A 144,179-nucleotide genomic window follows, 5' to 3' on the forward strand; every position below is an offset into this window, starting at 1 on the left:
AAGACTCCATCATCAAAAACAAATGTGTGGCAACGGAGGTAGTTTGCTACCGACAGTATTCCAACTCAACTCATATTATATATACTATATTCGAATTCGAAGAAATATCCCATCTTATTTGAGTCTATTTATAGTGGATAGGCGAACGAAAAGTTAACATTCCACTTATATCTGCATTTAAATTCGTATTTGGAAAAAAAATATCGATGCGAATAAAGTTTCGTCGAATATCTGATCACTATTCGACCGTTTTCACTCCGGTAAGAAGCATATTATCTTAAGGTGATAATGGTGGCGTAAAAAACACAATCATGGACAACATAATGTCATCAATAATGAATATAACGCCATTAATAAAACCATGGAAAACATCCAATATATTTTGGACCGCACATAATATATTGTCTGATACTCTGGAGACTACCAAGTACCAAAATCTTACCCTCCTTTCCTGCACAAGATGATAATAAATAAAGGTGAAATTTTCTATTCTAAATGCATCTTTTTATTGGTCCTTATATCAAAAAGAAAGAAAAAAAAACGAAGGTACTATATGGAATTTCCGTTGCAGTGAGAAACTTTAATCCATCGCTATCGTAAATAGTAGGTGCATTTTAAAGCAGTATGGACGGTAAATTATATCATCTCACCCAAAAATAATCGGACAAATATGAAATCTACATGTTAGTCCTGTGACGCTCCAACTTTTCAGAGGTAATCCATCCTAGGACTCTTTCCATTCTAACACGCTTAACTTTTTTAATCTCTTGAGTCTAGTCACTATCAAAAATATTTAAGCTGGGTTAAGAGTTTTAGCTCTATTATATCTTATATATAGGACAATCTGAGAATCTCACATTCTCTCCCCTTTGAGCCATGACGTCCTCGTCAGACTCAGACTCACAAGTAGCAGGCGATTTGAGACTCGTCTCACTAGTCTTGTTATTCCCATCCTGGTTCAGTCGAAACTCATCTTACACTTTCGGTTGATAATTGGCTCTGATACCAAATGTGATGCCCCAACTTTTTAGGAGTCACCTATTCTAGGACTACTTCTGCCCTAATACGCTTAACTCTCTTAATTTCTTGAGTCTAACCACCACCCAAAATACTTAAAGCGGGTTAAGATCGTTTTAGTCATATTATATCTTATATATAGAACAATATGGGGATCTCACAAGTCCTCCTATCTAATAAATTTTCTATAAAATTGTTGATGTGTTGGTATATTCATATGACATTTCATACTGTGTATAACTAATCATGCTCGAGTGGTTTGAATGCTCATTATTATTGGTGTGTGTAAAAGTGCGAACAAACAACTCATCTAAGGCCATTTTGAAATGCACAAACTTTACTTTCTTTGATTAATATTCTCTCGAGAGCATCGCTGAGCTACTATCTATAGTAAACGACCAAGTTTATTATCGATTTGTTTTTTATTATAGAGCATTCAAATCAACAATATGTATTGTTAAATATGATTTAGAATATTTAAACTATTTAAAAACTAAATTTTATATTTTTTCGATATTACTAACTAAACGATCGGTCACAAAATTTATAATTTTTAATGATCAGTAAGTGCAATGCGTTTGCTTGCTTAACAGTATAGAAGAATTCAAATCAACTGAATTATTATTAAAAATTCTTTAAACTATTTAAACCAAGATCTAGAATTTAGATCTAAAATATAAAAATTGTATCATTATTTTCTAAAGAATATTTATTTTCAGTTATTCATTTTACGTCCACTTGATTGACGAGAGAACAATATCGAAAAAGTATAAAATTTGCTTTTCAGATAGTTTAAATGATCTATATCATATTCAACTGTTCCGATCGTCGATTTGAAAGTTCTATTATTGAAAACAAATTGATAGTAAACTGGGTCGTTTATTATGGATAGTATTCTAATAAAGCTCTTCTCACACAAAAGTTAATAACTTCATTGAAGATAAACACAATTTGAGAGGATGAAATGGAAAATAAAAAATAGGAATACAAGTTGACGATCGGTATCGTTAAACATAATCTAAACCATTTAAACTATCTAAAAATTAAATTTCACGCTTTTTCGATATTGTTCTCTTGTGGCTGAAGGTGAATATCTTTTAAAAATTGATGATATAATTTTTGTATTTAAGATCTCGTTTTAAATAATTTATAGAATTTTCTAATAAAATTTAGTTGATTTGAACTTTTTTATATCGTTAAAATTATAGATTTATTACCTTTTGATCGTTCGGTTAGTAATGTTAAAAAAATCATAATATTTGATTTCTAGATAGTTCAAATGGTCTAGATTATATTCAACGGTGCTGATAATCGATTTTGAAGCTCTATCATCATAAATAAATCAATAGTAAACCGGGTCATTTACTACTGATAGTAGCCTAGTGAAACACACGCACTCTCTCTCTCTTTCTCTCTCTCTCTCTCTATATATAAATTAGGAGAAACTTCAAATATCACCCTAGTGGTTTCGCACTTTTTCACTTTAGTACTCTGTGGTTGAAGGTGTATCACTTTCGTAGCCTGTGGTTTTATTTTTCTCTTTTTATTATTCTCTTCACTAATTTATTTGTTAAATTAGTAACAAAGTTTAAAGTAAAGAGTATTAAAGTGAATATTTGATAAATTATAGGTGGGTATTTGAAGTTTTTTGTATATGATTTGACGAAAAGTTAACGGAGGGGTTCACAAAAAGAGAAAATAAAACCACAAGGTACTAAATTGATTCACTTTAAATCATAAAATACTAAAGTAAAAAGTGCAATACTATAAGGGTGGTATTTGAAGTTTATCTATAAATTAGGGAAAACTTCAAATACCCCCCTTGTGGTTTCACTTTTTCTCACTTTAGTATCCTGTGGTTTAAAATATCCTGTGATTTTGCACTTTTTCACTTTAATACCCTGTGGTTTAAAGTGTATCAAATTAGTACCATGTGGTTTCGCACTTTATCACTTTAGTACCATGTGGTTTAAAAATCATAGTGTACTAACTTGATACAAAAATAAAACTACATGATATTAACTTGATATAAAAATAAAACCAAATGGTACTAACTTGATAAAAAAATAAAACCACAGAGTACTAACTTGATACACTTTAAACCACAGGGTACTAATTAAAGTGATAAAGTGAGAAACCACAGAATACTAACTTGATACACTTTAAACTACATGATACTAAGTGAAGAAGTGCGAAACCACGGGGGGGTTTTCGAAGTTTTTCCTATAAATTATATAGTTGAGTATTCTCAGTGCACCTACTTCATCATCATCATTAAATTTGTAAGCGACAGTACATACACAGCGTCGGAACGCAGCGGCGACATCTATGCCCTGCTTTTTGTTTCTTTCTCGAGTGCACTTTTCAAAGATCTGTTAAAGTAAGAAAATAATACCCCTCCTTTTTTTTTTCTTTTTTTTTTTTTAACTAAGTTGTTAGCAAAAAGATCGGGCTGTCAAACGTAAACTATGAAAATCAAAATCGATCAGACTGTTAAAAATTGAGCATGCAGGCATAAACTTGTAAATAGGAAAGTTTAAAATTAGAAAACAAAAGTTTAGTGGGGAGCTTTTCAGCGACGCCTTATTAGGGAATTCGATTCGAACGCCACATGTTGCTTTTATTTCTATTCAAGAAATATAGTTTTTTAATATAGAGTTCATTTGTTTAAAAAATTTCTACAGCAGATCGGAGGCTTTCTAATGAAGCATCGTTTGCGGGCTTTCCACTAAAATTTTATTCTAAAATTAGCCCCAGCACTATCTTACACGAAATATTGATTCAATTGAAAACAAAGTTATAAATTATATTTAACATGCTTTTTGATTTAGCTTTTGTTGGCTCTTTTCATTATTAAGCTTTTGTTTTGGCTTGGCGAGAGGTTTTCTTTTTAGATAATTATTTAAATTAAATGGTTTGAGAAAAGCATTCAAAAACCTTTTTTTTTAATATAAAATAATAGCTTAAATATTTATAGACACACACCATTGTTTCACATGATAGCTTCCCATTTTATTAACTGATTCTTTTGTTTTATTATATTTTTAGTTTAAGTCTCAGCCCAGTCAAAAAACCCCCTGAGCTTAGGCTTAATTCTAATAATAATCTCCATCAAAAACTCCGGAGCTCAAATACGAGACAAGGTTTTGAATATAAACAAAGGTAAACTTCAAATACCATCCCTATAGTTTCGCACTTTCTTACTTTAGTATTCTGTAGTTTAAAGTGTATCAAGTTAGTGTCATGTAATTTTTGTTTTATCTTTTCGTCTGCTTTTCTGTTAATATTTCGCTAAATTATATAAAAAAATACTTCAGATACCCCATCTAGATTTATCGAATATTTACTTTAGTACCCTTTAGTTTTAACTTTGTCATTGATTTAATGAAAAAAATTCGTGAAATCGATAATAAAAAAATAAAAATAAAACCACGGGCCACTAAATTGATATATTTCAAACCACAGGATACTAAAATGAGAAAATATAAAATTACATGAGTGGTATTTGAAATTTTCCCTATAAATAATGAATTAGAAACCCTACAAACTTGTTATTATGAAAACTCTGAAGCTTTGAATATAACCAAGTAATTAAGTTTCTGCAAACAATCGGTTAATTTACAAGCTTGTTATTTACATAAGAAGATGCTCTGATTCTTTAGCTAAGAAAATAATAACTTTGGTTCTTTTCAAATTACATTGAAGTATTGTTCGGTTTTCCATATCTTTTATTTAATTAATTAATTAATTTGTTTTTTGCTGTACTATAAAATAAGGAATTTTATTTTAGCATATAAATAGTGACAGAAGAAGAAGAGTTTATGAGGACGAGAATCCAAGAAGAGTTTTTGTAGCCATTTTGTTGGATTCATTGCAGAGCATTTATTTTGGAAAGGGATAGAAAAGAACAAACTGTGCTTTATCTGAGTGCTTGTTGACTTACTGTAGTAAAAAAAAATAAACATTTTTTCTTTTTTTACTTTTTATTTTTTTTTGTGCATGTGATTGAAAGCGTACATATTCATCATGCGAGAGAGATAAAACTTTAGTGGAGAGCTCTCCGACGATGTTTTATTAGGAAGATTTTGATATGCTTTTATGTGTCAGTTTTGTCTCTACTTAAAATTTCGTTTGGTATTTTGTTGGTTAAATACTAAATTTTGTTACTTTATTTAAGATTTTGAAGAATAAAAGTTAATTTATATTAGTTAATATGATATCAAAATTAAAGATTTTGTGCTTAAATCCCCACCAAACTCCTAATTTGAGTTCACATCCTATCAATAAAGATTAATTAATATGATATCAGATTACAAGATTATGTGCTAAAAACTCCACTCCTTGTCACATTTAGTTTTCTTTAATTTAATTTATGTTTGCGCCATGTCAAAAAAGTTTTAATCTCAGATGTGAGGAAAAATATTTTTGTTGAATATATAAATATTAAAGCATCAATCTTTGCTAATTCAACATATCTTTTCTTATTATTCACTCTAGGTCGGCGTGATTTATCCAAAAGAAAAATGCTATCTGGACACTCCGGTTGTAAATCTTGCACCATTGCATCCAAGGGTCTAGACAAGTCCTTTGAATTTTTAGTTTAAAGAAAAATGAAAGAATTAATAAGATAAGTGTGAATATAGAACATACAAAGTCTAAAATATAAAATTTATATTTATATTATAGGTGTATAAATAGCATTCCTCTCTCTACCCGAAAGTAACGGATTGTTTGGTTCAAGGTTTGTAAATATTTCAGAAATAATGAAAAAAAAAATGAACTAACAATTCCAAAAAAAATGAGAGCATAAAACTGTAATACTGTAATTATTCAAAGGATTGATTTTTAATATTTTTATTTTCATTGATTATTTTTGCAAGTGGCACATCATTTCTCAATTGACAATGTCAATTATAGAATGGATGATTGGAGGTTAAATGTACACCTAATTCTCATGTGCCATCATAGTGTTTTTGAGCAAATCACAATGTTTTTGGGCCTTTTGTGGTTCCTCTTATTTTGTGCCCTAAATTCTTAAGTGATATGATAAATTCCTCAATAAAGTGATATGATGGACACCTATCTTTTCTCATAAAACAAGAGAGAGAGAGAGAGAGACTCATTGAACTTATAGTAATATTCTAAAATATGACCCCACACACCTTCATCTATATTTCTAATCAATTAACTTATTATTTTGAATTCATGCATTCCATCACATTTTTTTAATATTTTTATTATATTATTTAAAAAAAAGTGATAAAAATGATATAGTGTAACTGGCACACAGAAGGCAATCTCGAACTCATCAGGCTACTCGCCTCATAATCATTTTTTATTATAAATATTATAAATAAATAGATTTTCTTAGTCAATTAGTTTTAGAACTATTTTTAACCTGCAGTTTATTAAATTGATCTTTCGAGCTATTCGACACCGAAGCAATCCAAAGCTGTATCATATTCTATTAGTTTGGTTTTTCGAGGAATAGCAATGAGTTTTAACACTATACCTGCTTCATCTATCCAATCATCTGTATTGTTTGATGATCCAGTTTCATCATATTAATTTATGTTTATACCCTACAACAAGGTCAAAAAAGAGTCTGAATCGAGTAGCTTTCGATATATGTTTAACTTCTAATATAGCAGAATTTATAAAAAAGATTATTATATATACAATGCTAATTATAGTAACTTAAAAAAAAACTCTTAATTAAGAATTTGTCACATGAATTAGTGTAACTAAATTGTTATATACTTTCTTCTTTTTTTTTTTGTGGGCCAACTTCTTCATGAACTGTTATAATTTAGGAAAAACTTTAAAAATCTCCTGTGGTTTCGTACTTTTTTATTTTAGTACCCTGTGGTTTAAAGTGTATTAAGTTAATACCATGTGGTTTCGCACTTTCTCACTTTAGTACCATGTGGTTTAAAGTGTATCAAGTTAGTATCCCATGGTTTTATTTTTGTATCAAGTTAGTACTCTATGATTTTTAAACCATAAGGTACTAAAGTGAGAAAGTGCGAAATCACATGGTACTAAAGTGAGAAAGTGCAAAACCATATGGTACTAACTTGATACACTTTAAACCACAGGATACTAAAATAGAAAAGTACAAAATCACAGGATACTAATTTGATATACTTTAAATTACAGAATAATAAAGTGAGAAAAAGTGAAACCACATAGGAGTATGTGAAATTTTCTCTATAATTTAATGCCACAAAGATGACAAAAACCAGAAACCAAGAAGCAACACATCAAATGGGATTATCATTAATGCATTGCAGCATAGGTTCCCTCAACATAGATGGGACCCAGGGCGTTATCATTTGCCCTGCTGAAACTTCTGAAGCATTGTTCCAACAATAAAGTAATTGGTTGAATAAAATATTATTTATTGTAATTAAAATCTTTTTTTTTTATTTTTAGTTTTTACTTTTTAGCAGTAAGAAGAAAAGACAGAGTTCCATGGTATGGTACTCTCTGTTAAAGGGTTATTGCAGTGGTGCTCCTAGAAGGACCCCCATATAAAAATTCATTTCATATTTTCTCAATTCCTCTAAATTAGAAAGATGGATATACTGTTAGAGTAGGGCGGTTAACGACTAGCTGGCTCGTAAAAATATCGAGCTGAAAAATTTTACTCATACACGATTTGTTTACTAACAAATTAAACGTGAGTTAGCTCGTAAGCAACAAGCTAGATTGTTAGCATTATTACTGGGTGAAAAGTTGAATGAAAATTAAAATTTTATTCTAATAACTGAAATTCATAAAATGTAGATATCTTTATATTTGTATTGTTCTAAAATTCAAATAGTAAAAATTTGTTTTATATATATATATATATATATTTGAGCTATCTTGAACCGAACACCACCGAGATGATTCCACATTGTATTTAGCTCGTTAAGATTTTGAGCCAAAAAAATCAGCTCTTGTTCGGCTCGTTTATTAAACGAACAATTAATCTCGACCTCATTTCGAGTTGAGCATTAGTTGGTTCATGAACAACGACTGAATTGCTAGCTCTAGCTAGATATGTCACTAACAAAAAGCAGAAGCTAAAAATAAATAAATAACTCACACACACTTTAGCTTCAATATTCTGAAACAGAAAAGCTCAGTAGAGCTTTTCTGCTTACAAAAACTTTTAATATTTATTTGTGACATAATCATCAATTATTTTTTTTAACATCTTGAGAAATTAGACTAAGTACACTCTGAGGCCCAGCTTGAGTACTGGTTGAATATTAATTACCACTGCGTAGTATTCCTAGGATTCCTTTTGATTGGTAACAATGCTGTAAAAATTTAAGAGAATCTATATTTTTCTATGTGGGGCTTGGAGAAGTACATGACGGGCTTCTCAGGAGAACAAATGTTTAGAAGGGAACCAATTAAGAAGATTTAATAGAAAATATAATCAAAATAAAAATTCAAACTCATCTGCTATCAGAGATTGATCTTCTAATAAAAAAAATAGTATATATACATATATAGTGTAAAGCTACTGTACTATTGAAAATATAATAGAGTTGGTGTTTCTAACTTTCTAGCCCTTGGATTAAGAATTATAAGGTTGGAATGATAGTGGTCGTTCCCCTTAGGATTAAGTTGTCACTCAGGGTAATAATATTAATCCAAAGATAAAAAATAATTAAAAGGTTTGATCGAAGTGCCAAAAAGTTGANAAATAAGTACCAAACTTTTTATACTTCCGAAAGTATAGTAACTCTACTCTCTCTCTCTCTATATATATAGAGAGAGAGAGAGAGAGTCTGACATACTCTTATAATCGGAGACCACTATCATCTTAATCGCACATCCCTTCATCTAATGATCGAGAACTTATGAGTACAAAGGGGTCTATACTCATAAAAGTATAGTAGCCCCAACCTATATATATATATACACACACTAATTGAGTATACGTGCAAATACACGTAACAATTATTTTAATTTATTTCAAATCAATATAAATGTGCACATATATTTATCTAAAAATTTACAATAAAAATTATATTTTATAAATTCATATGTTATATTTTATTAGAAAATATTTGCAATATCCTATATTGTTCTTTCTTATATACATTGATTTTTTTTTATATTTTTTGATTTTTAATGAATTTAAAATTTAAGTATGTGTTTTAAACTAACAGTATCTAAATTTAATTTACATTTTACTTTAAAATTTAAAATTTAATTTTGATCCACTATAATTAAATTTTTTTATTATTAATTCAAATTTGATATCAAAAATTAAATTTAATTCACAATTTAAACTCAAATTTTAATTTTAATTTAAATATATGGATAGAAATGTTATTTTTTAACATATTGATCATAACCGTTCATTTTTATTTGAGATATTTTTTAACAAATTGATCATAACCATTTGTAGGATTGACTTCATGGATGGATAGGAATAACCATTTTTTAACAGAGTGATCATAATCATTGATTCTTATTTGAAATATTTTTTAAAAAATTGATCATAATCATTCGTAAAATTTAATTTTTTTTTATTTTGTTTGTCATTGTAAGAATTTCTATACGCATATATATAATCTTAATATTCTCACTCATGTGTACGGTGAAGATCCGGTGAAGATCCATATGAACGATACGCATGTACTATTTGGAGAAGGCTTTAGACTGACTCTCGTACTATCTTATGCAAAGATTACTCTTACAAAAGAAGATTAATTGCATGTAGCTCTCCATAAACATATCGAATAGCAAATATATCTCTACAAAGTTCATTTTTTTTATATTTATCTCTGTAAAAGTTCTAATATTTTCAAATATATCCCTGTTGTTAGGATCCGTTAAAAATATATATATATAGCTAACCAAAGGTAAAATATTTAATCATAGTTAGTGAATAAAGTAAAGGCTAAATTACAGAAAACCCCCCTATCAATACCCGCTTTTTCACTTTCCCTCCCGTCATTTAAAATCCTGCACTTTGTCCCATTGAAAAATGAGAAATGTTCACAGGGGAGAACACCGTGACAAAATGATCAAAATGCCCCTCACCATTTTCGTCTTCTTCCCCAACCTCGCTCAGTCGTTGCCCCTCCTCTTTGATCCGTTCTTCGCGCCTCGCTCAACCACAACTCCGACTCCATTTTCCTCCACATGCTCTCCTGCTCTTCCTACACTCGCGTTGCCTCTCCATTTCGGCGACGATAGGGAGGAGATCGAAGTGGGCATGGATGGAGAGGCGTGTGAGGGCGAGGGCGAGACGGTGAAGGAGCACGAAAGTATGTGTGTGGACGCGAATGGAGGGATGGGCGAGGGCGAGGCGGCGGAGGAGGGCGAGGCGGCGGTGTAGGGTGAGGCGGCGAGGAAAGAGGCAGCAGGGAGGAGAGGGTATTTTAGGTATAAAAAATATATAATAATTGAATATAAACGGAACCCTAATGGAATACTGACGGCGGGAGGCCAAAGTGAACATTTCTCATTTTTCAAGGGGGGCAAAGTGGAGGTTTTTAAATGACAAGGGAGTAAAGTGAAAAAGCGGGTATTGATAGGGAGGTTTTTTGTAATTTAGCCTAAAGTAAATTGACCTTTTTACCCCTCTTGTATTATTTGTGATGGTAGAAAAAAAAAATGGCCATTGAAAATTTTTGGGAGGACATATCTGTATAATTCTAACAGTTGGGACTTTTGGAGGGACATATTTATGATGGCAAAAATGTCATTTCACTTATCTTCTGTTATAGAATAAACAATGCTCTAACGATAACAAACCAGAGAGGCACATATGAATCTCACTAGACTTTCGCAGGGATAAATATGAAAAGTTAAACTTTCTAGGGATATATTTGCTATTCGATATGTTTACGGGGAGCTGTATGAAATTAACCCTATTAAAAATGACTCACAAATATTAATCTTAGTTACTGAAAACTCTATTTCGTATGATATGTTCTGCTCTTTTGCAGATCGTGAAGGAAGAGGAATTACAAGGCCGACGAACCGCCGTCTATAATCCGTCTTTAGAAATCAAAAATCACAATAGAAGTTACGATTTTTTTTTTTTTGAGAGAGATAGGTAGCACGCAACCCGCTTCGTTTATTTCATTTAGAAATAAACTTAGCTAGAAATGTGAATCAACTAGGATTCGAACTTGGGTCTCGGGTACCAACCACCAAGCCCTTTGCCACTTGCTCTAGGGACGGTCGGTGATAGAAGTTACGATTTTAATATTAATATAACGTAATAGCCGCAATGTGACTAATATTGCCTACTTATTCGTAAGGTACTAATTCAACTGCAATGATATAAATGCTAAAATGTTGACTAACTTACACTTTTGGCTCAAACTTTCTATATTATTGCAACTAAGTCTCGCAGCCTACACTACCACATCAGTATCTAGTCAACTAAATTAAGCGGGTGGCGCTTTGATTGTAATAATTTTAAAAATTTGAGCCATCATAAATTATAACAAATCAAAGTTTGGGGACCAAAGTATTACTCGATTCATAGTGTGAGGACCCAAAAAACAATTTAGCCTAAATATTCCTAACAGTTGGCAAAGTACTCGGGAATGTTCACATGCAACTCAGCCATACACATGAGTCCATTTTAATGTGCACTGGACTAGCTATGGTTCAGATCTCCTTGTTGGCCTTTATAGAGCTTGAAACAAAATTATGCTCCTCTTGGGGTATCTGGGTGTTTGCAAAATACCATTTTTAGGGTTTTTATTTTATTCTTATTTATTTGTTTTTCTTTCATCTGACAATTACAGTAGATATATTAAAGTCATAATCATCAAGTAGCACAGTATTTAATATCTGATTAGTTTATGATCATTGTTGTCATCCAAATGATTCTAAGTGATTAATTTGAAATGGGGTTTGATGGATGATATACAGCTTTTAATTTTCATGTAATTAGTTTGGAATTTTAAGTGATTAATGAGTCTTCTAATTAGTTTCGAATGGGTAAAATAAAATGTTACTTTTTATTTTTTGAATTGCCAAACAAAATATATATTTAGATGGATATATATATATATATATCACAAATTACGTGTCATCTAATTGTCCATTCAATATAGCATAAAATTAAACATTAAGAAAGAACAAAAAGAATTAAAAACAGAAACAATATTAACTAAATTAAGAATCAAATGTTTAAAATTTGATACAAGCTAAACTTAAATTATATGTCATTTTCTAGTGCATTCTCAAATTGAGCTAAATTTCTACAACCATGTGTGCATGCATGCATTCATGCAGAAAAAAGGAAAAAAGACAAAAGTAAATAAAAAAGGAAAAAAAAAAAAACATGCATGAATCAAACCAAGATGCACAATTGGTGAAAGTTCATAATTATTTGTCAAAATAATGTTTATTTATTATTTTGTAGCCTTCAAAAAAAAAAAAACTTTTTCGAAAGCCAGGTCAACATAATTAAAACGTGTTAAACAAAAAATAATTAGCTATTTTTATTTTTTTTCCCCTTAATTTCTTCCACGACCGTTAGAGATGTTAGAACAATTCATTGAATAAACCCAAGTCCTACACATTTTTAATAGGCTTACTTTTAAGTTTTCTTTATATATACATATATATACAGACCCTATTATGTATGTATACATATAGTCACTTAATTATACAGCGCGATTAATAAATAAATGATATAATAATTAACATGACGTGATCCATTTCATTTATTATAATCACGTTTGTTGCATTACGTTTGTTTCATTATTTGACACCTTAAGGAAAATGGAAAATAAATACACCCCTCCTCGATCAACGTTTCTCTACGCATCTCTAAGCTCTCTCTTTGGCCCCTTCTTCTTTGGCCCCATCCCTTTGTTCTTTAGATGCTCTCTTCCTCTTCGTCCTCTGTATAACACCCTAAGTAGCTATAAAATGATCATGTTATTTATATATATAATTAGATTTAAAGTTCAATTTGTAGTTAAAAAAAAAGTATATTTTTTGAATTATTATTAGCAACAAAGTATGTTGTATGTTTCTTGTTCACATATTTTATGTTAAGTCAAAAGTTTCATGGTTTCGGAGGTTAAACTTGTGGATTTGAGAAAAACATAACATCATCATTTATTTCGACACTGAAGTCATAAATTTACATAAACTATCACTAACAATTGTACGGTGATCAACCTTTTGACTTCGGTAGGGTGAGAAGTGGAGTAGTTCAGTTTTTGTTTCGATACTAAAGTCGTGAAATCATTTAAGTTATTACTAACAATTGTATAGAAATTAGCTTTTTGACTTCAGTGGGGTGAGAAACAAAGTCCAATTTTTATTTCAACACTGAAGTCTTACTAATGATTATATGGAGATCAGCCTTTTGACTTTGGTGGGGTGAAGAGAGAAGCCAATATTTTTTTTGACTCTGAAGTCGTGAAATCACTAAGTTATCACAACAATTATATAGAGATCAGCCTTTTGACTTTGGTGGAGTGAGAAACAAAGTCCAGTTTTTATTTCGACACTGAAGTCGTGAAATCAATTTAACAATTATACTAACGATTGTACAAAGATCAGCTTTTTGACTTTGGTGGGGTGAGAAGTGAAGTTTAGTTTATATTCCGACGCTGAAGTTGTGAAATCACTGAGTTATCGCAAATAATTGTATAGAGATCAGCCTTTTGACTTCGATGAGGTGAGGAGCAAAGTCCAAATTTTGTTTAGACGTGGAAGTCGTGGAATCACCTGAGGTATATATTATACTAATAATTGTACAGAAATCAATCTTTTGACTTTGGCGGGGTGAGGAGTGAAGTCTATTTATTATTTCGACATTGAGGTCGTGAAATTTACTGAATCATTAGTAATAACTGTATAAAGATTAGCATTTCGACTTCGATAGAGTAAGTAACAAAGTTCAGTTTAATTTCGACGTACGCTAAAGTCGTGAAATCACATGAACTTTCACTAACAATTGTACGGAGACACCGACCGTCCCAGCGCAAGTGGCAAAGGTTTGGTGGTTGGTATTTGAGATCCTAAGTTTGAATCCTAGTCGATTTATATTTCCAGCTAAGTTTACTTCTAAAAAAATAAACAAAGTGAGTAGCATGCTACCTTTCTCTCTCAAAAGAAAAAAAAAATAAAAAAAATTGTATGGAGACTACTCGGTGCGTTTCTCATGTGTTTATTTTCCCTCTCAACCCGTCCCCTCATATCATCTTATTTCCCTCCCAAGTCAAACCCTCTCCAACCCCCACTCCTTTTCTCCTCCTCCTCCTCCTCCTCCTCCTCCTCTTCAACACATCAATACAACTCAAACCTAGTTAACGATTAAAAAATAAAAACAATAACACAACTAAAATGGTAGCTACATTGCAGCAGCAGCAGCAGCAGCAGCAGCAAGAGGAAGAGGGTGGTGGTGATGGTGGGATCAGCATAAACAACAACGTGGACCTGCTGGCGGAGATCCTGGGCCGGCTGGACGCGCGATCCCTGGCGGTGGCCGCCCGCGTCTGCCGCCTCTGGGCTGCCGTCACCCGCCGCCGCATGCCCTCACCCTCCCCCTCCCCTGCCACCCGCTCCGTCGTCACCGCCCTCGGCGGGTACGTACCTACTGTTGAATATAAATATTAAAAATACTCGCCGCAAGAAAATCAATATTCGAGGACGCTTTTCTCCCGATATTTAATGATATCAAAATAATTTGACGTCATATTTGAAAGTGTTGGCAAATTATATTCTAAAGCTTTAAAGCATTCGTTCATTTGACGACACTTTTGAAGCGTCGGTATTTACTATATTGTGAAGATGAATCTTTGTTTTTTTTATTTTAGTATTTAATATATTATTGGAGCAAAAAGCCTCCAACTTCTTCCCAGAATTAGGAGGAAAAGGAGTTGTTCAATATCCAACTTATTCAGTTTAAGAATTTATGTATTCAACATTGTTCTTTGAAGAGTGTTTTATATAAATTGTAATTAAAAACTCCTTTTTTTAATAACTTAGAGATTCAAATTATTTAGGGTAAACTTCAAATACCACCTCTGTGGTTTCGCACTTTCTCACTTTAATATTCTGTGGTTTAAAGTGTATTAAGTTAGTGTCCTGTGATTTTATTTTTATCTTTTCGTCAGTTTTTTCGTTAATATTTTATTAAATTATATGCAAAAACTTTAGATACCCCATCTAGGTTTATCCAATATTCTTTTAGTATTCTTTAGTTTTAACTTTGTCACTGATTTAACGAAAAAAATTAGTAAAATCGATAATAAAAAGATAAAAATGAAGCCACAGGAAACTAAATTAATACACTTTAAATTGCATATTTTACTGTTTATATTTGGGTTGGGTTAGTTTCTTCAATATCCACCTACCTAATAGATTGTTAGTTTCATAATTAGTCCTTCATATTATGAATTATTATTGATGCCCTCTTTTATATATATATATATATATATATAAAATTAGGCTAGAATACTATTAATAGTAAAATGCTCTTTTTGCTATCAAGTTTTTAATCTTTGGATGAAAAATTGTAGGGTAAGAATGATATTAGTCGGTTAGAGTTGAGTGGTCCCCACTGGGTTATAGTATTTAATCCAATGGCTAGAAATAATAATGAAAAGAGTTGATCCAAAGACTAAAAAACTGGTAGCAACAATNGTGCACCTATATCTATATATATATATATATATATATATATATATATATATATATATATATATATATATTAAAGGGTCTAAGGTTTAGGCTTTGTGTTTAGGGTTTAGATGTGGGATCCGTTACAACATAGGTACGTTTCTTTTTTCTTTTTATTTTTTATTTTTTACCACTACATTTAACCATTTTTATTTTGTTTAGTTGATTAGCAAAAATAATTTAAAAAATAGCAAAAAGTTAGAAGTTAACAGGATGTCCACCAAAAATTTTAAAAAAATTAGCAAAATTGAAGGGCCCATTCCAAAATACCTGTATTGAGGGGGTTTTCATATAATTTTTCCCAATTAAATTGAACTAGGATTCTCGTGGGATTTAAATTCACAACCTCCGCTCCAAATTATACAATTTTTTTTCTCTAAAAACTTAAATTTCATTAAATAGTTGTCTTTTAACATTTTTTTATATATTCGACAGGTATCGCCGCCTCTACCGCCGTTGCCTCGGCCCGGCCCTAGACCGGCTCGACGGGCGGCGAACCGCGCTGAACCGGTGGGCCGGTGAGCCGTGGCCCATTCATTTGGACCGGGCCGAGGCCCAGGCCCAGTTGTCGGTCTCGCTCTCGCTCTTCCTCTCGCTCTTCTCCATCGACTGCTATGAGCGGCTCGGCCCGGCACGGCAACGGCCGGCATCACTGCTGTTCCTGTGCAGGCCCGTCGACTTAGCGAGATCTGGGCCGTAGAAATTAGAGTTGGGCCTTTTCCTCGGGATTGGTGCACTGGGCTTCTCTATTTTCATTTGCTGAGCATTATTAAGTAGTATTATATCTGCTAGTATAATAATAATAATAAATATTAAGAGCATGAGAGAATATTTATGGTGCAGGATAATAATTCTTTACATTCATTCATTTCATATAATAACTGAGTTCATCTTTTAAGTTCGTTGTTCATTTTGCACATCTTGTTAGTTATAAGTTAGTACACAGAATTAAAGATAAAAATTTTGTAGAATTCGTCCATTACTTATTTTTGTGTAGGATGTTTCTCGAGTAGAGTCACACGATTGATTGGATTTGGCCCTTAAATCATGCATACAATTGGGGCGTCTTTTGAGTGTTGCGTGGGACATGTCTAGCACAGGGCCATAGCGTTGTTTGGACAGCTTTTTCAGATCATGTGCACAACCACACGAGGGATTTTAAGTGGCGAGTCCAACATAGGCAGCGTTTCCTTTTTTTTATCGCCTCCGAGTTGATTCTCAAATTCAATTATGGATCAGAAGTTTATCTTTCATTCTTTTTTAAATTTTTTTGTATGATAGTATTGGATAATACACGAATATTAATGCATCGCAGATTTAATTGGTCATTAACTAATTTACCACTTCTTTCCAGTAAAACGAATTATCTAAACTGGTGTTTAAATGATAACTGATACCTAAATGAGCTTTTAAATTCTGGTGGAAACACATTAATAATTTTCTTTTATTTTTCGGCTAGATTTTGGCCCTTGAGATGCACATTAAATAACCAAAACGAAAAGAGGATGGTCTCTTTTTTCCATTAGAATGCTTGGGTTTTCTTTCCGAGGAAAACATGTACTCATACAATCAAATCAAACTTCAATGCGTAGCAATAATTAAAAAACGCCTAACACATAAAATTACATTGGAGGAAAAAAAGGAAAAAGGAAAAAGGAAAAAGGAAAAAAAAAAAGAAAAAGAGAAAAAAAAAAAGAAAAAGAAGCAACAATCTATCTGCGACTGAGAGGATCCTCTTCCACCCTTACCTGCAACAGGAAAATGTAAAATATAAGAAAATCGTAAAAGATTTATCAGAGGAATCGTGGTACCTTCCGAATAAAGAATAACCACGGAGAAAGATGAAACAAAAAGCATCCTTACCTGTAACAAGAAAACAGAAGATCTATTACTCAAAACAAAAGACTCAGCTTTGAATCCGGAGAAATTGTATGACATATTCCACAGAGAAACTGCAACTTTTTTCAAAGAAAAATATTCCTCCTTCGGATGAGGCTTCTTTCCCGCAACTTAAAGAACTTCAGCGGAATCATGCATTAACTCATCATTTTGCAATGGAAATGTTATGTCGGGAACCTCCTCGATGCTTTCGACAGGCTAAAGCAAAAACACAGCAAATTTTATCAAACAGAGTTGCAAGTGCAACGAAGCTTTCTCGTATAATAATCCTGTTAAAATGGCATAGGAAATGACATCAAATGGAAACAAAGGGCAGCGGGACACAATTACCTGCCAAAGTTCGAGAAAGCGCCATAAAAGAAAATTGACTAACATGACCAGGCAGAAAAGCTTGCCTGCCCAAGCTCCGCATCTAAGGTACCTATGAAATGCGGATGGAAAAAGAAAAGTACATCATTGTGAGTTAAATAGTAGTCAATTATGTTGGACCATTTATTCAGACAACCTTCAAGAGCATTCCCCATAGGTTTATTCTGCTTTAGGAAACTCGGAATATGAACAATGAAGGTGCATATAATATGCTTACCTCGGAAGGCGTTCCAGCAGATTCTTGTTTGAGGAGTGAAGTGCATGATCATACACAATCTCCGTTCTTCTGGCCACGTCATGCCAACTGTAGAGGCTTTTCATCTAATGCAGATAATCAGGGAAAAAAAAAAGGGAAAAAGAAAAGGTTTCCATTATGGAGATTCCCACAAATATCACTGCACAGAGGTTGTGTGTAATAGATGAATATTGTAGGTTCCTTCAATATGTCAATAGGCTCACTAACTACTGAAAACCAGATCTAAGTACAATATGCAAGGGTTAAAGACTTACACGGAGGTGCATGGCATGTGGATCTATATAAGGTAGCATGTCGATTGCCTTTTTAACAGCTCTCACCATATCACTTGGAGCTGGTTCTGCTAGTACTATCATGTCATCTGGTAGAACCTGCCAAAAAGAATTGGTATTACATATAGAATTGGTAGTACTATAATATCACTGCAATATAACTACAGAAAAATATGGCATATGTTGCATCCACACGAGATAGATAAAATTTGCCAAACTTGCATGCCTCTGGGACCCCTCCAACCCTTGTGCTCACTGTTAACAATCCACAACTAGCAGCTTCCAAAATTGCTATACAAAAGGCTTCTGTAAGCGAGCTGCAATGAAAAGATCATCAAAAGTACATTCTATTGATAGAAATCATAACACATGCATACATAACATTTTATGGCAATAAAATATACTACAAGAGTAAATTATAGGCTGAATAGCATAAGTATACAAGTTTCCTTGAACTTAAGAAATACATGTCAAAGTATAGAGTATAAACAATGCTTCAAACTGGAATGCATATAACATGTAGGCGCTTTAAGGTGGTGAGAACGGGTAAGCACCTAGTAGGCTAGAAAGCGAAAATACCCAGCCACAACCTCCAAGGTACCTAAGCAAGGTTTTATGTGCCAGTGACATGGGTGATGCTTACTGGCACCTAACACCTCAAAGTTCGGCACCATGCTGTGCAACACATAGGCACGGCGATCATGTTGCTAGGATGCAGTGGTGCTCTATAAGCTGCCTTGTTGCTTCAGAGGAAAAAAAAATGACCTCCTCTTCTAACTTTGCCTAAGCTAGACACAACAGGTAAGAAGAAACTCTTCTTTATTGTTTGCAAATATAATGGTGTCTACAAAAGCAGAGGATTGGCAAGCTCTAGACGTCTAAAACCTACTTCAAAACACTGATCTGAGTAGGAATCCTAATAAGATCTCTGTTTCGAGGTCTTTGTAAAATTGTGCAAGTATAACCACTATGCTGTTATACACATCAAGCATAAAGACTACACTAAGGGCATGTTTGGTTCATGATTGGAATAGGAATGGGAAATGGAATTGGATTGTTTTGGAATGGAAAATGGTAAGACGAATGATCCAAAAATGTTTGGTTTATTATTGGAATGGAAATTGAAATGAAAATTTAAAATTTTTGAGAGAGGGTTTTGATTAAGAAAGAAAAAAGTGATGAAGGGAGAAGTGGTAGGTGTTGGTGAAAGAGGATTTTGAATAATTTACTTTGGAATGAGCCAATCCGGGATTCAAAGCCGGATTGGATCATAAATGGATTTGGCCATTCCCATTCCGGAGTGGAATGGGAATCGGAATTTGATTCCTATAAAACAAACGGCAACTATCGGAATCAATAAATTCCATTCCGATTCCATAGTCTAAAATAGGTGAACCAAACATGCCCTAACATTCTTACCAACTATAGACCCTCCATCAAGTAGCGTATTATGCTACAAAATTATAAACTCGAACTACTAATGAGGATAGTCATAAGCGTACTTAAAGAAAAAGTGACAACCAAAAGGCAATAATTTTTTTTCAAAAAATCTTTTATAAGATGTATATATTATGAAGCAGAAACTGGATTACTTAAAAAGCAACATAAGTCAGTAAGTATATCAACAGTACATTTTACATCATTATTTTCAATACAAAACAAGCATGGAAAATAACAGAAGAATTACCTATTCAAAAATATATGACCAGAAATCAGTACAGATCGTACATGAGCATGCTGCACAGCCCCCAACATTTCAACTCTGTCCTGGAGAGAATACTTTTCCCTCATCTCTTCAAGACGCACACGTTTTGGTCCATCTCCTCCAACAATAAAGCGGACCTTAACAAAGCGGCCATGAGTAAATAAAGTTAGCATAACAGCTTAGATGAAGAACAATATAAAGTTACGCACAAGCTGATCAAAAAAATAAAAAACTCTAATGCAGATGTTATATAGGCCGCCAAACACTACCAAAGGATAGTAGTCAACTAAAATGTGCCATTTTTCCTTCAGATTCACCGATAGAAGAAAACAATTTCAATTTGAAAATCAACTTCCTCTTTTATTTTTCGTCATAATTTCTCGAAAAGAAACCATCAAAATCACTTACATTTGGAAAAAGTCGGCATACTTCTGGAATAACTTCAACCAAAAGATCTGCACCCTTGCGATAGACCAATCTACTTATCACGACGATAACAATTTCATCACAACTAAGGCGATTAGGGGAGGGTGTAAACATAGCAGTATCAACGGCATTAGGTACTACGAAGACTTTCTCTGGTGGTATTCCAGATCTGAGGACAGTGTTCTCCTTGCTCGTATGCGAGACACATATAGCCTGATCTATATCAGCCAAAGTAAACTGCAGCACCTTATTCATGTGAATGCTTCCAACATCAGCAAAACCATACAGTGAATGGTCTGTAAAAACTGTTTTATATCCCATGGTTCTGGCATGCATTAAGGCCTCATGGCACAGCGTCGAAAAAGCTTGATGCCCGTGCACAACAGATATCCTTTCACGAACAAGAATGGTCCTTACAATTGGGAGGGTAAAGTAGAATGTTGGCAATGTATTCTGCATGATTAATGCCCTCCAAGGCACGTAATATACTTTAAGACCGCCAGTCATGTACCGTACACCAGAACGTTGTCCATATGCATGTGTCATGACAACAACCTGAGACATCAATTTATAAAGGCATTGATCAAACAACAGAAAGCTAGAACACACTGATGATTTATAGAGTAGAAGATAAATTGGGTTTTCAGCTTCCATTCTGTCAATTTCCTCAAAGTACATGAAGTAAAATATCATACGGTAAGCTTCGATGAGAAAGAAGCTGGAAATTTTTAGGAGAAATATTCGGCATCTTTTTTCCCGGAGCAATGAGAAGAGAAAAAGGGCAGAAGCTTTCTCGCCTTCTTTTTACATGCTAAGCATTGCCATGTAAGCCAACTCTCATCTTAAGTGAAGAAGAAACTATCTTCTATCATCTTCTGCCCCATAAACCCCCCACCCTATTCTTTTTGCTATGTGCCTAGCTACCTGTAAGTTATTCTTCCTGCTTTCACATAGCAAATTATTCTCCAGTGACTACTCATTTGTTAAATAATCTGTTTGGAATATAACTTATAATGTCTCTGTCAGGAAGTTCTGATCTATCTACTTTTCAATGATTTCCACAATTATCTTCTAAAACCATCAATAAACACATTTATTCCCTCAACTCCTAACTAACTAAATTTCTATCAAAATAAACTATAGAGTTTGGTGTCAAACTGATTCTTACATTTGAAAGCACAAGTGATGCCTCCAGAGTAAAACAATATCTAAATGATGCTACATAGGCCTTTGGCTACTGACATAAATATATGGATTTATTTAAAAAGAGTAAAAGCACAATGAATGAACTTTAGTTTTGCTAAGAAATAAAGCATACATGAAGACCTTATGGCCAAGCTTAAGCAGGCATTGTGACAGATAATAGATGTGACTTTCCACACCGCCAAAATTTGGGTAGAAAAAATCAGACACCATCAAAATTCTATGTCTTCTTTGTTGCTTGTCCATTGCATTCAGAAATCCAAGATCCTGTAAACAAGTCATGATGAAGATTAAATACAAGATATCTTTTTTTAAAAAAAAGGCATATTATTTTATAAGAAGTTACAGTAGTAAATAACCTCTGAAGCCTTGGTATTAGACGAATATAATGCAAGATCTTTGCAAGTCCTCCTTTTCTTTTGGCATTACCCACATTATCACTGGTTACATTGTCAGTAGTAGTTGTTAACCAATGAGAAGCACCGAATACATGGTAGGATTGTTCATCTGACCTATCACCCCAGTACAATATACAATTGTTTTGGCATGAGTGGATCTTCTCATAACCAAGACCTAAATCCTTTATAAATTTCTTACCATCATACGTAGACTTCGAAAGTGCTGCACTATTGGGAAATGCATCATTAAGCAATTCAAAAAGCAGTAAATGATTTACTACTCCACCCATTTAGGCATTTTAGATGGAAAAATATGCACAATAAAAGAAAGCTTTGAAAATTTTGTGCACCATGGATATAGTTCTTATTTCGCATCTTCAAGCAACTTGTAAAAGTTTGACGCTCGTACATTAGGTTCATCAGTTGGTTCTTGCCTATCAAGACCTACATCACAATTCCCATGACTCTCAGCTCTGATATTTTGCACATTTGGAATGTCTTGTTGCGATGATGAATTATCTGAATCATGATTATGCATTCTTAAGGCATCTCGCAATAATCTTTCCATATCATCATGTACTTGAGTCCATTTGATCATGAGATGACTCTTGAAAACGTGAGGGATCTCATAGATGATAAGGTGTGTTGCTATTAGAGGAAGAGGAGGATATGGATTCTCCATGACAAACCCATCAAGTGTCCCTGGAAGAAACCCATTGTTCACTAGGTGGTCTTTAACTTCCTCACGTGTATGCCAATTAATATTGGAACAACATGGGCATAATATTTCCCATCTTGAGATGCCAATTAAATGCAAAATTAAGAAAATCATTAACCCTATCATGTTCCTGACTAAATCTTTACTAGCATATCGAACTTTTATCCACTAACTTTTCAACATGTAGGAAACAAATGCACAATAGGGGGTCAGAACAAACTACAAAGTAAATAAATTACATTTCATAGTTCATCTCAAATCCATATTATTTAACTCACTTCTAAGCAATTTAAGTAACAAATAGACATTAAATGACAAATATGAAACAAATTGAAACATCACAATAGCACCATACAATATCCATATAAACATCACATTAGAGTATTTAATTCATCCTCAAGATGTGACACTCCTAGGATTTGGAATAGTCTCATATATAAGATATAATATAGTTAAACCTCTTAAACCAACTATAGCATTTTGGACGGTAGCTAGCTCCAAGTGGTTAAGAGGATTAAACATGCTAGGGCTAGAGTAGTTTTAGGATGGATCATGGATGACCACCTAGGAAGCAAGGCGTCACAGTTAATATTAGAATCAATCACCAGCTCGAAGTCAGAGATAAGTCTCGACTGAGCTAGCTTTATACAACTGATCGAGCATGCCTCCCTGCTTGACGGCCATTGTGGGCGGAGCGCTGCTCCCCACAAAGCTTAGTGAGACGAGTATCACATCCCTTGGTGCTTGTGTGTGCTTGAGCCTAACGAGGAAGGGGGAGGAATGTGACACTTTTAGGATTTGGAATAGTCCTATATATAAGATATAATTGGGCTAAACCTCTTAACTCAGCTATAGCATTTTGTACGGTGGTTAGCCCAAGAGGTTAAGAGGATTAAACGTGCTATGGCTAGAGTAGTTCTAGGACGGATGACCCTCTGGGAAGCGGGGCGTCACACAAGAACTAGTTTTGTACACATAATGACATAAGGATCTACGTGTGGGTTTTCTAAGTCAAACTAGAATTTTAAAATTGGGATGATGGTTCATTTTGTATTAAACAAATTGATTTTTACTGTTAGATATAGTACAACAAAGGTTATAAGTTTCCGAGCTGCTACCTATAATTAAGAATAAGACTACACAATTTTAATGGTTGATATGAGGACTTTGATTGAAGATTTGAATATTAAAAACAAGTAAAAGTAAAAAGTAATTTTAATCGTTTGGACTGGTATTCTGGAACCTGATTTAGTCAAACTTGACACTGTTTTGTAAAAATTCTTGAAAATAAGCAATATCCTGTTCTAACTTCAGAAGAAACCAATAGTAGGTGTTTGTATGCATTATTCTACTTATAGTGTTGATCCACTAAGAAAAAAAAAATCGCCATGAATATCTAAGAATCTAAGAATATGATATGATGAAGAAAAAGGTAGGGAAAAGATGCCATTTAGGACGATCGTATGTAGTTGTGCATTTTCACAATATAATCCCATGAACACTACCTTGTCACGTGTTTACTCAGCTGACCAGCATTTAGTCCTTTGTTGGTCTAGCTTTCAGAAAATGTGGGTTTAAGACTAAAGATTCGAGCAAGCAAATAATACTGAAAAAGGCATTCGTGCATCCAAACAAATTCTACATTGAACGAATGTAAGATCACACACAGTTTTGTAAGTTAAACACATTTCATTAATCCAACAAGTAATCCGAACTAAAAGGAGAACAACATTTCGCCTTTTTCGCTGTACTGCTTCCACCACCAATCAAAGCATTGATTACAGAAAAAAGAAGAAAGGAACAAGGATCAAAATCAAAATGAAACCCTATCTTCTCTCAATCGGATACAAAAACTAAAATAAGAGATCACGCGAAATGCGATCCCCATCACGAAACAACAAACCTGGAGATCGATCGTTTCCACTATAAATCACAAAATTACTCACCAAAAATGGAAAAAAAAAAAAAGCCAAATAAAAGGACGGAAACTTACCGAACGGCACAAGTGCGGTGGCAAAGAGAGGGATCACCTCCCGATGCGGTGATCGCTCGCGAGGACGAGAGGAGGAAGGTAACGATGTGGATGAGGAGTCGGAAACCCTAGAAAGGGAGGGGNCTCCTCCGCTTCAGCTCTCCACTCCACACGAAAGAGAGAAAGAAAAATATAATTAGAGAGGTGTAGGCTGTTCCCTCAATTAATTGAATGGATAACCATGCATGGGGGCACGTGGCATCCACACACACATATATATATATATATATATATATATATATATATATATATATATATATATATATATATATATATATAGGCCGGTATACTATCGGTAGCACAGAGGTCTCCGTGCTACCAAGTTGTTTTCAATGATTCGGCTTCCAAATCGACGATCGGGTCCGTTAGACTTCATCTACACTATTAAAAGTATTTGAAAACTAAATTTCATAATTTTTCGACACCATTTGGCCAATGATCAAAAGGTCTCAAAATTGACTATTTTAAATAAAATAATTTTTTAGGCTTATATATATATATATAGGCCGGTATACTATCGGTAGCACAAAGGTCTCCGTGGTACCAAGTTGTTTTCAATGATGTGGCTTCCAAATCGACGATCGGCTCCGTTAGACTTCATTTACACTATTAAAAGTATTTGGAAACTAAATTTCATAATTTTTCGACACTATTTGGCCAGTGATCAAAAGATCTCAAAATTGACTATTTTGATGGTAGATGTGATGCGTTTGTGAATTTAACGGTGTAAAATAATTCATATCTGATGAAATTTTTATAAAAAATTCTTTTTACTATTTAGAATAAGATTAGTACATCTGATCTTAAATTTAAGTTTTTTATCATCATTTCTTATGAGATTTTTATTTTCAGCCGTTCATTTTTAGACTACTCGTTTGATAGGTAAATGATATCGAAAAATTATGAAATTTAGTTTCCAAATATTTTTAATAGTATAGATCAAGTCTAAAGAAGCCGATCGTCGATTTGAAAACTGTATCATTGAAAATAACTTAATAGCACGGAGGCCTCCGTCCTACCGATAGTATACTAGCGTAGCTCATATATATATATATATATATATATATATAGTCCGGCTGCTTTGTTATCGATAGTACCAAGCACTTAGTGCTATCAAGTTTTTTGCCGTTAGATTAACCCCTTTGATTATTTTTACCCGTTTAATTATGCTATTCAACTAACCACCCACTAAACCTTATGGTGCCAACATCATCCTAACCGCACATTTCTTAATCCAAAGGCTAAAAAACTAATAGCACCAATAGTTTGGTGCTATTGATAGTATTCCAATATATATATATATATATATATATATATAATATATAAAATATTAGTCGGCTATTGTGCTTGTAAAAGCACCAAGCACTTGGTGCTTGTGAATTTTTTACCGTTAGTCTACGTCTTTGATCTTCATCCGTTAGATTATATTATTCAACTAACCACCCACTCAACCCAAGGGGCCCATATCATCCTAACCGCACATCTATTAATCCAACAGCTAAAAATTTACAAGCACCAATGACTTGGTACTTTTAAAAGCTAGAGGCTCAATTCTTATATATAATATATATATATATATACTACTATACTATCAATAGTATCAAGTCCTCGGTAGTATTGATTTTCGGCCGTTGGATGAAAGGATGTACGTAGGATGATAGTGGTCTCCGGTTAAATTAATAGTGGTCCCTTAGGGTTGAATAGGTGATTGGTTTATTAGTATAATCTAACGGTGGAAATGATCAAAGGGTAGATCTAACGGTAGAAAACTAAATAGTACCAAGGCTGGTACTATCGATAATATAGTAGCCGGACTCTCTCTCTCTATATATATATAACTAGGCTGGAATACTGTCAATTACAAAGCTATTGGTACTATTGATTTTTTAACCCTTAAATTTAGAATTGGTGGTTAGGATGATATGAGCCCCTAGGGTTGAGTGAGTGGTTGGTTGAATACAATAATCTAACGCGTGGAAAATTCGATAGTACCAAGTCCTTAGTGCTATCGGTAGTACCCTAGCCGACTATATATATATATATTTATATATATATATATATATAAGTAAAACTTCAAATTCCATCCTTGTGGTTTCGCATTTTCTTACTTTAGTGTCTTGGGGTTTAAAGTGTACATTTCGTACCTATGATTTTATTTTTCTCTTTTGTTATCCTTTCTACTAATTTTTTTCGTTTAATTAGTCACAAAGTTAAAATTAAAGAGCATTAAAGTGAATATTCGATAACTATAAGTGAATATCTGAAGTTTTTTTTGTTTATAATTTAACGAAAAGTTAATAGAGGGACTGACGAAAAGAGAAAATGAAGATACAGAATATTAAATTGATATATTTTAAACTATAGGGTATTAAAATAAAAAATTGCGAAACCACATAGATGGCATTTGAAATTTACCCTATATAAAAACCTGCACTATACCGTGTATCTCAAATATCTCCCTGTATAAAAAATTTAACCAACGTCGATCCTTGATCCCGAACATTAATTTTGCGTCAAATAGGTCTAAGATTCCGTTTACTTCTGATGAAAGTGTTAACGGTGACATCACAAGATTATTTGACGTTAACAATACTTAAATTCTCGCAGTGCATACTTTCTTATGGTTCCTCTTCAGTTTCTATATTTAAAGGTACATCTAAAGAAGCTTCACTGAGTTTAAAAATATGTTATCCTAGAATATCGCCGTTAAAATTAATAAAAAATTCTAACATAAGAGACTATTAGACAGAACTAAAGTGCATGCTTGGTTGATATTATTTAAATTTTTTATGTTGAGAGTATTTGCACTACAGCAAATCTTGCACTTAATAACAGTTTAAACAATAACTAGCAACGCTTTAAATCGTCGGCAAAGAATAAGATCGATAGTTATAAAAGTATCGAACAAAGAGTCGTTAAATAAACATGTCGGGATAAATATACCAATATTTTAACGTAGCATCGAAAAATTTTTATCAGTATTTGATAAAAATATATTTATTGATAATGCTTAATCATGAAGTCGGCACATGCCAAATATTAAAGACGCTAAAGTAAATCGCCGTCTAAAAAACGTCGTTTAAAACATATTTTGTTGTAGTGTTGAGATATGAGTTTAAGTGGGGAGAGAAATTTGAAAAATTTCAGCACCGAGCTGAACAGGTTTGGGCCAGTTACCTGGTAAACTGGTTCAAGCGACCGATCTGATTTGGTACTTTGAAGCTCGGATTTTATGCCAACGCGAATCCAAACTAGGCGGATTTAACTAAAGTTGGATAGATTAATATGAACAGAGCGAGATGGATCGGTGATTTTATGCAAATGCGAATCCGAACTAGGCGGATTTAACTAAAGTTGGATAGATTAATATGAACAGAGCGAGATGGATCGGTGGAATTTGGTTTTGGTTAGGATTTTTGGATGTACTTGAAAACCAATTTTTTTATATGAAAATAGAATTTTTGTTGGGTTAACTGCACTAATAGCTTGTGAACTTTAGCCCAAAATTTATTTTGCCTCTATTTTTTGAAAGTGAACTTCATATTTCTTAAATTTTTAATAACATTGTCAAATTGGGTTGTTACATAATCTAATGTTAAATTAATCGACAGAAAAATAACAAATAATTAATAAGTCAATAATTTTTGCCTGAAAAAAATTGCTAATTTTATATAACTTGATATGCCGGCATATGATTTTTTTTTCTTTTGTTATGGTTGGTTAACTTGCAATGTATTTTGACCAAATAATAAATAAAAACTTATTTATTTATTTATTTTTTAGAGAGAAAGGTAGCATGCTACCTATTTCGTTTATTTTTTTAGAAATAAATTTAGCTGAAAATATGAATCAATTAAAATTCGAACTTAAAATCTCGGATATCAACCACTAAGCTCTTTACCACTTACACTAGAAAGTCAATTATTTAAAAAAAAAAGAAAAAAGTTTAAATACCCCGGTTTCGCAGTTTCTCACTTTAATATCCTATGGTTTAAAGTGTATCAAGTTAGTACCCTATGGTTTCGCACTTTCTCACTTTAGTACCCTATAGTTTAAAGTGCATCAAGTTAGTACGCTGTGGTTTCGCACTTTCTCACTTTAGTACCCTATGGTTTAAAGTGTATCAAGTTAGTATTCTGTAGTTTTATTTTTATATCAAGTTAATACCCTGTGGTTTTATTTTTCTCTTTTTATTATCTATTTTGGCGTATTTTTTTCGTTAAATTAGTGATAAAGTTAAAACTAAAGGGTACTCAAATGAATATTCGATAAACCTAGGTAGGGTATCTGAAGTTTTTTGTATATAATTTAACGAAATATTAAACCACAAGGTACTAAAATGAGAAAGTGCGAAACCACAGGGCAGTAACTTGAGACACTTTAAACTATAGGGTACTAAAGTGAGAAAGTGCGAAATCATAGAATACTAACTTGATACACTTTAAACCACAGAATATTAAAGTGAGAAAGTGCGAAACCACATGAGAATATTTGAAGTTTTTCCTTTTGTTTAGTTAGCTCTAATTCGTATCATTAGTATTTAGAGTTCAAAAGTCACTTATTAGACGCTTGATTCTCCCATTATACATAGAAAACTACAAAGTAATGATACAAAAACGACTCAGCCCACTAGTACTGCTACAAATATGTGAATTTCATTACAGGTGAAGCGAGGTGTCCACGTCCAATTCACCGTACTCCTTCGTGTTCTCGCGATTCTTATTGTTACAACTTGTATCGAGCCCGGGAGGCGAAGCGCGAGTTAGCTCGGCGTGGAAGAGCCACACGGCGGGGGGTTGGCGTTGCTCGTCGCGACGAGAAAGAATGTTGAAGCAGCCACCACTCCTGCTCTTCTCCCTCATCTCCTTCACCTTCTGCAGCTGCTTAAACCTCTCCTGCAGGAGCGCAATTGAGGAGCAATACTGCAGGAGAGTGTTGGCCTCATCATCATTGTTGTTGTTGTTGTTGTTGTTGTTGTTGTTAGTTTCTCTCTCCATGTTTATTTCCTGTTTTCGAAGGATGGTGTGGTGTACTTATAGGGGGGGGGGGAAGGGAAATATTGTCTTTTATGAGCGGATTTTATGTGTTTCTGTGCCTCCTTGTTGTTTTATTCTGGTGATATGACAGAAAGAGAGTTACTTGCTGCATGCACATGGTGTACCAGCACATATTCATTCCATGAGAAAAAAAAAAAAAAAAAAAAGTTCACCCTGCGACTAAGAACAGATGAGAGTAGATTTTGAATAATAAGATAGTGGGTTATATGTATTGTTTTGAAATCAGCATTTGCCTGATATTGTCTATGATATCTTCTGAATGACCTATGTCTAACCGTTCCAAAACTCAATGGTAACAGAAATGAAATTGGTCGATTTAGCCGTAGGATGCGGTGCGCGGTGGACTGGGTGCATGCAATAATTTCTAAAGGAGGAGGGAGGGGAATCACGGAGGGCATTGCTAAATCCAAGGGGTAAAGGGCTTTGGAGCTATTGCAAAAGAGTTGGATTAGTGGAGGAGAGGAAGGAGAAAAGCCACTTTTAAAAGGACGAGAGGGGTGGGAGAGTAGTACAAGAGAGGGTGGAGTTTAGTGCTTGGATTGAGCTTGTAGGAGAATATAAGGTTGTGTAATTTGTGATGAGTTTTGTCACCTATTTCTTAGCATTAATTGACATGATGGAGCTTCTTGGTGGATCAAATATTTTACCTGGACCAAGTGTATCCATCAATATTCTACTTCCACTTTTAGCCCATGTTTGGCCTGTTACAAGTAGTTTATTTATGGCTCATATTTGTTTATATCAAACGGTATTTAATTCACAGTCAAATTTGATACTCTCCTACTATTTGTTTGTTCAAAAGTTTTTCACTACATTGTCAGTTTGCTAATCATAAATAAGACATAAACAGTAGATATTCAATACATCATAGAACTCATTTGTAATAGATATATATATTTTTTACTGATTTGGGATGTAAGTAAATCGAATTAGTTTACGATATTCGATTATAACATACTTTTTCTATTCTTCTGTTAACGTCAAACCAAATGAACTAATTAAGTAATATTTATAACTAAATTAGCTTACAACAGTAATACTATTTTTGTACAAAGATGACGGATATGTTAGGAGTGTTAAATATGATGGATGGAGAGTTACTATACCAGTGGTGCACGGACGTACAGATGAACTTGGTGCAGGTTATATAATACTTTTGGTGAGCTGTGGAGTAGCTGCTTCTTTGCTTAATTCTCTTTTGGAAGATCTTTGAGACTTTGATAAGGTTGGATGGTGAACAATTCCAACACTGAATTTAATGAAGATTAGGTTAAAAGGTAGCTTGTTTTAACTACCATGCATCAGGTACTTGCTCTTCCTAGGGTTTTCTTTTATTGGGGCCTCTTTGCACTTCAAAAATAGAATTTTAGAGTAACGCTATATTTACAAACAAAATTTAAAACATTTTATAAATTAGCGTATATAGCGGTATTTAATTAATGGAGAAGTACAAATTACGAAAAGGTAAGTATTACCTATAATTTTATGGTTGAAATTTATTCATCGGGTTGTACTGCTTGTAAAATATTTTTGAGAATTTTATTTTGTAATTACAACTGTTCGAGTTTGCTTTTAGTCTTTTTGTAAAGTCTCAAAAATAATGGTTCTATAAATGAAAGAGAAATATGTACAGAGACCCTCTCAACTATGTGCTATTTTCAGATGGCCCCTTGACTTTATTCATTTATTTTTGTTAATATACCCTATTAAGTTGTGAATTTTGTTTTTTGAACTGAGTGATTTTAGTCAAATAATATTAAAGCTTTATCTTGTTTATCAGTATTTTTTTACAAAATTAGTAGTCTTAATTACCTTTTAGTAAATGAAATTGAAACAATTAATGGTTTGTAGCTATCAGAGCCACTAAACTCAAATTCAAAAAAAAAAATAAAATATTGAAGGGGTCGGTAAGAAAAGTGGAGTTGAGCAGCATATCTCTATTGTTGAGGGGGTCTCAGTACATATTAACCATCTCAAAGTAATTTTTTTATTTTGTAAATTATTTGTTATACATCTAATGATTTTCCTTTTCGAATCTAAACATGGGGTGATTAGATTAGAATATAGAGTAATTAGATTGGATGTTTGATTAAGTTAATTATAATTGGTTTTAAGGCAAATTGCACAGTTTGTCCTCAAAGTATGGGTCAAGTGACACTTCGGTCCCAAACTTTTAATTTGTTACAATTTTTAGCTTGAACTTTCAGAAATATTGTAATCAGTAATTTAATTGACTAATATTGATGTTAATATATTGCTACGGTAATAGTGATGTACTAGTATTATGATTGATAATGCATTAATAATTAAAATACTACATTACTTCTATATTAGCATGTATCAATATTTAGCCAGGTAAATTGTATTGTGGGACTATTGTAATAATTCTAAATGTTTGCGTCAAAAATAAGACAAATTAAAGTCTGAGGGCAAAAATGTCACAAGCGTCATAGTTTGAGGACCTAACATGTAGTTCACCCTTTATTTTAAGCTTAAAAGATTTATTTATGAAATTTTCTTTCTATGGAGCATTCACATTTGCTATTATTATCTCATTCATTTTAACTTTTTATTCAACTTTGTGATCGAGGCATTAACAAATTATAAGGTTCTATTTTGAATTACGAAAATATTTGTGTTATGTACGGTAAAAAAGTCCGCTGCAAAGAGCAAGCATTGTACAAGCAACATTACCTATCAAAGGGGAAAAAAAGCATATAAGCAAAACCATGCATTTAATATGAAGGGGTGGAACTGGGCCGGGCTTGGGTCGGGTAATACTATGCCCAAGCCCGGCCCAAAAAAAATGTTGGGCTTCGGGTCGGGCGTTTACCCAATTTTATTTATAAATTAAGGCCCGGCCCAAGCCCAAGCCCAATGTCCAATACCCATCGGGCTTTGTGAAGGCTCATTTTATACATTTATCATATAATACATAAATACTTTTATTTGTATAATAATATGTACCATATATTTACTCATAGATATGTATAATTAATTAATTATATAGAATAATACTATGTAATATATCCTAATATGGAACTAAATATTTTGTTAATATATAATATATCCTCATATATATATATATATAAGTATATACCATTAATAACACTATATACTATATATGATATATTATATAATTTATTCTTTTTATAAAAAAATATTATATAAATATAATTAAATATTTTATTTTAATAATTAATATATCGGGCTTTTGGGTCGAGCTCGGGCCGGGCTTGGACATGCCCAAATAGGCCCAAAATTTTTTCGGGCCTAAATTTTGAAGCCCGGCCCGAACCCAAAGTTAAGTTTTTAATACCCAAAGCCCGGCCCAAACATGGCCCATCGGGCCGGGCCTTGTTTAGGCCCGGGCCCAGTTCCACCCCTATCATATGAGCCCCTCAATTGTTCGACAGATAATTTGCACTTTATAAAGCTATATCAAAGAACAGCAAACAATAAATAAATAAATAAATAAATAAACAAAAACAATTTTAGAAACCACTTTTTATATAATGTCTCCCTCTTAAACAATTTGCATATGTTTACTTCCACAAGAGTCTAAAACAAAATCCATTACACTTCTAAATTCATAATAATCTTCATCCTATATCTTGACCCCTAATTAGAATTTTCTCTTCTATGTACAATCACTAGTGTAGGTGTTCTTGTATTTGTTTCCTTTCTTTCTTCTTCTTCTTTTTTTTTTATATATGAAGCAGTGCAATTGATTTGATCATTGGAGTATAATCTCAAAGACTGATAGAGCCCACAATGATCAGTTAAGCTCTTGATCGAACAATCAATCGATCGATCGATTGCAGAACGGATCTTGGCTTTTCCTTATAATCTCTATACGACTGTCGAAAATTCGCATTCTGATGCGAAAGGGCTTTCTGGAAGTTCGATTTGGCTTCTGCACGCAAATGCGAATGAAAAGAAAGCTACTTTAGAAGAGAATTATCAGAAATCTTGGCTTTTCCTTATAATCATTGTGTTTTTATTGAAGCTATGCAGATATATACTGTTTGCAGCTAGTAAAGTTTATATTTCAGAAAAAAAGAAACTTCTGAGATCCTAATAAGACTACCTCTCCTGATGAGCACAACTGTTACATGATTGTTCAGCACCCTCATCATTTCCATGTCGACAGTTCGAGTCGTCAGATTCATATCTAATATGATCCTTCCATTCAAATTCATTTGGATCTGGCTAATCATGAGAGAAAATAATGTAAAAAACTCACATTTGAACTTTGACAATAACCGAAAACAAGAAACAAAAAGTCTAACAATTTGTCCTTGTATAATAAGTTTCCTCGAACCTTCCAAAACTTGTTTGATGTTGCAAGATACGAAAGGCGAATAAGCCATTGAATTCAAGTGCGATTGCGGTAGTGGCAACCAATAGGATTCTCTTGGCACTGATGTGCATGGTTTAATAAAAAGAGAAAGATTAGCATAAAAGCGCAAGCGAGTAAGATCAGTATAAATAAAGCATCACTTACCTATAAAAGGGTCAAGATGTTGGTGATAAGCGTAACAATTCGCGGGCTTCGTTTTCTTCATGTATGATCTGCATTACAAGATAAAAATTTCATGTAATCCGCGTAGCCACTCAAACGCGGCGATGGATGGTTGATTCAATTTACCTTTCGCCGTTCCTTGAGTTTGCCCGGTACGGTTTAACCAGAACGCGGTCGCGACAAATATAATGAGGCTTTCGATTCCTGAGAATTTCATCCACCGTATCCGCATCATAGAAGCTCACGAAACCGAACATACGCTTGTCTTGGCAAGGAATCCTCACTTCGCGAACAGGACCGAACTGCCTAACGGAGAACGATCGAGATCAATGGTGCGGTAACTAAGAGCGCGTAAAGGAACAACAACTTTTCGAACATGTGAATGAGTCGGGCGTAACTACCTGAAGTAATCGGCGACATCTTCGATGGTGAACTTGCTTTCTGCTGAAAAGGTGAGATATATTTGATCAGAAGAACATGTCGTTGTTGCTGCGCTCGTTTCGTTTCTCTCATTCCTCCTGCATTTTGCGTACTTTGCCGCATCCTCCGCTAGCACGATCAAATGTTGCCCGTGCGGCCTACTACGCAGCAAAAGTAACCAAATTGTCGAAAACGAGAATAACGAAACAAACAATTAAGTGTCACGGCAAACTAAGTACCTATGTACGACATGAATACTATTCCTCATGCGCGAAAGCAACTTTGTCAAGCTGCAACCTACTTCTCCACGCCGCTGGCTCTCCGTGAGGTAGCCATCGGCGTGGAGAGCCTTACCGTACTTCGCGGAGTACAGCGTAGGCAACAAGGCGATAGAAACAGGACGGCCTCTTCCCGACCTCAGGAGTTCCACAATCTCCGTTTCTAGCTCTTCGAGCGTTGTCGTCGATCGGTGCTCATCGCTCGCAGCATAGCTTTTCGGATGTTCGAACCTACAGTTCTCGCCAAACTTGCAATAACCCTTCATGAAATAGTGGCAAATCCTTCTCGGCGGCCACGATCGCTTTCCGCTATTCGATTCTTGATTGTAAAAGGAATAAGGAGGTTCGAAAGGATCGACGAGCTGAGGATTTATTGTAGATGGCATTCCGAGCATGAATTTGGCGGCGTTTATTCGCGATATTAAATTTGAATCACATGTGAAGGCTAACTCCAGTATATCATCCTCGTTCAGAAGAATACAACTCATTATTTTCACCACATTCTTATTATTTGGCTCGAAACATCGAATCCTGTTGAATATTCTTATCATCAACTCGATAACTGCATCACTGCTGTTCCCCTCTGTTCCTGAGCAAAGAAACAAATAAATAAATAAATAGATAAAAGCGAGGGTGTAGTGTTTTAATATTTTCAACTTCTACAAAATCAAAAGTCAAAGAATTAGCAAATTGAATAATCGAAAAAACACAGCTACTTACTGGTTGCTGGAGCCTTAGTTAATTCGAATCTTTACCAAAATTTCAAATTGAGAAGAGAAAAAAAGAAAAGTCAAACGGTCAACATCTTAAGAAAGAACTTTTTTTTAAAAGCACCAATATGTTCAATCTATATTCAAAATTTTGAAGAGTGATTCGGTGAAAGGTTTAAATTTCAAAATATCAAATTTCAATATGCAATTAAAAGGGCGTGTGAGAGAATTAGAAAATATTCACGAAGAGGGAAAAAAATGAAGAGAAAAGAAAATTGCACGTATAATTATGATAATCCGTAATAAATTTATGTGGAGAGAAAGAAAGAGAATATTATTTGCTCTTTTTTTAATTCCCTTCATTGAAATAAATAATAATAATAATAATTAAAAAACGAAAGACCATTAAAATCTATATTTATTTTGGGTACTTTTTACTTAATAAAATCATCAAAATATAAATCATGGAAAACATTAAAAATCACAACAACAAAAATGATAAAAACATACTCAGTCCAATCCTAGTAAATAAATTCTACTTTTATATATATATATATATATATATATATATATATATGTATGTATATTTGTTCTTCCGCTGATGAACCAAACATGCATTAATATCTAAAGAATAATTAAAAAAAATCAAGAGAAAAAAAAATAAATATGATAAAAATAACTAATCTAGTGAGAAAAATTAATTTTTTTTTGTAACTTTTAAGAAAAGAGGAAAAACTTAATTATTAATTATTATTGCAAAACGTACCTTCTTCACCCATTGTGTTGCTGTGTCATCTACGGCAATGAAAAAGAATAAAGTGAAATAAATAAGAAAACCCCTCGATATAAGTAGAAAATTATTATTATTAACAATAATATCTCCATATTCGTAATCTTTTTAATCCTCACATGTAATCATGTAATCATACAATTTAGGAATCTATTAAATCACAAAGAAGCCCCTAAAAATCCTTGATTTGACAGTGGAGTCCTTTAAAATATTTTTGTCTAAATTTTTGGGTTGCTTTGCCAATTACGGTGTGGCCTTAATTAGGGCACAATCTGTTGAGGATTTTTTCCAAGTTTTTTTTCGCCTAAATAATAGGTACTTGCTTTTACCTCTTCAGTGGCTAATTTATTAGGATTTGCATGACATGTTATTGGAAATAAAAATTTAATTGTTATTAAAATGCGGAAAATATTAGTGAGCATAAGGAACTATACAATCCAGATTCAATTGTGCATTCAATTATCCATCAGGTTTTATCAACCCAGAGATTTCTACTTAGTCATAATGCATAATTTCTTATTGAAATTTGGACGAAATTAAAGTTTCTACACAAAAAATACTTAACTAATGTTAGAAAAGTGTGTGGGTCACAATACAACTTGGCAAAAGTTTATGGGCTTTCGCAAATTTTGTCAAAAATATAGACAAAAAGATTGGAGAAATGACATACAAATTAAGTTAATATAATTAAGAATACAAATGTAGATATCGTAACAAATTTGACAGATCACAATCAATAAGTCAGGAATGCGAGGCACACAGGACCATAGGTATGGCTAAGGATTACTGTGTCAGTGGACATGATCTATCATTGTCGGCGCATAAGATCCATGTCACTCGTGCCAATAATCCTATATTGCCGGTGCTGAGTGAGCTGACATATAAAATAAGATGTGAACCGAGACGAGATAATACGTCATGTTGATGGCACACATACTTAAAATATTAGAATGTGTAACAGCTAGAATCTAGAAGACTAAAAATTTTCCATCAAACTGCTAAAAAAAAAAAAAAGAAGAAAAAACTAGTGAATTATCTGACCCGGTCCGAGTCCGAATCCGAAAATTAATTACTGGATACAGCTTGGGGTTTTACTATTCAGCTTGGATACGAATTAGATCTCAAGTTAAAAAAAAAAATTTCATATCAAATTCAGATTTCGATACGTTAATTTTTTTTCGGATTTGGACTAAGATTTGGTATATCAGATCATTCTGATCCGAAATTGATTTTTACATGATCTTACTTTGCCAATTATGGTATGGTCTTAATTTGGGCACAATCTGTTGGGGATTTTTTTTTTTAGTTTTTTTTTTCGCCTAAATAATAGGTACATGCTTCGACCTCTTCAATGGCTAATTTATTGGGATTTGTTTACAAGGACTTTGCGCGAACGAGCGAATGAAACTATGTGCGATATTGTAGATATAAAATATTTTAAAAATAAATTTTAATTTATTTTTATATATTTCATTACTCTGACTATTAATCAAAACAATTTTAAAAAATAATTTAATAATTAAATTAATTTAAATAAAAATAATTTAAATTGGTATATGTTGCGATATAAATTTTTATAAGAAGTTATTAGTAAACAAATTATTTTATAAAGGCATATGTGAAAAAAATTAGAAAAAAAAATTATTTAAACAGTTTATAAAATTTTATATAAGTTAAAGGTTTAGTAAATTTAATGGATTTATATAGTAACGTGTAGTTGTTAGTTATTTAATTTATTTAGAAAAAATAATAAAAATTATTGAATTTGATCGAATTTTTTTATAAAACTAAATAAACATTTAATTACCAATGTTAGAAAAGTGTGTGGGTCACGATAGAACTTCCCAAAGATTTATGGGCTTTTGCAAATTTTATCAAAAAATAGTCTTAACGATTGAAAATGACAAACAAATTAAGTCAATATAATTAAGAATATAAATGTAGATATTTAACAAATTTGACCGATCACAATGAATAAGTCAGGGATGTGAGACACGCAGGACCATAGATGTGGCTAAGAATTGTTGTTTCAGTGGACATGATCTATCATTGTCGGCACGTAAGATCTGTGTCACTCGTGCCAATAAGCTTATGTTGCCTGTGCTGACCGAGATGACATATTAAATGAGACGAGCCAATGTGCCGTGTTGATGGGGAAAAATTCTAGAATGCACCGGGTGCATTGGTGACGTGGCGTCACAAATCAATCAAATTTTTATTTTTAGAGATATACATTCCATCATGATTATAAAAAAATATTTTTATTATACTTTTGTTTGAAAAGAAGGGATATGATTGGCTTGTTATTGATGACGTGGTGCAAGTGTGACAGTGTAGAATTCCTCGTTGATGGGACGCGTACTTGTCCATGAGGGAACAATGCAAATTACTTAAATATTAGAATGTGTAACAGCAAAATTCTAGGCATCCGTTTGGTTCGGGGTTAAGAAAAAAGTAGCTATTTTAGGGATAGAGTTAAGTTCAGAATTAAAATTTTTTTGTGTTTGGTTGGGGATTAGAGTTAGTTTAGAATAATAAAAAATAGTGTTTGGTTGGAGTAGATGGGATAAAAAGATAATGATTGATAAAGAAGGATAATGATTGGTTGGAGTAATGTGTGATAAGAAAGATAGTGGGTTATTATGAATAGAAAATAGCGTTTGGTTGGAGTTTGGTGGGGTTAGGTGGGGTTAGCTAACCCAGAATAATTTATTTGAGGTGGGATTAACTAACCCCATCCATTTTTTTGGGTGTTTGGGGATAAAATGGGGGTTAAGAGGTTATTCAACCCCTTAACCCCCAACCAAACAAGGGCTAGAAGACTAAAATATTGCTATACCGATTGTCTCTAGAGCAAGTGGTAAAAGAATTGGTGGTTGGTATTCAAGATCCAAGTTCGAATCCTAGTTGATTCACATTTTCAGTTAAGTTTATTTCTAAATGAAATAAACGAAGCGGGTAGTATGGTACCTTTCTCTCAAAAAAAATATATTGCCATCAAACTGGAAAAGAAAAAAACATACCTAGGCTGCGTTTGGTTCAAAAACTAAATTCTAAGGGATAACTTTTGTTGTTCCCGAAAACAGGAGATATTCCGAAATAAGTTAGAACAACTATAAATCTGCGTTTGGATGTTACTGGTTTGTTCCCAGAGAATATTCTTGATAGTGTTTGGATGTCACCGGTTTGCTCCCGGAGGATATTTTTTATAGTGTTTGGATGTTTATGTTGGAATAAGATATTGGATTGATAAAATTTAAATAGAATAACAATTTTGCCCTTGAATATTTTATGGACTATTTAATAAATATTTCAATGTTTGAGAACATTACCCACATTAAGGGGGTAGGATACTATTTCATACACCGGATGTATAAGGAAATCTTGTGAATTTTTGTTTCTAAAATCTACAATATAAAAAATTAAACTTGATAATTTTTTATATAAATATAGACTTTTTATAGAGTATAGATCATATTTATCGATTAGACTTTAATTTTATAATATTATTTATAAAAATTAGAGGCCGTGTATGTAATATTTATAGACTAGATATTTTGTTGCTCAGCAGTTTGTTGCTCAAGAGATCTTATACACCGCATTAATTAATAAATATCTACTATTGAAATTTAAATTTTGTAATATTTTATATAGAGATTTTTTATATGGTCTAAATTATATTTTATCAAACTATATTATATCTTTAAAATATTAGTAATTAAAAAATAAGTTTTGTGGATACGATTTGATTATCATCTAATAGTACTGAGTATAAGAACCTATTCAATCCAAACTCAATTGTGTATTCAGTTATATATCCATCAGGTTTTATCCACCCAGAAACTTTTTACTTAGTCATAATGCATAGTTTTTTATTGGAATTTGGATCACACATTTGTTTCTTTTGTGAACACAAAAAAACAATGGTAAAACATATAGAGCGTGTTTGGTTCAAAGTCGGAATCGAAATCAGAATCAAAATCGAAATAAGCTAGAATCGGAATTGGAATAACTCATTACCTAATTCTGTTTGCTTCATCAGAAGAATCGGAATCAGAATAAATCATTCTTATTGTCGGTGCATGGTTCAGATAGATATAAAAAACGTAATCAAATTAATATACTAATTTTATTTTTATAATATATTAATTTAAATTTAAATTGAAAATTAAATATTAAAAATTTGCATCAAAATTTTGAAGTAATGTCAAACTTTCAAATCTATTTTTTTTATAAAAAAAATTAAAATTTGAAGTTGAGTGGATAATTCAAAATATAAAACTAAATTTCGATTTATTCAAATTTAAACTTAAAATTACAATTTAAATTTTAATTTGAATCCATAAATTTAATTTAAGTTTTAAATCAAATTTGAATAAAACTTTATATAAATTAAAATTTAATTTAAATTCAAATTCATAAGTTAGATTTGAAATACTTGATTAAATTTTAATTTTTAATTCAAGTTCAAATTAAAATTTAAAATTATATATTTAATTTTTGAACTTAAACTCAAATTTTAATTAAAAAAGTTGAAAAAATAAATTTAATCTCAATATCCATTCAGTCCGGATAACTTTCAATTTGGTCTTCTAGATCGGATTGGAAAAAGAGGTGATTGGAGGATTTCCATTCCATTCGGGAATGGAAATCAGAATGGAACTCCCGCGTACTAAACACCCACAAACAAATTCGCCCATTCCGATTCCGATTTCAGGGTGAAAAAGAAACGAACCAAACACGCCAATAGTTTCTTGTGTTATCAAGAATTGTGGGAGAAATTAATGTTAGAAAAATTGAGATCCTTTTGTGTCAAACTAAAATCAAACAAAAATATATATGCAATATATCCACTTTGCTATATATATATATATATANAGATCCTTTTGTGTCAAACTAAAATCAAACAAAAATATATATGCAATATATCCACTTTGCTATATATATATATATATATATATATATATATATATATGCAATTATTCCTAATAGACATAGAAAAAATATTGAATTTTTTAGATTGTTGATCCATTTGCATTTGATTTGCAGAAGGAAAAAAAAAAAAAAGAGTACTACTTAAGGTTTCCATAAAATGCTATCTTTATACATGCACTGTCGTATATGAACCATCCTTAGCTACCTGAGAGAATGAATGTATCTGCCAATTATTCTAAATAATGATAATAACTTCAAATACATTTATATATACGCACTGTTGAAAATTCGAGAGCAGTGAAAACTTACAAACTGTATAGTCAACGTATTCAAGAACCAGAATCAGATTGGATTGTCCTCGTCTCGATACGAGAGAAGAAAGGAACATTAATCGTAGATTCTCTTAGATCGAATTATATTGTATGATATGAGAAAGAAAAAAGGGACGTATTTATAAAATAACGAAACTCCTAAAATATCCTGAATCGATTAACTAATTCATCCTTATCCGTAACATATTAGAATAAATTTGAATCCACATCTTATGTGATCGGATGCGTCTTACAAACTTTACAAGAATAAAAACCATAATTAGAACTAAATTTTAAAATGATAAAAACTTCAAAACAAATTTCTAAATGCAGAACCATATTTAACACTATAAAATATAAGGGTATTTTTGTAATTTACCATGGTTAGCTTATGCACCTTATGATGTGTCAAAGATGTTGCCAAAAAAAAAGTGGAAATTGCCTAGCACAACATGCCTAAACATTACTACTAGATAAAAAAAAGAAACAACCTGATTTTTGTGACAAAACAGTATAAGGTTCGAAAACCAGTAGATAAAAAATGCTACGCCCGCTGATTCGGTGTTCTAGAAGGCAGAAGTAATAATTAGAAGCTCAACTTTATCTATGAATTGCGCTCATTCTTGAATCAGATAGGTTCACGCAGAATGATGTATTTGCAATTATGCGATGAAATTATACACTGTACTAACTAATTAACATTAAAAGTGCCACACTCCCAATCTTGTTTACACATGAGTAAATGCATTTTCATTTATGAAATTAGCATCATCTGTTCCCCTTCAAGTAGGGAACTAATAAGTGATCCTCTTATTAAAGATTGATAAGGCTCCTTTTCTTTTCCTTTGGATTCCTTTCTTTTATCCTATGTACTCATACAGTGATACATTCATGTTAGACACATACATGAAACCACCTCAAAAGCTACAATGCATATTTCATTGTCAAGTATTTCAATTTGGGGGGTGCAATCAATGATTGCATGAAATAAAGGGTAAAGCATGTGTGAGTTGGATGTTTCCCTTTTCATGATCTAGCAGTAGCTGGCTAAAGTTATTTCCACCAACCACTCTCATATGCAAAAAGTGAGCTCAAAAACCACTTTTGGTACATTTTAACCTGTTGGTTTGGTGATTAAATGGTTTGGTAAAAGGTGAATTACACTTTTGGTCCACGAATTATGAGGCGCGTGATACTTTCATTCTTAAATTTTTAATTTATTATAATTTCTCGTTCGAGTTATGAGGTGAGCGACACTTAGTCCTCTAACTACTTATAATTTCTAGCTTGAACATGAGATATGCGATATTTTAGTTCTCAAACTTTCTGAATTGCAATAATATTATAATTGATGGTGCAATAATAAGTAAGATACTATATCACCTCGACATCAGTATTTCATCAATATGACTGATTCAAAAAAAAATAAGTTATAAAATTTAATTTAAATAATTTAAAAAGTTCAAGAGCTAAAGTATCACATTTTATAAGTTGAGGCAAAAATTATATCTAATTAAAATTTGAGAACTAAAATATCATTCCTCTCGTAATTTGATCACCAAAAGTGTAATTTAATATTTGATAAAAATCAAATAATTTGATTACAAAAATTTAAAAATTAAATTTTTTTTTTTTTGAGAAAACAGGGATATACCCTATTTGTACCGCGCAGAAAAGTAAATTTAAAAATTAATGAGTGGCCTAAAAGTACAAAAGCACTAATGAGCGATTCAATTTTTTCTTTTTAATGCTCACACTCTCGTTTGGGTTTTGCATCGTGATGGATTTGTTGATTTAGGGGCTTTTCTGTTAGTTGCATTTTACGTTGCATTAAAAGTGTAATTTATATAAATTTAAAAATTTGTATTTGATTTGCTGTAATTATATTTAAGCTCTTTTGCATAAAAATTATATTAATTTTTAACTTTTACAAATCTAGCTCACTTTATAGAATTTTATAGATTTGGTCCTTTTTTAAAAAGGATGAGCAAATTAATTACCCTTCCTTCAAAATATATATAAAAAAAATACATATTAAATATTTTGAAAAGTTCAATTGACAAGTCATTATTATAGGTATAATTTTGCTTGAGAAATGAGAGTCTTATCGAGCATACAAATAAAAAGCTTCAACTAATAAGGAAAGAAAAAAAAATCTTAAATAGTGCATCATTCTTTCAAATTATATAATATTTGTATAAAATGATGCAATATTTGTACAATTTATATACTAAATTACGAATAATATTATGTGTTACATACAAATACTATAAATATTATAGTATATTAAATGATGTATATATTATACTATTTATATAAATATTTTCACCACTTATATAAATATTGTATTATTAAGAGAAAATATTGTACTGTTTAGATGAGTATATTGCACTCTTTTTTTTTTGTATTGTACATTAAATAAAATGTAAGTTTTTGGAAAGGACAAATGCTAAATATAATTATATATATACCTTTTCTCAAGAGACGAGATTTCTCATTTTAAGACAAAAAAATATATAATAATTAGTAAGGTAAGAGAGTATAATGTCCTCCCTAATTATGCAATATTTTATATAAATAGTTCAACATTCGTATAAAATAATATAATATTTACATAATTTATACAACGCTACACAATTATACACTGAATTATGAATAATATAAAATATCATATGCAAATAATATAATAAATTACATTATATTACATAAATCATACTATATGTGTATAAACAGTGCATATCTACCATTTATAAATATGCTTGCACTATTTGTATAAATATTATATTATTATGAAAAAATATAACATTATTTTGATGAGTATATTGTCCTCTTTTTTTTCCCATAACTTTAAAAGCATCGTACATCACATAAAGTATTAATTTTTTAAAAAATGACAACTGTCAAATTATATTTGCATGTATTTTGCTAATATAATTATATTTAGCTATTTTCTATAGACAAAAAATCTTACTTAATACAAAATAAAAAATAAAAAAAATTAGTAAAATAAAATAATGCAATGTTCTCCTAACAGACTCTCCTTAAAGATTTGATTAGACGTTATCCCTGCGCTCAATTCTCAAGGCATATTCGTGTGTTATCTGTCAGGACTTAGAAATTTTCTCCAAAATTTTTCTTTGCAATCACCCAAACTTCAAAACGAATATCTGTCGGAAGTTTTGCTTGAATCTTCTAGAAGCATCTCTATGGATCTCGAGACTGATGGCGCGGGAACTGAGCAGTCTTTTAGAGTTTCTATGTTTCTAGAACGCTTATTTATTAGGACTCTTGGGAGCTCGTAGCCTCCTCTTTTGGCTTGTAGCTTTATGCCATTTGGCATCTTTTCATTTGCTTTATGGGCGGCGAGTGGCCTTTAAATAGTTGTGGCCTCCACCCCCCTCAACTCAGAATCCATATTTGTATTCTCTATTTCAAAATAATAGAAGAGCTTTTTTCATTCCTCTCTCTCTTGTTCATAGTCTAGGGTGAGTAGGTCCTAACTTAGCAAGTAGAGAGGTAGGCTTGCTCACTTCGCGAAGGAAGGCGGGCACCGCACGGGTTTACAAGCCATTTTGTTTAAGTCCGTGACATACCGCTCTCTTCCCAATGCAGAGTCTTACTAAGAACTCCTACCAATTTGATTGCAATAATTTAAAAAGTTCGGGCAAATAATAAATTAAAGTTTAAAATTTAAAATATCATATATCTCATACTTTGGGGACCAAAAGTCTAATTTACCTAATTTGAATCTACATTAACAAAATTTGAAATGATCAAAATTAAGATTTAAATATTTGCCATCAGTCCTAAATTAAATAGCTTAAAATATTAGCATAAGTTGGGAGTGAGTCAACGTCTCAAGCACATAAACCTTGGAACGAACTCTTCTCCAATCCGACAGCTGAGATTTGATCACAAGTTCTCCTTACGCTCGATTACCGAAGTATATTCCATGTGATGATGCTGCCTCTCCTCTCAATGCGGAGTCATAATAAAAATCCGACCCCGAATCCAATCTAAACTCCAAACTCAAACTAAATTGGGTTGCAAAATTTTATTACAATAATTGACAAAGTTGGGGCCCGCAAGAGCTATGAATTAAAGTTTGGAGGGCTAAATGATCACAACCCTCATAGTTTTGGACTGAAAGTGTAATTTATTCTCAAAGAAACTATATAAGAAAAAAAAATTAAAAGTAATAAAAAAATTAAGACTTAAGTATTTGCCATAAATTCAAAAGTAAATGACTTATAAATTTTAGCACAAGCTGAGATTACAAATTTGGTACGAGTCAACGTCCTAAGTATAGAAAACTTTTAATGGACTCTTCTCTAATTAATCCAACAACTAAGATTTGGTCAAAAGTTAACCCTGGGCTAGATTCATGAAGCATATTCGTGAAATTTAATTGTAATAATTTTAAAAATTCAAACTTACAATTGCTATGAAATAAAATTGAAGGACTAGACTATCGCACATCTCAAAATTTGAGGACCAAAAGTATAATTTATCCAAAATAAAGTTGTATCAACAAAAAATTAAAATAATTAAAAATTCAAACAATATACTGACTATTAGTTTCTGAATTTAACGACTTAACAATTTTAGCACAAGTTGAGATTAAAACTTTGGCGCGAGTCAACGTCTTAAGTATAGAAACTTCTGAACGGACTTTTTTCTCTAATACGATGGCTATGATTTAAAAAGAAGTTATCCCTACGCTCGATTCTCGAAGTATATTCCCTGTGATGCCGTCTTTCCTTCAAAGGTGGAGTTTTACTAGAAATTCTTTTCCCCCACCCCCGGAAAAACCCTACTATCTACACCAGGTCCACCGCATCATCCATGCACCGCCCACCATTTAATTTTATTATTATTATTATTTGGTACTTTCTAAATTGCAAGAAATTTTTCTATATTTTAATCCCGTCTCAATTAAAATTTTATTGCGTTAAACTTAAAAATGAGTATAAAGCTGAGTACAAACATCATTGATTCTATATTTAAATATTTAAATATTTTATTTTATATTTGTAAACGGTATGTTAAACGCAAAAGTATATCTATTACTCTGGATACGAGCGTTATTTAAATGAAACATCTCACTTTTATTTATAAATAATTTAGCCTCACAAAAAATTAGGATGATCTATGGATGACGTGGTGATCTTAATTCCCGCAGTAATTGTTTAAACTCGCGAGCTACGCGAAGCGCCTAGGCGCCTCCGCCCGTGCACTACCAGCTGCATTGCTCTTTATGCAAACTGCCTAATCGTTCGCCACGTGTCCGCTTTTATCTCTCTCCCTGCTTATGCTAGGCTATGAGCCTGTTTTGTCTACCTGCTGAAAATGTAATTTATATATAAGTAATTTTAGTTTAGAGAATTGATTTTAGTGAGAAGCTGTAGCGCATGCGTTTCGCTGAATTTAGATAAAAATATTTTTTTTAAAAATATTTTCTAAAATTATTTGGCAAAAAATTTTTGATACTTACATATATTAATATTTTTACTAAATTATATTTTAAAATAATTTAAAATTTGAATTAAAAGTATAATTTTTAAATTTTAATTTTATAATTTTGAATTTTTAAATTTAAAATTCAAAATTCAAAATTTAAAATTATGAATTTTGAAAATTAAAATTAAAATTAAAATTTAGAATTTTGTAATTTGAAAATTAAAACTTGTAATTTTAAATTTTAAATTTTAAAATTTTAAAATTTAAAGTTTTAAAATCTGAAATGTCAAACTCTTAAATTTAAAATTTAAAGTTTTTAATTTTAAAATTTGAGATTTGAAACTTAAATTTAAAATTTAATATCTAAATTTTAAATTTTAAATTTGAAAAGTTGAGATTTAAAAATTCAAATATGAATTTAAAATTTCAAATTTTAAATTTGTTGTTAAATTTATTTTTGAATCTAAAATAAAAATAAAAATTTGAAGTTTGAGTTTAAAATTCGAATCACTTAAAAAAAATCAGTTTTTTAATTTTAAGAAGTAGAATTAGATTTTTTTTATTTTTCCGTTTCCAAACACTTTACTGAGTTCAAAATTGATTTTAAACTTTTAGGCCAAACACCCCCATTGGATAAATTACGCCAAGTTTGCTATTCCTCTTACAATTTTATCCGACCCTAATAACTCTCCGTCTCCAATTCCACGTCGAATAAGGACACCGCGAGTAATCCTACACCTACTCGATCTGAACTACCTATATATACTCCCCCCCCTTCGCGCTGCGTCTTTTTCTACCATGTGAGCTCTCTCTCTCTCTAGTCTCTACACGCTCGCGCTCCTCGGAAGCTACTCGTGAAGATCTCGAGACGAGTCCCTCTCTCTTCTCGATCGCTCCGCCCCCTCTTCGTCTTCCGCTTCCTCTGGTAATCTCTCCACGATCCGATCCCCATCGGTTTCTAGGGTTTTCTCGGATTCTCTGGTGTTTTCTACGGTTGTCGCTAGGGTTTTAGTCCCGATCGTCGTCTTCTTCTTCTTCCTCCTTTTCTCCTTGTTTCCCGTTTTTCGGATCAATCGCTAGGGTTGTGGTGATCGTTATTTTTTTTTTTTTTTTTTTTTTTTTATTTTGATTGNCAGTTGCGATGGGGTCAATGCAGCTGTACCTGAGGGAGGCTCGGACGTCGTACTTTCTGGTGATCTGCGCCGCCTCCGTCTTCATCTGATCGGGGTCGGCGGTCTCTCGAAACCCTAGCTAGGGTTTCGTCTCTCCTCCTCCGCCGCCCCCCGCGCTCCCGATCGAGGTACGATTCTCGTCGATTTGATCCGCATCGGCGGGATTTGGGATCTTTCTCTTGGTCCTTTTGTGGTAATCGTCGGGTTTGGTTTAGGGTTTCCGAATCGGATTTGGGGATTCGGAGAGGGTATTAGATCGGGATCGGGATCGAGATCGAGATCATGCCGTCCGTAGGGCCCGATCCGACGGACAAGGACGCGGAGCCGTTCGTGGAGATGGACCCCACGGGGCGGTTCGGGCGATACAACGACCTACTCGGCGCGGGCGCCGTGAAGAAGGTGTACAGGGGATTCGACCAGGAGGAGGGGATCGAGGTGGCGTGGAACCAGGTGCGGCTCCGGTGCTTCGTCGAGAACCCGACGATGCTCGAGCGGATCTACGCCGAGGTGCGGCTGCTCCGGTCCCTGCACCACGACAACATCATCGGCTTCTACAAGGTGTGGACCAGCGGCGCCGACGACCGCACCCTCAACTTCATCACCGAGGTGTGCACGTCGGGGACGCTCCGCGACTACCGCCACCGCCACCGCCATGTCTCGCTCAAGGCGCTGAAGAAGTGGGCGCGGCAGATCCTCGTCGGCCTCGATTACCTCCACACCCACGACCCCTGCATCATCCACCGCGACCTCAACTGCAGCAACATCTTCATCAACGGCAACGTTGGCCAGGTACACCGCCACCTTGTTTACCCTTTGTGCTTATCTTGGAGCTTCTGCATGCTAATAATCCCTGTGAAATTGTAAATTGTGTGCTCATCCTTTTGTGTTAATTCTCAAGTTTATGTCTAAATTTTGTGTAGGGGATTACCGTTAATTGGTCCTTCAATTTTCATACTTCAAACTGCTTAACCCTTGAGAAAAAAAAAAAAAGTTTATGTATCTTTTTATTTTTTTTAGGGTTTAAAGTTTGGGTTCACATACATGACATGGTATAGGAAAGTTAAGTTGGTAATGAAAAATGGCTAAAAATACAGAAAATTCTCTGCTAAAGATACTTGCTTTTTTTGCTTTTTTTTTTACTATTAAAAATTTACATTTTACTTTCTCAAAATTTCAAGTTGATCAAGTTGATGTATTTAACTTCCATTCGTCAGATTCCATTATTATTTTATTTATATTTTATAATTTATATTGAAAATACTCTTAAAAACAACAATATATAGGGCTTTTTTTGCAATTTAGCCCCCCGACAAATTTTTATTTTAAAAATAGTCCTGTCAAAATTTAATTTGCAAAAATGGCCCTGCCTCTGCCACGCAGGCGCCACGTCAGCGCCACGCTGGCAGGGCTGGGGCCAGTGTGTTAAGTTGAACACGGTGAACCATTCACCGTGTTCAAACACGGTGAATGATTCACCGTGTTTCATATTTATATATTCTTTTTCTTCTTTTTTAGGAATGTTAACGGGTCGGGTTTGGATCGGATTTTTAAAAACATGAAATCGAATCCGAAAATTAAATTAAAATCCGAACACGAATTCGAGCCCGGCGGGTTTTAAAAATCCATAGCTATAAAGTTATATGGGTATGAATTTTTAAAACCCGCCGGGTTCGGATTCGGGTTCGGATTTTAATTTGATTTTTGGATTCGGATTTTTGAAAAATCGCGATCCAAACCCGACCCGTTGACATCCTAAAAGAGAAAAAAGAAATATAAATATGAACACGGTGAATGATTCACCGTGTTCAATTTAACACACTGGCTCAGCCCCTGCCCACGTGGCGCTGACGTGGCGCTTGCATGACAGAGCCAGAACTATTTTTGCAAATTAATTTTGACAGGATTATTTTTAAAATAAATTTTTTTCATGAAACATTTGCAAAAAAAGCCCCAATATATATATTAATATATATATATATATATATATATATATATATATATATATATTATAGAGAGAGAGAGAGAAGAGAGAGAGAGAGAGCTACTATGCTATCGAAGCACGAAGCCTTCCGTGCTTCCAGCTCGTTTTCGATGTTGCGACTTTCGAATCGTTGATCGGCTCCGTAAAACTTGATCTAGAGTATTTGAAGTACTCAGAATATAAATTTTATGATTTTACGATATCATTGCCTAGTGAACGAAGGGGCTCAAAATCACGGCTGAAAATAAAATCTTACAAAATGTAATAATATGACATTAAATATTTAAAATCAAAGATATTGATCTGTTTTATATAGTATAAAGAATTTCTATCAAAATTTCAATAGATTTGGATATTTCTACACCGTTAAACTTGCAAACGGCTCACTACGGCCATTGAAATTTGTTGATTTTTAGCCTCTTCGATCACTAGGCAAATGATATCGAAAAATAATAAAATTTATTTTCTAGGTACTCCAAATACTCTAGATCAAGTTTAACGGAGCCGATCGACGATTCGAAAGTCGCAACATCGAAAACGAGCTGGAAGCACGGAAGGCTCCGTGCTTCCGATAGCATAGTAGCCTCACTCTATATATATATATATATTTAAAATAAGTAAGGATAATTTAGTCATTTTGCTTTCGCCATTAATGCTGTAATTTTTTAAAATTACTTTTGAAATTTTAAAGGAGAAAGTTATAGATTTTTGAAAGTGAGAAGAAAAAGCTGAAAAAAAAGGATAAGTGCACTGGGCGGGCGCTGGTTGGTTATGTAATTTAGCCTTTTTTTATAGTAGGAAAAATATTTCAAATTTCAAAATATGTTACTTTTTTTAGTTTTTGCACACTTTTTATTAGAGAAGAAGTTAGTTTTTAATGGTAAATTGGTGGAGAGAATTATATTTTCAAAATTTGTAATTTAATAAGAAAGTATTTTGATGAATAAGAGTACAATTACTGTGTTGACACCACTCCAAAACCCTTTTCGTGTGAGAAGTGTCTTGTGAGATAATAATAAAGTCTCTGCGTGAGTTCGCTTTTAATTCTGTTAGCTGTTGCCTTCTCTGCCGTTTCTTCTCGTAATATTGATGTGGCATTTGTATGGTGGGGTGTTGTCTTTAGGTCAAGATAGGAGACCTGGGCCTTGCCGCGATCGTGGGAAAGAACCATGTTGCGAATTCGATTCTTGGGACGCCGGAATACATGGCGCCGGAGCTCTACGAGGGGGTCTACACGGAGCAGGTCGACATCTACTCCTTCGGTATGTGCGTGCTCGAGATGGTCACCCTGGAGATCCCCTACAGCGAGTTGGACAGCGTCGCCATGATATACCGCAATGTAAGGCGGGGCACTCCCCCTGCCGCCATGGCCAAGGTTCGGGACCCCGCCGTCCGCGACTTCATTAAGCGGTGCATCGGCGCACCTCGCTCCCGCCCCTCCGCCGCGGAGCTCCTCAGGGACCCTTTCTTTCATGGCCTCGATGATGACGACAACAGCAGCAGCAATGGCCCCATTCTTGCTCCCTCTCAGCGGAACTGCAGCAGGCCTTCCGAGCCCGCAAGATCGAATGGCCTGTTGCGCTCTGCGCCATTAGTGGACGAGCTCAAGGGGTTTAGACTCGATTGAAGGTCGATGTTTTAGGCTACTAATAATTCTGCTAACCGGTTCTTTTGTGTTAATCCGGGGGGTTTAAATTCCTGGAAAGGAATAAAAGTGTGCATAGCTGCTCCTTAGGAGGAATAAAGCTCTTGTTCGTGGTAGTAGCTTCTTTCTCTTTGGTTTGGCGTTTGGTTTTTTTGGTTTTTTCCTTTTCTTTTTTTTGGCCTTTTCTTTCATTTTGTAATGGTTTGGTGTGTGTATATATCTAACTGAATAAATGGAAGTTTGGAGATGGTAGTAATAAGGTTAGGTTTGTAAAATGTCTTCATTCTTGTTGTGCCTCATATTTGGACTTTTTTTTTTAAGAATAATCTTAAACAATTTATGTATGGTCAAATAATTTTATCAAAAATTTATTTGGTCAATTATTTTTATCTTGTTAATTTATCTCACCTAACTCAAATGTTGATTGTGTTGAATAATAATTCGAAGATTTTCTTTACCATCTTTAAAAATGGCAGTGAATGATTTAATAGTTTAGCAGTCCAGCGAGTTTGTGGCGTACGCTTAGGTGATTTGTCGTATATATGGTCGTGGACGCTGTCAGGCGCATGAGACGAAATGTCGAAGAATTTATGTTCATGAGTGCTCAGCCCAAATCTAGACATGAGAGACGCGTGGGTCAAGTCGCGGGAGTGAAATGCATTGGACCAAGTTGAGTGAAAACTTGTGATGTTCTTGTGGCTAGCGGTGAAGGCAAAAGGCACTCGGCCGCGGAGCACTGATATTAGAGTGCCTTCACCGCGGAGCATGATATTAGATTTGCTCGTTGGGAACGTGAGGAGTCTGACGGGGTTGCCCCTTGGGGACTCAAAGGGTTCGATTACAAGCGAGAGGCCAGACAGTAAGACTTGCAGAGGAACAAGTTTGGCAAAAATGTTTGAATTGATATTTTGCTGTTAAGTTTGAAAGACATATCGGTGTCATGGATTTGAGAAAGCTAGCTTAGGTATAAGACACTTGAACGGCAAAAATTGATTAATTTGCTAAATGACTTTTTATTTTGAATAATAATTTTTTGAAATATGTCAACAAGTTTTGTAATACATCATTTTGTACTCGGAAGGGCACCAAGGGGTTAGATGAGCACAACTCATTTTTTTAACTTTATTAAAGTAAAATTTTAAAAAGTTAAAAAAAAAAAATAAAAAAAAATACCAACAAGAAGTTTATTTCTATAAAATATATAGGTAAAAATATATAAAATGTGTCTGGATTATGAACTATTTTAATTGACTATTCAATTCTTCCGAATTTTGATTTTACTATAAAATCTTTCAATTTGTTTGATTTGAATTAGTTAATGACACTTTGAGTATTAAATTTGAATTTATTATTTATCTTTACATTTATATATAAATTTATTAAAGTAAGCCGTTAATTTAAATTTTGAAGTCAAATTATCGTTGACTCTAGTCAAACAAATTAAAAGATTTGAGAGTAAAATCAAAATTTTCAAAGATTGGGTAACCGACTCAAAGGTTCATAATTCATATAAGATTTAAAAAAAAAAAACAGTTAAATTTGAAAAAATAATACTTGACTTGTTAGTTTATGATTAAAGAACAAGTGTCAAATATAAAAATATTTAAACATTGTTTACTATTAGTTTAAATTTTTAGAGAACAATAATTTTTTTATATAATTTAATATGGCATCACAATAGAAGGTTTGGAGTTCGAGTCATGCAACTCCTCCTAGCATTATTAATTTTCACACATTTAATTCAAATCCATAACCCATCAAGAAATCTCAAGCCTAATTTACGTTTTTAAATAAAAAAAAAAACGGCTGCTTCATAATTTAACAATAAAATTTTAAAAGGTGTGAAAATTTTTGAAAAGTCACTGAAAATATATGGCTTCAGAGAAGTTTTTTTTCACTTTTATTTTTTTTTTAAATAATTTTATACTCTATTATGCGGTGTAAATTTTATGGCTCACCATTCCAAGATTTAGAAATTTAGGCTGGATATTTAGTGTTCCAAAAATGATAATACTACTGTATACAAAGCATTGCTCCTAAAAGTATATATTATAAATTCAAAAAATGAGCACCTCGTATGTGCACTTTCTTCTAAATTATAGTTTTTCTTAATTTTTTTACTTTTATTCTTCGATTCTATTTTTAAGTTTTTTACTTTTATTGCTTTAATTAAAAAAAAGTGCTTACGCCAGCAATGAGTGTAGTATCAGCAAGTGCCTACATTGTAGAAAAATTTTAGAATGTAATATTCATATTATTGATGTAGCGTACTTAACGAATCAAAAAGCTCCTCTATGTTCACTTATCTTATCATAATTTTCAAAAAAAATTTTTATTATACTTTTTTTTAAAACAAATTATTATTAGTTTGAAATAACTAATATAGTGTAATTATTATATAGTAGACTTCCTCCTGCATGGCGCCCATTCGAGCTGGAGCTCCAACAAATTATTGGAGCCCCAGGCTGCAAGAAAATTTTTTTCTACTGTAAAAGTGGGCAAAGCAATAATTTCTTTGCCAAGCGTTACTATGCAGTTCTTTTTAAAAGTTGCCAAGAAAAAATCAAAGCATAAACTTAAAATACCACCTATGTGTGGTTTCTCACCTTTTCTATTTTTCTTTTTTTTAGAAATAGGTAGCAAGCTATCTATTTTATTTATTAGGAAAATAAATTAGGTTTACATGATGGAGACAGCCGAGGCCTCCGGAAAAATAAAGAGAAACAGGGTAAGTAAAAAAATAAAAAATAGTAAACAGGAAAAAAAACGACAAAATTGACCAGAAAAAAAAGAAAGAGGTACGTCAGCACCAAACAATCAGAGTCAGAGTTTTGTGGTCCAGGATGTTAGCAGTAGTCTACCACGTTCTAGTGCACGGGTAGTGTTGGGAGGTTTCGCACGGAAAAGACTGTCATTCCTTTTAGTCCAAACAACCCACCAAATAGCACACAGTAGAGTTAGAGTTTCAAGTCTCTTTCGGGCATCTGGTAGGCTGATTGCTCTTGTCCAAAGATCCCTCGCCTCCGTCGATGGCTCTATCAAAGATTTCGGTGCTTCCACACAAATGAGTAGGAAGCAAACAAACACGCAGGAGCTCATAAGGTGATCACAGTTTTCCGTAGTTTTTCATTTTAGTATTCTGTGGTTTAAAGTGTGTCAAGTTAGTATCCTGTAGTTTTATTTTTATTTTTTTGTCAGCTTGTCCGTTAATATTTCGTTAAATTATATACAAAAACTTAAGATACTCCACTTAAATTTATTGAATATTCACTTTAGTTCTCTTTAGTTTTAACTTTGTCACTGATTTAACAAAAAAAAAGTTATGGAATCGATAATAATAAAATAATGATAAAACCACATAATACTAAATTGATACACTTTAAACTATAGGGTATTAAAGTGAGAAAATGTGAAACCACAAGAATAATATTTGAAGTTTTTTCAAAATCAAATGCATTGCTCACTAACAAATCTTTGCAACGTTTTTATAAACCAAGCTCAACGGTCAACTTTCAGAGTCTATGGATGTTATTCAATTAAACACCATTCGTGGTGATGTTCGAGCGACAAACAAACCTATGCGTCTTACTGTGGGCAATGTTCATCGCTTCAGATCTTGGTTTAAGACCAATCACTAACTAAATGGGCCCTTTCATGTTCAATCTTCCTAAGCGATACTTGCACATTGAGGGCCATTTGGTTAGATATAATTATAAATACAGTATTATTGATGATGCACGGCGTTAAAGATGTAGCAATTACATTTTTATATATATATTTTATTCGGTTGAATGCAATTGAGAAGTGCATTTAAGCAATTTTATTATTTTCTATTTATGGTAATCAGATTATCTCCGCCGTTTGTTTAGAGTTACTCTCTTCAATTGCTGCTGTAGCTGGAATAGCAACAAATTTGCATGTAGTTTCAATTGCTATAGTTGAACCTCCTTATGCAACTTCAACTATACCAGGTAGACTCAAATACATCAAATTAAATATCGAATTTGAAATTACATGTAGTGCGGCCAAACAACTTCTTAATCTCTCTCACGCCCATATGTTTTTTTGGCGTCGCCTAATATTTATCACGCTAAAAAATAGTTAGAAGAAGGAATATAAAAGTATACTTTTTTCTCATAGAAAACTTCAAATACCACTCTTGTGGTTACGCACTTTCTCACATTACTATCCTATGATTTAAAATGTATCAATTTAGTACCTTGTGTTTTTTTTTTATTATTATCAATTTCATTAATTCTTTTTGTTAAATCAGTGACAAAGTTAAAACTAAAAGATACTAAAGTGGATATTCGATAAAACTAGATGTGGTATTTGAAGTTTTTATATATAATTTAACAAAATATTAACAAACAAGATGACGAAAAGATAAAAATGAAACCACATGGTACTAACTTGATATACTTTAAATCACGGAATACTAAAATGAGAAAGTGTAAAAATTTGAAGTTTTTTTTTTTTTTCAGTAATACTGCATAAATTATATCTTGACTGGGCCAGCACAACATAAATACAATCATTTTTACAAAACAAAAAGATATATCTTTCTACTATACATAACTTCTCACAACCAAAATACAGCTGTAATTCCTTTTTATGGTAGAGCATCTAAAGAAATGATTAAGCTATTTATTGTGTATCATTTATTCTTTGGATCATTTTAACTACTTGCAAAGTTGAATATATGATTTTTAATAGTGGCAACTAGGTGTGAGAAATGGAAGCATGGATCATGTATTATTTTCAAGAAAGCCAAAGCCACTACACAGGAAGCACAAACTATGAATTGCTAGAATACTTCTAAAAAGTATTACTATTTATTTGTATCCTTTCTTTGTAGTCCTTAAACTGTAAACCTGCACTTGAAACTATAAGACAGAAAATTACGAGTGCAATAATACCAGCTGGAGACTTTCTTTTTTTTTTGAAAAAAAAAAAAAGAAAAAGAGAAGCAAAGAACATTTCAAAAATAATTAATAAAGAGTATTCCGAGTAAGACGAGCCAAGAGGGCGCGATATAACATACATCATAACTCAAAAATTCCTTCATATTTGATCAGAAAAATAACTTTGTGTATGTTTACCAATGATAGAGCTTTTAAATTGACAGTTCATTATTATTAAATATAATTTAAAATAAATTATTATCGAGTTCATGAAGAAATGGACTACTAAAGATAGAAATCCAATCCAAAATTGAAGTTATTGATCTTTATGTAGCTAGTCAACAGAATATATATATATATATATATATATTATAATCTAAAGTTCAACCGCCTCGGATTGCCCTATACAGTTAAACGAGAAAAACATTCTAAATTTCCAACAACCTTTTTTTTATAATACCTTTTTAAAGCTGTAATGGCTACTTGTAATTGATCTTTTACTTTTTTCAAATTGAAATTATGCAAATTAAAATTGTTGGCATTTTCTAGGTCAAATTCATGTTGGTACCTATAACATTAGGGGTGGAACTGGGCCGGGCCGGCCTAAAAATAATGTTGGGCTTCGGGTCGGGCTTTTACCTAATTTTTAAAAGAATTAAGGCCTGGCTCAAGCCCAAGCCCAATATTCAATACCCATCGGGCTTTGTGGAGGTCTATTCTATGCATTTATCATAATATATAAATACTTTTATTGTATAAGATTAAAATAAAATACCTATTTTTATTGGGATTTTATCACATCAAAGAAATTAGTATCTAACATTAAATCCTTTAATGTCTACCAATAATTATCCACCTATATAGGATAGGAACTTCTCACGTAAGGGTAGAAATTTACAACGTTTAATTAATTAGAGTATATGTGGTTTTTTAAAAGAGTATTGTGGTGTTTTAAAATTTTAAAATTATCCTTATTATATATTTAGTAAGTATTATGTACATAAGTACATAACTAATTAGCTTATATAATAATATGTACCATATATTTATTCATATTATTGTATAATTAATTAATTATATATAATAATAATATTTAATATATCCTAATATGGAAGTAAATATTTTGTTAAGGTATAATATATCCTTATATATATAAATATATATTTTTAATAGCAATATATACTATATATGATATACTATATCATTTATTCCTCATATATATACTATATATATATATATATAATATTATATATAATATATATATATATATATATATATATATATATATATATATATATATGTATGTATATATATATATAATTAAATATTTTATTTTGATAATTAATATATCGGGCTTTTGTGTTGGGCGCGGGCCGGTCTTGGATATGCCCAAAAAAGCCCAAATTTTTTTCGGGCCTAAACTTCTAAGCCCGGCCCGAATCCATTATATTTTTAATGCCCAAAGCCTGGCCCAGACATGACCCATCGAGTCGGGCCTTGTTTAGGTCCGGGCGAGTTCCAGGTCTACTGTAACCTTTGTTTAATAAGGGAATAAATGCACATTGGGTACATGGCATGCACGTGCGCCCCCGCACGTGCGTGTATCCGGGCATGTGCAGTACAACATCCCAGAAACCGAATGTCTTAAATTCTGGATCTGGGCCTTTGAATTCCCATCGGATCCAAAGACAGCGTAAATTAATATTCACATGTATCCCTCGAAAGAGTACAATCAATATTAAAAGAAGTACTAGAAGTAGTGAAATAAGTGCCGTAATGTCGAATATAACTACCCAAAAAAATCATTTTTTTAATATTTTAAATTTTTTTAAAAAACTTATTGTTTCATATAATTGAACATAATGCCGTCGTAGGAAATTTTGAATTTAAGTTTTCTTAGTTGATTGTTTCGTATAACTTAATGCGTAAAACTCTAATGTTATATAATATTAATATCTTAGTGTGCATAATATAAAAACTTTTAATGAATTTATGCATTAAGCCCAAAAGTGCGATAATTATAGAAGATCTGTAGCAATATTTAAACCAATGAAAGGAACTAATAAAACAAATATATTATAGAAGATCTGTAGCAATATTTAAAATATTAAAAATGTATTAATAGACATTTTATGACGCACGTAAATTAAGCATTTCTTATAAGTAATTCTGACAATCCAATTCATTATCACTTCGAACATGACTCCATCCATCTCAGCCTCACGCCATTTCGAACGTAAATTAGCCTAATTTGATCTCTCGTCATTAGACAGGATACTGATCCCTTTAAGTCAACACTATATTCGAGGCGGGTCAAAGCAAAAGCAGGCATTTGGTGGATTTCTGGAATATCGAGATGGATCAAAAGCAGAAAGTAGTCTCCTCCCTCCGGCTCTATTTTTTAACTGATGGAAAAGAATTCAGATTTTAGAATGAGTTATTTTTATTTAGCGTATTGACTCTCATTTATCACCTCATTTTGCCTGCACCGGGCGCATCAGCATGTCTCATAAACACCACTCTTAAAACTCTCTATAGTAGTAGCGTTTTAGGTATTAAAATCTAACTCGTTTGATCTAATCCTATAAAATTTAAAATGATGGCATATTAAACATTATTTTGACAATAATATTTAATAAGTTAAATAATAATTATTTTATTTTATAATAATTTATTTGTATTAATGTGACATGCACACAGTTGATTGGATTATCTGTGTACCAACACTTTCTTCTTCTTTTTTTTCCCCTCTCTTCGTTTAAATTTTTTTTTAATCATTTTATACACAGGTAATAAACTTTTAAATCGTGTTATTCTTTTATATATAGATTATTTAGACAATACAAAGCGTAATTATCAATTAAATTATAATTTTAAATTTTTTATTATTAAATATTAGGCTAAATTTGGCTAAATTAAAATTTTTGTTCACAAAACTATGAGGCTATCTTAAATTTTGAATTTATTGTAATTTCCGACTCAAATTTTTGTACTATTATAATAAAATTTAATGATACAATTCAGTCAGCTGAATGATAGTTTTATATTATCAGCCAACTACAATGCTTTACATCATTATTTTACCAACTAAACTATACTACAAAATTTAAATATAACAATTTAAAAATTAAAATTAAAAGTTATAATAAATTAAAATTTATGAAGGGAAGTTCCGTCCGCGTTATAGTCTGAGGACTAAATTTATCATAAATATTAAGTACGGTGCATTCAACTTTTTGGGGTACAATTTTATCTAATTAATCACACTATGAGAAATTGCCCACATCTTGAAAGAGAGATTTTATTATGTATCAATTACACCACACTATCTATTAATAGCTAATCTTGTTCTCCTTTTGAATAAAAAAATAAATATTCTTTTAGGGTAAACTTTAAATACCTTTTATGTGGTTTCACACTTTCTCATTTTAGTACTCTATAGTTTAAAATATACCGAGTTAGCCCCTGTGGTTTCGCACTTTCTCACTTTAGTACCTTGTGGTTTAAACTGTATCAAGTTAGTACCCTGTAGTTTTATTTTTCTATTTTTATTATTCATTTTATTAATTTTTTCGTTAAATCAGTGACAAAGTTAAAACAAAAGGGTACTAAAGCGAATATTCCATAAACCTAAATAGAGTATTTGAATTTTTTGTATATAATTTAACGAAATATTAACAGAGGAAAAAAAATAAATGACAAAGTTAAAACTAAAGAGTACTAAAGTAAATATTCGATAAACCTAGGTAGGGTATCTGAAGTTTTTTGTATATAATTTAACGAAATATTAATAGAGGAGCTGACAAAAGGAAAAAAATGATACCACATAGTACTAAATTGATGCGCTTTAAACCGCAGGGTACTAAAGTGAGAAAGTGCGAAACCACAGAGTACTAAATTGATACACTTTAAATCATAGGGTACTAAAGTGAAAAAGTGTGAAACCACAGGAGTGGTATTTGAAGTTTTCTATTTTTTAATAATTATGATGGACAGGTGAATCATAAAAAAAAAATAGGGCAAACTTCATATACCATTCCCGTGGTTTCGCACTTTCTTACTTTAGTATCCTGTGATTTAAAGTGTATCAAGTTAGTGTCTTATGGTTTTATTTTTATCTTTTCGTCAGTTTGTCAGTTAATATTTCGTTAAATTATGTATAAAAAAACTTTAAATACTCCACCTAAATTTATTGAATATTTACTTAAGTAACATTTAGTTTTAACTTTATCACTGATTTAATAAAAATAATTAATAAAATTGATAATAAAAAGATAAAAATAAAATTACTGGATACTAAATTGATACAATTTAAAGTATATAATATTAAAATAAAAAAAAATATAAAATCATATGAGTGACATTTGAAGTTTCTCAAAAAAAGTATCAGAGATGGAAAAGGTTTTCGGGAGCTCGCAACTATAAGACGAGAGAGAAAGCCATAAAGGGTCAAAAAAAAAAAAAAAAAAAAAGAAGAAGCAAAGAAAAAGATAACCTCCGAAATTTCCGAAGCCGTGCCGTCGCAGGCGTTAGACGCACGTCACCGAAAAGAAAATTAAAAAAATACAAAATATTCAGCGGTGAGAATTAGCGAGGGCTCATTCGCTACTGCTACCGCAGAAGACATTATCACATGGACATGGTCCACCACGTCAGGCAACGACCAATGCCTACGTTCAACCGTAAAGTTATGTTTGGATTTGTACAGAGTGAAAAATAAAATTGAAAATTATTATGTTCATTTTATATAAAAAGAAATTGTCATAATAATTTTTATCGTCCTGCCAAAAAACTCAAGAAGCATATTTTAGTATGCTTTTGCTGCAACTTTTTGCTGCAACTTATTTTTACTTAAAATTATTGGATAGCTTTTAATATTTTATGCGTCTTAAGCCTTAGAGCATGTTTGGTTTTGTTTTTGCTTTTGATTTTCAGTTGCAATCGTAGATTTCTTTTAGAGTTACAGGCATATTTTATTATGTTACAGCAAAAAAATAAGATAGAAAAAAATTTATTTATTTATTTTAAAACTGACGTCACATTGTACATGTCACAATAAGTTGACTAAAATTCATATTCAGCCTTTTCATTGAAAAAATAGAGAAAAATAATTTTTTTTTTTTCATACAACAACATTAAGTAACTCTTAATACTAGACGGTTTCTTAATAAAGTATTTAATAAGTAGAAAAGTTTAAAATTTCAACGGCAACAATGTATAAAAATGTGTTTGCGATTGTACTGCAGCATATAACTTATAGAAACATATAACCATCAAAACATAAAAATTTCACGAAAGTAGTGCTTGCGATTGTACTGCAGCATATAACTTATAGAAACATAAAAATTTTTACTGCAACAATGTATTTAATAAGTATTTAATAAGTAGAAAAGTTTAAAATTTCAACGGCAACAATGTATAAAAATGTGTTTGCGATTGTACTGCAGCATATAACTTATAGAAACATAAAAATTTTTACTGCAACAATGTATTTAATAAGTATTTAATAAGTAGAAAAGTTTAAAATTTTTCTAAATAATATGTTAAAAAAAATGACTGCACTAAAAATTTTCTATAAGTTATATGCTGCAGTACAATCGCAAACACATTTTTATACATTGTTGCCGTTGAAATTTTAAACTTTTCTACTTATTAAATACTTTATTAAGAAACCGTCTAGTATTAAGAGTTACTTAATGTTGTTGTATGAAAAAAAAAAAATTATTTTTCTTATTTAATAAGTAGAAAAGTTTAAAATTTCAACGGCAACAATGTATAAAAATGTGTTTGCGATTGTACTGCAGCATATAACTTATAGAAACATATAACCATCAAAACATAAAAATTTCACGAAAGTAGTGCTTGCGATTGTACTGCAGCATATAACTTATAGAAAATTTTTAGTGCAGTCATTTTTTTTAACATATTATTTAGAAAAATTTTAGTACAGTAAACATTTTTGAGAATTTACCGTTGAGTAATAAAATCGGTGCACGGTGGACCAGGTCTAGCCGGTTATTTATTTAAAGCACAGTAAGAGAGTGAGATAAAAATACGAGGGGTGAAAAGAGCAGCATTTAGCTTTGAGTGCACGCCTCACCAGAAACCTTCCATGGTGCAATCCGAATTCCGAGCCTCAAAATTCGGGATTCAAACCCCCCAACCCCCCATTCGTGCGCCCTCAGCCACCCTCCCCATGCACACAATCCACAGTCTTCTTTGACTTTGGAAACAAAATTATTTGCTCCTCAAGTGAGATGATAATAATAAGTGGCCGATGATCACAGCAGCTTCACTTGAGAAGTCCAATACCAGGTTCAACTGTGAAAACCAACTTGGATCCTGCTCTTCTACTTCCTCAGAAAAGCACTTTTTAGCCTCCCAAATTTTGTCTCTGAAACTGCATCTGAAAAAAGCCAGTTTTGTTCCAGCAGATATATTTCACTGGGGGTTGAGAGATGGAAACTCCGAGCCCAAAAGGTAGCCCTTTCATGTCTAGTCCATTTGCTGCAAGTCCTAATACAGAGATCTTGCTCAGAAGGACAGTACTTGCTTGGTAATTTTTCTTTCTTTCTTTTTTCTCACTCTCATTTGTATTTCTCTTTTCCAATTCCTCTCTAACATCATTTTTGAATCTGCTATCTGAATTGCAATACTAGGACCCAAGAAACTGGCTTACCAACATCAGTTCGCGTTCGAGTCGACGGCCGGAGTTACGATCTCCACAAGGTCTGCACATAAACTAACAAGATTAAGGATATTAACCTTGTCAACCATCAATTTTAACATTTTTGGGTTACCATGCAGTCACCTTTAACTTCCAAATGTGGGTACTTCAGAAGAGCACTGTTAAGTTCGTCAGACGTCGAACTACCGGAGAATTTTCCGGGAGGATTCGAGACTTTCGAGATGGTTGCATTATTCAGCTATGGCTACCCCTTATCTTTAGACCCTTTTAATGTATCAGCACTTAGATGTGCGGCGGAGCAGTTAGAGATGACCGAAGAGTACGCCTTCTCTAACCTCGGCGAGAGATCAGATTTATACATCAACCAAGTGGTGCTTCAGGGCTGGGATGACACACTCATAGTCCTGCAAAAATGCCAACCATTGCTTCCGATCTCCGAAGAGCTCCTAATCGTAAGCCGGTGCGTCGAGTCCCTCGCCTTCATGGCCTGCATGGAGATTCTCGACCCCGAGCAAAGAAGGGATCGGCCCGTGATCAGCGTCCAAGCTTTATCGGGCCGTGCTTGGAACTCCGAAAAGGTTAAGCAGATCACAGGGCAGGACTTATGGATCAAGGATCTCATAGCACTTCCCTTTGAGTTCTTCAAGAGGATAATTGGCTCCCTGAGGAGGCAAGGGATGAAGGAGAAGTATGTGAGCCCCGTAGTTTTGTTCTACGCGAATAAGTGGGTGCTTTCGAAGAAGACCCACAAGTTTTGGGAGAGCACAGATGAATGTAGTGGAGCTGAGGAGGCTAACAACAAGGTCTCAGCAATTCTGGAGGGCTTACTTGAGCTATTTCCTGCCGAAGAAAAGGCTGACGGAGTAATTCCGGTGTCATTTTACTTCGCCTTGCTCGCAAGATCTCTCAGTCTCAAATTAAGTGAAAAGAGTAGGGAGAAGTTAGAACACCAAGTAGCATCTCGCCTACAGTTTGCAAGAGTCGAAGACTTTCCCCTTCCAGAGAGCGGAACCATCGCATTTAGTCCCGAATTGAAAGCGATGGAGAATATAATTTCAAATTATGCATCATCCAATAGTGGGACTGATTTTAACAGAAGCACCCACTTTAGTAGTTCGATTGTTGCGGAACTATGGGATCGATATCTGTCGCAAATTGCAAGGGATCCAAAGTTGGAACCTCACAGATTCGTCCAGCTCATTGAAGCGATTCCGGTTTCGTTTCGAGAGACTCATGATCATCTATATGGAGCAATCAGCATCTTCTTGTTGGTGAGCAAATTCACTCTTAAAACTGATTAAATTTCTTCATACCACAATGATATTTATGTTATTCTGCAAATTAAACTGTTATTCCCGGGTAACTATTTGTTCTCAGGAACACCCAGATTTATCTGGCGAAGAAAAGGCTTCAGTGTGCAAGCATATCGACTGTCAAAAGCTATCGCAGGAGGCCTGCATCGATGCGGTTCAGAACGAGCTGATGCCGCTTCGGCTTATAGTCCAGGCACTTTTCATCCAGCAGCTACAGACTCACCAGGCCTTAAGAGACTGCTCTGATTCCTTCAGATATACTTACAGTGTGGCACTTTCAGGAACTGGGTTTACTCCGACCTCAAGAAGCCATCCCCCCACAAGCCAGAATCTAAGTGAAAGCCCTTACAAACAGCTTACGGATGAGAGCCCATACAAACAAGTTTGTGGAGAGGGGAGATCAGGAGCACTTTCTCACCATGTTGAATACGAGTCCGCAAGCTTTAGACTTCAGGCTCTGGAAGACGAAATCACTGCAATAAAGAAAAACCTTCAGGGTAAAAGCACTTCCAAGAAGCAGAGCTTTCGACTGTTTGGCAGGGAGGATAAGGTGCTGTTGAAGAGAAGAAGCCACTCTGGCCAAGTAAGCACCTGCATTGGCTCCCTGAGTTGGGCTTCTCAGAGGAAATGTGCCAGTGGGATACTGAAAATGTTAAGAAGAATAGCTCTGTTAGGAAAGGGCAAAGCAAAGATGAAACAAAGCAGCTTCTAGTCTTCCTAATAATGGATCTAGTGCTCACAGAAGCACAAACTTGCATGGCACTAAGTGATTGTTAGGCAATAGTTTTCAGTGAAAACTTCTTCATTCTTTGAAGAGCCAAATATCACTTAGAATAAAGAAAAACATTAAGTGCATAAATAGCAACTTTGTATCAGTGAGTATGAACATAAGCTACTAGGAGTAGCAGAATCTTATGCTCCATCCAGATTTTCCTTTCTTGGTAATTAGAAGTAAAAAAGAAGCAACACAACATGCCAGAACCACGTGCACCTGCCGGCTAGTACTGCATGACGAAGACGAATGGATTACCAATGTACAGCATCGATTTATCAGAGGTTGTTCCGATTAAAATAAGATCTCTTTGTAGTTATCCATCAGATTTACGAAGAAAATGTGCAGGTTGATGACAATGGATTGCCAGTTTTCTATTCCGTGTGACTTGCTTTTGCTCTAGCTTCCATTTCTTTAAAAAGCTATTAAATCTGAACTGATGTGATGCAAAATACAGAAACTCGAACACTTAATCCTAAACAGGAAAAGATAGCTTAGCTCCAATGCCGCATCTGCTGCACGACGATAATGCTTTAGCACAAACTTTCTGAACATGATCATGCTCACTTGTTTTACCAGTAACCCCAATGATATTAAAACAAATATTTTTTCCATATTCATGAGCTTCTCAGTTTTCCAACACACAAAAACCTGGCCATGAGCTAGCCACAAATTGCAGGCAGTATCAAACATAAGGAACACTCTGAGGTAAATTATCTTCCAAGCATTTAAAATTAAGATGTTTTTTAGCATTTTACAACATCTAGGGCAAGTGGGAAATTAATTCCAACATTGTAACTCCCCAGTCCCCATATTTAAACAATGGATCTCTCTGAAAGAACAGAAATATACTCAAAATCAAGAACGATTTCAACTGAAAAATATATTCATGGGATAGTGCTAATTAGAATTGACTACCCATTTCCTATGTTAGAGTATGAATTGCAGTGGACCTCTCTAGATCCAAAACAATTCTTGCGGCCTCAACAACGATCTGTCCATTCACATAGTGTTGTCTACATACGGGCATGTAGACGTCGGCCCCGCCAATGAGTTCAGTTTGTGTTTCCTTTGTCTTCCTCAGAGTAAAGAAAGCACGCCGACCACAAAGTTCACACCGCGCTGTCAACTTAGTGACAGAATCAGCAATCGGAATGATATCAAGAACTGAGCCAAATCTCCTCCTGCCAAATATAATATGCCAAAAAAAAAAAAAACGAAATAATTGTAAATGTCGTGTTGCACTATAAGAATCCAACTTGTAAGTCTCCTAAACTTGGATGAAAGCAATAAAGGATCTTTTTTCAAATGCTCTTGGAAGATGCCCTAATTACTTGCATTGTTAAGCAAAAATCGGAAAATTAGTACTTCCTACACTGGAAGGCAATATATCAATAATAAGATGCTCAAGATGTTTATGTCATAGTTCGAAGTTTCAGTGGAAACTGCAAAACTGGAAGTGAACAGAAACAAATGATATTAACTCAACCCAAACCAATCCAAAACAAAAACATTTTAATTTCAGTTAGAACGTCTCTAGAGAAGTATTAGCTTTCGGATATCAGCCGCCCAAATTAACCCTACTAGCTGATAGTGCCAAATTCAATTCATTTACCAATTACTTATGTTTTGAAGTTTTTTTTTTAATAATCTTGGGTTAATCTCCTCGATGGCCAAAAAATGAATAAATATGATTATTCTAGCTCCCTGCATTTTGACTGATATTTTGAAAATTTGGAAGACCTTTTAACCAAAACTAGAAACTAAAGCTTGGAATCATCAAAACTGCAGAAAATACAAAAAAGAAAACTGGGATCTCAGGTTATAGTGAAACCAAAACCAATATTTCAATCTAGTGTACAAGAATGTTTATGCGAATACCTCAAGTAGTCGCCATCCAGGCCTGCGACAATAACAGTCTTCCCATCATTGTCAGCTGCTTTACAGCAGAAGTCATAAAGATCTTCAAAGAATTGTGCCTCATCAACTCCTATAACGTCCAGCTGCCAGGTAGTATTATTAGCGAATTAATTTACAGATATGCTAGTTGGTATCAATCTATTGTGAATAAAGCATGTGAAACCAGAGAAAATGCATTTCTTTTAGATAACAAAGGTGCTACAGTTTCGTGAGGACAAAATTCTAGAGGAAAATGAGAAACTGAGATCGTTATGACTTAAGAATAAGAAAACGAAGCAAAATTGATATAAACAGAACTTAAACCAATACATTTACGAGCTAGAAAGAGATTATACTTTTTTACGCAAATCCTTTCCCCGACTAGCATAGATTCTAGTTAGCATGTAGCAAATATGCATAGTTAAGAAGCATTAAATAAACTTGAGAAACTGGTCCAGCATTATACTGACTTGAGCTACCAAGGCAAATAAGTAGTATGAAATACTAGTCCTCAAAGCTATTGAATGGCCAAGACAACTCTATTGACAGCTCCTCAAAATAAGATGTCGAAGAGGGGGAGCATTAAACGAGACGTTTTAGAAAGTTCAGATCCCTGATGGCTTGATAATGACCATCAGACCAACAAAGGCTGAGAGTAGATGAGTACATTTGAAATTTCCTTCCCGCATGCCAGAGATTAGTGAAGCATAAGAAGAGAAAATCTCCTTCAGTTTCTGAACTTCACATTCAATCCGACTAGATCAGTATAGAATTGCCATGCAACTTTTACTCAAAGTTAAATAAAGGTAGAAGGACATGGAGACACCCTCAACTATATGTTGTTCCGTAATAGAATCCGTATTTTTATTACCTACTATTCTTTTTTCAAAGTTTATTCCCCAGTCCTCTTATTCAGCTTAAACAAGTGAACGGTATGAGACTCATACACCAAGTGTAAACGGTTTCAAGAAACATTATACATAAAGACCAAAAAACAGAAAACATAAACCAGGCAACGTGGATGCCATAAGCCAAATTAAGAACTTCTAAAACACATAAAAGAGCACCAGAAAGAATTTTTAAATCAAAAAACAAGTAAAGCTATTATTAAAAATACTTTACAAAAACTAGTCAACTTGCAATCACCTTATCATATTCTTCATCTCCCAATTTATCTCGAAATGTTGAAAGCTCCGAGAGAGCCCAGCATGGCATCTTCACCCCATTATGTGTCACTATAGAGTCCAATCCATACCTTGTGTCCTTGTTGGATTTTATGAGTGCCACACTTCTGCTCACAGAAAGAAAACAAGATGAACTGTGCATCCACTTGTCTAAACTAACTGCAGTTTCAGCACCATTTCTGCTTTTACATTATTTTCTTACAATCTCAAATTCACAAAAACCAGAAAAAAAAAACAACTACATTTGTCTTAAGTTGTTTATATGTGCTTAAGTTTTATTTTCTAAATAAGACGACAGTATACAAATTTGTAAAGAAACGATAATTTGCTTGACAGTAGGCATTGCAAGAAAGAAAATAAATAAATAAAAGCAGCAAAGCAAACATGTATACAACTGCAGCTAAATATGTTCCCAGTTTCAGCTTCTGCAGTTTCAGCTTCGTTTTGTTACAATAGTTTAAACTGAGTAACAAATACTCAAATTGAACTAATTTCACTTGCACAACATTTCCTCCCCATCCAACAGCAAAGCCATCTATTTACCGCAATACCCCACGGGACAAAGATGTTGTAATCTGATTAGAATCAAATGGTAAATAAAATGGCAACTCCTAAGCAAAACCAGAGGTCAGCATGATGAAGGCCAAATGAGCCATAAGCTTATTCAACAAAGAAGCACTCTTTACATAAATTCCATAACAATTGCACAACATACTTCATAAACATCTCGGCAGTTAAAAGTTAACATATTGATATCCAGAGGATCGTTGCAGCCAAATAATCGCAAGAATGGTTGTACAATTGGAAAATCAGTTGTCGACATAAGCTCAAAAACGTACAGCACACGAACAAGGGGCCTTTGCATACCCTTCAATGTTTGGGAATCGCAAAATATATTCTTTTAATCTCTGAAAATTTGTTTAAAAATAACTTTCCTTGTTAAAGAATATCTCTTAAAATACGAGTTTACTGTCATTTTCATTTCTAACTTGTCTATTCTGTCGCTCAATTAGTTTTCTGAGTGAACTCTACAATGTTAAACCCATGCGCAGATTTGGAAAAGACGTGTTGTCAAGGGCAAAAACTGCAGTAACAGGAGCTTCGCAGTGTATATCTATAACAATAAACTACGAAGAAAAATTCAAACTTTCACTGCTTTATATGTAAGCAATTCCCCCTAAATTTGTTAAATGGGGTACTCAAAATTGCAACTTTTTGAGCAATAACATATAGAAATGGGGTTCTAAGCGCAAACCTTCCGTTGTCGGCCTCCGATCGAACTCGACGGAGGAGCGCCGTGGTTTTCCCAGCAAACATGGGCCCAACGATCACATGAATCTCGCCGTACGGAGCTCGGACGTCCAACGGACGATCGGGCCCGTCCACGGGGGCCGCACAGAAGGATCGGAGGGTTGGGGATGAGGGCTTCGGGAGGTGAGAAAGGCGCGACGATTTCAGGAGAAATTTGGGACAGGGAGAAGACGAGGTGGGGGGAAGGAGAAGAAGGGGGGAAGAAGGGGAGGGTTTCGGGAGGAGGTGGTGGTGGGAGTGGGAGTGGGGTAGGAGATATCGCATGGCGTTAATGGAGCGCATAGCGAGGGAGGGGGAGGGGGAGTATTTTGAAAGTTTAGGGTTTTTGAATTTAATTTCGGAGTTTCGGAGACGAGGGAGGAGAGAAGGGATTTAGGGGTTTGGAGGGAAGAGACGAGAGGAAAGAGTGAGCGAGGTCGGAGCGGGAAAGAAGGGAGATTTTTTTTTTTTTTTTTTTTTTTTTTTTGAGAAAGAGGTAGAGCGCTACCCGCTTCATTCATTGAATAGACGAATTAGGCTATAAATATGGGGCAACAAGACCCCGGAAGTGGAAAAAAAAAAAAAGGTTACAAAATAAGGAGAGAATCCCACTCTTTCGCTAGAAGTTTTAATCTGTGAACCGTCAGTTCGGGATTTAGAACTCTAGTTTTTCACACAATTTACCAGCAACCTATTAGATTAGCAAGTCTGGTTCCCTTCTTTAGAAAGTCCCTTCTGCCCATTCACCTATCCCATACTAGGTTCATGTCGTCTCCCAGGTCATGAGCGTGTATATCGTTCACCCCAGACACTAGGAAGAACTTACAGAATACTCACCGGGTGAACAGATGGTCCACTAATTCCTTGCCTGACCCACAAAGTACACAAATAGGGTCTTCCAACCAACCCCTCTTAACTAGTTTATCACGTGTAAGCATCTTTTTTTTTTAGAACCAACCAGCTGAATACTCTAACTTTCAAGGGGATCTTGAGGTTCCAAATGTTGGTGGCACGTGCGTCTCTCGTCTCTCCATCCGTCAATGCTGAATAGAAATATTTATTAGAGAAATGCTTTTGACACTTCATTTTTGTGATACTCCACTATATTATTACTACTATGTTGATATAGATATGCAGATAGATTAAAATTTAGAAACGTATGGTAGAATAATAGTGCATAAGATTTAACAATAGTGCGCACGATTCTATATAAATTTATACATATATGAATTCTATATTATTACTATGTTTTTTCAGATTTTTTATTTAAAAAAACAAAATTTGTGAAAAAATAGTATTTTCTGTAAAAAGTTTTTTTTTTCTTTTTTAAGAACCACCCTCCACATTGAATTATTAATTACAATTATAAGGCCAATAAAGGGTTGATAGACTTTTTACCGTACATATAAATGAACTAGAACAAAGCAATAAATTTTTTTTTTAAGCTAAGGATTAAAATAAAATATAGTTAAAGTTTTAGAGACTAAATTAAATTATTATTAAAATTTAGTATTTCAAATATTAAAATTAAAATTTGAGTATCAAAATAAATCTTGCGTTCACCTCTGGGCCTAATAATGCAATATGGCCCTAAATTGTTGGTGGAAATTTGACTAGCTTAAATTTTACACTTTACATTTTTATATTTTTAGAATTATTTTATCTTAGTCTCTGCCATCATGTTTGGATGTTGAAGAATGATTGGCTGAAGATGAAGATCACTTGCATGCTCTTCTTATAAAGACTTCGGGTTAATTACACTCTCCAATCTTTGCACTGTTTTTTTTTTTTTTTTCTTTTTTTTTTTGTTGACAATTAAGCTTCTAACATCTTGATTTATTGTGATTGCATTCCAACTAGGGATGTCAATAGATATGGATATCCGAAATTTTATTCGAACCTAAACCCGAATGAAACGGATATATCCGATGGATATGGATATGGATTCGAATATGGATATCAAAAATAGAAACCCGACGGACATGAATTCGGATATGGATTTTGATTGTACCCGACCCGCCTGAACCCAAACCCAAACCCGACCGGAACCAGGCCGAATCCGAATTTGTTTTGTATTATATATGATGGCTGGGGCTACTATACTCTTATGAGTATAGACCCCCTCGTACTCATAAATTTTTAACTGTTGATTGATGGGATGTTTGATTAGGATGATGGTGGTCCCTACTTAGAATGATAGTGGTCCCGTAGGGTTGAGTGGGTAGTTAGTTGAATAGTATGATCTAACGAATGAAATGATCAATGGAATAAATCTAAGGGCTGAAAACTTATGAGTATTAGGGAGTCAATACTCATAAAAGTATAGTAGCCGGACTCATATATATATATATATATATATATATATATATATATATATATATATAAAAGCAAAATTTTGTTTCTTTGACAAAAAATGGATATGTTTAACTATTAAAATGAATGATATAATTGTGACATCAACTTTGATTCACTTCCGTTCGCACACGGTCAAATAATTCAATTTAGTAATTCTAGTTAAATTAATTCGCCTAGGATGAAGAAATTCTTGGTTGTTCTAAAATCACACCATAGTCGATTGTTCTGGCAAAAAGAAGCCACATTTATCAGAAAAGGAAACCAAATGGAGCTATTCCATTTCCAACTCACTTCNTCACACCTGTAATCTGTTATAGAGAACTTACTTTTGAAATTAAATAGAAAAATTTATATTTTAAGATTTTCACATCAGTAATCTGTTATAGAGAACTAACGTATTTATTGCTGTTTCTATTTTTATTCTTATATTTAAAATTTTTCGTACGGAAAGAGAAAAATTGGCGCTAATTTTCTCGCCGAAAAATGGATCTGTCGACAGACCCAAATTTGAATATACGTGCTTATATATATATATATATATATATAAATTTGATGTTATATTTGAATTTGTATTTTAAAATTTTAGGTTTAATATAATATATTTTGAAATATTGAAAAAAGAAATAATTGTTTCCGGTTCAAATTTTCGGGTTTGGGTTTGGGTTCGGGTTTCGGATTTTTTGTCGGGTTCAAGTTTGGATATGGATTTTTAAAATCCGTCGTGTTCGGGTTTGGATTCGGGTTCGGATTTGGGTCTCGGGTTTGGAGTCGGGTTCGGGTTTTTAAAAATCCATCCCGAATCCGACCCGTTGACATCTCTAATGTCAACAGTTAAAAAATATGTTAAACTTAATGGAATCACCATGTCAGCACTTATTTGGCTTTTTTTTACATGTAAATTTTAGGCCCTAAACTTTACACATTTTTTATATTAGTCTCCAAAAATAAAATTTTAGATTTTTGAACTTAAGTTCTGAATTAATATTAAAATTAAAATTTTAAACTAACTAAGAATTAGAATTTCGAATTTAAATTTAAAACTACAATTTGATTTAAAGCTGAATAAGAAATTTGAATTGAAATTCAAAATTTAAAATTTAATTTTAAATTGAATCTAAATTTTGTTTTCAAACATAAATTTTTTATTTTTATTTTGATATTTGACTTTGCATTCGAAATTTGAATTTAAATTTTAAATTTATATATAATTTTAATTTTAATTCTAATTTATAATTTAAATTCAAATTTTGAATTATATTTCAAGTTTTGAATTCAAACACAAAATTACAATTTTGAATTCAAAATTTAATTGTGAATTTGATTTGATATTTCAAATGAAAATCTAACTTTGAATTTAAATTTCAATATGAAGCCTGTATTTAAAATTTAAACTTAAATTTTCAGTATTAATTTGTAATTTGAATTGAAAATTGGAATTACATTTCAAATTTTGAATTCTAAATTAGAATTAGAATAAGAATTTGAGCTTGAACTTGAAATTTTGAATTCAAAGTCTAAATTTGAATTTGAATTGACATTTCAAATCTAAATATGAGTTTGAAAATGAAATTTAAAATCTGAATTAGAATTTAAAATCAAGTTCAAATTTTGATTTTAAATTCTAAATTTGAATTCAAAAATTTAAAATGAATTTGAGATTTGATTTCAAATCTAAATTTAAATTTAAATTTTGAATTCAAATTCACATTTTGAATTTGAATTTAAGATTAAATACAAAATTAGAATTTGAATTTAAATTTAAATTTTAATCCAAAAGCAAATTTTAAATTTTAAATTTAAATCTTAAATTCAAAATCTTGCTTTGAATTTATAATTTAATTCAAAATATAATGTAAATTTAAAATTTAAAATTATAATATAAAAATTAAAATTAAAATTAAATTTAAATTTAAATTGTATAATTAGCTGGTGTTGATACAGCACAACCATGGCGTGAGATAGTACTGGGGTGGTACTTTCTGTCAATTTTAACACCTTTGTAACGGCTGTGACTTAATTATGATGAAATCAAAAAATTGGGGACTTAATTGTAAAAAAAAAAAGGGATTAGAGGCCACAGTGAGAAAAGTGTAAAAATTGGAGACCAATGGTGCAATTAACCTAAAAACTTTTGATGAACTTCATTACTGCAAAAATTTAGAAAGTATTTTAGAGTTCGCTTACATTTTACAATATGATGATAGAAGTGCTGTCGTGAAAGTAAACATTAATCATTACAAGTTGAGAGTTATAAAGTGCTTTTAGTTTTTTTTTTTTTTTTTTCTTTCAAGATAAGAGAGTGAGTGTTTTCCTTCGCTCGAATTTCCCCACAACGTCTTTACTAGAAGAAATATAATGTAAGCATTTGGCAATAGAAGAACCTGAAGCTTTTGACAAGGGAATAGCCAAAATAAAAATGTGACACCTTACTTTTCATAGATCATTCATTTTAGGACTATTTTAGTTCTAATACACTTAATTTCTTAATCTTTTAGATCTAGTCATCACTGAAAATACTATAACCGAGTTAAAAAATTTAGTCATATTTTATCTTATATATAGTACTATTTCAAATTCTGGAGTCTCACATTCTTTTTTTCATTAAGTTCTGATGTTTTTGTCAGGCTCAGATACACTCATAAAAACCATACGATATCAGACTTATCACACTAGCCTTTGCTGATCTTGTACAGAACCGCGCTCCACTCATAACAATCATTAGCGATAGAGCCTCGCTTTGCCTACAGTATAACATGGCTCAGCCAAGATTCATCTCACACTTTCAGTTAGTAATTGCCTGCAATACCAACTGTAACGCTCTACTTCTCAGGAGGGTCATTCATTCTAAAACTACTCTAGTCTTAGCATGCTTAACGTTTTTAACCTTTTAAGCCTAGCCACCGCCTAAAATACTATAATTAGGTTAAGAAATTTAATCTTATTATATCTTATATATATATATATGACTATTTCAAATTCCGGAGTCTCACATTTTAAAGTAAACACTACTATTACATTATGTCTCGTAATACTTTTGTTATGAAATTTATGTAATCAGTTTTTTTTTGGAATATGTTTATGTATATATATTTGTGACGTATTAGACAGAAAAAATTTTGTCCGTTCGACCGGTATGGTGCATGAGTCCGATGAGCGCTTCCGCTATCGGCTCAGTATGTAATGGAAAATTAAAGATTTTGATTATAAATTTTAGTTTTTTCTAAAAAAATTTAATATAAAAAATGAAGCTGTTCTAGTGAGTATCAATTCTTTAGAAACAATCTTAGTTGGGTAAAACTGGCCCTTGGGCTTTGTTTGACTTAATAGGAGCTATATTAGAAGTGTAACTTGGGTCAATAGACCTACTTAGACGAGCTACAAACTTTTCCATTAGAGCCACCTCCACAGCTTTTAATTAGTTTCAACCAATGAAAAGTTTCCATTCAGAATTCGTACTTTAGGCTATGTTTGTTACATGAATCTCTAAGAGTATGATTATAACGACCAAGCGCGATTCAAAAACAATTGACAACTAGTTAGAATACAGGAGAAGAATTAAACTCCTACAAGCTTTTTTGCATTCACATGAATAAGCATACAATTGAACTCCTACAAGCTTTTTTGCATTTGCATTCACAGTATAGGTATACAGTTGTCTTTTAGCAAAATCTTAAGTATGCAAAAATATCGAATTTGCAGAGACTATTAAGACATAAAACATAGGGGGTAGAATATATAAGAGTAACTGAACAAATTCTCACAACCATCAACCATCGGAAAGTCAAAATGAAATGCCAAGTGGAAAATTCAAATTCTTTGACATGAGGATATGTAATATAAAGTTTCTAGAAGAGACAGTAAGCTAAGGTTTAACCTTCTGTTATGCGTTATGCTACCATAATATGACCCAGCAACGGTTATGACAAACTTACAAATTAGCCATCACCTCAGAATTTTAGCCCAGATTTTACTTGTAAAGGAGAAATCAACCAAGAGAAGGCTTGCTGAAATATATAAGACTAGTTGGACGTTCAAACATTTTTCTCTTTTGATGATACAAGCCTAGTAAAATATGAAATACAGGACAAGACTGAACAGATTAGATATCAAATTAAACGTGACATCAAGTTGATATAAACAAATATAGATAAACGGAGAGGCCTTACACACACACACACACGTTACTATGCTTGCAAATAGAAAACGACAAATCATGTTATGCAATCTGTATTTCCTCACACTAAGTGACACTTAGGTAGTATTTAGTTTGGGAACAAGGGAGGAATAAGCACTTGTTCCCCCCTTTGTTCCCAAAGGCTGCGTTTTTAGAAATGAGATTGATATGAGATTGATATTAGAAGTAAAACTAAGGCACAAAGTTTCGGCAGTTTTTAGATAGTAGCAGGTCAATAGTAGATAGATGATGTAGATAGATGATTCAAAAGAGTTTCACAGCAGAATGTTACTTAAGAGAGTTTTACAACACTACTACTAAAATCAGTAAATGCTAAAGTACTCTAGCATATATGTCTTCTAGCAACCTGACCTATCAACTCACTAGCCACGCCACCACGGGTGCGCCGTCTCTTTTTATGTCTCGGAGACGACATCCCTCCCAGTATAGCAGCCTTCGCCACAATTGGGCGGCTTGGAGACATCCCTCCGAGTGACTGTCATTCTCCCCCCCCTCCTAGTGACTATCTTTCCCTCCTCCCATCTGTTGTCCATAGGTTTCATAGGGGGCAATATGGCATCCCACTCCTCTTTAGTCCTATCAGCGAGCCAACCTGGTGCAAATCTGCACCCTTCGTACTGCTCTTTGTAACGGTCGCAATTCTCCACCGACTCTTTGAAGAGCACGAAGCGCCGCTCCTTCTCCTCAGCATTCGCGTATGTTTGCTCATACTTCACCATCCATTCTTCATGCATGCGGCGGAGCTCTTCTTCATTCCTTTCGGTGGTCATGCTCATTTTGGTGGTCATGCTCCTACCAGCCTTCAGCATGCCATTGAAGCCTTCAGTTAGAGTCTGCCAAAAATTCGACATTATGCCCCTGAGACAACAAATTGGAATTAGATGATGAAAAGAACCAACCAACACAAATGCGCCGTAAATTTATCAGCTGCATTAGAGAAAATTAAACATCAAAGAGAAAAATAATAATCTGCTGTTCTTTCCTACAGAAAAGGAGCAATCTTCTGCAGTTTCTTCAACATCAAAAATCAAAAATCAAAAATCAAGCTAGGGTTGTTATTTTTAGGCATCAAGAAGCAAGCTAGCCACTCAATCTCTAAAACACATTATATGAACTTTAGGGCATCAAAAATCAAAAATCAAAGAGAGAAAACACAAATAAAAAACTATAACAATAATTAAAAGATAAAAAAATTAAACCAAAGATTAAAACAAAAAAAAAAAAAACTAGGGTTTTTAATTTTAGGCCAACACATAGATTAATTAGGGCATAAAAAATCTAACACTTTTTCCCTAACATTTCCAAATCAGATCCAGGAAAAGCAAGCAATAAAAAAGAGATCAAGAACTAATCGTACGAAGAAAAATCCACTAAAAACATCATAAATTAATAAGAAACAGAAAAACCAAAGCGCTTGTTAAGCATGTCCCTTAGAAAGATTCAAACTAAAATTGAAACAAGAAATAGGTTCAGATCCGACAAATACGCAACAGACCTGAAATCGACAAGTGAAAAAAGAAGCATACACACTAATTAAATCGACGAAGAAAGGTGGGAAAAAAATACCTCCAAATCGGATCTAACTCCAGTTCGGAAACAAAGTGAATTAGCCAGAGAGAAGAAGAGGTTAAATATGTATACGAAAATGGCGAATAGAGGGAAGGAGATCGCGGAGATTACCTGGGAGAAAGAAGCGGTCGAAGATGGAGGTGTGCGCGCGAGCGAGAGAGCGAGAGAAAGACAGATACGAAAATGAAGAGGTTCAAAGGGTTGGGGCCTTCCTTGGCGGGTTCGGGGGTTGCTGGGTAATTGTAACTGTCAAAATATGCAACGTCATCTTTCTTTGGTGTAATCTTTTATATGTAACCCTTTTTTCATAATAATTTGAATTATAGAGAAATGCTTTAATACGCCGGCTCATTTAAATCTAATCATTTATTTTGGAGGATACGATTAACTTTTAAACATTAGTAACCTACTCAAGAGGTTGCCAATTAAAATCAATTATAAGGACAATGTTGGAAAATAAAGGCCAATCAAATACCAAATTAATAGTTTCCAATACTTTGTTTCCTTATTTAATTTGTTACTTACCACATACCAAATTAATAGTTTCCAATACTTTTTTTTCCTTATTTAATTTGTTACTTATCAAATTAGATAGTAGCTAATTTTATAAGTAAAATTAAAATTTAACTTGAGTTTTAAATTTATATTTATTATAGTATAAATTAAATTTTAAATGAGTAACAAATTTTAAATTCTAAGTGTTAATTCAATACTAAAGTAACATAAAAGTTCAAAAATGTTAATCTATTTTAAATTCGAGTTTAATTTACACTGCACTTATAAACCCAACTTTTATTTTTTTTAAATAAAAGTTTCTATTTTTTAAAATAAAATTCAAATTATTAACTCAATATTGAAACAGCATAAAAGTTCAAAAATATTAATCAAATTTAAATTTTAAATTTGGATCTAATTTGACTCTATTAGTTTGATTTTTAGATTTGAATTATTCTTGTTATATTAGTTAAAATTTTTAAAATTTAATAACTCCATTGATTGTCAATTATTCTAATTCATTTTTTCTTAAAATTATTAAATTTGATAAAAAATTTATAAATTCAATAAAATCTCCTTTTTAACAAAACTACTTTGTTTTAAAAATTAAAAGTAAGGGCACATTTCAAAAATGGCAAAAGTTTCAAAAATGACTCTATTAGTTTGATTGGAAACTTTCACGAGGCGAAGAAGGGCGAGAGTCGTGGAGTAATGCTAGACTAGATCTCATAAATGGCAAAAGTTCAAAATTGTCCTCACAAATATAGCATTAAGTGGATTTTTTAATGACCAAAAGGCCCTCAATAGATGTACCGGTTAACCGGTACCGGCGAACAAATAGCCGGTCACCGGCTTTGCCTTACTAAATCATAGCCGTTCACTGTACTAAATTAATGGACTGGATTAAAGTGGTGTATAGGAGAATTGCTCGGAATCAAATACTCTAGCATTATAGTTTATTTCGATATAACCAGATATCTAAGATCTCTAAATCAGATTACTATCTATATTTCCGCATTTGATTTAATATGATAATATAATGCTGGATTACAGTATGTATGAAATTACTATGTTTAGTTAATTTTACAAAATTTAGTAATTCTGACAATAAAGTATAATCTATTCTAAATTGTTCGTAGTCATATTTGGCAATTTTTTTACCCATTATAAAATAATAATTATTTTGGTAAATTTTATTTTAAAATAATTTAAATTTTGAATTTAAATTCAAAATTTTAAAGCTTGATAAAAATATAAAATTTAATATTTTAATTTAAAATATAAATGTGAAATTTAAAAATTTAAAACTTTATTTCGATATAACCAGGGATCTGTTGCTGACAGAAAACTTGGTTGATTCTTTGAAGAGCCAAATATCATGCTGCATAAAGACAAATATAAAGTAAGTATGAACATAAGCTACTAGAAGTAGCAGAATCTTATGCTCTATCTAGATTTTCGTTTCTTCCTAATTGGAAGGGAAAAAAAAGCATCGATTGCGCAAGTACCACATGCACCGGCCTCTAGTACTGCAAGATGAATGCGAATGGATTAACAATGTACAGCATCTATTTATCATAGGTCGTTCCGATTAAAATAAGGTCTCTTTGTAGTTATCCATCAGCTTTACAAAGAAAATGTGCAAGTTGATGACAACGGATTGCTTTTTTGTTTTTTTGAGAGATAGGTAGCACGCTANTATAAATATAAATATATTCTGTATAAAATAATTAGTTAGATGGTGGGCATCATACACTTTCGGCCTTTTTTACAATATCTTATATAAAATTTTTTTTTTTTTCAGAGATAGATAGCACGTTATCCGTTTCGTTTATTTCATTTAGAAATAAACTTAGCTGAAAATGTGAATCAACTAGAATTCGAACTTGGGTCTCGAGTACCAACCATCAAACTCTTTGCCACTTGCTCTAGAGACGGTTAGTAACTCCAATACTTAATCCTATAATACAAGACAGAATAGCTTAGCTTAGCTCTGATGCCGCATCTGCTGCACGATGGATAAGAGGGTTGAATAAATTCGAAAATGCTTTAGCACAAACGTTTTGAACATGATAATGCTCACTTATTTTACCAGTAACCCCAATGATATTAAAACAAATATTTTTACCATATTCATTAGCTGCTTGTAAGTTTTCCAGCACACGAAAACCTAGCCATGAGCTAGCCACAAATAGCAGACGGTATCAAACATAAGGAATACTCTGAGGTCCAATATCTTCCAAGCTTTTAAAATTAAGATGTTTTTTAGCATTTTACAACATCTTGGGCAAGTGGGAAATTGATTCCAACATTGTAACTCCCCAATGCCCATATTTAAACAATGGATCTCTCTGAAATAACAGCAATATAATCAAAATCAAGAACGATTTCAACTGAAAAATATAGTCATGGGATAGTGCTGCTAATTAGAATTGACTACCCATGTCCTATTTTAGAGTATGATTTGCAGCGGACCTCTCTAGAGCCAAGACAATTCTTGTGGCCTCAGCAACGATCTGTCCATTCACATAGTGTTGTCTACATACGGGTATGTAGACGTGTGGTCATGTTTGGAATAATTAGTATAGATAATTTGATTCGTACCTCAGAAAATATTAAAAATATTATAAATAACCTTACAAAATATTAGTAATATCAAATCAAACAAAAAAAAAACAAGATGAGAAAATATTTAATAAAGTTGAAGAACTATTTCAAAATATCTTATTGTCAAGAGAGCTTCTTATATTTTCTATATTAGAGAAGATAGCTGCATTTATTTAAAATTATTTCGTAATTTTAAATTAAATTGTGCCTAATATTTTGTAATTTTAAATTAAATTATTTCGTAATTATTTCTATAATATTGTGCTTAATATTTCATAATTATTCTAAAATTAATTTTTATAACTAATTTTTAAAATTAAATTTTAAAATAACTACCCGCAGCATTACGCGGGTCCCTTAACTAGTTTATTATTAAAGGCCAATTTGTTGCCTAGGTCTAGCACATGTACATGTTTATGTAGTATGCAGATACTAAATCCTTATCTTATTTACTCTCTTTCGTGTTAGAATATTTGACTATGTATTTGGTTTTTCGAAAAATATTTCAGAATATAATCAGTTTTTTTTTAGAATGTGTTATGTATATATATATATATATATACTTGTGACGTCTTGAACGGATAGAAAAAATTTTGTCTGTTCGGCGAGTCTGGTACACGTGTCCGATGAGTGCTTCCGCTATGGATTTAGTACGTGATAGAAAATTAAAGATTTTGATTATAAATTTTAGTTTTTTCTAAAAGAAATTAATATAAAAAAAAAAGCTGTTCTAGTGAGCATCAATTCTTTAGAAACAACCTTAGTTGGGTAAAACTGGCCCTTGGTCTTTATTTGACTACATTCGAGCTATATTAGAAGTGTAACTTGAGTCAATAGACCTACTTCGAAGAGCTACAATCTTTTCCATTAGAGCCACCTCCACAGCTTTTAATTAGTTTTAACCAATGAAAAGTTTCCATTCAGAATTCGTACTTTAGGCTATGTTTGTTACATGAATCTCTAAGAGTATGATTATAACGAACAAGCAATTCAAAAACAATTGACGACTAGTTAGAATACAGGAGAAAAATTAAACTCCTACAAGCTTTTTTGCATTCACATGAATAAGTATACCATTGTAGAGAAAAATTGAACTTTCTACAAGTCTTTTTGCATTCACATGAATAAGTATACAACTGTAGAGAAAAATTGAACTCCTACAAGCTTTTTTGCATTCACATGTATAGGTATATAGCTGTCTTTTAGCAAAATCTTAAGTATGCAAAAATATCGAATTTGCAGAGACTATTAAGACATAAACATAGGGGGTAAAATATATAAGAGCAAATGAACAAATTCTCACAACCATCGGAAAGTCAAAATGAAATGCCAAGTGGAAAATTCAAATTCTTTGACATGAGGATATGTATATAAAGTTTCTAGAAAAGACGGTAAGCTAAGGTTTAACCTTCTGTTATGCGTTATACTACCATAATATGACCCAGCAACGGTTATGACAAACTTACAAATTAGCCATCACCTCAGAATTTTAGCCCAAATTTTACTTGTAAAGGAGAAATCAACCAAGAGAAGGCTTGCCGAAATATATAAGACTAGTTAGACGTTCAAACATTTTTCTCTTTTGATGATACAAGCCTAGTAAAATATGAAATACAGGACAAGACCAAACAGATTAGATATCAAATTAAACGTGACATCAAGTTGATATAAACAAATATAGATAAACGGAGAGGCCTTACACACACACACACACGTTACTATGCTTGCAAATAGAAAACGACAAATCATGTTATGCAATCTGTATTTCCTCACACTAAGTGACACTTAGGTAGTATTTAGTTTGGGAACAAGGGAGGAATAAGCACTTGTTCCCCCCTTTGTTCCCAAAGGCTGCGTTTTTAGAAATGAGATTGATATGAGATTGATATTAGAAGTAAAACTAAGGCACAAAGTTTCGGCAGTTTTTAGATAGTAGCAGGTCAATAGTAGATAGATGATTCAAAAGAGTTTCACAACAGAATGTTACTTAAGAGAGTTTTACCACACTACTACTAAAATCAGTAAATACTAAAGTACTCTAGCATATATGTCTTCTAGCAACCTGACCTATCAACTCACTAGCCACGCCACCACGGGTGCGCCGTCTCTTTTTATGTCTCGGAGACGACATCCCTCCCAGTATAGCAGCATTCGCCACAATTGGGCGGCTTGGAGACATCCCTCCGAGTGACTGTCATTCTCCCCCCCCTCCTAGTGACTATCTTTCCCTCCTCCCATCTGTTGTCCATAGGTTTCATAGGGGGCAATATGGCATCCCACTCCTCTTGAGTCCTATCAGCGAGCCAACCTGGTGCAAATCTGCACCCTTCGTACTGCTCTTTGTAACGGTCGCAATTTTCCACCGACTCTTTGAAGAGCACGAAGCGCTGCTCCTTCTCCTCAGCATTCGCGTATGTTCGCTTAAACTTCACCATCCATTCTTCATGCATGCGGCAGAGCTCTTCTTCATTCCTTTCGGTGGTCATGCTCGTTTTGGTGGTCATGCTCCTATCAGCCTTCAGCATGCCATTGAAGCCTTCAGTTAGAGTCTGCCACGAATTCAACATTATGCCCCTGAGACAACAAATTGGAATTAGATGATGAAAAGAACCAACCAACACAAATGTGCCGTAAATAAATTTATCAGCTGCATTAGAGAAAATTAAACATCAAAGAGAAAAATAATAATCTGCTGTTCTTTCCTACAGAAAAGGAGCAATCTTATGCAGTTTCTTCAACATCAAAAATCAAAAATCAAAAATCAAAAAACAAGCTAGGGTTGTTATTTTTAGGCATCAAGAAGCAAGCTAGCCACTCAATCTCTAAAACACATTATATGAACTTTAGGGCATCAAAAATAAAAAATCAAAGAGAGAAAACACAAATAAAATACTAAAACAAAAATTAAAAGATAAAAAAATTAAACCAAAGATTAAAACAAAAAATAATAATAAACTAGGGTTTTTAATTTTAGGCCAACACATAGATTAATTAGGGCATAAAAGATCTAACACTTTCTCCCTAACATTTCCAAGTCAGATACAGGAAAAACAAGCAATAAAAAAGAGATCCAGAACTAATCGTACGAAGCAAAATCCACTAAAAACATCATAAATTAATAAGAAACAGAAATACCAAAGCGCTTGTTAAGCATGTCCCTTAGGGTGCATTTGGTTCGCATTATAAAAAATTATTAGGAATAAAAGATATCCGAGAATCTTATTCCAATTCATTCTATTACTAAGAATGTGGAATTCCTGTGTTTGGTTCGCGCGGTAATATTAATTAGCCATATTATTTAATATTACAAAAAATATACAATTAATTAATTAATTTATTTAATTAATTTTATATAATGTTACCAAAAGTTTTAACATCTTTTTAGAAAAAAGGAAGAGAGAATATAAGTTAGAGAGAGAGAGCATAATTAAAAAAATAGAAAGAAAAATATAGTCGAAATTAGAGGGAGTGAGAGAGTTGAAATTTTAGAAAGAGAGAGAAAGAGAAAGCTTAGTTTAGAGAGAGAGAAAAAGTTGAATTTTAGAGAGAAAAATAAGTTTAGAGAGAGATATAAGGTTAGAGTATAAAGAAAAATAATATCAATTAGCCGGCGGGTAAGAAGAAAGAAAGAGATTAGACATATTATAATTACCCCCCCAATCCATTAATATGAGGATACCCACCCTCCCTCAAGGGAATGAGATTAGTACTTTGGGGTGAATCTTATTCCCAAGTAAATCCAATATTATCAACTAGATTACTTAGTGCGTTTAGCCAAACACCGTCATATTTTTTTATTCTCATTGGATTACTAGGAATCTTTAAAAGATAGCGCGAACCAAAGCATTTGCCTTTTGAACTCATTATCCTTAATTATTTAGCCCTTTTAGGACCAAGTTAAAGCTTAGTTTTTATTTTTTAGCTATTATTTTTGTTTTCCAGTTTTGAAAGGTGATTCACTCTCACAAAGTGCAGCTTAACTGATGTTTCAACCACTATATTATGCCTTATTACGCAACAACACTTGAATAAAATTTCCAAAAAATAAAGTAAAATAAGAAAATAATTGAATATGATCAGAATAATACACTTGAATATGATTTCTTTAAACTAATTAAAACAACAATCAAATAAGTATTTATGGTAATGGATCTAACACGTTTTTTTGTTTCTTCCCTGTCTAGTGGTATCATGTTTAGCCGACCGTGACATGAGATAAATAATACTATCCTAGTAGTGAAGAGAAATAGATATATCTTCAATGGCAATAATATTCAACTGGCTGTTGTTACAATGGTTAGAACTCAAAATCACCAACTCCAATTTTTTATGATCCATCATTTTCACCAACTTCGGAGCCTCTCAAGACACCATTGAGGAACTCATCATTCCACAACCATTACTATCGCCAACATCACCAGCAAAGGAGCTTATTCTACTGTAAATCAAGCTTCAAAAGATGTTGGAAATCCGGTACTCATTCCGGCAATCCATTTTGAGACCGACTGCTGTTGATTTGGTACCAGTTGTTAGGATTTCACAACAAAAGTATTAAATCGAATTTTTACCATAAATTCATTTTTTCAGCAAAAAACTATTGCTGGCACAACCACAAAGAAAGAAAACAAATTAAACAAAAAATACGAATAAAATAAAATTCATTGAGTAAAAAAAAATTACATATAACTTCTCTTTTACATAAAATAACTAGATTTTCACCCGTGCGATGCACGGCTAATATAATAATATAGAATAATAAAAATTATTATGTGATGATAACAAAAAGATTTTCTAATTAATTTTATTTTTTTTTAACAAATAAAAATATACTATCAATCTTAATTATAGTACATATTAAAGTACACAAGCTAAAGAAAAAAAAATTTGGACCAAAGTAAATATTCAACTAAAATGCAAAATTCAATCCTGCTCTATTATCTATGAATTGGTGTGCAAAATAATTTACATTTACATATTGATTTGCGAAATAAAATAATAACTAAAATTAATATGAAAAATTACAAATGACATTAATATTTAAGCATATAATGAGATCAACTAAACTTTCATATTTGAAGATAGAAAGTTACAGGAGTGACAGTAGGGAAAAAAATTACGAAATAAAAATTACAGGAGTGATAGTAGGAAAATAATATGTTCTATTTTAAAGCATCAATATTTAAGAGCGAAGAAAATTACAGGAGTGATGTGAGTTTTAAATTTTTTCCTCTTTCCAAAACTGTCTCTATCTTTTTTTGCTAATATTTTTATGTACAGATATTTTCAACCAATCATTTCAAATAATTAACTAAGTAATAATTTATTCCCAAATAAAGATAAATACTTTCCTTCTCACGCGTAATATCCGTACCGTCAATTCTTTCACAACATAATATCCGTAAATTTCTCAAATATCTCACATAAGGTTCATTAAGGGTTTTACTTTAGTATATATATAGTAATAGATAGATAGATTTCCTTAAAAATTTAATTTTATTTTTCCTAAAGTAGTCATATTTCCTAAAATAGTAATATCCGCACAACATAATTATAGGTGACTTTGAAATATTCCATAAAGTAGAAAATCTATATTTGAGCTTGACACGTAGATTTTCTATATAGTAAAAAATATTATTTTCTTAAAAAATCTATTTTTTTTTCTAAAATAAAAAATTCATATTTGAACTTGACACGTGGCAAACATATGGAGCGCCACGTGTCAACTTCTCACATAGGGTCCATTAAGGGTTCTTTTTTAGTATATAGTAATAGATTTTAACCCAAACTCTCTTTCTAAATTTCTCTCCCCTCTTTCTCTTCTTCTATAAATTCCTTTCATTTTTCTGTAATGACCCCGGACAATCCGCAACCCGCCGATAATGATAACTCGCTGAGGCGTGGATGGCGGAGAGGATGATGGTGGTTTCCGGCAGCGAATCCGATGTAACCGAGGTAAGAAAAGGTAAGAGATAGAGATAGTGACAGAGATAGGGTTGAGGATAGGGGGAGAAGAGAATTGGGGATTAGAGGTAGAGAAGAGATAAGATTAGGATAAGAAATTGGGATAGAGATTAGAGTTAGAAAAAGAGAGATTTGAGAGAAGAGGAGCATGAAGAAGATGAGAGATTGGGTAAGAAACAGATTCAATATTCCATTGATGTCCTCGCTGTTACATCCTTGTACCGAAAAGAAATTAAACTATCCTAGGAGGGCTTCCACAGCAAATTGTAAAAAAGGGAACTGTGGGCCTTCTGGGTTGAATTCAGATGGTTTATGGGCCTCAGAGCTTCACTGGTCCATGAGCCTCTTGTAACCGGGGAATGAAAACCGGGTCGTCCTCCCCGTCTGATCCTCAGGTGAGCGGATACTGGGTCCGCGTTTCATGCCCGATCCGAAAATCCGACTGCCCGATCCATCAGTTGAGTGGTAACCGGGTAAGTGGGTTTCGGTCCTCTCTTCTTCGCACTATCCACAGCCCGGCGGTTCTTGGCTCCGCGTTTTGCCTCCGCTCCGAGATCCTGAAGCTTCGACCCGCAGGAGCTTGAGTACTTCCTTCTTCCCGGAATACGTAGATTCTGTCGGAGCCTTTCCTACCCCCTCGGTCCTTCCTCTGCTCTCTCTCTCCGCTCCGAAAATGCCCTAGCTCCGTCGATCCGCCGGAGTTCCATCCGACAACCCTCGCCGAATCGTTCCGCCAAGCTCGCCCTTCTTCAACTGCTGCAGCCGCTTATCTCTGCTCTACTGTGTAAAGTTGACATTTTTTTGCTAACTTCCCCTGTTAACTACTACTTCTATCATTTATTCTTCAGGGTTGTTACACTTTCTCTCTTTTTCTATAAATTCTAGAAGATTTTTCTCTTTTCTCTCACACATGCATTCTCGCACAAGTTGCATACGGCTGGCCTAGTCTTCCCCCTGGTACGGACACCACAAAGGCTTCAGCCGTACATCACCTCTTGGGAGCACTACAACATTGTAGTGCTCCTAAGAGAGAGAAAGAGAGAGAGAAAGAGAGAGAGCAGCAGCATCTCATGCAGATGAACCAGAACATGATGGGGGGCTATGCTTCCCCTACCACTGTCACCACTGATCTCATACAGCAGGTGTTCCTCTTCTNTACTTAAAAGACATATACATTGACACATACAAAGCAAAAGGAGAGAGAGAGAGAGAGAGAGAGAGAAGAAAAAAAAAGCAGAGAGAGAGAGAGAGAGAGAGAGAGAGAGAGATTGGTGGTGTTGGTGAGGAGGAGAAAAAGAGAATGCAGCAGCATCTCATGCAGATGAACCAGAACATGATGGGGGGCTATGCTTCCCCTACCACTGTCACCACTGATCTCATCCAGCAGGTGTTCCTCTTCTCTCTTTATCCTTTTTTTTTTTTTACTTAAAACTCTCCTTTCTTATTGAAACTTAACATGTTTGCTACATCTTCCTACATTCCCAACTTAGTCTAAAATCTATGGTCATCTGCAGTTCTTCTAATGATAAATAAAATTAATGGGAGAGAAGCTCTTTGATGCTGTTTTCACATTTTAGAGTGTGAGTGTGCTTCCTTTCTATTTGTATGCTCCTCTTCTTCTTCTTCTTCTTCTTCTTTTTTTTTTGGCCCCCATTGCTGACCACATATAAGTTCAAATGAGTTCTTTTCACCTAACTATATTTAATACTGTTAAGAATATTTCTTAACCTGTTCTTTTTCTTTTTTTTTTTAATTCCATTATCATATCAATGGCCACAAAAGTGTGCTTTGGGTCTTCTTTTCTAGTGAGTTAATCTTTGGTGTCTTATATGTGGTCAGTGGGTTTTATACTCATATCCATCTTAATCCTGTCTCCATGTGTTCTCAGATTTTTTTTTTTTTTTTTTTTTTTGAATGCACTCTATGGAATTTGAAAGTATTTATCTTTCCTATGTAATATGTATGAGCCAATTCTTTTAGATTTATGTGACTTTATATCTTTGTCACTCTATATAAACTACCTCTTATATATTTATTAAAAATTAGGAAATGTTAGAGGTAGTGTGTTTAAGGGGATCTGACTATTCCTGAACCATTTCCTATCGACAATTTTATTTTGTTTTCTAACAAAATCACAAATTTGGAACTATTTTCCAACCTTTGATTGCTCACAGAAAAGTCTGCTGAATGTACAGAGTAGTGTCAGTTATCAAATTCCTGGTACTTTGACAATCACCTTGCAATTTACATTGAACAATTCTGATATTGCCGTCTTTTAGAAACTAAGCCATAGATTTTGCACTTTTGGGAACGATTTCGACCCTTCAAGCTTATCGACAAAACTATTTCTTCCAAATCGTAATCACTTTATGTAGCAAGACTACTAATTTATGATCATGTACAATCGAAATCACTCCAATTGAAGCATAAATAGTACAAGCTATCTGCCTATGCAGTGTATGATTTCATGATTGTTATATTGTTCAATTAGAGTTATGCATACCTGTTTATGTCCTGGGTTGCGTTTTAGTCCTCGAAGTTCTCAATCCTTGTTTATGATTCATTGACTCTCTCTTTAAGTTTTGCTATAGCATGCTTCTTGTTTCATTTTCTACAGTACTTAGATCAGAACAAACAGTTGATTCTCGCCATTCTTGATAACCAGAACACTGGGAAAGTGGAGGAGTGTGCTCGGTGAGTCATATCTCTCATATTAGTCGATTTGACCCAAAAAATAGCAACGGTGAAATTGATTGATAAGTTTTTGTACTGCTTTTTCAATTGCATTTGAATGCTCCATGGTCTTTTATATGTGGTTATCTTCATGCACGTAATATATTCTTAAATACCCCGGACATTTGATTACTTATGTTTATAAGTTACCACTAAGATATCTCAAGCAAGCAAACCATCATGGTATTGTTAAAGAAGAAACTTTTACATCTCCAGGGTTTTCTAAAGGTAAAGTAGTACTGCATATAAAACACTAGATTCTGTCAATTGGCCATTTCTTTATTTCTAAGAAAATGGAGAAAGTTTTTAGTTGCAGAACTAATTAAATCAGGGATTCCGACATTGTGGCCTTTGTTCATAAAAAAACTGAACACTTCCGCTAATGTTAATCACTCGATTTATTCTTTTGGTGACTCTATACATTGGACGAGTGCTAATTTTATTGAATAAATGCAAGCAACATAATTGTATTCTATCAATATATGATTCCCTTTATTTCTGCATATTTAAATGCTGGAAAAATCTATTAATATTTTAATCCGAGTGGTAGTAGTGGCATGTCTTGTTCCCAGATGATGTTCTTTGTAATCCGTTATAAAATCAACAAATTTTAACCAAACATTTGGCCTGCATTTGGGTGAAAACCAATTATATTTGCTTAATTGTTGCTAGATATCTTTTAGTACAACCGAACTTATTTAAAATCATTAATAGAATCTGATGTGACGAAAAGTACTCCATATTATCGAGAATGGTTTGCAACAATATCACAGAACTGCTTCTATGTGAACATTACTTGGACAGTGACAATTCACACAATTTAGTGGAATTAACATTAACAATATGCAGAATTGAAGTTGCACAAAAACAGCATAATTTTCATCAATTCTTCAAAGAAAATATTGTAACTACATAAAATTCCTTTGCAGAAATCAAGCTAAGCTTCAACATAACCTCATGTATCTCGCCGCCATTGCTGACAGTCAACCTCCTCAAGCATCAGCCATGGCTCAGGTAAAATTCCCTCAAATCATCTTAAATGTTTCTTTTTCGTTTTTTATTTAGTACCTATAAAGTGTAATAAACTCAACTCATATAATTCGGTAACTCCTCAAGCATCAGCTATTAATGAAGATTATATAATAATATGCCGACTTTGAATTACATCACTATATTATGCTAAAAATTTGATGGCTAACTTCACAGTTGCCAATCTTCTCGATTTGTCGAGCTTTTTTGAAATCATAACGATTTCTTCGCTCGAACCTTCTTCGCCATCTTCACTCTTGGAAGCAATGACTCCCTTAAGTGCAAGGCTTTTCTTTTTCTCGGGAGCCGCTTCGTTGTCATATTCTTTGAGGCGTTGTTCATGCGCCATGAGTGATCCAACAAGTTCAGGACAATGCATTATAAGTCACATGATGTAGCCAAGAAATCAATTACGATTTAAATTTATTTTTAAATTTTTACCAACTAGACCTAGGACTTTTTAATATAAAAAGGGCTAAAGCTCATATAGAGAGAGTTTTGGTTAATAAAAACTTTATTAAGATCTATATGATATTTTTAATCATATGTGTGGGCCTTATCCTAGTCCCTTATTCTTCTTTTCCTTCGTTCTTCCCTTTATTCTTCCTTTTTTAACTCTTTCTTCCACTGCTATAGTATCCTCAACTACGGCACCAGCTATAATATTTGTTACAGTATTTTACACTTTTCAGCCCATATTAGTTGCTCTCATAGCATCAAAAGCTTATTTTTATTTTCATTCTGCATTAGGTATAGATTATGTGGAATAATATTCTTGATAACCTTATGGAAAAAAGGTTTTATTTATCACTTCCTGTTAAGTAAAATGAATAACTGTTTATTTCTAAGAATTTAAGCTGATAGAGAACGATCTATTCTCTATTAATTTAAAATTTTGGAGATAAATAGTTATTTATTATTATTTAACACTTGCAGCCTGCGATTGATTTCTCAAATACTCCCTTGAAAGTTTATAATATAATGTTCTCCTAAACATTAAAAATTATATTAAGAAAATTCTTGCAGACAACATTCGGTCAAAAACAGGCTGACAAATTAGAAATGGTATTTATCCCCAATAGCGTTCATTTATTTAACTTGTTTTTTTTTATCAAACTGATAAAACGTCAACACTTTTTCTATATTCTAGTTATGGGATGAATCAAAACATCAGCAATCAATCTAGAGATTTGTATCCAGGAAGCAACTAAGCATTTTTCTAATTCTTTTAAGAGTCTCTTGATTGCACTTATTACTGTATTGTTTGGGTTGTTTTTGGTTAACACTTTTGCCACCTGTCGGCAGTCATTGTGAGGAGATATAACATTTTACTACCTTTATTCCACCAATGAACGACAAAGACAATTAACTTATATTCCATAGTCAATATTAAAATTAATTAAATTTTAAACTTTTTGAGGATATTTTTGAATGGTAATGATATTGTCCTCTATCTCTTAAACCAGACAATAATAATAGTCATTAGGTTTTTGCTTTCTCGAAAAAAATGTGCAAAACTATTATTGAAATTTTTTTTTCATAAAATATATTATTTTTTTCAAAATTTTTATTTTTTAGATAAAAAAATGTAGAAAATAAAACCACAATTTTTGTCATAAAATTTGAAAAAAAATTTCAAAAATATTTATTTTTTCTATATAATAAGCTAAAAAAATATTTCTTTCAATCAAAAAACTATTTTATATATATTTTCTAGAAAACCAAATACCTTAAAATACTTTTCTAGTGAAAAAAATCCTAAAAATTATTTTTTCAATTTAACATACTATTTTTAAATATTATGTTTATATTTTTTTATATAATTTTTGAATTTTAGACGTCGCTCTCACAATTGCCCTGGTGGGCAAAACCGTTGTTCTACCAAAAGTACCCTGTCGTAGGCTTAGCTGGGAGTAGTTATTGCGTGGGTCGGATGCATTCTACCGGTGCACAGTGCTCATCCATTCCCGCTTGCATCACGCTGACTATAGGACTCCTAGTTACGTTCTTTATCCAAATTAAAATATGGACGGTAAGGATTGAATCTAAGTCTCTACAATGTGATGGAGTGTGTGGGTGCATGGAGTTACGTTTGCACCAGCCATAGTAGGCTTTAATTTTTTGATTGTAGTGGCTAGAGGGTGGTGGCTAGAGCTAGAGGGTGGTGGCCAGAGGGCAGGCCAGAGCTGCTTAGAATGTTCTAGGCAAAATTTCATACATGCCCTTCCTGCAAAACAGATATTTTATCAATAACACACTAAAAATCAAAATTTTGTCTATTAAAATTAAATTATTTTAGTTATTTTAGCTGAAAAGTTGTGTTAAATTTAATTTTTTTTTTACTAAATTGCTTAATTTTTAGAAACTAAAAGTTAAGAGATCTTAATTAAAAACTGTAAAGTTAAAATAATTATTTTAAAATAGCTGAGGGATATTCGATACAGTTTAAGGTCCCAAGTAGTATCAAAAAATTAGGGATAAATTCGTAATTCTATTACTTAACCTGTTATTTAATCAGAGTAAACTGACATTATTTTAACATTAACATTAGTGATATTTATAATATTTTTTTATATTTTTAAGGATACGCATAATATTTTAATTTTTGTAGGAGTATTTATGAAATTTATAAATTTTAGGGGGTTACCGACGAAATTGCCCACTATTCTAACACGTTTCACCGTTATGATTGTTGCTGAGTGCCTTAAAGGAAAAGGAAAATTTGTTGCTATATAGGGATGAACAATCCCATGCTCGATGCCCATGCTTGTAGAACACCGGCAGCACAACTTCACCGACGCCGCGTACAGGAGAGATCCACCGACTCCTCCATCATGAACCCTCAGGTTCATCCCCTCTTCCTCCTTTCTCCTTCCACCTCCTCCACCACCCCCACCACCATCGCCATTACCAACACCATTGGCGCTAACCCCTCGATTTGCTTGCAGCCGGGGACTTACGTTGCGGCTGGGAGCTGGAGCACAACTTCATAGGCACAGGAGATCGAGCACAACTTCACTATCCTTGGGACCGCCGCGCACAGGAAAGATCCACTGATCTTCTACACCATGAACCCTAAGGGTGCGTTTGGTTCGAGTTATCCTGGCAGGATTACAAGCAATCCTGCCAGGATAACTGTGTTTGGTTAATTCGCTATGTAATCTAGTCGTTAATGTAGCATTACAAATCGAGCAAGATTACATCGAAAATATTAACGGGATGGGGGTCGTGTATCTTGCATTACTGAACCCGTTAATACTACATATTATGTAAAGTGACAATTTTACCCTCCAACAAACCCAAATCTAATTAACAGTATTATTTTCATCTCTCTCTCGCCTTCCTCCCTCTCTCTCGCACGCCGCTTTCTCTCGCTCTCTCTCTCTCGCTCTCTCTCTCTCTCTCTCTTTCTCTCGCACGAACACCTATGATCTTCTATTGCGTCGTCCTCCCAGGTAATCATCACGATCTCTTTCCCTCCATTTGTCATTTCTGTAAAAAATAATATTCAAACGATGACAACAAAGGCAATTTTGAAAAAAACTATACTTTTATATCAGGATTATTAAATTTTATAAACTGAACCAAACATATTAATGCTATAAATACTGTAATCTAGTAATACATTACTACATTAAACCAAACACGCTAATGCAGCATCAATAGTAATCTCACGCCGAAATCCAAGATACCTGGATATGTCGAATTACTTTGTAATATTACATAACTCGAACCAAACGGGCCCTAAGGTTCATCTCCTCCTCCTTCTCCTTCCACCACCTCCACCACCATCGCCATCACTAACACCATTGGCGCTAACCCCTCTATTTGCTTGCAGCCCGGGACGTACGTTGCAGCTGGGAGCTCGAGCATAACTTCACCGGCAGCGGAGGTCGAGCACAACTTCACTGGTACGGGGGCCGCCGCGCACAGGAAAGATCCACTGATCTTCTCCACCATGAACCCTAAGGTTCATCTCCTCTTCCTCCTCCTCCTCCTTCTCCTCCTCCTCCCACCTCCTCCACCACTATCGCCATCCCTAACACCATTGGCGCTAACCCCTCTATTTGCTTGCAGCCCGGGACTTACGTTGCAGCTGGGAGCTCGAGCATAACTTCACCGGCAGCGGAGATCGAGCACAACTTCACTGGCACGGGGGCCGCCGTGTACAGGAAAGATCCACCGATCTTCTCCACCATGAATCCTAAGGTTCATCTCCTCCTCATCCTCTTCCTCCTTCCACCTTCTCCACCACCATCACCATCACCAATACCATTGGCGCTAACTCCTCTATTTGCTTGCAGCCGGGGACTTACGTTGCGCTGGGAGTTGGAGCATAACTTCACCGGCACAGGAGATCGAGCACAATTTCACTATCATTGGGGCCGCCGCGCACAGGAAAGATCCACCGATCTTCTACACCATGAACCCTAAGGTTCATTTCCTCCTCCTCCTCCTCCTCCTCCTTCCACCTCTTCCACTACCCCCACCACCACCACCACCACCACCAACACCATTAGCACTGACCACTCTATCTGCTTGCAGTCGGGAACTTACATTGCATCTGGGAGCTCGGGAATAACTTCGCTGGCACTGTGGCTCTAGCATAACTTCACCGGCATTGCAGTGGCCGCCTCCGCTGAGATGAATGCTAAGGTACTAGTAAAATCCATGGAAGTCCTCCAAGTTGAACCCTAAGGTCAAGGAATGTGGCTCCGATTCATCTGATCAGAGTTACAATATTCCTTGATCTCCTCCTCCTCACAAACACCATTAGATTAACCTACTAATTATCATTTTTCTCTGTCTACATGCAGCTGGGAGCTAACGGCGACCCCAACTTCATTGGCATGGCAGCCGCCTCCATCAAGATGAACACTAAGGTGGTACTGGAGAAATCCAACGAACATCTCTTATCGGTAATTTTCATCCTAATCTTATTAGAAATTAATCTGCAAAATTGGCACACGTATGATAGATCGATCATATTCTTGCATAAACTATCCAACACTACAACAAAACTAAGTTTTAGTGGTAGGGTTGGCAAATGAGCGAACCGGCTCATGTTCGACTCGCGTTCGGCTCGATATTTGGCTCGCTCGAGCTTGACTTGAAATTAAATGAGCCGAGTTTGAACAAAAAAAAAAAGCTCGAAATTCATTTCAACCCGAGCTTGAGTATTACTCAGCTTGCTCGAATTAGGCTCGAAAAGCTCGAATATATATATATATATATATAGAGAGAGAGAGAGAGAGAGAGAGAGAGAGAGAGAGCGAGGCTGGTATACTATCGGTAGCACGGAGGGCCTTTGTGCTACCAAGTTGTTTTCAATGATGCGTCTTCCAAATCGACGATCAGCTCTGATAGGCTTGATCTACACTATTAAAAGTATTTAGAAACTGAATTTCATAATTTTTCGACATCATTTGGCTAGTGATCAAAAGGTCTCAAAATTGATAATTTTAATGGTAGATTTGATGCGTTTGTGAATTTAACGGTATAAAACAATCCAAATTTGATGAAATTTTCTATAGAAAATTCTTTTCACTATTTAGAGTAAGATCAGTATATCTGATCTTAAATTCAAGTCTTTTATCATCATTTTTTATGTGATTTTTATTTTTAGGCATTTATTTTTAGACTACTCGTTTGATAGGTAAATAATGCCGAAAAATTATGAAATTTAGTTTCCAAATACTTTCAATAGTGTAGATCAAGTCTAACGGAGCCAATCGTCGATTTGGAAGTCGCATCATTGAAAACAACTTGGTAGCACGGAGGCCTCCGTGCTACCGTTAGTATACGAGTTATATATATATATATATATATCCATTTACAGTATTTGTCAACAAAAAATATATATCCATTTACAGTATCTGTCAACAAAAAATGATGCCAAAAAAATATGCATAGACATATATAAAATAGAAAATTATCATCTATTTTAAACATATATAAAATAGACATTTTACATCTATTTTAGACATATCTATTTTAGATGCATCTATTTTAGACATATCTATTTTAGATACATCTATTTTAGACATATCTATTTTAGATACATCTATTTTAGACATATATATTTACACATATCTAAATACACATGAATGTGAAATTTACATACATGTGATGTTTCGCCGATTGAGAACAGTCAGGTGAGGGAGACCGAATGGTCCCCCACCGGGGTAGGCTTCGCCGATTGAGAATATCTAGGCATCGCCGATTGAGAACAAATAGGGTACCTTTAGAACTACAGCAAAACAGTTGGTCGGTCGGAGTATGTGTTTGGTACGGGTGTTCCACCTGCTGTTGTTGTCTTTGTGAAAGGGTACAATGGTTTATGTTAAGCTTTAAACTAACCCTTAAGCTTTAAATATTCTCAAGAGTTAAATATTATCAAGAGTTAAACAAATTATAAGTAGGGGATATAAGAATCCTTTTTGTAAGTAATAAACCTTAAATCTAATCACCACATAGAATATAGATATAATTCATAGTAAGATAGAACTTCATAGTAAGATCCTCAATTTGGATTTGTAAATTTGTTTACTCATAATAATTTCAGTTAACAGTTTCAATTTCTGTAAATTTACAAATCCAAATTGAGGATCTTAGTATGAAGTTCTATCTTACTATGAATTATATCTATATTCTATGTGGTGATTAGATATAAGGTTTATTACTTACAAAAAGGATTCTTATATTCCCTACTTATAATTTATTTAACTCTTGAGAATATTTAAAGCTTAAGGGTTAGTTTAAAGTTTAACATAAACCATTGCACCCTTTCACAAAGACAACAGCAGCAGGTGGAACACCCGTACCAAACACATACTCTGACCGACCAACTGTTTTGCTGTAGTTCTAAAGGCAACCTATTTGTTTTCAATCGGCGATGCCTAGATATTCTCAATCGGCGAAGCCTACCCCGGTGGGGGACCATTCGGTCTCCCTCACCTGACTGTTCTCAATCGGCGAAGCCTCACAATATAGAACTAGGCTGGAATACTATTAATAGCACCAATGACTTGGTGCTATTAAGTTTTCCGCCCTTAGATTAAAAGGTGTGCGGTTAGGATGATGTGGGTCCCTTAGGGTTGAGTGGGTGGTTGGTTGAATAGTATGATCGAACGGTTGAAAATGATAAAAGAGTAAATCTAACGGCAGAAAACTTGATAGCACCAAATGTTTCGTGCTATTGATAGCATCCCAGCCGGACTCATTAAAAAATATATAAATATAATATATTTTAATTATATATAGGCTGAGTGAGTAACCTGAGTTATAGTTAAAATTGGGCAATGTTGTTGGTCTATAAAAACAAACCCAATAGACAAACAAAAGGGGAAAATTTTACTAAATTTATACTCTCTCCCTTTCTTTATTTCTTTCACAAAGTTCTAAATTTTCAATCTCTTTCTCTCTCTTTCTCTCTCTCTCTCTCTCTCTCTTTTTCTCTGTCTCTTACCCTAAGTTACCAAGCCTGAAACCCTCTAAGTTACCAAGCAGCAGCACGCGCCTGTCGTTGCCTACCTTGCCATTAATTGTTTGCTTGAGAAAATATACTGAATATTTTTAAAGTAAAAAATTATTGTTTATATAAAATTTTAATTTTAGTTATATATGATTGGATAGTTTAATCCAATATTTACGTATATAATTTATTTATTTTTTGGCCGCATAAATGAAAAGGAATAATATGAAAATTGAAGTCAGAAGAGAAGACATGTGAGGCTGAAAAAAATTAGATATTCAACTCATAAGCTATTTTTCTTCATATTATAATACCTTATTTTATATAATTATTTTGTACTTTGAACTATTAGATATTTTTTTGTATCAAATTGTAGATAATGTTCTATACAAATTAAACTATTGATCGTACAATGTTGAGAATTAAGCGGCTAGTTTAGGGCTTGAGCTCGCTCGACTCGAAATTAGGCTCGCTCGAGCTTGGCTCAAAATAATTTCAAACCAAGCTTGAGCTTAAATTTAGGCTCGAAATTAATTTCAAGCCGAATTTGAGCCGAGGTAAGCTCGCTTGAGTTCGGCTCGTTTCCACCCTTATTTAGTGGTGATTATTTTTTAAAATCCCGACAATTATAACTGTCGCTAAATAGTTTAGTGACAATTATAGTAATTGCCACTAATAGTGTGGTCAGTAAAAGTTATTATGACATTTGTTTGACAACAAATGCCACTAAATCCTACCCAATAACAACAATTATAAATGACATCATAATTAATTATAATTGCTACTCAAAGTATACTAAATAATTACTAAATAAGACTTACAGCGGCAATTGCAATATATATTAAAACACTTGATCGACAATTAAATATTTCAATAAATTGAAATTAGAAAACATTCATTACCAAAACGTAATCTTAATTTGCGACAAATCACAGTTTCAATATTAAAAATATATTTCATACATGAGTTTCAACTACAAAATGCTTATTTGAATTTTCAGTGAAACAATAACAAATTCTAAATGTCGTTAAACATTTATTATCTCAAAAAAATCCCAAATTCTAAGAGCTCAAGCTATTATTATTTTACTTCGAAAGCTGCAGGTTTGACGTAGCTTTGGCTGTAGATCTAACATAGCAAAGCGACATCCTGCAAAAAGTAAACCGCTTTCAGTAAGCTGGCAATACAGAGGATGAGCTGAGGCATTGATACTATTTTTGTAACAAATATATAGTGAATAGGAACTATATAGCTAAGTAAACAAAATAGACAACTTCAACACACATGTCAAAAGAGAACAATAAAGTGAATATACAAATGTGTCATGTTAAGTGCAATCCCCTGAATCTCAGGATGTTCCTCAAACCAATCATATACTTTATTGAGATAGGTAACCCAAAAGAACTCCCCCTCTGAGAACCGTATATGAGAATTTCATCTCGTACGGCTAAAGTGGAAACACACAAATACTGATTTCAACGAATATATAATAGAAAGTTCAAAACTTCACTAGCCGCTTGATTCGATTTGCCTCGAAGATACGAAGTAACAAAAATCCGAAAAATAGTATAACTGCATACCTTCCTGGGCATCGAATATGAAATAGGGGCTTAGATGGTAAGCCGCTATTACAATCTTGGGCAGATCCCTGGCCTATACATTGTAAGCAATCTGTTTACTTCAAACACAGAAATGTGGGGAAAAAAGAGACAAATTCAAATATCTTCTTCTTTAGTAAGATCATTGTAAAAGTTTTGTTAATTGAATCGAATTAAACTGTCTAGAAAATTAAATCGGAATAAGGTATGGACATAGTTAAAATGACATGAATATTTGGCATGATGTGTTGAAGGAAACTTACAACCTTTGTGTGAACAATTCTAGGGGAAACACAAAGTACATTAATACCGGCTTCAGCATGAATTCTCTTATAAAGGATGCTGCTGAACTTTACCTGATATCATCATCGTCACCAAATTAGAGTCGAGAATGTAAAGGAAGATTATAATGCTTGCTCTATTATTTTTTTTTTCCCCCGAAGATAAAAGAAAATAAGGACTCTAAGAAAATAAATGAACATAAGAACTTAGATAAAGAAAACTGTAAGAAGAATAATCAGAAATCGTGGATCCAAGTGAAGAGGATATGCGTAAGAAAATAGTAACGTTTCAAAGAAAAATTCAACAGCCACCAACTGGTGAGACCTCAACACCTGTGCCAATTTGCTATTTGAATATCCCCATAAACTTGTGTATTTCTTTTTCCCAGATGTCATGTTCATGTCTTCCGTGTCAACAAAACCTACATAATGCATCTAAAGAGAAAGGCCAGTCAACAAAGGGAACCAAAAATCATTTGAGAGTAAAGATATAGGCATAGTATATATACAATTAATAAAAGCTGGCTTGCATATAAATCATATTAACTCCATAATGATTCAAAAAATAAAATAAAATAAACAGTAGTGGTGAACTGAAATGCAAATTTCAAATAAACGAAATAGCATAGCCAATGAAGAACTTACAATGGAGTTAACATTTATAATTCTACTGGGAGAGCCTCGAAGAAGGGAAGGCAAAAGCAACATTGATAGTAACGCTGGGGCCAGATGGTTCACTTGTAAGTGTTTTTTGTAGCCATCCTTTGAAAACCGTTGTTGCTCTATATGAAAGTAAGATGAGATTTAGTTGCACTGAGAAATATTACAAACAAGAGAGATGCATTGTGTTATCAGATGGTAAGGCAAGATAATTGAAACTTAATAAGCGACATACAGATTCTATACTTAGTAGAGTAAACTGAATAAAGTTCTTTCAACAAATGCTGGCCTAGAACTACATAGAACATGACTAAGTAACCCAAACAAAGGCAGGTAATCTTAATATTTTAGTTTGTTGTGACATACATTGCAACAGAATAAAAGTATAAGTCACTAATTGTGCATAAAGACCAATGCTAATTTGATTATTTAATGTTTCGAGTAACAATTTAGAGGGGAAAAAAAGGTGAAAAACAGAATTGGACACAAGAAGTACTAATAGTTTTCCCAACACAAAGAGAGGCTGATTTCTCAACAGTAAAATGATAGTTAGTATTCGTGCAAAACTTTTGAAATACCCCTGCAAAGTTAGTATTCATGTCCATACCTTGAAAAGCCTTGTTTATTTGCATATGTACCGAAGAGGGATACCTCACGTTGCAAATAAGCAAGGTTTTTTAGGTATAAACACACAAATAGTGACTCTGCAAAAATATTTGCGTACTTGTGCATATTTGCAGGCAAAAGATCCTATTTCTTTTCTTAAACATCCAAATGGTTTCGTTGCATTTTCAAGTGGCTTCATGCATGGGTTATGTGGTAGGCTCTGTTCAACTGATAATTTATGTATTATTTGAGCTTGCACATATAATCGAGTGTAAGACTGCATAATCCTTTCATCTACGCAACAAATGACAAGTCATTCGATCAGCTAAACATAAAATTGAATTACAGAAATGTAGATGAAAACCTATCCTTAGAATAATGTTATTCTTGTTAGTTTAAGAAAACTTACAATAAAAGAGCACAGGCAGCCTCTTTACACTTAGAAACTCGAGTGTTATAACCCCGTTTCTTGGGTAGATTGTGCTGAAGCCCTGAAAATGCCAACAAAATTTTGAACACTAGTTGTCCTCCCTCAGGTTGCCGATTTTTATTCAACTTTGAGAAGTAAACATAGGAGGGTGTTATAGTCAATTCACACAAAACAAAAATATGAATCATATGTTAATCTAATCAATTAGCAACAATAGAAACAGAAAATTAACTAACGGGGGGGAAGAAAAAAAAATACTTATGACCGAAAAGAGAAATGAAATATAGTCTAAAGAAATGAGTAGAGAATGAAACATTAGAGCATGTATTTTGAGCACTTAAATTATTACCTTGCAATCCATAAAAGTAAGATAACCAGACCGTGAAAGCAAAATAGCTGATGGATCCAGAATACCATTTCTAAGGCCCAAGTACTTATTTTCGATCATCCTGAAATAATCAAAGTTGGCAAGGCCGAACATCTTTGGGGCCCTGATCAACAAATTACAATACAAGAAACACTACAAAGCCTTTTACTTATAGTTGATGAGCACTAGCAAATTAAAGATAGCTTACTAGCACCCAAGACGAAGCAAAATGCGCCAAATCCAAGAATACCCAACAAATGAGTCACCTGAAAATTTGAATCACATCATCGAAAAGAAACTCAGTTTAGTGCAAAATCAAATAATTTGACAACCAAATTCATTTGTTGACGGAGAAATTGTTTTAAAACTCAAAATTAAGAAATTGATATGTAACCATATATCCAAAATGCCCATAGCCATGTCATTAATAGTACTCAAAAGATATGACTCAAAAATTGTCTTAGCACCTCTCCGAAGGATACAAGACATGTGGTAAATGCTAATTTTCACAAATAATGCCATGAATTTAAAACTAGCTTTGATAACATATTACCAAATAATCGATTGAATAGAAAGCGACCAGTAATCTTAGTACTGGATATCTAGGATGGCAAACTGAAGTAGCAACTGTATAATAAGATTCAATGAAGTAACTATTATATGAGTAGAATTAGCTCAGATTTAACATGATTCATATTTGTATGGTGGAAGCAACAGACCTACAAACCAGATGCAACTACTACTCTAATAAAACATGAAGATGTCAATATAGAGTCATGACAATAGCAATCAAGTAAGATCTATGTCGTAATAAAATATGAAGATGTCAATAGGGGAAATTCTAACTAAAGTAGGTAGTGATGAGAATTACTTACGAGACGTGTTTGTATCTGCCACTAGAAACATCATTAACTTTGAGTAAGAAGCAACTAGTTTGTGTGAATAGCAAACAAATGCATATATATCTTTCAGTAGAGATATATATAGCAAACAAATGCATATATGTGTGAATAGCCCAGCTTCAAGTAGAACTAACGATTTCAAGCCATAAAGATGAAGTTGCTCAGGCTGAAGTTCATTTAAGGAATCAAAAGACTCAAGTGGGTTCATTATATTAAGCAAAGTGGAGGGAAAAGGTTCTCAAGTTTGAAAATAGAAGTTGAAAATTGAAAAATCTTTACCAAAGAATCCATGATTTAGATGAGTCTCAAATAAGTTTTGGTTCATGTATCAGAATGCAGAAATAAGCAAGATAAATCAGTTACTAAGTTCCAGTTGTTGACTGTTGACTTGTACTTACCAAGTCCATTTGCATCTGAACCCTTCATGATCCTCAGCCTCCAGCAAGAGTCCATGAACATCCTGAAATTCAAACAATTGAGAAAGAAAATCAGTAATCGAGCATCACTGAAATGCATACTCAAATGCAAACACAATCTGATATTACAAAATGCATATGATGAAAGAACGGACAAATTTACACCAACAAATAACTAGAATGTGTACAATGTCAATCATAATTGTATAACTTTCAAATAATAAATTCCACAATGCAACATCTCATTCAAATAAAAACAGCCAACTCTGTTCACAAATTGACTATATTCTAGATCATTTTGAATGGAGACCCATTTTTGGCCGAATTAATTCGAGAACGCAATAGTAACTGCAAAATGAAACAAAAAAAAGACTAAATTAAATTCAAGAGCATAGAAATATTAGCACAACTCTACGTCCAATTGTTTCAATATAAGTTATCCATACCAAGGATTTAAGTGCCGTAGCACGGGGTTGTGCCGGAAACTTGCCGGCACGGTACGACACAGTGCGTGCCGAGCTGTGCCGATGTGTGCCAGTCAAAACAATTCTTGTGTGTCGACATATGATAGCATGAAATATTTATTTTCTTCAGCAACAAAAAATTCTAACTATTTATTATGCCTTTTTATCACATCTTTTGAACTTTATTGAGGAAATTACTTACTAATTTAAAGAATAGAGGGTTTTGAGATGTATCATCGGTACGGGGCCTGTATCGTGCCAGTATCTTGTTGGCACGGTACGACACGGTCGATACGGCTCGTGCCGACGGGCACTTAAAACCTTGATCCATAGTTTCATACTATATAAATAAGAAATTTTACTAAATTTAGTGACAATTAAGCCAAATTTAGATGATTCGATTCAAATAAGTAAAATAACTCAAGTCACAATACTAAAAATTAAAAATGTGCCAAAAAGCTAAGGAGCACATTACGAAATTGGCTACAGTTGAGGGAGTCTCTTACAACTGCCTTATTCCCTAATAGGAGGACACTTTAGCAAGGCTTCTATAATTAATGCTCTCTCTCCCTGCATGGGTCCTCCTAAGCCACATGAAAACATATACAATGACAATTTCTGCTTTAGCCTCACAAAACATTAGTAGCTTCTTCAATATCAATTTCCCCTTTTCTTTCCTTGTTGTTCTTTCACTTCATTCCTCCACCAATTTCCCTCACTAGCTACTACTATTTATTACACGCCTAGGCTATAGAAAAACTAATGCATCGTATTATCATAGAAAAGTGCCAAAGAAAGGGCAAAGTGATGAATCACATAAACATTGAGAGTTAAATATGGATAATATCAGGGGACTTTCTAGATCTTAGAACCATTCATCTAGGCTCTGATATTATATTTAGAGTTTGAAAAATGTATAGAAATAAAAATCGAAACGTAAGGCTATTTCCCTTAAAATTATAATTTGAAAATAAGGAGAAAAGCACTACTACTGATTTTAATGATCCAAACTCAATGCAACCTGATTGATTTCGTTCATATCAAGAAAAAATATGCAAAATTCAAGTTAATTCGTTTCCCATCAAAAATCAACATTAATCAACAAATTTCCATTCAGTTTACGCAATTTTCCATTCCAATACCTCCTAAGTCATGAGATAAATTAACACCGGAAAAATAATGAAAAGGTAATTAAGTGAGCGATTTCTACATTTACCCACAAAATAACTAGAGATTGTAGACGTTGTCGGCAGCGGTGAAGTGGATGATGCCGGCGATTTGGTGGTGCTCGAGGAAGCTCGAGCTCGGAGAGGAGGGGTGGAGGGTGGGGCGTTCGTGTGAGGTCGACGCAGGGGAGAGGCACGGTTGTGACGCCCCAACTTTCCAGGGGTCACCCATCTTAGGATTACTCCCGTCCTAGCACGCTTAATTCTCTTAACCTCTTGGGCCTAGCCACCACCCAAAATACTTAAGTCGGATTAAGAGTTCTTGTTCTATTATATCTTATATATAGGACTATCTGGGGTCTCACAGCGGTGGAGTGGGATCAATCGGGTTGGTTTGGGTTAGGGTTAGGGTTCTATTAGGGCTCAAAATTAGATATATTTAACATAAAATTATTAGTTGGTAAAAACTATAGTTGAAAATAATTGTCGCTAAAATATAAATTAATAACAAATAATAATGGCCATTTGATAATTGCCGTTATTAAATTATCGTTAAATGTCTATTTTGTTATAGTGGAAGAAATAATTGCTTGCCAAACATATTCTTCAAATGACTATTCAAATCCCCGCACCTTTCCCTGCTTGTAATCGCGGCAGAAAAGGATCCTGGTTAGTGCACCTTGGCCCATTTACTACAAATAGTGTATAAGTTTTTCAACCATAGATTTCTCTCAAGGTCATAGTCCTTCAACATAGCAAACCATTTTTCCTCTATTTTCTCCACCAATCGAGCTTCATAAACACAATCCTTTAATGCTGTAGAGAATTTTGTATACTTGTTGATAATGCAACGGAGGTTGATGTTGGCATATTGAAAAATATGTCAAACACACAAACTATGTTAATTTAGTATTTGGAAGGTCCGTTGCAATTTCTTTGCACATGGCTTTACATTGATCGGAATAGGATGCTTGGTGGACAAACACTTTCGAAAGGTTTGGAAAGCCGTATAAAGGATTTTGTTGTCTTGTCACACAATAAGGCCCACTTCAAATAAAATCGTTTTCTTATGATTATTCACGTCAAGAATTGGTGCAAACAACATGTTATATTTGTTAGTTTCAAAGGCTGTGTTAAAGGATACAACATAACCAAAATGTGCAACAGTGCAAGTCAACAATCACACTTTAGTCAAAAATTTTTATGCTTATCTTCTTTCTGTTTTTTGCACTACATGATGAATTTATTTATTCTTTCAGATGGATGGAGATGGAGGGTTTGCTTTCGTCCAATGGGTACGTGATGTTTGCACCCAAAGAATGGACGACCTACATAATTTCTTCAAAAAGAAAGGCAACTTTTGACTGGAGGGATGCTAGAGTCGTGACTCCCGTCAAAGCCCAAGGTACATGCAGTAAGTTAATTTTATTTTATATATTATAAGACTTGTTATTTTTTAATACCGTTCATTTATTTTTATTCAACGGTTTAGATTTAATTTTTTTTGAAATTGTGACCTGTAATAGCAGATCACTTGGAGAGAGGTAACGGTTACCAAATACCGAAAAAAGGGTATTTTGGTCTTTTAATATATAGATAATTAGTAATTTTATTTCTACTATAAAAAATTTAAATCTCTATTTACTCTTTATTTATGTTTTCTCTCTGTATCTTTCCTCTTCATCCACAGTGGAGATGTAAAGAGATAGGATTCCTAAAATTAATGCCTCAAATTTGGGATTTCAATCAAATCTTAAATTAATGCTTAAATTAGTTGCAAAATTAATGATAAATTTGGGATATTAATCAAATCTTTCTTAAGATTTTGTCTAGTTTAATTACAAACTACCCTTAAATGAAATAACTTTTTAATCTGCTATATAATGAAATAACATTTTTAACCTTCATTAATCAACAGTTAAGATCTTTTATATTTTCTATAAAATAAAGTACCGAATCATTTATCATATTATAAACCATAAAAGTGATAGATTCTAATTTTTTTTTTGAATTATAGATTCTTGTTGGGCCTTTGCTGCTGCTGCAGTATGGGATTAAAAAAGGAGAGTTGCTGAATTTATCAGCACAGCAGTTACTAAATTGCACAAATACTAGTTTCTTACATGGCGGTAGTGAAGAAGGTGAAAACATGTTTGCAGCATTCAGCTATATGTTGGAAAATGGAGGGCTTGCTAGGTGGGAGAACTACCCATACAAAATGCGGAAGGGCCGCTACAATGGTCAACTCGCAAGGCAGCAAGCCGCGCAAATCGATTCGTTTCACATCGAAAACTATGTAATTGAGAATAGATTAAGAGCACTAATTGACAAGCAGCCTGTTGTGGCTCAAGTCTTAGCGAATCGCTCATTTGCCGACTATGATGGAGGATTTTTTGCTGGATATCCTGCTGAAACTACTAATCATGAAGTATTAATAACTGGATATGGAACGGACCCGGAACATAGAGATTATTGGATGATAAAAAATTCCTAGGGCGAAGAATGGGGAGAAGGAGGGTTCATGAGATTGAAACGAGGGGTAGGGGCTTGCGGAATTAATCATCTGATCGGTTTTNTGTATAATGAAGTCGGCACATCAAATGACATCTCTCCATCTGGCTTTGGATATCGAATAATAGTATGCAGGTTAGATCAAAACAAAACAAAACCTGTGGGATAAATATATTAGAGAGAGGTGATAGAAAGGATACAAACCTTTGTATAGTTAGATCAAAACAAAATCAAAGGTGATAGAAAGGATACAAACTTCTAATCCCCGTCATATAAACAATAACATTATTATTTAATAGAATAAGCGAAATAATTTTAAAATTAATAATATTGTTGTGGAAAAAAAATTACCTTATAATCGGAAAACCGATCAGATGATTAATTCCGTAAGCCCCTACCCCTCGTTTCAATCTCATGAACCCTCCTTCTCCCCATTCTTCGCCCTAGGAATTTTTTATCATCCAAAAATCTCTATGTTCCGGGTCCGTTCCATATCCAATTATTAATACTTCATGATTAGTAGTTTCAGTAGGATATCCAGCAAAGAATCTTCCATCATAGTCGGCAAATGAGCGATTCGCTAAGACTTGAGCCACAACAGGCTGCTTGTCAATTAGTGCTCTTAATCTATTCTCAATTACATAGTTTTCGATGTGAAACGAATCGATTTGCGCGGCTTGCTGCCTTGCGAGTTGACCATTGCAGCGGCCCTTCCGCATTTTGTATGGGTAGATCTCCCACCTAGCAAGCCCTCCATTTTTCAGCATATAGCTGAATGCTGCAAACATGTTTCCACCTTCTTCGCTATCGCCATGTAAGAAACTAGTATCTGCGCAATCTAGTAACTGCTGTGCTGATAAATTCAGCAACTCTCCTTTTTTAATCCCATGCTGCAGCAGCAGCGAAGGCCCAACAAGAATCTATAATTCAAAAAAAAAATTTAGAATCTATCACTTTTATGGTTTATAATATGAGAAATGATTCGGTACTTTATTTTATAGAAAATATAAAAGATCTTAACTGTTGATTAATGAAGGTTAAAAATGTTATTTCATTATATAACAGATTAAAAAGTTATTTCATTTAAGGGTAGTTTGTAATTAAACTAGACAAAATCTTAAGAAAGATTTGATTAATATATCAAATTTATCATTAATTTTGCAACTAATTTAAGAATTAATTTAAGATTTGATTGAAATCCCAAATTTGAGGCATTAATTTTAGGAATTCTATCTCTTTACATCTCTACTGTGGATGAAGAGGAAAGATAGAGAGAGAAAAAGGAAATAAAGAGTAAATAGAGATTTGATCTTTTTATAGTAGAAATAAAATTCCTAATTATCTATATATTGAAAGACCAAAATACCATTTTTTGGGTATTTGGTAACCGTTACCTCTCTCCAAGTGATCTGTTATTATAGGTCACAATTTCAAAAAAAATTAAATCTAAACCGTTGAATAAAAATAAATGAACGGTATTAAAAAATAACAAGTCTTATAATATATAAAATAAAATTAACTTACTGCATGTACCTTGGGCTTTGACGGGAGTCACGACTCTAGCATCCCTCTAGTCAAAAGTTGCCTTTCTTTTTGAAGAAATTATGTAGGTCGTCCATTCTTTGGGTGCAAACATCACGCACCCATTGGACGAAAGTAAACCCTCCAACTCCATCCATCTGAAAGAATAAATAAATTCATCATGTAGTGCAAAAAACAGAAAGAAGATAAGCATAAAAATTTTTGACTAAAGTGTGATCGTTGACTTGCACATTTTGGTTATGTTGTATCCTTTAACACAGCCTTTGAAACTAACAAATATAACATGTTGTTTGCACCAATTCTTGACGTGAATAATCATAAGAAAACGATTTTATTTGAAGTGGGCCTTATTGTGTGACAAGACAACAAAATCCTTTATACGGCTTTCCAAACCTTTCGAAAGTGTTTGTCCACCAAGCATCCTATTCCGATCAATGTAAAGCCATGTGCAAAGAAATTGCAACGGACCTTCCAAATACTAAATTAACATAGTTTGTGTGTTTGACATATTTTTCAATATGCCAACATCAACCTCCGTTGCATTATCAACAAGTATACAAAATTCTCTACAGCATTAAAGGATTGTGTTTATGAAGCTCGATTGGTGGAGAACATAGAGGAAAAATGGTTTGCTATGTTGAAGGACTATGACCTTGAGAGAAATCTATGGTTGGAAAACTTATACACTATTTGTAGTAAATGGGCCAAGGTGCACTAACCAGGATCCTTTTCTGCCGCCATTACAAGCAGGAAAGGTGCGGGGATTTGAATAGTCATTTGGCCTCCGTTTGGTTCGGGGTTAAGGAAAAAGTAGCTATTCCAGGGATAGAGTTAAGTTCAGGGTTAAAGTGGAGTTAAAGTTTTTTTGTGTTTGGTTGGGGGTTGGAGTTAGTCTAGAATAATGAAAAATAGTGTTTGGTTGGAGTAGGTGGGATAAAAAGATAATGATTGATAAAGAAGGATAATGATTGGTTGGAGTATGTGTGATAAGAAAGATAGTGGGTTATTATGAATAGAAAATAGTGTTTGGTTGGAGTTTGGTGGGGTTAGGTGGGGTTAACTAACCCGGGATAATTTATTTGAGGTGGGGTTAGCTAACCCCACCCATTTTTTGGGGTGTTTGGGGATAAAATGGGGGTTAAGGGGTTATTCCACCCCTTAACCCCCAACCAAACAAGGGCTTGAAGAATATGTTTGGCAAGCAATTATTTCTTCCACTATAACAAAATAGACATTTAACGACAATTTAATAACGGCAATTATCAAATGGCCATTATTATTTGTTATTAATTTATATTTTAGCGACAATTATTTTCAACTATAGTTTTTACCAACTAATAATTTTATGTTAAATATATCTAATTTTGAGCCCTAATAGAACCCTAACCCTAACCCAAACCAACCCGATTGATCCCACTCCACCGCTGTGAGACCCCAGATAGTCCTATATATAAGATATAATAGAACTATAACTCTAAATCTGACTTAAGTATTTTGGTTGGTGGCTAGGCCCAATATAATATACCGAGAATTCGGAAAATAAATATCGAACTTTAGTCAAATTGGCCAAAGTGCGAGGATGGTACACTTCGGAAAGTACGAAGGTGTTAAAAGGATCAAAAGTGTGTTATGGGAGGTTTTCGAGAGCTAAGGAATCAAAAATCTGCATTCTGCAGGTTTTGTGCTCTCGGGGACTGGTCCCTGAAGGAGAGACCGGTCCCCGTACGCGTGAAAACAGAGGAAAGCTGAAAATCGGCTAAGTCCTGAGAAGGCAGGCTTCAGGAACCGGTCCCTGCCTGAGAAACCGGTCCTCCGGAGACCGGTCCCCCAAAGAGAGACCGGTCGCCTCATGCGTGGAGCCGGGAGGACCTACGGGAACCGGTCCTTGGTCGGGGAGACTGGTCCCCGCATGCGAAATCTGTCAGTCCAGGCAGTTGAATAAGATGAAAGTTGAGGGGTTTAGCTGCAATTTTGCAACCCATAGAGATATGTAAGAGGGGTAATGAGGTATTTCTCTTATTCTCACCCTCTCATCACCTCTCATCTCTCATTCTCTCTCTAGAAGACAAGAAGAAGAAGAAGAAGACAAGAAAAAGAAGAAGAAGAAAGAGGAGAACAAGAAGAAGGAGTGAAGAAACTCCCTCTCTCTCATCTCTAGTTTGGAAAAGGAAAGCTTACAAGGTAAGCTTTGAACCTTAATCATGGTAGAAACCAAATTAGGGTTTGGATTAGATTAAAGATGGTTTTTATAGAATCTCTAGAGTCTTTGAAGCTTTCTTTTGCTTCCTTTTGAGATCAAAATCATGGAATGGTGGAAATGGTGAAGCTTGAATGAAAGCTTCAACCTCCTCTCATGGTGAAACCCAAGCTAGGGTTTTAATAAAGCTAAGAATGGTTTAGATGGACTCTTTAGAGTGTAATGAAGCCTCTTTTGCTTTCAATTGAGATCAAATCCTAGGTTTGATATATGCTATGGAGCTAGGGCACCCAAATTGGGGCTTTTACTCATGAGAATTTCTAAGTGAAATTGACCCTTTAGAAACCTAATTGGGGGTATTCCCGACGCGTTGGTGCGCTCGGATTAGCGTTACGAAAAGTCTATAAAACGTTATGGGCAAAATGGCCTAAGTTGGCTTCGTTTTGCCGCAGGTAAAGAACGAAAGATCTAAAAATCTCAAGAAAATCATCGGAGCACCTTTGTGAACCTACGAGGTGGGTGGTGCTTTTCAAACTCGTTGAACTTCCCTCTATGCCTAATGTGTCATTCAATTGAACATATATATATATATATATATATATATATTGTTGCATGCATTTTAGGGTAAAGCAATGATAAAAATGTGATGTTGCATGATTGTAAGTACAACTTGCGTAATGTGATGGTTAAGAACCTTATGAATGTCAAAAATTCTATATATGTATGTATGAGAGAAAATGCGAGTACCAAAGTGAGGCGAAAGAATAGAGTGACACAATGAGACATAGATCGAGTGGCATTTGATAATGTAAAGTAAAGTGACACTAGAGGTAGTGTGAGGCAAAGAATCAATGTGATGTAAAGAATAATGATAATGACTAAAGTGAAAGCAAAGTGGGGCGTAAAGAACATGAATGCTAAGATAGCCAAAAGTAAAGAAATGTAAAGAACATGAATGCTAAAGATAGCCAAAAGTAAAGAAATGTAAAGAACATGAATGCTAAAGATAGCCAAAGTAAAGTAAAGAACTGAATGCTAAAGATAGCCAAAGTAAAGAAATGTAAGAAATGATTGCTAAAGATAACCAAAAGTAAAGAAATGTAAAGAACATGATTGCTAGAGTTAGCAAAAGTAAAGAAAGGTAAAGAACAATGATTGCTAGAGTAGCAACATAAATGATGTAAAGAAACATAGAGTTAGGCCCGTTCGGATACCTCTAAAAATGTAGCATAGTTAAACTATGCTACACCGATAGGAAAATAATCCTATGAACGCTTTGGAAGAAAAAAAAATAACGTAATTTTTGGAGTATAGTTATACTATACTCCAAAAAATGGAGTAAACTTACAATCCACTTTAACCAAGGAAAAAAATTCCACCAATTTTGGGCTCCCAAGATGTATCAACTTTCTAAATTTTAAATTTAACATAAATTTTTAAATTTCAAAATTTAAAATTTAAAATTCAATTTTAATTTTGATTTTAAATTTCAAATTTCGAAATTCAAATTTCAAAATTCAAAAAGTTCAAATTTCAACTTTCAAATTTCAACTTTCAAATTTCAAATTTCAAATTTTCAAATTTCAAAAAATTGAAATTTCAAATTTCAACTTTCAAATTTCAAATTTCAAAAAGTTCAAATTTCAACTTTCAATTTCAAATTTCAAAAAGTTCAAATTTCAAATTCAAATTTTAATTAATTTTTGATTTTTAATTTTCAATTTTCAAAATTAATTAAACTTAAATTTTAAATTTTAAATTTATAAATATGTAAATTTATAAATTATTAAATTTAAAATTTAAAATTTAAAATTTTAATTATAGATTTTTTAAATTTCAAATTTTAAAGTTTAAATGGTATATTTTAAATTTTAAAATTTAAAGTTTCAAATTTCAAGTTTTAAATTTCAAATTCCAAATTTCAAATTTCAAATTTAAAACATAAAATCTAATTTAATTTTTTAATTTTAAATTTTAAATTTTAATTTTATATTTTGAATTTTGAATTTTAATTTTGAAAATTTTATTTTTAAATTTTGAATTTTGAATTTTGAATTTTGAATTTTGAATTTTAAATTTTAAATTTTGAATTTTGAATTTTAAAATTTTAGAAATTTAATTGTTATAAATACTGTGGAATTGTATGATCTGTATCCAAACAGCTTAAAAATGAAGCTGTGGAATTTTTTTTTAGTTACAGGATTCCGTATTTCAATTAGACCAAAACCATAGAATAAAAATTCCATGGAGTTTTTTAACTATGCATCTAAACAGGGCTTAAGTGTAAAGTCAAGATTGAACATACAATCCTTTGAGTTAAGGATTCGATCATACTTGCTATGAGTTCCGTGCCCGAGGGTGGTCGCTCCCCCTCGGGCGATGCGCTCCAGAGTTTTGCATCACGGGTTGGAGTAAACCCGAGGACGGTCTTAGCGGGAGGAAGCTCAGGGCCCGCTATGATGGACTTAATGTGAAGTAAGTTAATGTGGCGAAACTCCCGGGTTAGCCTTGAGATTAAAGTACAAAGAGCAAAGAACAAAGAACAAAGACAAAGTGTAAAGAGCAAAAAACAAAGAACAAAGACAAAGTGTAAAGAGCAAAGAACAAAGAACAAAGACAAAGTGTAACATGCAAAGAACAAAAGAACTTGCATAATCTGCATATGTTAATATTGAGCATATTTTCTGCTTATTGTTCAGGCATATTAGCATCATATTATAGATTGGTTACTATATGCAGCTTTTTCTTTCTATTATGCCTGAGTTAGTCCTAGTGGAAAAGTCGGTGAGATTGAGGCCGAACCCACTGGGAACTTTGTTGTAGTTCTCACCCCACTATTTTCACAGAGCCGGGACCGAGCGAGCCGGCGAGCGATCGCGGTAAAGGTATCACGCCATAGTCAGAGGCCACCGGTGCTGGGTTACATTTTGTAGTAGAGTACCCTATAATCATCTTTTGTATTTGATGATAAATGATGTAAAGAAAAGAATGTAAAACACCCTTTTGAGGTAAATGTGATGTAAGGAAGAAATGATGTAATGAAATGTAAGGAATTTGAAAATGTACAAGTTGGACTTAATGTATATGATGTAAATTGAATCATAGTACAAGTGAATGTTTAGTTTCCTTTCTTTCACTCATGGCTATTGCTTACCCTCGTGTAAGCCGTATTTGTATGTTTTCGCTAGTGCACTTCTTTGTTTGAAAATGTACATGTGATGAGCCTTGGGCGGACAGGAAAAATTCTGTTCGTTCGGCGTCTGTTTGACGTGCTCGGGCCGGCCCAAATTAGTATCGGTCCCGGGGCGTGACACCCAAGAGGTTAAGAGAGTTAAGCGTGCTAGGACGGGAGTAGTCCTAAGTTAGGTGACCCCTGGAAAGTTGGGGCGTCACAACCGCGCCTCTCCCATGCGTCGACCTCACACGAACGCCCCGCCCTCCCCTCCTCTCTGAGCTCGAGCTTCCTCGAGCACCACCAAATCGCTGGCATCGTCCACTTCACCGCTGTCGACAACGTCTACAATCTCTAGTTATTTTGTGGGTAAATGTAGAAATCGCTCACTTAATTACCTTTTCATTATTTTTCCGGTGTTAATTTATCTCATGACTTAGGAGGTATTGGAATGGAAAATTGCGTAAACTGAATGGAAATTTGTTGATTAATGTTGATTTTTTATGGGAAACGAATTAACTTGAATTTTGCATATTTTTTCTTGATATGAACGAAATCAATCGGGTTGCATTGAGTTTGGATCATTAAAATCAGTAGTAGTGCTTTTCTCCTTATTTCAAATGATAATTTTAAGGGAAATAGCCTTACGTTTTGATTTTTATTTCTATACATTTTTCAAACTCTAAATATAATATCAGAGCCTAGATGAATGGTTCTAAGATCTAGAAAGTCCCCTGATATTATTCATATTTAACTCTCAATGTTTATGTGATTTATCGCTTTGCCCTTTCTTTGGCACTTTTCTATGATAATACGATGCATTAGTTTTTCTATAGCCTAGGCGTGTAATAAATAGTAGTAGCTAGTGAGGGAAATTGGTGGAGGAATGAAGTGAAAGAACAACAAGGAAAGAAAAGGGGGAATTGATATTGAAGAAGTAAGCTACTAATGTTTTGTGAGGCTAAAGCAGAAATTGTCGTTGTATCTGTTTTCATGTGGCTTAGGAGGACCCATGCAGGGAGAGAGAGCATTAATTATAGAAGCCTTGCTAAAGTGTCCTCCTATTAGGGAATGAGGCAGTTGTAAGAGACTCCGTCAACTAGTTGCAGGCAATATGCAATTTTCTTGGGGCCAAAATGCAAAGTTTTTGAGTGGTCTGCTAATGCTTATAGATATCGTAAACAATTTGTCCTGAGATTCGCTGGTGGGCGGTGTGATGAGTGGTTAGAACATTGCAAGGTTTTAATAATAGGACATGTCTAGGTTTTAGGGCCTTGTCGTTGCTCTTTTATTATTTCTTATTTCATCAAATCTTCAATTGAAATCCTTGAAACAATCGAAAGAGTCAAAAGTGAAGCATTTGGCATCAAGGGTGGTAAATAGGCTTTTGCATTTGAATTTTGTGGTCTCTATCAACTAGTAATTGTGCTTGTGTATTGTATTTGTTAGACTTTTTTTAGTTATGTAGAATAATATTGTGAATATGTAAACCTTCTGATGATCAACATATTTTGTGGCTCAGCTAGTTATATATGCTAGTATTCAAAGGTGAAATGCATGATGTTTTTTCTTGTGACCATTTGTTTGCATCTTTTTAATTGTCGTTTTTTTTTTTTTTTTGATAAGTTGATATTAAAATTTTCTTTCCCATTTGGTCTTTAGCTTTTTTCTTATTATCCATTTCATGACAAATTTTATGGAATAAACTCATCATCCTCCAATAACATAACCATTAGCAGCGAGTATGTTTAATAACGCGTTGATTTTAGGCGTCAGTTATAATAGTTAAAGATGATGCTACTAACTAACAAATACCAATCAAACTATTTCTTTGGTCTTTTGCCTGTCTCTGCTTATATTTTGGATTGAATTGTAGCATCGCCTTTCTATACATGTAGGGGCTATCAAAGACTCGGTAGTTGGTGAAGAGTGTCCGATGCAGATCTGGATGGGTTGAAGACGTACTTTCGATGTCGTAGACGCAATCAGAACCTTTAGATTGATTTTATGAGAGCTCTATCAGTGGTTTAGATTTAATTTAGAAACTTATCTCTTACTTTAGATTCAGATTTTTAGATGTATTTTTATTATTACGTTGATATAGTTTTCTTTGGTAGACTGGCGGAGCATGTGATTAACACTATATGGTTGATATAGTTTTCTTTGGTAGACTGACGGAGCATGTGATTAATACTATATGATTAGATGTTGTCAATTGTTTGAACAAATGAGAAAAATATTTGTATGAAAAAAAAGCCTTTTTAGACTATAGAAAAGCCTTTTTTTTTTAATTGGTCTGTTCAATAGATGATGGGGATTTAAACTTGAGCCTGGTAACTCAAGCAACAGAGAATGACATTAATACTATCAGATCAGATATTGTCAATTGTTAGAACAAATGGGAGAAAAAAAACTATATTATAAAAGTGTTTCTTGGGATTTTTTTCTTTTTAGTATAAGCAGAGAAAAAATTGTCTTTTGTTTGGCCCTTTATTTCTGATTGGTTCATGCTACGATGATTTGATGTAGAAAGCAGGAGGGATGATTCGAACATGCAACAATTAGTGCAGTTAGTGCTAAATTAACTAATACCTCCTTAGATATAATTACCAGAAAAGTATTATCTTGTCGCAGTTGGCAGATTTGGAATTGTATGAAGCTCCTTGGTACATGTTTATGTATTTGATTTGGTTTGTTATTTTCTTCATTTTTTTAAAACTCCTATAATAATGTTGGATCTAGTTAATATCCGTCTTTCATTACAATGTTATTTTATCCTACTTTAGAATGTATATGAATACTTAAAGAAATCTTTCTGCTTATGATAAGAATATATTTGGTGTTGCATTTTCTTTTCACATAATATTCTCTCTTCTAACTATTTTACTGTTTTGATTGAATATGTTCAACTGAAAAGGTACATTACTTGAATAGCATAACTAGACTTAGATTTGTTGACAATACTAAATAGTGAATCCACATTTACTAATTAGTGTTTGGGAAGATGTGGCTTTCAATTGCTCAGTGACAAATAGATTTCAACATCAATTGATCTCAAGTTCAATGCAAAATGATAGATGCAGGTACTCTAATACACTACTACATATGCAATTAGTAGGCATTCTAAATAGTGATTACCAAATCTGGTTTAACATAGATGCTGCCTAGCATCACTTATGTTTAAGGAAAAATGGTTCTAGGTTGCCTTGGTTTTTTTATAGTTTAGAAAGATACCAATAGAAACCCAAAGTAAACTAATAAAAAAATGGAATGTAGAGAATACATATGAGAACTATTATATTGGTGATTTATTGCTGTAGAATAATTAGTGTAGATACTTTTGGACTTTATCTGTATACTGTGGCAGTAGTTATGTTCCACATGGCCTCTACAAGTTTTAGATAGAAATAAACGAAGCGGGTAGCGTGCCAATCTCTCTTAAAAAAAAAAAAAAAAAAAAACTTTTATACCGAACACAAAGGTGGTGCCAAGTTAGTATGGCAGAATTGTAGAGGAATAGAAAGAAAGTGGAGCAGCGGAGGAGATGGTGACAAGAGGCCCTGGGTGAAATCAAACCGCATTAATAAGCAAAAAAGATGCATGCTACGAAATTGCGGCATTTATATGAAAGAAAATAGAAAGCACAATAGCCATAGGGCCTAAAATAGTAAGTTTCGCATCCTACGAGCTTTGAATGGTGCTTGTGTTTGCAGCTTCTAAAGGTCTACAATTTCTATGTTTATAAATCGATCAGTATATTTTTGTTTCTAATTTGGTTTGTTTAAGCCTGTTGGAATTTTTTTTTGCATATCTTTCTTTGGTAAACGAAGTTGATCTAAATTAATAAACAAAACAGTGCTGGAAAAAAATAGTTGTTTAGTAAAAACCAAAATGCAGGGCCTCGCAACCTACATATTGCACAAAGTGCTCTGTACATTTGGATTTTGCCTGTGCCGACCTTGCTCCTTGCGCGGTCTAAGCTTTACTCTAACTAAGAAAAAGAGCTTGAATGGTTTGTAACCTGTTTATCTATGCTCGGCAATACTGTTTCCTACGTGTGGATTAATTCGTATTCTCTTATTTTGATTGTGATGATCTTGCTTCTTAATTAGTTTCAGAAAAGGTATTTGCTGTCGATTTTTATGTAAGCATATGAGCAAGACATTGCTGAAAAACTTACTATGTTTTCGAATAAGAATTTTATTTGTTTATGCTGTGATGCAACACATGAGTTTTGATATTTGCTTCTGGTACGATACAGTGTATGAAGTTTGATATTTCTCGATTTAGTTTAGTATTTGAGTTGGCTCTGGTTTCCAGCTCGATTGCTACTTATTTTGTAATTTATTTGCCGTTGGCATTTTTTGCAGACCTGTTTGGCGCCAAATTAGTATAGTTTGGCTTATATGTTGTCAATGCTTTTCCTAAACTCATGTTTTTCCTAAACTGATACCAATTCGCAGCTTGCATGGACTCAATTTAGTTTGCTTGAGACAAGATGGCATGCTTCGTAATGAGAAGCCTTTTCATTACAGTAGGCTATTTGTTTTGTAGGAATAAAGATGAGTATACTATAGGAGCATATTATATTTTTTTAACTGTTCTCGAATATTTGTAATCATTTGTTTTGTTCTCCAAGCATACCAGCGAGGGAAGGAGAAAAATAGTTACACTCCGACGATGACGGTGACCGCGATAGAGGGCAAGAAAAAGATCTTGATCAAAAAATTGTAGAGACAAAAAAATGAGAATAATAAAAAATAAAAATAAAAAATATTTTTTTCTACAGAAAAGATTAAAAATTATAAAAAAAGAATAAGAAAATAAAATTGCACTATTAAAATAAAATTATACTATTTTTTAAAAATATTGGTATTATTTTAAATAAAAATTACATATTTGAGGTAAAAATTATATTCTTTGGAATAAGAATTACACTCTTTAGATGAAAGTTGTACTATTTTGATAAAATTTATATTATTTTTTTTTTCTTCTTCCTCCTCCTTTCCTTTTGCTTTCTCGTCCTCCTCCTTCTCCTCCTCCTTCCTCTTCAGCTCACAGACGGCGCCGCCTGCTGTCAATGTACATGCCGCCGCCGCCGCTGCCGTACGTGACTTTTTTGATGATGTTTTTTTTTGTCTTGTAATTATTGTGTGAATAGGTGTTTGATAATGAGGGGTTTGTAATATTTCTTTTTCATACCGAGTGACACGTTTCAAGATTAAACTATTTATTTTTGGTGCATAATTATTGGAGCAATAGTTGATCTTGCTGGATGGTGGTACTGCATCGGCTGTGTGTTAATTAATAAATCAATTAGGAATGAAAAATACATGCATTTTGAGTGTTTTTTTTTCCCCTCTTATTAGCTTGTAACTGTTCTTCATCCACTTCATCAACGAAATACTATTCGCCAAAAAAGTCATGTACGACGGCGGAGGCAGCAGCGGGAGCATGTACAACGGGGGCGCCAGCGGCGGCTGCTGCGAGCTAAAGAGGAAGGAGGAGAAGGAGGAAGGAGGAGGAGAACGAGAAAGCGGAGGAGAAGGAAAAAGAGAAAGACAGAGAAATAAGAAATGATATAAATTTTACCCAAATAGTATAATTTTCGCCTAAAAGTATAACTATTATTCTAAAAAGTATAATTTCTGTCTCAAAAAGTATAACTTTTGTTTAAAATAGTGCAAATTTTTTTTAAAATAGTGTAACTTTTTTTAACAGTGTAATTTTATTTTTTTCTTTTTCCTTCTAATTTTTGATCTTTCATGTAGAAAATAATTTTTTTTATTTTTTATTATTCTTTTTTTTTCTTTATAATTTTTTTTGTCACAATCTTTTTTTTACCTTCTTTTTAATGTCCTTAAGGTTTAGCTGTCTGAGAGACTGCAACATCTATAGCTTATCGACACGTCTAGAAAGTGTCAGGATAAGTCGGAGTCGTTTTAACGCGAATTGGACGCAAAACGGATTCGGCACAGTGCGAGAGTGGAGTTCTGGCACTGAAAGCTGCAAACTGCATAATTTCTGTGTTGAGTATCGGTATGTGGGAGGAATACCGATACCCCAGAGAGATTACAGAACTGAATGCTCTCAGGTTTGCGCAGTTTGATGCTGAATACTGGTACCTGTTGCTGAGTATCGGTACTTGGACTGAGTACTGGCACCGCATCGGGCTAGTACCGATACCCAGCGCATGAGATTGAGGAAAGATGGCCGAGTACCGATACCCAAGTTGAATACCGGTGCTCCAAAAGGTAAATTGAGTTGGTAAGAGATATTTTGATCCTTTTGATTATCGATAAGTACAACCGACCCTCAGCCTTCTCTCTTTGTGTCTGAAGGTGGAGAACTCAGGTTAGCTTCTTCTCCCTATCGCTCTCTAGCTTCTTTTCTCTTCTCGTTGGGAGCTTGAAGAACGAGCTGATGTTTCTTCTCGTCGTCTTGGAGGTTCGCTCTTGTGTGGTGGTGGAGTCCGGTTGAGGCCGTTGGAGGTCGAGCTAGTGCGAGGTTTCTCTTATCGACTTCTAGCCGACGTTGGACGAGAGTTTGAAGTGGGTTGATGTTTACCGAAATTGTCGGATTTCCTCCCAAATCGTAGAGTTGTCAGCATGTCGTTCTTGTTTTGGTTATCATGTTAGTACCTCAAATTCATGAATTTTCATGTGTTATGAAATCTGAGTTTTGGAGTATGATCTAGTAATTTAGACAAGTTTATATGCTGAACTTGGAATTGACTTAGGAGAAAATTCGTTAAACCTACACTGTCATTTTTTCGAAAAGTAACCGATTTAGCTTCAGAAGGTGTTATTCTTTTGTATCATGGCTATTAGTGCGTAGTGGATATTCAGATTAGTGTAAGATGACATTACGCTCGTGCTGAGGGGCCAAGCTCGTTTTACAGTGGTGTTTGGACTGTTCCGTATTGTCGGGTGCTGTCATGATTGACGGTAGACCCAGATGTTTACATCTTGTTCTAGATTGTGCTGAGAGCATGTGAGTTTTGGTTGTTAAACCAGTTTGACCCATTTGTGTTGATTATAGTCTATATGAGCCTGATTGAGCTCGGCAGAGACATGCTCGTATATTCGGTTGGGTCGCTCCCATGAGTGTCACTCCATAGTGAGACTTTACTTGCGTTGATGTTGCAGCAGTTTTATTTGGATAGTGTACTTGGATCGGCCACCCCCGTGGGTGGTGTACGGTATAGCTTGGCTCTAGGCAGGGTGGGTTCGTTTGGGCAGCCCTTGTGAGATTGGGTCAGTGTGATGCATGTCTATGTCTACAGATAGCATGTGTTTGTTAGCAATAGTATAGTTACATGTAGTTGTAGAATTCTTTTCAGCTTTTCTTACTATCCTTTGCATACTTTACTGTAGACTTAGTAGGTAGGCGGTTGGAGTCGGTGACGGTACTCACTAAGGACTACTCTGGTTGGCAGTAGTTCTCACACCTAATTGTTGCTATGTTTTTGCAGAGCCTTCGCCTACGGCTGCTGCTGTTGCTGATTGCGACCGTCGTAAGAGAGTCGCTGGTTAGATCCCTTCCATCCCTGGTCTTTTGCTAGAGGGGCACCCATCAGAGGTAGTTTTGAGATTTTATGTACATACTGTTATATTGTTGTATTCGCTGGAGCGAGTTGGTTCCGTGGTTTCTGTATATACAGTGGACCCTTTATGTTTTATATATACATATTTATTATAGCAACTCTTTACCTCTTGTGTAGCTATATTCCATTTACATGTATAGCTATCGCTTCGTATACATGAAAAATTTTCGTGTATACGGCGGGTCTGTTGGCGTGTCAGGAAAAATGTGGTAATCTGAATTGTGACATCCTCTATCACAGTCACTGTCCTTTCCAGAGTGTAATTATTCTAATAAAGTTATTAGAATAATTTAACTCAACAAATACTGAAATATAAAAAATATATTAACAAAAAATGGTTAACGCTGAGGGAGTTATTAGATTTGATTAAACTTTAATTCTCATGTAATTAAAGTTTTATTTTGATAAATATAATCTATTATATTTTTAAAAAAAATCTACGTATAAAAATATTTAATTAAAAAATTATCAGTCAGGCTTCAAATATTTTAAAATTAATAATATCAAAAAATATTTTTTAATAAGAGAAAAGTGTATAAATTTATAATTGTTTAATATGTTTTAAAAAGAAAAGAAATTAAATGTAAAATTTTATTGAATTGGTTAAATATATAGAGACCCATTTAGTTATAGTATAATAAAAAAAAAATTATCATTAGTTTAAGTGCTAAACTCTATAATAATTAGGGAAAACTTCAAAAACCCCCTCTGTGGTTCCACACTTTTTCATTTTAGTACCCTGTGGTTTAAAGTGTATCAAGTTAGTACCATGTGGTTTTGCACTTTATCACTTTAGTACCCTATAGTTTAAAAAACCACAGGGTACTAATTTGATACAAAATCAAAACCACAGGATACTAAAGTGATAAAATGCAAACCACAGGGTACTAACTTGATACACTTTAAACCACAGGGTACTAAAGTGATAAAGTGAGAAACCACAATGTACTAACTTGATACATTTTAAACCACAGGGTACTAAAGTGAAAAAAATTGAGACCACAAGGGGGGTTTTTGAAGTTTTTCCTAATTAAATTAACTATAATAACATCTCTCTTTTGCATTATGCGGTCTCTTAACTAGTTAAATTATATAGTTTATAAAATATTATAAAATATATTTAAAGATAAATTATTTTTTCTAGAAAAAAATATAGAAATAATATTTTTTTATTATAAAATGTAAAAAAGCCAAAACCAAACAGACTAGGGAACAGTCAGGTTAGAGTCGCTCCAAAAAAAATTGAAGAACCTGTAATCACCAAGAAAAAAACTATACATGAACCTACAACACTACACTACCACACTACTTACACTACCCACTACTCCTACCACAGTAGTGTGAATTGTGAAACCGTTTCCTTTCGCTTTTCCAACCGACCCCACTTTGGAAAGCTCCATCTCCGTTCTGGATCGTTCCTCAAAAAGATGATAATGATAATAATAATAATGACTAATTACGTATAGATCCCTACAAATATAATAAAATTTAAATATTTTTTTTATAAACTTTAATTTTTATGTATTATTTTAAAAAAAATTTTAATGCTTTCAAATATATTCCTATCGTTACACACTGTTAGAAAATTTTAATTAGTTAATCATATGTTAAACACTTAATTCTAATTAGTTTATGAGATAATTTGATATTTTTGTCTATTTTTATATTATATTATTTTCGTTTTTCGAAGTGGCATATTTATGATGACAAAATTGACATTTTACTTATTTGTTGTCAAAATAAATAATTCTTTAACAGTAACAAATCAGAGAAATATATTTGAAAATATTAAAATTTTTACAAAACTTCATATAAAAGTTAAATTTTATAGAAATATATTCAAAATTTACTATATTTATAGGGATATGTATGTATTTAATCCTAGTAATAAAATCAACTTGAAAAATAGAATTATTTTTTTTAAAAAAGGGCTTTGAAGAGAACACCATCGTTGGTTTCTCACCTCAGGCGCCCCCTCCCAGCGAAAAAAAAAAAAAAAGAAAAACAGAAAAAGGGGGCCCCATTTCCCCCCAATTTTTCCAGCCATTTGCGCTGAATACCCTTGACTTTATGGGCGTAAAAGGGGACGACCAAGTTCAGCTTTTCAGCGACCCACTATCCAATTTTTTCTTTTTTTCTTTTTTAAAATCTCCCCATCTAACAATCCCTTTGTTGGTCTCTCTCCTTCCCCGATTTTAGTGCAACACTGGGGCTGCTTCTTCGACGAGAAAAGGGTGAGTTTTTGTTTGGTTTGTGATCTCCTTTTAGTTTGGGGATTGAGATATTTTTATGCAGCTTTTTTTTTTTTTTCTTCTTTTTTTTAGATTTCTGTGGTGGGATTTGGGATCTCTGTTTTTGGTGGTTTAAACATGTCCTCAGGTGTCAAAATTGGATTTTTGGGATCTGGGTTTCCGCGATTTCGCGATTCGGACCCTTACTAGGGTTCCTTTCTCGGTGCGTTTGCGTGCCGACAAATTCGAAATTTTCTAACCCACCAACCCTGTAATTTGACTTTCCAGCAACTCTGGTTTTTGATTAGACTTGTTTGAGTAGAAATTAGCGAGCGCAAAGTTGGAATTTTTTTGCAATTTTTTCTTTTTCTACTGTTGATCTCGATGCTGATTTTGTCGATGTCAGCTAAAGCTTGCTTTTTTTTTTTTTGTTTTTTTGTTTTTGGCCCATGCTGGTGTGTTGTAGGCGTCGTTCCTGCTTCTGCTCATGGAGTCCTACCAACCCTTTTCTCCCTCCTCCAAGCCCCAACCCGCCATGGCCGAGTCTCCGAAGCTCACTCTCCACTCCCTCAACCAGAAAGGAGGCACCTTTACCGACGAATTCAGTCACCATCCTTCTCCGATGGTCGAAACCCCCGCCGACGGATTCGCAGGCCATCTCGATGTCTTCGTCCACCAAGCCCGCGACATCCACAACATCTGCATCTACCACAAGCAGGACGTGTATGCTAAGATCTGCCTCACCTCCGACCCCGCCGACGCCGCCCTCTCCACCCGAATCATCAACGGCGGCGGGCGCAACCCGATCTTCAATGAGAACCTCAGGCTCGGCGTCCGGACCCTCGACTCGTCCCTCAAGTGCGAGGTTTGGATGCTGAGCAGGGTCAAGAATTATCTCCAAGACCAGCTCCTCGGTTTCGCCCTAGTGCCCCTTTCGGATATCGCGGTGGCCGACGGCAAGTTGGTTAAGGAATTCCCGCTCTCGTCGACCGATCTCTACCACTCTCCCGCAGGTTTTGTTCAGCTGTCGCTCTCGTATGCCGGTTCTTTGCCGGAGGTCATGCCCATCCCGGCGCCCTCCGAAAATTCGCGTGATTCGGAGAATAATGATCTGATCCCCTGCGAGTACGAGAAGATCCAATTCCCCGACTTGAATGTCGCAAACGAGAATCAAGCTATGATCTCGGAGTATTTCGGGATACCGTGCTCTGATATAGAAACCCCGAACTCAGAGAGCTTGGTCACGACCGAGGATGGCACTTACCCTGATGATGATGCAGGGGTGCGAGTCGTCGAGAGCTTCTCGACGGAGAACAGCACTGATTCCGTCGGGGCCTTTAGAAATGACACTCCTTTGAGCAGTGTTTCCACCATAGAATCTACCCCCGTGCATCCGACCACCCCCCAGTCTGCTTCTGAGCCATCTGCTGGCACTTCTTCTCCAAGCCACAAGGATAAAAGCACAGAAACTACGGATGGCGAGGCTGATTCTTCTAATGGAGTGACTGAGAGTGAGGTTATCAAGCCTCTAATATCCATAAATGTGCCGGAGGAGACAGTTGTTCAGCAGGAGATTGTTGATATGTACATGAAGAGCATGCAGCAGTTTACTGAATCGCTAGCAAAAATGAAACTTCCGATGGATATTGAGAATGAGAGCTCCACTAGTGACGATGCTAACTCGAGTTCTGAGAAGACGCTTCCGACACCAAAGGACAAGAAGTTCTCAAGAGTTTTCTACGGCAGCAGGGCTTTCTTCTGAACTTAGTCCTGCAAAGGATTAACAGGTGACTTAGAGTTGGCATTTGTTATCATCTGTTAATGCTTAGTAGTCGAGAGAAGCAACTTCTTATATGCTGTTTAGGTTTGTCGTTTCGTGTATGACATGTACTCATCATGAACTTGCTTATGTTACTACTTTTCCGTGTATGTGAAACTCTCACTTTGTGGAGTTATCTAAGCTTCACTGATTAATCTTATATTTATAGACTTTGTTTCAATCTCAACTTATAGATTCATGAATAGGTACATCATCGATCTAGATCTGTACTAATGAGTTTATGTGAAATTGAGTGCTCACTGTGTGACGAATAGTTGCACTGTATCTGAAAGATATTGTTTCTGATTCTAAGATACGCCGGTCAACTCCCAGCAGTTTTGAGTTAGACATAATCTTGTTTTGAGTGTTGGCGCTACAAGGCATGTACAAGGTGGCAATCAAGCGGGATGCAATCGGGTCATTTCAGGTCTTGTTGGCCTCTGTTGCTTCTTCTTTTAGGTTACTTGGGTTTGAGTTTTGGATCAGGTTTGCGTATGTTTGAGTTGTTCCGTGTGGTTGGATAGATGGATTATAGGTTACATCAAATTTTTAGGTTATTAGGTTCCGGTGTCTCAGGTTTGTGGTTGTTCACTTGGGTTCTCTAGGGTTTCAGATTGTTCAAGATCCAGGTTTTTCAACTCTTAGATCTTTGGATTTCAGGTTGTCTTGGGTTTTGGGATTTTCTGTTTTTGTCCTCCAGTGTTTTGCCAGATTGTTTCGAACATTAGTTTATCTCGCAGTTGGGTAATTTCAGGTTTGAATTTCTTCATGTTCGTGTTGTCTGGAGTTTTTAAATCTTTCCAGTTTGCGGCCGCTCAGATTTCGTGTCCTTTTGGTTCTGGGTTGCTCAAGTCAGGGTCATCTACTTTTTGATTCAACTAGAATTCGGGTGGTCAGGTTTCAGGTGGTTAAGGTTTGGTCTTTCAGCTATAGTGAAGTTTTGCCAACTCCATACCTCCCATCAGTTCTCACAGATCTTTCAAAATTAGACAAATACATGACAGATGGATGTTTTACCTGCAAATTGTTAGAAAAGATGACAATTCTAAGTTTAATTCCTAACTATTCTGCCATGCCACACTGTCAGTACCATTTGGTTTTGTGAGTTTGGCACCAGCAAACTAAAGTGGTTCTTCTGCTGGTTTGTTTTGAGGTAGCGCAGAAGTATTCGTCTCTTTCATGGCTAAGATGGGTACAAGTTTAAGTTAGTGGCCATGGTTTTTACTAGTATGCACCTGTTCTCTTCCTGTATACTTGGCCTCTATTTGTGATGATAGTTTTGGGTACTACTGGATCATCGATTCATCGGAAGATCCTCCAATACATAAAGTTGATTATAAGATGGCAGTTGGCAGAAATCAGTGTTCATGTTTAGACATGCTTGGTGTTATGGTACCTTAACAAGCTACTATTTGGACTCATGAGAGGCCATGTTCTCAGAGTAGGAGTCGAAAGTAAGTTGGAAACCACTTTGAAGATAACTCCATTTTCTTTAGGCACTTGCTTGCTTAAGAATGTGATTGGTATTGTTGCAATGTCATGCTTCTGCTCTTATCAATGGGTTTTATGGTCCCCCTTGTGTAAATTTGTCCTATCCTTTCTATTAGCTTCTTTCTGACTTGATCTTACTTATGTCAGTATTGGTAGGCAAAAGGCTTTTGTAATTCTTACACATTGATTTCTTTTCGGTTATTGGCTACTTTAATGTTGCGTAGGCTTCTATTCAAACCACTATCATGCTATAGGACATCTGCAAGGTGTCTATGCACTAGTTGATTGTTAGCTTTATCAGAAACAGATCCTCTTTGGTCGGTTTTCCTTTTGCTTTTCGTATTTATCTGCATTCACTATTTCATTACTGTTTCTTTTTATCACATCTGGAGTATTCGTGACATCTGGACATAGTTCTATAATTTGGACATAGTTGTACTATCACAATCTATGTTTAGCTAGATTGGAAAACTAGTAATCCAAATAATGTAGGTATCTTTCTGTCGCTGCTACTGTTGTATTTACATGCATTTTAGCGGACTTTTGTATGAATTCCGGAGGAAGTTGTTGAGGGATTTCAATGAAGAAGCTGTTTCTATCAGTAGAAAAGCTGTAGCAGGACTCTATCGCCTCTTAGCATATGTTGTCTGTCGTGGAACTGTATCAGTCGTAGTCGAGATTGTTTACCCTCCTGGCTACATGTTTTTCACTTTCCCACGTATCATGTTTGATTCAGTATGAATGCGTGATTGCAGCCTAGATTACTTTGATAGTCTGAGCTCCAAGACTTGTCGAAAGCTAAAGTATAAACTTAGTGTATGAGGACCGCACATTAATACGGTGGCAGAATCTACCGATTTTGGGCGAGGCGCGATAAAACTGCAGTGCAGCTGCTAAGCGGCATGCTTTTGGGAAATGCGCGGGCAGCGGACGCAAAAGTCAGGCCAGAACGAACCCGAAGATCTGTCGGGATTGGTGGAATCTATCTTATCTTATGCAGAACAGCTTGTTTGAGCAGTTGGGATTTGATGAGTAGTAGTTGCCTCCTATTTTGGCTTGTGACACAGCAGTAGTCTAGGGTGGCAAGAGGTCCATATCAAGGGGTGGGTGGGGAGCCTCAAATCATTTATAATTCTCGCTCCCAAAGTAATAAAATGCATCTCCAGTTTCCTCCAAGGCCTCTCTCTCTCTTGCACGCTCCCAATGTGTCTCTCTCTTTTTGGCCATTCGCTCATTCGAAAAATCTGTCACATGACTGAAGACTATGTAGAAGTATGTTCTGGCTTAGCCAACAGTCTACTCCGTGGCGGGAGACTAAATTGGATCAAATTATGCTTAAAATAGCGGAAGGTCGGGTTGGGCTAAGTCATGTTTGAAGTGGGGGGAGTAATTGTTAGCACTAATGACCCAATAAGTGATATCAAATCTAGAGATATAGGCTCGATTTTCACATGTTGCAAATATGTGCAGGTGCTGAGAAAAAGATTGTTGACTTAAAAGGAACCAGCATCCTACCTCGTGGCTAGTAGCGTGTATATAACGGTATAATAAATTAGTTGTATTAATTGTTAGCGCGAACGATTCAACAGTATGTCATGGTAATTTTTAAAGTCTCTCTAATAGGCTTATATTTCTTGGGCAATGGCTAGAAAAAGAATCATCTTCAAATTATAGCTTTTCGGCTTTTGCTCCTGAGAAAGCTGATTTGGGCTTCTTTCCACACCCAACAGCTTCTTTTTTTTAAAATTTTTTTTATTTTTCCTCAAACTCTGAAAGCATCCCTCCTGCTTAAGGTAGCATTAGGCACACTGCATGGGGAGGAACCCTCTTTCACTTAATTATCTCTTCTTTTTCTTCAATCAAACTAAGCATGCTTCATAAACTTGACCTAAGTTTAGTCCACTGTTTGCAAATGATGTCCCACTCATCTCCTTTTCTCAAAGTGCAAAAATCCGAATTCTGAGTTTCCTACAAGCTCATGACTGCGTAACCACTGTAGAAAAAAAGAACAAAATAAATAGATAAAAATATAAAGATTTTTATCTGAATTATAAATTATTTGATTTGGTTTCTAACCTTTCAAAAGTTTGATTTTATTATCAAACCTTTCAATTTATTTGATTCAATTCAGTCTATGGCATTTAAACTTTAAATTTTGAATGTGCCGTTTATTTTTATATATTTAATTAATAAAAATATAATTCTCGCAACTATAAATTTATAAAAATAAGTTATTAGTTTAAATTTTAATGTCAAAATGTCAACTGACTCGAATCAAATAAATTAAAATATTGGATAATAAAATTAAAATTTTGAAAGATTGGATAGTGAAATCAAAATGATCTATTTTTCAAAATGATCTATAATTCAAACAAATATTATAAATAACTTACTAGAAATATCCTAATTCACATAACTTCACCAAGACTAATAAGAATCACACGATACAAAAAACTATGAAACATCACACAATAGCCTTGCAATAGTTAGAAAAGGGATCTATAAATTCGTTTTCATTTTTTTAGGTTAATTGCATGCAACTTTCTATAAACATATCAAATAGCAAATATATTCCTATAAAATTCAACTTTTAATTCATATCCATACAAAAGTCCAAGGATATTTATATTTATCCCTCTGGCTTATTACCGTTAGAAAACTGCTTATTTTTTTATAGCAGATAAGTAAAATGTCAATTTTGCCATCACAAATATATCCCTCGAAAAGCTCGAACTGTTATAATCGTGCATAAATATCTTCCCAAAAAATTTTCAATAGTCATCTTCTTTCTTTTTAAACCAAATCCAATCTATTATTGTTGCAATCTCTTCTCTCACTCATTTTTCCTTAAACATTCTTTTAAAAAACAAAATAAGAAAAAATCATAGAGAAAATTGAATGGGAAATCAACACGCGAGCAACACACATTATCGATGAATAGGGACGGAAAAATTCTAGTTATACGGGTTCGAAACTAGCACGAAGGATAGAGAGAAAGAGTAAGAGGAAGAAGAAAAATTTTTATTACTAGAGTTTTGATTGGAAGAAGAAAGTATAATATAAGAGAGCTAAAAATATCAATTTGTCTCGTTGACTAACTATGGTTAACTAAAATTTTCTAACGGATCCTAATGGTAGAGATATATTTAAAAATATTAAGACTTTTGCAGAGGAATATATTTATAATTTTTTATGTTTATAGAAACTTGTATGTAATTTTTNTATGTAAAGAGATTGTGTGGAAATGAGGTGCTGTTTGCTTCTAGGAATGGGAATTGCAGAAACTAAAGACAAAAGAGTGTATTGTAGCTGCACATTCTCCACCACTACAACTTTTTCCGCATGGAGTTTCCCCAACCATCTTAAAATAAAAAGTTATACTTGTCCTATCAAAGCAAAAAGCATACGATACAGCTTTTCGTGTTATTTTACTCATGATGATGGTGCCAATTCATTTCAACTGTGAATGGCACTCCACCATTGGCTCTTCTTTTTAAGCCCTAAACATCTGTTTGTTTCCGCTTTGTTAAATGATTCGCTCGTTTTTAATAAAATAAAACTTAAAAAGCACTAAATCTTTTATCAATTTTCTTTTTTTTAAAAAAAAAAATGAATAATTCATCTTTTTTTTTTGTTATATACTCGTACAATTTTAATTACCATACAAAAATCTTCACAATCTATATATAATCTTAACAGATTAACAAAATTTCTAATAATTCGCCATACAACCATGACAATCAAATAAAATTTCCAAAAACCCACGTACCACTCTAATAGTTCTATAAAAATTCTAACAACAACCATAAAAATCTCACATACTATAGCAACGTTCTAAAATTTTCTAAAAACACTTCTATTTATATGAAGACGCTGAGGTGGAGAAAATAAAGTTAATTTGCTAATTAAAATTCAGACAAGGCTATTTGATATAAATTTTTTAGGGATCAATTTTTAAAAAAATTCTATATTCCTTTATATTTATACTGAATATAAAGAGCGAATAGACACTTTTAAACTATTAATATTTTTTTTTCAAAATATTTTTTTATTCTCAAAATATATTTATATTTAAAATATTCTTATAAATTTATCTTAATGGACAATTTAAGCTCTTAAATTAATTTTACTTTAATAGAAAATTCAAACCTGATTAAATATACTATAATTCTTCTTCTTTTTTTTTTTTTACCAGACTAGATAATTATATTAAAATAAAACTTATTATATATTAAAATTCACAAGCAAAGCTATCATTTTTCTTTTTTTTTTTGCAAAGGTACATTATGCGCGCACATTTGCTAGTTTATTTTCAAAAAGCCAAACATTTTGAGTCAACCAAAAGGAAAAAAAATATTAACACCATTTTGAAATGACATCCTCAATTATATTTTATAATTACATTAGCGGTCCCTAGCCTGTTTTCGAATTATCAATGGGCTCTATAACTTTTTTAATTTTGAGTGCGGTTAGACTTATAACCCTAGCTATTAGAAATGTAATCGTACAACTTAGTCTATCTAAAGATCACATATAATTAACATGTACACTAGTCTAATCAATTTTTTAATTTATCTAAAAGTTAAAAAAGGTTATTTAAAGTTTTAAACTCTTAAATTATTACGTTAAAAATTGTAAAGATTATAATCCTTTTGAGTTGGACACTTATAGGATTTCTCTTTTATTTTATCAATTGAGCTTCCAATTTCTATAATTTATTTCAGTTGGGCAGGTCTCTACCTTTCATGATTCCGAAATATTGTGTATATGAGCTTCAAGTATCTTCAAACGGTAGAAAAAGATAAAGAGAAAATAATCAGAAGTTAAAAGAGTCTCAATTCAAAAAAAGAAAATGGAGTGGACCAACTTCGGGATGTATGATAAATAGATGGAAAACTTTTACTTGTATCAAGCGACAAATAAAAAATCTCATTCATTAGATGGATCGATATAAATACACTCCGAAATAGAGTTTATGAATAGCATTGCTTTTTTAAAATGACTATAAAGGGAGACTCTCTAGACATTTTCACTAAGGAGGTGTTGGATCGGTGTAAAAGTGAACCGAAAATTATTTTTTAGTTTGAAAATGACTTTTGGGTCATATATTTTTTTTTTTTTGCATAAAATACTTTTATAAATAATGGCAAAAAATGGGGCTTTGCGATTTTAGCTCGTTTCAAGCGGAAAACAAATATAAAACGCGGCTCAGAAGACTACACTCGACACGGTTCACGAGTAGAAGTAAATTACATAATTAAAAGTAAATAGCTATGACTATATAAGCAATATAAAAGTAAATTACATAATTAAAAAATATTATTTTAATTATATTAGAAATTATAGTATTCTAAAATTAACTATAGGATTAATTTTATAAAGATCGTTATAAATATATTGAATTGTAAATATATTCCTACAAAGTTTAACTTTCATATGTTGTACCCACAAAAGTCCTGATGTCTCAAATATGTTCCTTTATTTTGTTACCGTTAAAACATTATTTATTTTATAAGTGAAATGACCTTTTTGCCATCACAAATATATCCCTTCAAAAATCTCAATTGTTAATTGAAGAGGGGTTAAAAGATCAATTCATCTTATTAACTAATTAGGATTTAGTATTTTATCTATGATTAACTAATTTTTTCTAACGGATCCTAATGGTAAGAATATATTTGCAGGGACATATAAAAGTTGAACTTTGTAGGGATATATTTACAATTTACTATATTTGCAGGAACCTGTATGAAATTAACCTTTATCTATATTATCTAACATTAAAATATTAAACTTTTATTTATTACAGACAAAATAAAAGTACTTTTTTCCTCCAAATCAGATAACTATTGTCTGAAAATTATTTTACTTTTTTATACAAACCAAACATCATAGTTTATGTGGATCCAAAGCATACCAAAAAGGAAAGTTATAAGGCCTTATTTGGCATCATTATTATCATTTTTAATGATAATATAATTTGACATACTAATAAAAACTGTTATGGCTAAATAGGCTGCCATGCACTTTAGCCAATCAATAGATGAAAATTTATTGTATTACATATTCTATATTTAAAAAGATTGAAAAAACCATATAAAATAGTACCAAGCTAATGCCTCAAGTTTTTGTTGTATTAAGAAATGAGCTTTGGGATTTCAGAAGAATTGCCTACTTTACAATGGCAAGTCGTTAAGCTAGTTTTTATAAAAATATTAATTTTTTTTTAAAATTTAGTAGTTCAATTAGGAACTAGGTTATTATTATATTATTAATAGCACAAAATTATTTATGCTATTAGATTTCCGACTCTTGGATAAAAGGATGTGCGGTTAAGATAATAATAGTTTATAAGCGTTGAATGAGTAGTTTGTTAAATAGTATGATCTAACAGATAAAAATAAATAAAAAAATAGATTTAATTGTAAAAAATTTGATAACACTAAATATTTAGTGCTAATGATAGCATTGTAGCTCGATTCATTCTACTTATATAGCAACATTCGTTTTACTTATATAGCAACTGTCTCACCAGTCACCAAGTATATCCTAATCCCCAACAGGCAATCTGATCACTTGAGGGTGAAGAGTACATTTCAGACGGTTGGCAAAATTCATTGTTTACGAGTAATGGGTAAGAATTGAGAGCATAGCCATCTAAAGTTAAAAAAAGCCAGAATATGTCTAAAAAGTAGATGGGTTCCCTTACTCTCATTCCATTTTCGAAGATAGAATATTAAAATTAAAGAAAAACTTCGAATGCCACCTCTCCGTGGTTTCACATTCTGTGTTTTAAAATATATTATTTTAGTATTCTGCAGTTTTTGTTTTCTTTATGTCCTTTATTAAGTTTTTTGTTACATTCGTGATAAAGTTAAAATCACGTGATACTAAAGTAAAAATACAGTAAATTATAGAATACTAAAGTGAATATTCAATAAACCATATATAGGTGGGGCATCTGGAGTTTTTTGTATATTATTTAACAAAGAGTTGGCGGAGGTGCTGACGAAAAGAGAAAAAATAAAACTATCGAGTACGAAAGTGCTACACTTTAAACTACTGGATATTAAAATGAACAAGTACGTAACCACAAAGGTGATATTTAAAATTTATCCTAAAATTAATGATAATCACAGTTAAAAAAACACTATAGAGATAAAGAAGTCGCTACCATCCAATGAATTTCAATCTTTTACTTAAATTTTCAATTTGTTTTAAGACAAGGAGATCTGAAGGAGAGGTGAAAGGGATTGTGAATCATTAGGACGGCCACAGGATGGGGTGGACTAGGTCTAGACTATACGTTCTACATAGCAGCTAGGGAAAATAGAAGAAACAAAATTTTGATGGGAACTGTCTCCAACTTAGGACCACTCCAATTGTCATTATAAAACAAAAATTTAGGAACCTTCCTCACCAACATTATTTTTGTTTTTATTTTTTACTTTTGTTTCTGTTTTTGTTTGCTCCTTAATGTGGGGGATAGGTTAGTACATAATAATAGAACAAAGTATTGTTTTATGGGTCGTCGAAGGAGTTCGAGAAACTTAACGAGTTTCCTGGACAATGTCACACAACATAATTAATAAGCATTGACTCGTTAATTTCTTAATTCCTTTACGCAACCACCTCTTTTATTCTAATTGTTACAAAGTTAGGTTAAATTACAAAAAAAAAAATTTGTCAATACTCAGCTTTTTAACTTTTTTTTTTTTTTTATCATTCAAAAAACTACACTTTGTTCTCTTAAAAAATAAAAAATATTCACTTCGATTCCCACCGTCAGTGTTCCGTTAGGTTTCTTTTATATTATATTTTTTATACCCAAAATATTTTTGAAACTCTCATCTTTCTCCTCATTCCTCACCGACATTCTCGCCCGCACTTCCTCACCCTACTCCGCCGCCTCGCCCTCGCCTTCGCACACTCCTCTATCCGAGCCCAGACACACGCCCTCGCCCTAGTCCTCCGCCGCCTCACCCTCGCCCTTGCCCACCTCTTCGCTCATGCTCACCACGATCTCCTCCCAATAGTCGCCGAAATAGAGGGGCGACGAGGGTGCTGGAGAAGTAGGGGAGCATGTGGAGGAAACAGAGAAGAAATTGGGGTCGAGAGAGGCGAGGACGAGGGTGCGGGATGAGCATGATTGGGGAGAAGAAAATGAGAGCAATTTGGTCAATTTATCACACCATTCCCTCCGTGGATATTTTTTATTTTTTAAGCGGGCAAAGTATAGATTTTTAAATGACGGAAGAAAAATAAAAAAACGGGTATTAACAGAAATTTTTTTTATAATTTAGCCTTAAATTTATGTATTAAACATGCGATGCATATAGGTTCATGCTTCCGCTTTCATTATAAGGTTAATTAATCATTAGAGAACGCTCGTGCCTGCGCGCAATCTCATAACCTCCTCCCAAATTGGTTCCTATAATAAAGTTTAAGTTACCATATTTATTCCTCTACAAATTAATTCTGAGATATGCAAACATGTTTTTCCAATTTTGGAAATGACACTGGACAAGTAAACAGTTATTTTCGAGATAGGAGACTGTACACTGAAAATAGACACTACTTGTGTGACAAGTTCTGCCTGTATAAAGAATTTATCGAATCGGTTGTGAAATTTACTGAACTTAATTAAATTTTCTTCTCAACATGATTTGGTCAAGTTTCTTCATAAACTCTAACGCAAAATTGATGTTTTGCTGCAGGAGTTTTTCTTTGATCAGTAGTGCGACAAAATATTGAAGCAAAAGAGATTGCAGAGCTTTGACGCGTATTCAATGATCAATCAATAATAGAGTTTGGCCACTTAACAAACGACGTTGTTCCTAGAGCAAGTGGCAAAGGGCTTAGTGGTTGGTACCCGAGACCCAAGTTCGAATTCTAGTTGATTCACATTTCTAGCTATGTTTATTTCTAAATAAAATAAACGAAGCGAGTAGCGTGCTACCTATCTCTTAAAAAAACAAACGACGAACATCGAAATATCGCGAGAAAGTAATAACAGAATCATCATCCTACGGACGCCTGCTTGAATCCAACTAACTAAAGTGATCTCCTACTTCAGCATGTTTTAGGAGCTTCCAGTGTGTCTCTTAATTGGCTATAAGATCAGTTTTGAATTTTAAATATTTTTTAAAACTATTATTTGAATTGCTCATTTAATTTTTTTTTTTCAGGTAAATTATTACTTTTAATTATTGCACTTTTTTTTTTTCCCTACAATAATGTTCCTTGCAAAATAAAAATAATAAAATAACGAAATGCATGAGCCGCCATAACGTAGTGAACGAGAAGAGTACAGCTGTTTGCCAAAAACAGCCCAAAATAAATGGATGAGAGCGCTCGCTGCGTCAATTGAATCTAATGAATGACTTCGAGAGGTAGCTGAATGGCACTAAACTACGAAAACATCGCCTTCCAAAGCAAAAGAAAAATTAGTAAAAAAAAGAGAAAATAATAAGACCAATACATAATAATAATAATAATATTATTATTATTATTATTATTCAGCCAGAAAATTTGGGCCATAATGTCACTTCGATCTGGAATAGATGGATGAGCAGGAAAAGCTCACTTTCTTCTAGCCTGAGACAATAGGCTTAATTGCCTAGTGGGTCATTTGGGAGATTAAAAATGATACGATTTTCAGAATGATTAAGTCTGATTTTTTTTTTAGAATCCATAAGATTACCAATTGATGGAATTCCTTGCGACGTTAGCCAGGTCAATCAACTAATGTATCTGTATTTTTTCTAAATTTTTCCGTCCCACTCGAAGCCTATGTTGTCTTACCCATGTAGCTAAGTTCATTTCCCCATTGAATGAAACGAATAGCATGCTATTTTTTTCTCAAAATAATAATAATAATAATAATAATATAGTACTTTGATGTTGTCGAATTTTTCACTATTAAATTTATTCTTTTGATCATGTATTATTCAATCAATCATTCACTTAACTTTAAAAAAAATACTATCATCCTAACCACACATCCCTTCATCTAAGTATCAAAAATTTAATAACACCAAACATTTGGTACTAGCATAATTCAGATAATAATCTTAGAATGAGTGAAATGTAAAATTTATCTAATGTAGAGGTATAAGCAGCATTTTCTCAAAATAGAAAATACTCGGTCCGGTGTAAATAATTTTAAATAAATTGTTAGTACGTTGATCAACTAGCACACTCGGTAGGCAGGCTAGGAAAAAGTTATATGTTATAAATATTATCAATACATTAATAGCTCAACAAAATAACATTTAATAGGTGACCAAAATTACTTACAGCAAATATCTTACAAATTCCAATCCAATCCAAACACAACATACTGTGGTAGTGGGGCGACCAGAATAGTCACGTTAGTGGCGCCATAGCCATGAGACATTTACAATTAACGAAGCCATTATAAGTATATAATATTCACACAAAAGCCCCTACACTACCTCACCACAAACCTTGTATATATATATGTATTATCCTACCTAATATTCACAACTAGTAAATACAGAATAAACAGTACCTTGTTTTCTTTCAGGTTCACAGAAACTGCAGGATCTCCTCATTGCAAAATGGAAACCATATATATATATATATATGAAGTTAAGGTTATAGAAAAAGAGCTAGGAAGGTTTGTTGTTTTATTATTATCATCAACTCGCGCAAAGCTAAGGCGTCGCCGTCGCCTCTACTCCCTCTTGCCGCTGCTCGCGCAGATACCCAAGAAGCTTCTCAGCCTGCAAACATCACCAAAAAAACAAAAAGAAAAATTTCAATTTGCACCCATGCGCTGTAGTTTATTTTTATTTTGTCATTGAAAAAAAAAACTTTTTCTTTTAGAGAAAGACTGCATTATATATACTCACAGTTTATTTTTAAAACATAAACTTTAAATACAAAATAATTTAACTTCGAATTTAACAATTTAAATACCACTCATCAAATTTATTTACTGCTGGTCGATTTATGGTTTACAAAATTATACTTATAAAAAATAATATTCTATTTATTATTTCGTTTGTAAAAATGAATATAACCATCACTTTACTGGTTTGAATTAAAAAAAAAAAAAAAACAAATGATTAGCGATGGTATGGTATGGTATGGTATGGTATGGTATGGCGGCGGCATACCTTATGCTTGACCCGGGCGGAGGCGGCGGCGGACTGCGAGAGCGCAACGAGGGGCGGGATGGCGCCCTCCCGGACGAGCAGCGCGCGGTTCTGCGGGCAGTCGGCGCAGAGCTGCAGCAGGGCGTGGACGGCGAGCTCCCGCCCCCTCGCGGGCCCGTCCTCCACGGCCTCCACCAGCGCGCCCACGCCCCCGGCCGCCACGATCGCCTCGCTCCCCTCGGGAATCCCCGCCAGGCTGGCCAGCACCACCATCGCCTTCTCCGCCGTGCCCCCGCCGCGCTCCGCCACCATCCGCACCAGCGGCGCCGCCGCCCCGGCGCTCACGGCGCGCTCCTTGTTCCGCCGCAGCGCGCAGAGCTTGTAGAGCGCCGTGAGCGCGTCCTTCTTCCCGCGGCTCGACCCGCCCACCATCAGCGCCACCAGCGCCGGCACGGCCCCGCTCGCGCCCACCGCCGCGCGGTGCTCCTCCGCCATGGCCAGGCTCAGCAGCGCGCACGCCGCGTTCTGCTTCGCCGCCGCCGTGCCCGTGCGCAGCGCGTGCACCAGGCCCTTGATCCCGCCCGGCGCGCCCGCGATCGCCGCGCGGTTCGCCTCCGCCAGCGACAGGTTCAGCAGCGCCGTCGCCGCGCTCTCCTGCGCCGCCGGGTCCGCGCTCCGCAGCAGCGGCACCAGCGCCGGGATCGCCCCCGCGCCCCCGATCAGCTCCCGCAGCTCCGTCGAAGAGTCGTCCTCCCACAGCCCTGAGGCCCCTAACCCTAACCCTAACCCTAGCTCCGGCTCCCTATCTCCCGGGCCCGGCGCCGGGCCCGGCGGGATCGAGGCCAGGCGCTCGAGCTCGCCCGAGATGTCGGAGCTGAAGCTCGAGTAGTCGGAGAAGCCGCGGGAGATCTCCAGCAGCTCCTCCGGCGCCGCCGCGGCCTCCGCCTCCGCCGATTTCGCCGCGGCGAGCTCCCGCAGCCGCACGTCGACGGCGGAGTCCGTGAGCCCCTCCGACGCCGCCGGCGAACCGGGCGGCGGCAGGTACGGGTCGGCCCTGACGAACTTCGACCGGACGGTCCGCATGGACCGGCCGAGAGAGCGGTGGGCGCGAGGCGAGGACGACGACGACGACGACGACGGCGAGGAGCCGCGCGGGGCCGGGGAAGCAGCGAGCTGAGAGTCGGCGAGCGACACCATGGCTACGCAGACGAAGCGGATAGAGAGTAAATTCGATTAAATGAGAAAGAAGAGGGCGAGGAAGAGGTTACGAGACGAAGCCATGGGAGAGGAGCTCGGAAAGGTCTCTAATGGCGGGTGATGGAATGATTGTCTTCCCTACGGACACTACCCTCCTAAGACAAAAAAAAAAAATTTCTATTTAATTTTTTTTAAAAAATATTTCTAATCTAATCTTATTTTTATANTGTCTTCCCTACGGACACTACCCTCCTAAGACAAAAAAAAAAAATTTCTATTTAATTTTTTTTAAAAAATATTTCTAATCTAATCTTATTTTTATAAATTTTTTTAAAAATAAATTATTAATTTTTATATAGGTTGGTATGTTAAGTGTATGGAAGATTTTTTTTTTTCTAGTTCGGTTGGAACCTTTTCGCTTCTTATATTCTTTTTATTTGTAAATTTTACATATATATAATTTGTTTTTTTTCTCATATGTTCAGATCATTACGAATCCGAACTGATTTTGAATGATCTTTCTTTGCTCTTGGTATAGACTCGTTTGGAACCAAGATAAAACCATAATATGGTTGTCAATAATTTTTATTTGGTATGAAATTATATCTAGAACTTCATATCATTGTTAGTATCTCAATAAAATAATATATATCAATAAAAGATTAGTAGTCTATTACACGTGTAGAACAGCTTGTCAAAATATGAGAGAAAGAATAATGATAAATTTTTAACTTATGACGTGTTGGAAAATGAAAAAGGTGGGAGAAAAAATTAATCTTCCATCCACTTAAAATTTTAAAATGTATTAAAGTTATTAATTTATTTTTTTTAATTTATAAAAATGAGGTTAGGCTGAAAATATATATTTTTTTAACAAGGCTAAACAAGTCAATAGCTCACCACCGTGTGGGCCCCGCAGGGATGGACCCCACGTGTCAGTTTCTCGGCTGCTGTGTTTACTGTGCGGCTGAAGACCACTTCCTTTTGCGTTCAAATTGGTAAATAATTACCTGCACCCGTGCTTTTCGTTCTACTTAATAATGATCAATAATTTAAGATCAATTTTTAATTTAATAATTATGATTAATTAGGGAATAAGGAGTAAACAGAGAGATAGTATTTGATTAATAGAAATAGATGGTTCAAAATTGCTTTTAATTTTAGGGCCTCAAAAATTAAGAATATAATTTTAAAAATTAAAATATCTTATTAGATCGTAAAAAAAAAATTATCAGGTGCTTTATTTAAAAAACTAATATTTTTAATTCTGAAATTATTTCTTCTAAATTACCTTCTAGGGCAAACATTTCGTACTTTCGAGTGCAAACATTCCTGCTTATGTGTCATATTGTGATTGGCCTTGCATTAATCTCTTATTTTTATTAATTCAAACTTTATTGACCCAAAATGCTGTAGTGGTTAACTGCTAAAAATATCAATACATAAAATACAAAAATATTTGATAAATTATATAAATATTCAGCTTTAAAATATCTCATGTAGTTGTTAAAATGTGTAACAGCCTACAAGAATAAGTTTTTTTAATGCATTCCAATAAAATAGTTTTTTAAGAACCAAAATATTTTCTCAATAATAAGTAGGCATAAAAAGGCTCTAGATTGTTTGGCTGCTTCAAATAATGAAAATTTTTTAAAAATTAGAATTCTTAGTTTTCTGAATTCATTGCTTGGTTCATAAATTAGTAAAAATTTAATTTATTTCGAAAGATTTGGTATAACTTATTTGTAAATAAATATTCTCATCTAAATTTTATTAATATTTTTTTAAAAAAAAAAGATTTACTGCTAGTAAAGTTGTCAGCGTGCTACATAGATTAGAATCAACATTTATTTAGAAAAGAGTGGGGGAATGGAGATGAGTGTTTTTATCCCCACATTAGAGATGTCAACAGGGTCAGATTTGGAGTAGGTTTTTAAAACCCGAACGCAAACCAGACTATCAAACCAGAATTTCAATACGAATTCGTATCCAACGGATTTTGAAAATTCATATCTAAACATTAATTCGACCAAAAACTGAGAACTCGAACACGAAACAATTATTTATTTTTATCATATTTTCAAAGCATATTATATTAAAATTTAAATTTTTTAAAATACAAATGCAAATATAAAATCAAACATTCATATATTTTATATAATATAAAATCAATTCGGGTTCGGGTCTAACTCAAATTCGGATTAGGTATAGACAAAATCTGTACTCGAATCCAAATTTGTCAGATTTTCATAGTTTATTACCCGCATTCGAAACCATACTAGTTTAGCATTACATAAATATATTCATACCATCGACAATCCGGCCTACTGGCTCTAATGGTCCCTAAACCTTTACTCATTTACACTTAATTTATTCATAATTTCTTTTTTGTAGGTTTATAATTTTTACATTTTACTTAGTTAGGTTTCAATAGTTCAAATTTTTATTAATTTTGACAGAACATATCATGTTAAATTCAATAAAATTCTACCTACCATAGATTAAGATAAAAGTCTAATAATTTTAGGCCAGTTTTGGTATTGACCTTTTTAAAATTATTCAAAAAAAATTCAGTGATACGTCTTTCTCAGCGCCGAGAACATCGCATGCTTTCGAAAAATTGTAGCAGGCAGCAGGCATTATTTGCGGGGATGAGATTGCTTGCAGGCATTAAAAAACGATATTAAGGCTGGTAAAATTGCTGTTGACGCTGATGGGTGCCGGTATAATTGAGAAGGGGTAGGGGAGTTAAAGTAGAAGAATGATTGGAAATTTAACTAAAAAGTACAAATGCTTTAATATATCTTTTCTAAACAAAAAGTTAGATAAAGATTGAGACAAATGGCACAATTAATCCCCAATATAAGCTGTTGCAGCGAGCTCTTTATGAGCCGTGTAGGGGTGTCAACGAGCTGAACGAGAGCGAGTTGGGTCAGATTCGTATAAACAAGCCGAACATGAACTAACTCATTAAAGAATTGAGCTTCTTTTTTTTTTTTTTTTTTTTTTTTTTTTTTTTTTTTTTTTTGAGAACGAGGTAGCTAGCTACCTGCTTCATTCATTAGGCAAAATGAACTAAGCGTACATAAGTGGAAACATCTTGGGCCTCCGAAAAAAGGAAAGAGAAAAGAAATAAAAATGCGAAAAAGGTAAAGTAACGTAAAGCAAAGTAAAGTGGTCAAGAGTAAGTAAGATGAGGGGAAGCGAGGAGAATCAGAGAGACTCGGTCCAGGCTTTCGACAAGGTGGTGACGCGATCAAGGGCTCGTGTAGCGTTAGGAAGGTGTCCGCGAAAAACCGTGTTGTTACGTTCTGTCCAGATAACCCACCAGGTTGCCGCCAACGAGTTTAGGCTTTTCAATCTCTTCACTTTATCAGCGATATTGGATGTGATTGTCCAAATTGAGTTAAAATATTTGGCTCGTATTCGGATCATTTATTAACGTGTTGAACACGAGATGAACATGAATTGGATCATAAACAATAAATTAAAAGAATTAGAAAGTATTTATATAAAAAATAAATTTATAAACTTTTAGCTATTAGATTTTGATCTAATATTTAAATTTTTACATATAAATGGATCTTTTTATAATTAATGGGCTTTGTATTTAGATTGAGCTAAAAATTAAATAGTAAAAATTTGTATTATATATATAATTATTTATTTATATTATA

The 144,179-nt window shown here is 33.8% G+C and overlaps 12 protein-coding genes, 1 long non-coding RNA gene and 1 pseudogene across 23 annotated transcripts; 7 read left to right on the top strand and 7 right to left on the bottom strand.

Moving 5' to 3' along the window:
• LOC109722003 (F-box protein SNE-like) lies at positions 14,198-16,512 on the top strand. The gene is made up of 2 exons (XM_020249845.1): positions 14,198-14,597; positions 16,129-16,512. Exons 1-2 carry the CDS (start codon positions 14,356-14,358, stop codon positions 16,391-16,393), a joined length of 507 nt encoding a protein of 168 aa, XP_020105434.1. The 5' UTR covers positions 14,198-14,355; the 3' UTR covers positions 16,394-16,512.
• On the bottom strand, positions 17,180-25,054 carry LOC109717993 (phosphatidylinositol N-acetylglucosaminyltransferase subunit A). Of its 5 annotated transcripts, XM_020243971.1 has the most exons (12): positions 24,933-25,054; positions 22,421-22,444; positions 22,183-22,335; positions 21,947-22,090; positions 20,603-21,175; positions 20,177-20,331; positions 18,716-18,806; positions 18,472-18,588; positions 18,179-18,282; positions 17,923-18,013; positions 17,557-17,790; positions 17,180-17,441 (listed from the first exon to the last, which is right to left on the bottom strand). In XM_020243971.1, the coding sequence occupies exons 4-11, from the start codon at positions 22,067-22,069 to the stop codon at positions 17,704-17,706; spliced, it is 1,341 nt and encodes a 446-aa protein (XP_020099560.1). In that variant the 5' UTR covers positions 22,070-22,090; positions 22,183-22,335; positions 22,421-22,444; positions 24,933-25,054; the 3' UTR covers positions 17,180-17,441; positions 17,557-17,703. The 5 variants fall into 5 exon arrangements, with proteins under 5 accessions (XP_020099560.1, XP_020099551.1, XP_020099568.1 ...); XM_020243962.1 differs by having other exon boundaries at positions 22,183-22,444; XM_020243979.1 differs by lacking the exon at positions 22,421-22,444 and having other exon boundaries at positions 24,933-25,048.
• LOC109720028 (zinc finger CCCH domain-containing protein 18-like) lies at positions 33,556-36,799 on the bottom strand. Of its 5 annotated transcripts, XM_020246913.1 has the most exons (8): positions 36,728-36,799; positions 35,213-35,840; positions 34,955-35,134; positions 34,680-34,859; positions 34,536-34,603; positions 34,353-34,451; positions 34,119-34,236; positions 33,556-33,944 (listed from the first exon to the last, which is right to left on the bottom strand). In XM_020246913.1, exons 1-8 carry the CDS (start codon positions 36,738-36,740, stop codon positions 33,881-33,883), a joined length of 1,350 nt encoding a protein of 449 aa, XP_020102502.1. In that variant the 5' UTR covers positions 36,741-36,799; the 3' UTR covers positions 33,556-33,880. The 5 variants fall into 5 exon arrangements, with proteins under 5 accessions (XP_020102502.1, XP_020102488.1, XP_020102479.1 ...); XM_020246899.1 differs by having other exon boundaries at positions 34,119-34,451; positions 34,955-35,131; XM_020246890.1 differs by having other exon boundaries at positions 34,119-34,451.
• LOC109707292 (probable serine/threonine-protein kinase WNK11) lies at positions 48,264-52,575 on the top strand. 2 transcript variants are annotated; one of them, XM_020228461.1, is made up of 4 exons: positions 48,264-48,382; positions 48,594-48,757; positions 48,845-49,418; positions 51,734-52,575. In XM_020228461.1, the coding sequence occupies exons 3-4, from the start codon at positions 48,912-48,914 to the stop codon at positions 52,235-52,237; spliced, it is 1,011 nt and encodes a 336-aa protein (XP_020084050.1). In that variant the 5' UTR covers positions 48,264-48,382; positions 48,594-48,757; positions 48,845-48,911; the 3' UTR covers positions 52,238-52,575. The 2 variants fall into 2 exon arrangements, with proteins under 2 accessions (XP_020084050.1, XP_020084057.1); XM_020228468.1 differs by having other exon boundaries at positions 48,614-48,757.
• On the top strand, positions 63,077-66,156 carry LOC109710961 (BTB/POZ domain-containing protein At5g48130). 2 transcript variants are annotated; one of them, XM_020234915.1, is made up of 5 exons: positions 63,077-63,474; positions 63,594-63,715; positions 63,819-63,888; positions 63,967-65,118; positions 65,225-66,156. In XM_020234915.1, exons 2-5 carry the CDS (start codon positions 63,618-63,620, stop codon positions 65,870-65,872), a joined length of 1,968 nt encoding a protein of 655 aa, XP_020090504.1. In that variant the 5' UTR covers positions 63,077-63,474; positions 63,594-63,617; the 3' UTR covers positions 65,873-66,156. The 2 variants fall into 2 exon arrangements, with proteins under 2 accessions (XP_020090504.1, XP_020089754.1); XM_020234165.1 differs by having other exon boundaries at positions 63,077-63,715.
• On the bottom strand, positions 66,637-70,734 carry LOC109712210 (annotated as a pseudogene).
• On the bottom strand, positions 77,028-78,659 carry LOC109709291. The gene is made up of 2 exons (XM_020231454.1): positions 78,536-78,659; positions 77,028-77,713 (listed from the first exon to the last, which is right to left on the bottom strand). The coding sequence occupies exon 2, from the start codon at positions 77,704-77,706 to the stop codon at positions 77,251-77,253; it is 456 nt and encodes a 151-aa protein (XP_020087043.1). The 5' UTR covers positions 77,707-77,713; positions 78,536-78,659; the 3' UTR covers positions 77,028-77,250.
• Positions 83,638-84,093, bottom strand: LOC109716431 (probable cysteine protease RDL2). Its single transcript, XM_020241877.1, has one exon. It carries the CDS (start codon positions 84,091-84,093, stop codon positions 83,638-83,640), a length of 456 nt encoding a protein of 151 aa, XP_020097466.1.
• On the top strand, positions 87,328-88,383 carry LOC109709161. The gene is made up of 2 exons (XR_002215892.1): positions 87,328-87,478; positions 87,734-88,383. It is a non-coding gene; the product is annotated as an uncharacterized LOC109709161 (long non-coding RNA).
• Positions 88,651-106,993, top strand: LOC109718227 (GRF1-interacting factor 2-like). Its single transcript, XM_020244343.1, has 9 exons — positions 88,651-88,874; positions 90,105-90,181; positions 91,150-91,234; positions 95,088-95,219; positions 95,327-95,458; positions 95,554-95,684; positions 95,795-95,905; positions 96,067-96,168; positions 106,873-106,993. The coding sequence occupies exons 1-6, from the start codon at positions 88,788-88,790 to the stop codon at positions 95,587-95,589; spliced, it is 549 nt and encodes a 182-aa protein (XP_020099932.1). The 5' UTR covers positions 88,651-88,787; the 3' UTR covers positions 95,590-95,684; positions 95,795-95,905; positions 96,067-96,168; positions 106,873-106,993.
• LOC109716499 (low-temperature-induced cysteine proteinase-like) lies at positions 106,877-108,107 on the top strand. Its single transcript, XM_020241985.1, has 2 exons — positions 106,877-107,018; positions 107,773-108,107. The coding sequence occupies exons 1-2, from the start codon at positions 106,877-106,879 to the stop codon at positions 108,105-108,107; spliced, it is 477 nt and encodes a 158-aa protein (XP_020097574.1).
• On the bottom strand, positions 108,568-109,799 carry LOC109716506 (low-temperature-induced cysteine proteinase-like). Its single transcript, XM_020241996.1, has 2 exons — positions 109,710-109,799; positions 108,568-109,044 (listed from the first exon to the last, which is right to left on the bottom strand). Exons 1-2 carry the CDS (start codon positions 109,797-109,799, stop codon positions 108,568-108,570), a joined length of 567 nt encoding a protein of 188 aa, XP_020097585.1.
• Positions 124,616-126,878, top strand: LOC109716093. Its single transcript, XM_020241409.1, has 2 exons — positions 124,616-124,875; positions 125,339-126,878. Exon 2 carries the CDS (start codon positions 125,360-125,362, stop codon positions 126,632-126,634), a length of 1,275 nt encoding a protein of 424 aa, XP_020096998.1. The 5' UTR covers positions 124,616-124,875; positions 125,339-125,359; the 3' UTR covers positions 126,635-126,878.
• Positions 138,430-140,628, bottom strand: LOC109722025 (U-box domain-containing protein 4-like). The gene is made up of 2 exons (XM_020249877.1): positions 139,327-140,628; positions 138,430-138,930 (listed from the first exon to the last, which is right to left on the bottom strand). The coding sequence occupies exons 1-2, from the start codon at positions 140,500-140,502 to the stop codon at positions 138,862-138,864; spliced, it is 1,245 nt and encodes a 414-aa protein (XP_020105466.1). The 5' UTR covers positions 140,503-140,628; the 3' UTR covers positions 138,430-138,861.

Source organism: Ananas comosus, linkage group 1 (genome assembly GCF_001540865.1).
Source record: "Ananas comosus cultivar F153 linkage group 1, ASM154086v1, whole genome shotgun sequence".
In the NCBI taxonomy this organism is placed as follows: Eukaryota; Viridiplantae; Streptophyta; class Magnoliopsida; order Poales; family Bromeliaceae; genus Ananas; species Ananas comosus.

What these genes read in the sequence shown, in the direction of transcription:
- LOC109722003 (XM_020249845.1), top strand. Translation starts at nt 14,356, where the DNA reads ATGGTAGCTACATTGCAGCAGCAGCAGCAGCAGCAGCAGCAAGAGGAA. An exon ending in GTCGTCACCGCCCTCGGCGG is followed by an intron (nt 14,598 to 16,128) that starts GTACGTACCTAC and finishes TATATTCGACAG; the next exon opens with GTATCGCCGCCTCTACCGCC.
- LOC109717993 (XM_020243988.1), bottom strand. Translation starts at nt 22,069, where the DNA reads ATGGACAAGCAACAAAGAAGACATAGAATTTTGATGGTGTCTGATTTT. An exon ending in TATGCCGACTTTTTCCAAAT is followed by an intron (nt 20,332 to 20,602) that starts GTAAGTGATTTT and finishes CGCTTTGTTAAG; the next exon opens with GTCCGCTTTATTGTTGGAGG. An exon ending in GGGTTGGAGGGGTCCCAGAG is followed by an intron (nt 18,589 to 18,715) that starts GCATGCAAGTTT and finishes TCTTTTTGGCAG; the next exon opens with GTTCTACCAGATGACATGAT.
- LOC109720028 (XM_020246890.1), bottom strand. An exon ending in GATGTCGCCGATTACTTCAG is followed by an intron (nt 34,860 to 34,954) that starts GTAGTTACGCCC and finishes GTTCTCCGTTAG; the next exon opens with GCAGTTCGGTCCTGTTCGCG. An exon ending in ACATCTTGACCCTTTTATAG is followed by an intron (nt 34,452 to 34,535) that starts GTAAGTGATGCT and finishes CATGCACATCAG; the next exon opens with TGCCAAGAGAATCCTATTGG.
- LOC109707292 (XM_020228461.1), top strand. Translation starts at nt 48,912, where the DNA reads ATGCCGTCCGTAGGGCCCGATCCGACGGACAAGGACGCGGAGCCGTTC. An exon ending in TCAACGGCAACGTTGGCCAG is followed by an intron (nt 49,419 to 51,733) that starts GTACACCGCCAC and finishes TGTTGTCTTTAG; the next exon opens with GTCAAGATAGGAGACCTGGG.
- LOC109710961 (XM_020234165.1), top strand. Translation starts at nt 63,618, where the DNA reads ATGGAAACTCCGAGCCCAAAAGGTAGCCCTTTCATGTCTAGTCCATTT. An exon ending in AGAAGGACAGTACTTGCTTG is followed by an intron (nt 63,716 to 63,818) that starts GTAATTTTTCTT and finishes TTGCAATACTAG; the next exon opens with GACCCAAGAAACTGGCTTAC. An exon ending in GGAGTTACGATCTCCACAAG is followed by an intron (nt 63,889 to 63,966) that starts GTCTGCACATAA and finishes GTTACCATGCAG; the next exon opens with TCACCTTTAACTTCCAAATG.
- LOC109709291 (XM_020231454.1), bottom strand. Translation starts at nt 77,706, where the DNA reads ATGTCGAATTTTTGGCAGACTCTAACTGAAGGCTTCAATGGCATGCTG.
- LOC109716431 (XM_020241877.1), bottom strand. Translation starts at nt 84,093, where the DNA reads ATGTTGAATTCGTGGCAGACTCTAACTGAAGGCTTCAATGGCATGCTG.
- LOC109718227 (XM_020244343.1), top strand. Translation starts at nt 88,788, where the DNA reads ATGCAGCAGCATCTCATGCAGATGAACCAGAACATGATGGGGGGCTAT. An exon ending in AAAGTGGAGGAGTGTGCTCG is followed by an intron (nt 90,182 to 91,149) that starts GTGAGTCATATC and finishes ATTCCTTTGCAG; the next exon opens with AAATCAAGCTAAGCTTCAAC. An exon ending in TCTCCACCATGAATCCTAAG is followed by an intron (nt 95,459 to 95,553) that starts GTTCATCTCCTC and finishes ATTTGCTTGCAG; the next exon opens with CCGGGGACTTACGTTGCGCT.
- LOC109716499 (XM_020241985.1), top strand. Translation starts at nt 106,877, where the DNA reads ATGGAGATGGAGGGTTTGCTTTCGTCCAATGGGTACGTGATGTTTGCA. An exon ending in GACTCCCGTCAAAGCCCAAG is followed by an intron (nt 107,019 to 107,772) that starts GTACATGCAGTA and finishes ACATGTTTGCAG; the next exon opens with CATTCAGCTATATGTTGGAA.
- LOC109716506 (XM_020241996.1), bottom strand. Translation starts at nt 109,799, where the DNA reads ATGGAGTTGGAGGGTTTACTTTCGTCCAATGGGTGCGTGATGTTTGCA. An exon ending in TAATTTCTTCAAAAAGAAAG is followed by an intron (nt 109,045 to 109,709) that starts GCAACTTTTGAC and finishes TTTGAATTATAG; the next exon opens with ATTCTTGTTGGGCCTTCGCT.
- LOC109716093 (XM_020241409.1), top strand. Translation starts at nt 125,360, where the DNA reads ATGGAGTCCTACCAACCCTTTTCTCCCTCCTCCAAGCCCCAACCCGCC.
- LOC109722025 (XM_020249877.1), bottom strand. Translation starts at nt 140,502, where the DNA reads ATGGTGTCGCTCGCCGACTCTCAGCTCGCTGCTTCCCCGGCCCCGCGC. An exon ending in CCGCCCGGGTCAAGCATAAG is followed by an intron (nt 138,931 to 139,326) that starts GTATGCCGCCGC and finishes TGATGTTTGCAG; the next exon opens with GCTGAGAAGCTTCTTGGGTA.